The sequence below is a fragment of the Amblyomma maculatum genome, chromosome 1 (assembly GCF_055883805.1).
Source record: "Amblyomma maculatum isolate TAMU_Amacu chromosome 1, ASM5588380v1, whole genome shotgun sequence".
Taxonomy (NCBI): domain Eukaryota; kingdom Metazoa; phylum Arthropoda; class Arachnida; order Ixodida; family Ixodidae; genus Amblyomma; species Amblyomma maculatum.
The window spans coordinates 232,020,243-232,164,421 of record NC_139344.1 but is presented as its reverse complement, the minus strand read 5'-3'; the positions used below and the strand labels follow the sequence as shown (position 1 = coordinate 232,164,421).

At 45.9% G+C, this 144,179-nt stretch overlaps 1 protein-coding gene across 1 annotated transcript; it reads left to right on the top strand.

Annotated features, from left to right (window-relative positions):
* The first annotated feature begins 65,206 nt into the window (after nt 1-65,206).
* LOC146205894 (uncharacterized) lies at nt 65,207-134,720 on the top strand. The gene is made up of 9 exons (XM_084590558.1): nt 65,207-65,562; nt 65,985-66,061; nt 66,212-66,290; nt 72,460-72,577; nt 78,836-78,969; nt 106,285-106,500; nt 108,009-108,546; nt 121,550-121,660; nt 129,440-134,720. Exons 1-9 carry the CDS (start codon nt 65,497-65,499, stop codon nt 130,009-130,011), a joined length of 1,911 nt encoding a protein of 636 aa, XP_084446684.1. The 5' UTR covers nt 65,207-65,496; the 3' UTR covers nt 130,012-134,720.
* The last annotated feature ends 9,459 nt before the right edge of the window (nt 134,721-144,179 follow it).

The following is a 144,179-nucleotide window of genomic DNA, read 5'->3' as shown; positions in this document are numbered from 1 at the left end:
CTAAAGACGAGAAAAGTTGCATTTTGTGGCGCATTCATTCGTCAACTGTGTAGTGATGTGTGAAATGGTAGGTGTGAAACGCAAAATGTGTGAACGATAGGCAGTGCACAATAACAGTCAATGGCATTTAGTCCATTAAGTTTCAACGACACACCTTTTATTTCAGGCGAGAAAACAATATCGCAAGTTGAGCAATCCTACCCCGGTGCTGCTCCGTGCCTGATCTTCATTCCAGTCCACGCTTGAGCCGGCCGCACGCTTCACTGCCCAAATGTGATTGTGAGCGGGGCTTGGACACTACCAGCTTCGGAAATTCAAAAGTCTACTCAGGAGCACGGTTACCAAAAAAAAAAAAAAAAATCAAGGAGGTACTTTGGACCACTAACGTGCGATGAGGCGAAAATTTTTGTTTGAAATATCGCTGATTCCTGCTTTACTGCGTCTCCTTTTGTATACTGAGCGGTACGAAGTTCAAGAAAACTCCAAATGAGAGGCGCAGCATTGACGCCTGGATCGGACTCCCGGTGGGGTCAGCTTCGTATTTGTGAATCGCTTGATAATGTCATCGGTCATGACGAGACGTGGCGTAATGACCGGATGGGACGTCGTGACGACGTCACATCCGTTCATGACCGAAGACATAGCAATCTCGCGGTATCCCGCGGAATCTAGCGAAGATGTTTGACACTTCTCGTGAACGGACACTCATGAGCATATAAAAGCTCTCGCCTTAATACGCTTCTCACTTGCCCGGCGTGACTAAGTCAGGACGATTTGCAGCTACAGTGTGAAGGAAGTGGGTGACATAATCGTGGCCGACAGTATGGACCGTTAGAAGCTTTCGCCTTAAATAAAAATGAAGCTGCAGCTTAGCAGGATCGTCTGAACGGCTCACTGGTAACTACAAATGCAGACCAAAAACTGTAAAGCTAAGCTCTTCATCTATGAGAACGGCTATCAAATGCGACTAGCGCTTTGAATACGAGCACGCGAAGATTGACCGACGTTCCATCACGTTAAGAATTCTGAGCTACCCTTCTGGCAGGAGGTGCAATCTGTGACTCGAAACAATCATACTGAAAACCAATCCGAGAGATCGCGCCGTATTCCGTGAGTGAAACGGGAGTCGTTTTATTTTGTTGGTATTCTAGTGCCCATGCAGAAATAAGGCACCAGCAGGTCATATTACGTCTCCCTGAAGGTAAAGGTGCTTGGAAACTAGTCAGTCTTCAGGGGACATACAAAGGCCAAATGGATGATCTATTTACATGTACAAGCAAAAATGCTAAGGATGACGCAGTCTACTGGGTACCATAATTCAATAAAAGCAAACAGAACTACTCCGTTGTTTGAAGTAGCAATGTTTTGAAAAAGAACATGGCCGTTTCATCTAGCTCGACTGCTCATATTGAACATATCGTACTCAAGAGTTTCAAGCGTAAAAACGTGGGTGACCCCTGCAGCTGACCTTTCAACACCCAAACATCAAAAGCACCCACTTGAAGCACCGTGCAGCGCTCCTGATGTGTGCGCTTGCAACCTGCACCTTTGTACACTGCAGTGAAGGGTCCGCATGCAGAAAAGGAGTAAGCCAAGGGTGCTCAACTTGCAACATTGTTTTATCGCTTAAAACAAAGAGTGCTTCATTAAAACTGCAATATATATATGTATATATATATATATATATATTTCCCTCATTTCCCCTATATATATATATATATATATATATATATATATATATATATATATATATATATATATATATATATATATATAGGGGAAATGAGGGTGCTCGTTATAATACATGAAGGAAAGAAGCCAACAGTCGGCGAGACCAAGGAAAGCGTTGGGGATGGTACTTTGTCTTTTTTTTTTTATTTTTACTTGGATAATCACAGAAATTTGTAATGTAATCTGTTTAGGGGAAAGATAATTAAACACAAAGTAGAAGAAAAAACAACGTGCCGATGGTGGGAGCCGAACTCACGACCTCCGAATAACGCGTCCGGTGCTCTTCCAACTGAGCTACATCGGCCGCTGTCCCCCCTGCTACTTTCTTGGGGATTTATGTTGTCTGTATACGAACCTTGAGAGTGTTCACCAGCGCCACCCTCAGCCATAGCGGCGGACGTGGGACGTCCTTTGTTACCGCCAGCGTCACGTAGAACGTGATGAAGAGCGAGGGCGAAAGCTGTGCTAGAACCCTCTTACGCTACCTATGGCCTCAAGACTGCCAGAACCGAGACCCCCGTAAGCTACAAGCAGATCAATTAAGGGGAAATGAGGGTGTTCGTTATAATACATGAAGGAAAGAAGCCAACAGTCGGCGAGGCCAAGGAAAGCGTTGGGGATGGTACTTTGTCTTTTTTAAAATGCTTACTTGGATAATCACAGAAATTAATAATGTAATCTGTTTAGGGGAAAGATAATTAAACACAAAGTAGAAGAAAAAAAAAGAAAAAAACAACGTGCCGATGGGGGGAACCAAACCCACGACCTCCGAATAACGCGTCCGGTGCTCTTCCAACTGAGCTACATCGGCCGCTGTCCCCCCCTGCTACTTTCTTGGGTATTTATGTTGTCTGTATACGAACCTTGAGAGTGTTCACCAGCGCCGCCCTCAGCCATAGCGGCGGACGTGGAACGTCCTTTGTTACCGCCAGCGTCACGTAGAACGGGATCAAGAGCGAGGGCGAAAGCTGTGCTAGAACCCTCTTACGCTACCTATGGCCTCAAGACTGCCAGAACCGAGACCCCCGTAAGCTACAAGCAGATCAATTAAGGGGAAATGAGGGTGCTCGTTACAATACATGAAGGAAAGAAGCCAACAGTCGGTTCTGGCAGTCTTGAGGCCATAGGTAGCGTAAGAGGGTTCTAGCACAGCTTTCGCCCTCGCTCTTGATCACGTTCTACGTGACGCTGGCCTTAACAAAGGACTTTCCACGTCCGCCGCTATGGCTGAGATTGCGCTGGTGAACACTCTCAAGGTTCGTATACAGACAACATAAATACCCAAGAAAGCAGCAGGGGGGACAGCGGCCGATGTAGCTCAGTTAGAAGAGCACCGGACGCGTTATTCGGAGGTCGTGGGTTCGGTTCCCACCATCGGCACGTTGTTTTTTCTTCTACTTTGTGTTTAATTACCTTTCCCCTAAACAGATTAGATTAGTAATTTCTGTGATTATCCAAGTAAACATTAAAAAAAAAGACAAAGTACCATCCCCAACGCTTTCCTTAGCCTCGACGACTGTTGGCTTCTTTCCTTCATATATATATATTTAAATGGTACTATGCAATGTACTAACGTTAATAATTTTTCACCTCATCATGTAATTGGCGGCTGAATATACCGCAAAAAGCTACTTTTCTCAATCTTTAGAAATTTGTCCGTGGTTTTCTAATCTCCGCCGCATTTTTATTGCCTTCTTTGCTTTGTGAAGACATTGGGAATGCATTTGGAATTGCCAGCATAAGAACGCATTGTTTTTTTATTCTATATTCCGTACTTTTGTGTATATTTCTGTGTTTTTTATGTGAGGAAACGCAAAGTTATTGCAAATATTGTACTAGCTTTTGTTACCCTTTGCAAATTTAAGCTGGCGGCCACAGTGCGAAAAAAAATGGTTTTGCCAATAACAAGCGTGGATATGTTTTTTTTTGTTTTTTTTTTCATAACAATACCAGAAACCGTGATCTTGCGCCGCCGCAATTGCTCGATAGTTAGGGTAGTGGAAAGCAAGGCGCTCGCGCGTTGTGCGATGTCAGCGCTCGTTAAAAAAACCCAGGTACACGAAATTTCCAGAGTCTTCCACTGCAGCATCCCTCGATATTTTGAGTAGCTTTGGAACGTCAAACTGGAAAAAAAAAAAAAAAAAAAAAAAACTTTTTTTTTTTTTGTAATGAAGACCGGGTTGGTTCTTGTGGAATGACCTTGTAGAGCCCTGTCCTTTTGTATAGCGATATGAATAGAAGCTGCCGCATGTACCTATGTGCTAAATGAAACAAATTAACAATGAAAATTTTCTAGTTGGTTCAGGCACCGAAGACACCCGAAACACTGAGCTATCAGTTTTGTGAATGCGGCATACTACTGCGGACATAACAATAAATTTTCAAGGAATGACTGAACTTCCAATGCTTAGGTTATCTTTTTCGCTGCGGTTTTCAGCCCGGCAACCATTTCTCTTCTTTTCGGTCACGCTTTGACGCCCCCGTGACCAAAACTGATTACAACTGCTTGCGAAATCCAACTTGGCGCTCTTGACGAGAGGCGCTGAATTCACGATTACAGTCATCAAAGGCAGTGCTTACACGAACCTTTCCCTTCTCTTGACGCAGATAGGGGAGTTGGAACGAATAATACACTATCGTGGTAGCTCAATAACAGAAGCCATGACGAAAGCATCGGAGGGGCAACTTCTCCACTCCCTTCTCTTTTTTTTTTCTCCCTCTCTCTCTTTTTTCTACAAGAAATGTCTTCGGTACAGGCTTCAAGGCTGTCAGCACTTTGAAAAGAGCGAAGTGAAAGTCGCGCGGTGGCAGCCAGAGGCTTACGGGACTTCGAAGGATGGCATAAAAAAAAAAAAAGCTAGAAAAAGGAAAAGAAGGGCCAATGTGTATGGAAAAGTGTTTCCCGCCTCCGGGATTCCGGAGTGCGAACAGCGGCAAGAACACGAGTGAATGCGCGCGGCTAAACCGAACCAACGCTGCTGCAGCGCCACAAAAGGGTCAGCTTGCTCGGATCGGGCGCCGCGCGCATCAGTTCTCGGAGGCCGGAGTCAGCGACAGCGGGGAGAGCTTATTTCACGGTCTCTTGGGCTTTCCAACGGACGACGCGATGTGAGGTGAAAGAAAGAGCGAGCGGAAAAGAAGCAAACATGTAGAAGGGACAGAAAGAAGAGGAGCCGAGAACGAGGGAAGCGCGTTGCACGCGAAGCATTCAGCCACAGCACGCCCGGCCGGCAGCCAGCAGGAACGAGGAATCCCGCGGACGCAGCAGAAAGCCGACATAAAGTCGACCAAAGAGCTCGCAAAAGAGCAAAGCGGCGCTCGCGAGAAGTTCGGTGAACAAAGGGAACCAAGCGAATAAAAAGCTGCGGAGAAGCGTAAACGGGCCATCGCGCAAGGAGCGGGCGCGCCAACCGCCACTGCGCACACTGTCGCGAGAGGAGAAAGTGAAAGGGAAGGCACTCCCGCCGCAGCACCAGGGCAGGCGCGAGGAGGAAAAAAGGACGCGTCGGGTACGATTGTCAGGGGGCGTATACATGCGGGTAGGAAGAGAGCACAGGAGGTTGGAGAGGCAGGAAAGGGGGTGAGGGTGGTTGAAGGGGGTGGATAGATGGATGAATGAACGCGGCCTTCCGGCTGATCGTGATCACTCGCTGAAAGAAAGGTTCGCTCTTAACCTGCTGCCTTTTACACGTTTCACTTTTTTATCAGCACCTGTTTTATTCATTTACCTCATCTTTGTTCGAACAAGGTGTTGAGGGCTGTTCCTGCTTCCTTTCCAACACCCCCACCCCCCTTCTATAGGTCTATTAAGCAATAATTTGGAATCGGTAGTATAAATTAGATAAGCGAATTTTTCCAGAGATTCTACTCTATTCATTTCATAGTTAACAAATTCGATAATTTTGATATTTACTGATACACGCGACCGTGCTGCCGCGTGTGAACTACAGCGCAGACTAAACTTTGCGGCATATGCTACATCAGATCGGAACGAAATACGAACAGCTCCCGGGTTGCACGGGCTTCGTTCTGACCGAGCCAAGCGTATTATGTACTACCCGCGCGTGAAATACCTACTTCGCTGGTGCTTCTACGCGATGGTGACGCACATTAAGCGACTGTTTACATATTACCGTCGCACCGAGAGCTTCGCAAAGTGTTTCTCGCTTTATTCCCGCGGATGGAAAATTTCCAGGGAAAAAAAGCTTGTCTATGCCATAGCGCCTCGTCAATATACATTTTTTAGGAATAACGTTTTATTGATCGTCACTGACCCCTTGATAAAGCTTTTAGGTAAGAAGCTTTACAGATTTTGGCTTGTTCGCAAAGTGCATCAAAAAGCAAGCTCCCCTAGAGCCATCATAGGCCAGCGGCAGTAAGTGCACGATTACTTTTCATTTGTTTCCTTTGTGTTGGCTCATTCTGGCGCTGGCTACCCTAGGTTTTGCTAAGCTCGACTTGAACTTCCCGATCGTAGACAAGTGCGCTTGTGCCATTAGCTTGTTTCTCAACCCCTTGCGATCTGCTCTGTATAACGCCCTGCCAACTATAAGAGGCAGTTAAAATTTGACACTTCCAAATTATATGGCGCGCAGATAGGCATTGGAGCGATATTTAAGCAGAGCGTATTACGCATAAATATTAGCCGGCAAGATATTCAATGCGACGATAAAACTGCCGAGTGTCTATTTATTTTATTTTCTCCTCTTCAAGCCGAAAACAGCGGCCACCATTAGAACTTTCCCTCCCAACGATCATTGGTAGAAAAGCATGAATTGAAAATGGGCTGTGGCGAATGAAAGACCGCGCATGCTGCGACTTGCGGCAACACATTGTGGTGCGCTGTCTGGAAATATGGACCGCAAGCGATGTGCGCTGCAAAGTGGTGTAGTTAGAAAAAGATGTATTTTTTTTTAACCTAGTCTATTATTCTGTACATTAGGCTCGCGCACCGAAGAGCTTCTCGTTGAAAAACGACGTCGAGCTTTTAGGCAACCTTGTTTTTTAATATCAATTATCTTCTATGTAGAGAGAACGTGATTTTGGGTACAACAAGTTTATAATATAGGAGATTCAGTTTGTTTTTTCACCTGAATTTTAGTCCTAATATAGCATGCTTCTTGGGCATGAGGTTTTTGCGCAACAGCGATTTCTAAGCGCACACAGATGAAAGGCCACACCTTTCCAGGGACAGAAAAGAGGGCAGCGCTGAACGAGAGGTGTCATTCCAATTTAAGCTTTAATTTAGACCCTGGCTGGTGAACGCCGACGGTCCCGGTGCCAGCCCTTCAGGCAACCGCGCCGCGCCCGCTTTCAGAGAGAGCCAGCTCGGAGATTGATAGGGGTGCTAATCGAATCTTCTGCCGACGACTCCCGCTCGTACGCCGAACAGACAGTTTTTAATCGCCACTCCAAAACGTTTTGTTTCATTGTTAGGCAGCTCATTCTCTGCTCGTCCTTACGACGCATTCTGTGAATGAACAAAAACTTAAATCGGTTGACTGTGGCGGTTCAATGCCACCGAGCGGCTTTCTGCCAAATTTTCGGCCCAAAAGAGCTCCGTAGGCACTACAGAAAAAATGAATGAATGAATGAATGAATGAATGAATGAATGAATGAATGAATGAATGAATGAATGAATGAATGAATGAATGAATGAATGAATGAATGAATGAATGAATTTGATGTGTGCTTTAAACACGGTCTTGCCTCTAGCTTAACACATCGGGCTACGCACCATTGTACTGCTCAACTTGACCATTTCTCTCTCTCTCTTCCTCTCTCCAGTCACTATCTCCAAGTCAACCACTCCGCCCCTATGCTCTATAGTTATGGGATGAGAGGTCACTCTTTTGTGTTTCTTGGCTTCCAGGTATACGACAGTCAGTTAACGCCGTTGTGTGGGCCGTTAAATCGTAAAACTACAAAATTGATTAAGCGCGCGGGCTCAACTTAGCTATTCCCTCTCAGTACTTTGCTGACAGGTGAGCTCAGAGAATGTTTAGGTAAACAGAGACTGCACAAATGACCGCTCTTTGTGACACCTACGTGAAATGTGCCAGTTACAACCGCATGTCCATCAGCGCATCATATTCGGATTCTAAGTTATTCGGGCTAATTACAACAGCATGTTTATTTCTTCGTCGGGACAACGAAATTGAGTTCCTAATATGGTATTTCTGAGGCTCTATAAAAAGTTTATTCTTTTGTATAAAATTCCTCTCTGTGTTGTCGTTGGAAAGCAACAATGAGCAACGATGTGCTGCGTCGCCATTGTTACTGAAAGCAATACTGATCTAAGGGATGGTATTTTATTTAATTAATCGAGGGTTGGGCGGCACATAAAACCAACACGCTGTTGCATTGAGGCAAAATGTCTGGATAACGAACCAGGCGGGATGTACCCTCTTCCCGTCTTGTTCGTTCTTTATCTTGCTGTTTTGTGCGGTTTTTTATCCTTATTGTTCTCGGTCAACCCACAGCATACTTGGTAATCAAACTGCGGTGAGGTTACGGTGGTCACGTCTAGTACACAGAGTTGGGGCGGGAAGAACGCTTAGCGTGAAAAACCTAAACGGCAATACCGTGCTAAAGCATTCGATCCAGCACCTAATAGAGCTGTTACGGTAAGCCGGCACACGAGACCTAAATTATTGTAGATGTATCCTATTCATGAAGCAACGAAAGTACTATCTGAAACGCGGTTATTTCCCGTGATCTTGCTGTCCTTGTCGCAGACTGACTAGGAAGTCCCAAACTTTTCCTATCCTAAAAAAATTCAACACACTAAAGTTTGAATCGCATCTCGATTTACAACGTCCTTGTAAGGCTTTTTTTTTTTTTTTCGACTCGAACATACGCAAACGCTGCTTTTATTATACGCATAAAATGGAACGAAAAATGGTAGGGGCAACATTAAGAGATAGTGCAGAGTGGGTCAGAGAAATAACTCAAGTTACCGACATTCTAGTGGAAATTAAGAAGAAGAAATTGGCATGGGCAGGACATGTAGTGCGAAGAGAGGATAACCGATGGTCGCTGAGGGTAACAAACTGGATTCCAAGAGAAGGAAAGCGTAGCAGGGGGCGGCAGAAAGTTAGGTGGGCGGATGAGGTTAAGAAGTTCGCGGGGGTCAAGTGGATGCAGCTAGCACAGGACCGGGTTAAGTGGAGAAATATGGGAGCGGCCTTCGCCCTGCAGTGGGTATAGTCTGGCTGCTGCTGCTGCTGATGATTATGATGATGATGATGATGATGATGATGATGATGATGATGATGATGATGATGATGATGATGATGGTGGTGGCGGTGGTGGTGGTGGTGGTGGTGGTGGTGGTGGTGGTGGTGGTGGTGGTGGTGGTGATGATGATGACGACCACTCTCAGCCAACTCATTCGAACATCCTCGCTAAGTCACCGCTAAGCTATCGCGCGAATTTGCTGAGTTTTCCGTATTGCGGGCATGATAAAGGTTCAAAGAGGACCATTGAGTATAAAAAAAAAAAATAACATTTCAGAAATAACGTGCTTTAGTTTTAGCTTTATTTCATTTAAAAAACAGCGCGAACAAACGGGGACGAAAGGAAGAAATCACAGTTGGATTATGTATCACCAACTCGCCCTCTTAACTATCCTGTTGAATTTCATTTTTAGTTTTATTAGTTTTCAGCTCTTACAGATTTGCTTAATGGCGAATGTATAGAGTACACTAGAAGTATACATTTCATAAAGTATTGGGCATTTACTTTTTGTCGTACAAAACCAAGATTGAGCATAACAGTAAATGGCACTGAAGCGGGCGACCTTTATGAATCGCTTATTAAATGTTTCCGTTTGTAAAAGACAAGCAGATGGGACCTGATATTTTGAGCGATTTGGGGGATTACATGTCCTAAACTGCATTCAAGTTCATTTTACGCTGCATGAAGCCATTAAGTTCGACATAAATGACGTGTCATAGCATTCGCTTTGAGTTGTATAATTACCTGCTTACTTTTGGTTATGAAAACAAAGCAAATTAGAGCAAGATGGTCAATCAAACCCTAAGAAGTACACAGGGAAGTGGCTCGGTATTGTTACGCCTATTCGCGTTTGCGAAAGAACGCAACTATTTATCCGTGGCCTTTAAATATCAACCCAGCTATTTCGGGTTAGCAAATCCAGCGAATATATGTCCATATTTTCTTTTTCTGGTCAGACTACACGCTCCGGCGCGTAAGATTTCTACAGCCTAAAAGTGGCTTCATGCTCCGCGTATGGGGCACTTCAAGATGAAAAGACACAAAGTTCTTTTTTTAGCGCACGTAAATACAGACATACACGTGTGTACTTCTCACTCTCCCACTCTCTGTATGGGTCCGCATGTCCAAACTCAATCCGATAACTTAAGCCAATTTCGCTTTCCCTTCTTTGCCTCACTAACTCGGCCGTAGAAAAAAAAAAAAAAGCAGGAGGGGAGAGTAAGAGGTGAGTGCGATGCGGGAGGCTCTTACTCAAGAAGATAGGAAAGATACTTCGCATAGACAATATGTACGGAACAGACCTCAAGCTTTGTGAAGAGAGATGGAACAGGAAGTCTCCTCTCCCTCTCTTTGCACCCGCGAACTCAGCGTTCAAGAAAAAAAATGTACGAGGGAAAGCACGACTGTGCAGTCGGATGTGGCGCCTCAGCCCGAAGGCTTTATCTGTGGAATGACTGCTGCCGCATGGGGCAGCTCCGGAGAGGAGAAGGAGGGAAGAAAGGATGGGGAAGATGGACGGAAGTGGAGAGAGAGAGTGGAAACAGGAGCGTGTTCCGCAGGAGGTGAAACCATACGCACAGATTGCGAACTCGATTTATGCAGATTGAATCTGTTCTCCATATCCCGGCCTTCCAATCTTGCGACCAGCAAGAAGAAACACGAGAGCAGCAGCAGCGCTCGTCGCACGCATGCGCCGACTGCCAGGACTGTCTCATTTCGTCCACTTCATCATCCACTTTGATCATATTCTTCTCCCCTAACTTTCGGCGTGCTTTCTCTACAAGATCAATTTTCGAGCAAACTATTTTGCCCCTCCCTCTTGGCCGCCGTGCCTCCCCCCCCCCCCCCCCCCCCCCTCCTTCACTCTTCGGCCGCGCATATGTAGAGATATACACGTGCACACGTTTCGCTTTACTGTCTTGGGAGCTCGGCTGTGCAGTCTTTATCCTCGGTTTTTTTTTTCTTTCTTTTTTTTTTTCTCGGCTGAACCGCGCGCGTGCGTGGCATAGCCTCCTCCTTCTCCGGCCGCCTCTTTCCGCTGTCTCGTATTATTCCGACGTGCTTCATTTCCTTTCGCCGTCTCTCCGTGTCGTCCCTGTTTTCGGCGCTGCGGTCACGGACGCTCCAGCGCGTCTCCTCCCTGGCGTCCGCTTTCGATTCTCTCGTTACGCCAGACATGTCAGCCTGATTCGAAACGGAGGAAAAGAATGAACACAACTAGCAACTGCTCCTGGAGTGAAGCCGGAGACGCGAATTACGGCTTCGCAGCAGCTGCGCTGTCCCTCGTGGCACTGCCGCTTCACTGCATCCAGTGCCCTGCGCGCTCGCTTCACAGCGGCGAGGAGCAGAAACAATTAGCCGAGTGCAGAGAATGTGCCAGTCGACAGGATGCGTTTAAAGAGATAGCTTTGTTGACAGCGCGGCAGAGATGGGGGGATCGGCCGATGCAGAACCCCAATCGCCTTTAATAGTCTGGTATTCAGAAATGCATGCTATTTAAACTCATCTTATTTACATTTGCGTTTGACTTTTTCCGCATCATCGGGATTTTGCGTTTGCAGTTTCATGCTGGGAGGATGTCGGTTTTAACGCGACAGGTTTAATGGTCCCGTTACTCAGAAAGTCTGACCTCGGAGCCTTCGCGCTGTGAGCGTGAACTCACAGGCATGGCGCTGGCAGGTAGTAACTGGTAGCTGGCAGCTTGCATTGCCGGGAAACAATTATTTTATGATTTGTATTACTTAACGAGGCTACTAAAGAGCACTGAACAAGGGTAGAGGGGCGAAGCCTCAGTTCGAAGGTCGAGCCAACGTTTCGAGCGATCATCACTGGCAGGGGTTTAAATATGCTTTTGCTTCCTAAGAAGAAAATCTAGGGAGGAGGAGGGTGGATGAAAAGAAAGTAGGTAAACGAGTTAAAAAAAATGTTTCGTCACTAAATTTTTCTCAGCCTGGAACCGATGATCCTGTGGCCTGAAAAATAAATAAAAGCGGCAGCAGCAGGAAAAAGTACAATGCGGGATGGATGGTTAGTCAGCACCTAAAGCAGGTTCGGGCTAGGTGATATCAGAAAGCTGGGAGGAGCTGCAAACTCGCGTTGCTTATTTGAAGCGGGAGGTTGGGATAAACATCAACCTTCCTGTGCTCTTAGATGTCAAGTCTAGGACGCTACGCCTGTAGGCCACGCAGGCACGTTCATATGGCTTGGTTAAAGTGAAGATTTTCATGTGGGGTGGTAGCCTACGCTATTGCGTCATACACTTAGAGATGGAGCCGCACTTTTATTTTATTTATTTAGGCTGAACATCATTAGGTTACTTGCACGTGCCGTACTTCCTAAATGTTCATCCTATTTAACTCCACATAAAAGGAAAATTATTAGTACAGTATATTAAAGATGTAATTTTGGTAGCTTTACTCGTTTTCAAACCACACAGCGGCCGTCATCGACCTGTCATTTTTTTTTGCTTCCTTGTTCCTAATTTCGTCTTCTATTAGTACATCCGAGAGGAGCCAGGCCTCAGTAGTCTTGGTGAATCGCAATAGCAATGTCGCAAACTACCATAACTTCGTCTTACGCGGTAGTACTCTGCTTCCCTAAAAACCGGAACCAATGTGCACTACATCTGCGTAATTCTGCTCTGATGTCTGAAAGTTTCATTTCCTGCAGAAGTAATCCCGGTCTCACTACGGCAAGCATCGGAATAGGTCCCAGTACTCAACACTGTGATAAACTGAGATGAGTTTCGGTGATCGAAATAAATGCTGGGCCCAGTTGTAAAGCCCTTTGCTACTATACACCAACCACTGTCTTCTGTAATGTCATAATCTGTAAACACGACCATCCGAAACCAGCCTATTAATATTACCAAAGCACAGCGAACAAAACTGATCAGAACCCAGCAAAATAGATCGGCTCAAGTCGCGGATGTGCTGTCTCACGGCTAGATTTTGCTGCTGTCTATCAGGCTTTTGATCGTTCTGTTTTTCCCTTTGCTCGTACTTCTCAAATTAAAGTATCATTGAACAGCATACCTAAATGCTGCCGTTAACGTGAAGTTTGTTAGTAATTAGTGCCGAGAAATCTTGACTTTCCTGTTTTTAAAGGTGAAGGTTGCAGCAAATTAGATTCTAACACCGGCTGAAATTACGAAGAGTATCTAAATAACTCAAACTACCTCGCAGTCCACAGAATCACGAATCTCGTTTTCGTTCCAGCAGTAAAAAGAGGAAGTAAAAATGAAAACCCCGGCAGCAGCAACAACAGTGGCCGGGGTAGAAATAACCCGTAAGATGCGGCTGATCATGGTCTTCACGCGCATGAACTCCCTGTAGCATCGCCGAAAAGTGGGGCTATAGCTAGTGACGCTACACTTTCATACCTAGAAAATCTGTACAAGTGCATTTTTCAACAAGACATTGTTTATGAACGCATTTCTTTTTCCGCATACTCTAAAATTGCACTCTAGCCGCCAATAAATCCAAAGACTTCCACTCGGAAGGCTGGCAGTTTTTTTTTTTTTTTCCGTTAACGTTTTTACCACTGTAAAAATGTTTCTCAATGGTTAACTAGTAGTGGTTAACCTAACTGCGGTTAACCTAAGTGGTTAACCTAAAGTTGAGGACAACCCAGAGGGCTATGGAACGAAAAATGGTAGGGGTAACATTAAGAGATAGAAAGCGTGCAGAGTGGGTCAGAGAAATAACTCAAGTTACTGACATTCTAGTGGAAATTAAGAAGAAGAAATGGACATGGGCAGGACATGTAGTGCGAAGAGAGGATAACCGATGGTCGCTGAGGGTAACAAACTGGATTCCAAGGGAAGGAAAGCGTAGCAGGGGGCGGCAGAAAGTTAGGTGGGCGGATGAGATTAAGAAGTTCGCAGGGGTCAAGTGGATGCAGCTAGCACAGAACCGGGTTAAGTGGAGAAATATGGGAGAGGCCTTCGCCCTGCAGTGGGTATAATCAGGCTGATGATGATGATGATGATGAACCTAACTGCTCTATGCGGACACATTTTAAAAGAGCGGCTGATGCGCATTCCAGGCCATTCCCTTTAAATTTTCATCAGAGTATCTTACAATTTTCCACAGTTGTGTCAGAAATAAAAATGGTGCCATCAAAGTTGGACTAAAGTTTGGGTGCAGGCGCGTTTAAGCCAGCTTACAAACCTTCTTTTTTTTTTTTTCTGGGGGACGGGGGGGAGGGGGGGGGGGGGGCTTTACGGAGCTTCTGCATTTGACTCATCTTCAAAATTTCTTGCGAAGGTAATAATGAATCAGTCCGGGTCCCTTCTCATGTGAGACAATACCAGCTACCTCAAAAGTAATTCTACCCAGATACTGTCGCACGGCACCAATCTAGGCAAAGAAGCTACGCGCCTCCCGCCTGGAAGACGAGAAGTAGTTATCCGCTGGCTCATTTTGTGTAGCGCATCAAAAGACGGAGGCATCGAGGTGGAACGAGCACATACGCTGCCTGTTCCTCCCTTCACACAGTACGCTCTGCGCAACAGGAAATAAGGTACACTATAGCGGACGTTCGCACAGAACCCCTCAGCATTTTCCCTTACGGTTGAACAGAGGCGGCAACATGAGAAGTCAACCGTTCTAAAATGAAGTTGTCCGCGGTTGTCTTCCGTGCAAAGCGCGACATAGATGGGGGAGTGTAAAAAAGAAAGCTTGGCGAAGAGCTCTCTCTTTCGATGTACCCGAAAGTGCGTGCATGTGTGCGTCCGTATATGTGTATGTATGCGTGTGTTCACAGGTTCGTAACACTCTATTTCGCTGTCAAGGTTCTTCCCCGTGGAGTTTTTAACTTGTATGCCTGTCTATTTTTATTGCTTTTTTTTTATATAACTTTCACTCGACAGCAAAAGCCACGGCGACACAGAGAAAGCGTGGCTTGTCAGTCACGCGCCTCAGAGTTAGTGGCACGCGCCGCTTCTGTTACTTGCCAAGCCATTACCCACACCCGCGGCACCCGTCATGTGCGGGTTAAATCAGCAGTTCATGTCTCTCTCCCAGCGGGACCGCAGCCGGGGTGCGTGACGTCACCGCAATCTCTGATAGTACGAGTCTGTGTACTCATTATGCACGCCGCGGAACATTTACTGTGTCAGCACCCAGGTCACGGCGATCCTGCGAGGGTCCTGCATTAGTCACCTAGTCGGCCCTAAACACGCGTGCAAGCCCCGGTTGTCACCCCCCCCCGCTGCGACGGAGACCATCGCTGTCGCTGAAGTGACGCGCAAAGAAACGCTGCTTCAAAAGTAATAGTCACAATGGGTCACAGAGCGGTCCTATAATATTAGGAGCCGTGCTTTGACAGTCGCGAAATTCGCGTTCCTAATAATAAAAAAAGAAATCTATATCGCTGTGGCATTGACGTAAAACCACGCCCTCTGAAGGGAACTGTGCTAAGAGCTCTGGCTTATATTCAATCGCAGCTGGAGTCCTTCGACGGTCGTCGCGAAATATCTCTGTTCGCGTATTTTCTTTGACAATCACTTAGTCGCGTGAAACATGAAAAAAAAAGAAAATAAAGAAGACGCCTGTGTAAAATACTTCCGTAGCAAGTACGGTGTTCCAGTTTCCAAAGGCACAGCATCACACTTTTTTTTTTTTCTGTGTCTTTGAAATTCACTCACCGCGTTTCAAGTCGCAGTGAGCTTGTTCCATGCTGTAATGAACTTTGCACTTTTTTCACTTTTATGGACTATAGATTTTTTTTTTTCGCATCGCGTTTTGCTTTCCATCGCTCAGATACTGACAAAAACATGTAGACCAATGGCAAAGTGCCGCTATTCTGAACTGGCACTGGTACTTTTCCAGTAATTAATTTTGGGTCAGTCCTAACTTTTGATGGGAACCATTCTTCGGAAACACCAAATGCTCAATTCCTCCCTGCGTATAATTCCTTAGAATTAGGACATAGTGAACTCGCGTTTGAGTTTTGTTCTCTTGCGGAGAGATTAGTAATGTTTTCCTAGCTGCAACTGCCCTTTGTGACACAGAGGAAAATATCCGATATGCGCCCGTTCACAGCCGGCTGTTTGAACACGTCCAGGAAGGCGTTAAAGAAGACTTCCATTAGCGGCCGACCTACCAGCGACATTAGCGGAAGTGGGGCCCGCGTCGGACAGGTGCATCGAAGCGCGGCGCGGTCATCGCTTCACTGCGTGACTTCTTTGCAGATACGGAAACGGCCGCCACGTTTTGTTGTTTCTCCTTGGTCCCAGCGACACGCTCGCGGCGAGCTGGCTTCTATCTCATGATGGAGCGCCCAGTACGGGTGTTGTAATGTCCCGGCACGCACAATGTTCGGTCAAAATGAAAACAGTTCGGCATTTTCGAAGCTTTTTGTAAAAACCAAATCCCGAGAGGCGACAGATAATTCTTCATAGCATTATGCCATAACCTAGTAAAATTTCAGCTATATAGCCACTCTCTTGAAAGGTTATATCTGCTTAAACGCCAGCTAGAGTAGGCCGCATGACATTGCTTTAAAGAGCTGGTCAACAATAATTACAATAAGTGCGGTCGGCATGTATCATACGATGCCAAATAATCAAAGCTCGTGTAGTGTCTACCTCGGAACGATTGCCACGAAGCCAAAACTAAAATGGCGACAGTAATTTTCAAATGAGACTGAGGAAAAGGAAAACTTTTTTGGAAAGTTATGCTCCGCAGTACCCCTTTTCTTTGACAAATCAATGCCCCTTGCGGACATATTCCCCTGGCCTCGTTACGCGTAAATCTTGATGCTCTGCATTCCTCGACTCCTTTCCAACGCGTTGGAACATAGCTGGACTTGTGGCGGCAAGATTGCAGCCCTCGTCCATTGGTCGCAGCTTATTCTGTTGCACGCTTCCATGATTTTCATGCATTACACCGACAGTATTTTTTTTTTTTCGAATTCTTTGACCACTCGGTTGAAACAGGAAAGGAGAAAAGTGCGCGTCATATTCTCTCATAATCTCGTACGCAGCTGCGTGGTGACGGGCTGAATCCGGCGTCGACCGCCGTAGCCGCGAAGAGCATACGCGGCAATCGATGAGGAAGATGTCATCTGCAGCAGTTAGTTTCTGGTGTATAAATTGGTCAACACACATTGAACGAAGAGTCTATCCACTTTTTCGCAAACTTGTCAAGTATTTATTGAACGTATATTTCTCACTTCTCACTTTTTCTCACTGCTTATTTTTTTACTTTTTTTTTATTTTAGCACGTTTACTCAGACTGTAACCACACTCGATTTCAAGAAACTGCAGCGGACGTACCCTGAATATGTAGTTTATCATATTTGCGCACATAGAATTTATCGGCGACTTCCTCTCTGGCTACGGGACCAGGCACTGAGGAATTCTGGCATTCTTGAATGCTTGAATTTCTGTTTACTATGCTACAATCGTATCCCTCCTGAAATTGTGCCAACGCGCGAACGCTGCCCACGCGCAACTCTGCAGAGCTTTGCGTCTGCACCCATATAGAAGCACAGTAATCTTTCGGGGCGAAATTCTCGCTCTGAATCTGCCATTGGAATTGGGTGCTACCTTGCGCCTAATTGCCAGGCCGGCCGCTCTCATCTCGCTTGCACGCGCCGTGCCTGGGCGCGAGCCCTCGCCGTTCCGTTGGCCGAAACAAAGCGCTAAAAGAGCCGGCTTGCAGCAAAGCGCCACTTTCTGCGCAGCAGAGACGAGATATAGGGCGGCCACCGAAATTGGTCATTACCAAGCCGCCGCTCGAAGGGTGCGTCCCGTATCATGAACAGGGCGTCGTTAGGCCGCAATTAACGGCGGCCGCGCAGCTCGACTTAACGGTGCTTTTCATTTGAGAGGGTCGTCTGTCAACCTGAAGGTAGCACCATTGCGCCTGAGCTTCTCCGTGCTGGCCTGCCCTCCAAGTCACCTGCTCTCTTCTACGGAATGGCTGTCTGCAGCTAACGCGCAATTAGTTTGTGTACCGGCCATTTTATGCAAGGCGCAGATATATGCCGGCTCCAAGGAAGCGCGTGAAGCACCCCCATCTTCCAGTGGAGTGAATATTTTATGCGAGCGAAGGAATTTCATGGGAAAGGCAGCAAGATGTAACGATGCTGTCATTCAAATCAGCCATGCCGCTTCATTTCCAACTGAATCATATGCCACATTCACGCTCGCTCAAATAAATAAGCAAACATGCGTTGGAATTTCGGGTTAAATTTCACTGGCAAAATATCAGCCTTTTGTGTGCAAGGCAGCGAGAATTCGCTGTCTACAAAAAGAGTGCGTTTCAGCTGGTGGAAGTAATTCAAAAGCCTACCCTCGTATTCCAAAGTCAAGTAAAAACTGGTGAAAAATGGCAGCTTTGCCAACCTCCTTTATTTTCGTCGTCTCAAAGCAATGCAGCAAGCAGGAGCGCAGCTTCGAGGGAAGCTGAAGCCAGAAGTGGGAAAACAAACCTCATTTTCATCCCACCCCTTAGATTTTCGCCGGCGCCCGGCGAAAATAAGAGAAAAAGGGTACAGTGAGAGTTTTCATGGGAAAAAAAGGCAGGTACTAGGAGTAGAGAAGAAACAAGCGACGTTTAACAAACTACGCTCAGAAGAAATGCACATACAAAAACAGATGTAAAATGTACACACGCCCGTTTTAAGTTTCCTGCTCCTGTCTGACACAACCAGTTCTCTGCAAAAACGTGTTCACAGAGTATATATGTATACACTATAGCACAAGCTGCACAACGGCGGTGTCCTGTTGGCTGGAAAATTACAGAGCATTTCTTTTTTAAATGCCACCATGACAAGCAGAGGTACTTCGACGACCTCTGGCGCTGCATGGTTATACACAAACACAACACACACACACAAGACGTTCACACAGATGATGCGCTCGGTACCAACTGCCTGTTTTGTGTTGTGTGACTGCAATCTACACTCATTGAAGCAGCTCTTTTCTCTTGTATCCTGTGCTGGTCTTTTCCAAGAAAGCATCCTTTCTGGACCCTTGTGATCAGCCGGAACGGAATATCAAGACGTGACGGCAGAGCTCCATAGTCCACGGAGAAGCGGGGTCGAGATTCCTCCTTTGAATTTTCTTGCCCGTGGTGCCTTGAACACTGCAGTCACGAACGATACACCCAAAGTTGAAAACTCGAGCTCCATGAACACGAGCATAGCATCACTTTCTATGTTTCCTGTCCACACTTCTCCATCTTTTTGCAAGTTCTTGGCCTACTTTTTTAAAACATTTCTTCTCTTGGTGTAATGGTGTGTTGTGTTTGTGTATAACCATGTAGCGCCAGAGGTCGTCGGAGTCGTATAGCCAACTAGCCCGCTCGCAAGTACTACCTCGCTTTGTGTGAGGGCTCCTCTGTTTTATTTCCCTTTCTAATCACGCCGATCGAACGAAAGTCAGTAGGGTGAAAACAACCGTGTACCCAGTGATTCCAGTGCGTCCTGCAGACGAAGGATTGCGGCACGTATTCATTAGCACATTCGTCCACTTTTTTTTTTTTTCGGAACGCTGTGTGTGCAAGCGTTGCGTACGCTCAACGGTTCCTGCGATGCATCAGCTGTGTAGGCAGTACCTTGCCTCTATATAAGCTCCATCTTACCGCTTGTCTGCCAATGCAGTGCCGTAAAGTTGAGCATGATCTCTAGAGGGTTTGCATATATTGCAATTGTTTAGGCTCTTCTCGTTCTTATTGTCATTTGTTGTCATTCGTTAGCATGAAATGCTCCCAGATTCGACACATTCAGAACAGCACTGTTTGAAACCCGCATCTAACTTGACTTCGAACATAAAACCGAACTTAATCGAAACCTTTTCCGTTGCATTGGTAAATATATAGAAAGGAAAAAAAAAAGAAACTCAATACACTACAGTGCTGAAATAAGTTAGAACAAGCATCGAGAAAACGCAGCAGCTTTGATTTGTGACGCCTCCTCCCATTCGGCCACTTTGCTTTTTCCTTACTGCCTAATGGGACGCATTAAAGAATACAGCATACTCATAAGAAACGTGGCAACCAGTTTGCTTTAACACAGCACTGCTATTTTTTTTTTTTTTTTTTTCAGTGCCGTGAGATCATCACACAGGCTCGACCATTCGCGAGAGAATTCGATCGCCGTCGCAGCATGCCGTACTGCGTGCTCTAGGTTTCAAATACTCAGCGCAACTTGCGCTGCGTCCAAGGCTATGCAACTGGGCTGGATTTGTCAAGGGGCAGAAAGGCTTAACTATGTCGCACACGAAGATGGCAAGGCGGCCAAGGCATACATACGCTTCACGAAGACCGATGAAGAGTGGCCAAGCACTATGGCGCGTCAAGCAGCTAGTGATGCTGAGCGCGCTGCTCACTACTGCAAGCAGGGCGTCACGTAATGCACCACAAGCGGCGAAGGAGTCCAAATACGGAGTCCAGCTCCGCAAGGCTCCTCAAGACACGAAAAAGCCTAGGGAGGCCATGCACGTTGCCTAACTGAAAGCCTTAGGGATTGCTTGAAGTTAACAGGCGTATTTTCAATTTGTCAAATTACATGTCTTAACACAAAGAAACTTAAATAAAAGTATTCCCGACTATTTCAACTAAAAAGCTGGAATTCTTCAAATAATATGCATACGATATATCGCTACACATTGTATATTTTACAATTTATTTTTTCTGTTCTTTAAAGAAAGCTCAAATGGCAATAAACTTATTAGACGTAGAGACAAGACGGCCGTTATGGCTAAATTTACCGATGCGTGATGCAATAATCATCTAATAGTTTAATTTTGCACCCTGTAACAGAGACTCCGAAATCGGAAAGGATATCCTTATGTAGACGTCAACCCTGGCCCCCCTGCCATTTGAGTTCCTACTTGGTTTACATTTCCTTCTTTCTTTTTTTCTTTTGCTGTAACCGAACTTCGGGCCTACACGTTTCCATGAAATTGGCTACTGCCACGATGTCGTAGCAGGCGATTTTAGTTTGATGACACCAGGAAACAATAAAAACAGGCATGAATTACAGATGCCAGACATGTATTTTGTTTTCGTTTTCATTGAAGAGCAATTTTAGTGATAAAGACGAGTTGGCGTAGGTACTGCACCGCACTGACCACAACTTTTTCGCTGGTTTTGTTCTACGCAGAAATGAGAGAGAGAGAGAGAGAGAGAGAGAGAGAGAGAGAGAGAAAAAGAGAGACAGAGAGAGAGAGAGAGAGAGAGAGAGAGAGAGAGAGAGAGAGAGAGAGAGAGAGAGAGAGAGAGAGAGAGAGAGAGAGAGAGAGAAGCACAGAATGAGCGAATACTTTTCAAGTACACCAACAATAAAATAATGAACTTTTCTTTAGCACCTCCTTTCTCCCCCACAGAAAATATACTTCAGATGCTCCTGCCCTGTATTTATCGATTACCTGATTAATAAATATCAGAAACAGCAGTGTGCCGTTAACGGAGCGTAGTGGAGCTCTGGATGAGACAAGAAGGACACCCGGTAGCATATTGTTGCACATATATCCTACTCGGAGCGATGTGTCAAAGAGTATGTTATCCAAGCAGAAACTTCTCCCTTCCCAGTCACTTGCAGTAATTTTTTTATTATCTTGGTCATGAACTGCTCTTTGAGTTGAGCGATGGTTGATGAGCCGGCTCGAAAACTACGCTGGTACAGCGATAGTAAATTTTCACTTTCTAAAAACGTAGTCATTTGGTCAAAATGATTTGCTCTAGTATTGTGCATATGGTGCCAATGAGCAACACGGGCCCGAAGTTAACACGTGCACTCGGGAAGTACTCTTGGCGTATACTCTAACCACGGTGGCAGTTACGGAAGCTAAATAATTTTTGCCTCTCAGATTAAGTTGTTCAGTGCACCATAGCTGCTTGTATGAAAGGTGCGTGGACATGTGAAGATGAAATACTCTCTCAAATATGGGATTTATTTGAACAAGAGGCTAGTAATCTAGCTATTGAAGTGTCATCATGGATAGCATTCCTAAAGCGTCTTCACTTTAGTGAATTGGCCCACTCCATAAATGAATCGCATGAGCTGGAGAGAGCTACCATGGGATCGTATCTCAATAACATAAACGACGTTCAGGCACATTTACAAACATCAGGCGCCAAATATATATATATATATATATATATATATATATATATATATATATATATATATATATATATATATATATATATATTGGGATGGAGGGCATTTGGCAAGCACTCGCAGATATTATGTCTAGCAGCTTACCGGTATCGCTAAAGAGGAAAATATATAACAATTGCATCTTACCTGTACTCACCTATGGCGCTGAAACGTGGAGGCTAACCAAGAGAGTTCTACTTAAGTTGAGGACAACCCAGAGGGCTATGGAACGAAAAATGGTAGGAGTAACATTAAGAGATAGGAAGCGTGCAGAGTGGGTCAGAGAAATAACTCAAGTTACCGACATTCTAGTGGACAATAAGAAGAAGAAATGGACATGGGCAGGACATGTAGTGCGAAGAGAGGATAACCGATGGTCGCTTAGGGTAACAAACTGGATTCCAAGGGAAGGAAAGCGCAGCAGGGGGCGGCAGAAAGTTAGGTGGGCGGATGAGATTAAGAAGTTCGCAGGGATCAAGTGGATGCAGCTAGCACAGAACCGGGTTAAGTGGAGAAATATGGGAGAGGCCTTCGCCCTGCAGTGGGTATAGTCAGGATGATGATGATGATGATGATGATGATGATGATGATGATGATGATGATGATGATGATGATGATGATGATGATGCAACAGTTGCATCTTGCCTGTACTCACCTATGGGGCTGAAACGTGGAGGCTAACCAAGAGAGTTCTACTTAAGTTGAGGACAACCCAGAGGGCTATGGAACGAAAAATGGTAGGGGTAACATTAAGAGATAGAAAGCGTGCAGAGTGGGTCAGAGAAATAACTCAAGTTACCGACATTCTAGTAGAAATTAAGAAGAAAAAATGGACATGGGCAGGACATGTAGTGCGAAGAGAGGATAACCGATGGTCGCTGAGGGTAACAAACTGGATTCCAAGGGAAGGAAAGCGTAGCAGGGGGCGGCAGAAAGTTAGGTGGGCAGATGAGATTAAGACGTTCGCAGGGGTCAAGTGGATGCAGCTAGCACAGAACCGGGTTAAGTGGAGAAATATGGGAGAGGCCTTCGCCCTGCAGTGGGTATAATCAGGCTGATGATGATGATGATGATGATGATGATGATGATGATGATGATGATGATGATGATGATGATGATGATGATGATGATACAGCTTCACAACAACAATCACCATACCCGCGAATCTCCCCAGTGCAGGATTACAGAATTTTTTTTTTCATTCTCAAAAATGCGCCTTATTATTATTATTTTTTTTTTTTGCAGTCTCAATCATTCGTTGTGAGTGCCGGAAAATTTTCAGGAGCAAAATTTTGATTCGCATCGGAAGCTTTATGTCAGTGTGGTTGTGAAAAGTATCACAATATTCCACACTTTCCTCACAATTATTTTCAAAATCGAGCCTTATTTTATTGCAGTTTTAATTTCTCGCTGCGAGCGCAGCTAAGCTTTAAGGAGCAAATTTTTACCGCGCATCGGCAGCTTAGACCAGTCCCACCAACATGTAGATAACTGCATCTTATCTTATAGCTGCCTCACAATTAAAAGATGTCCCAGGATGCTGGCCCTGCTGACGCCTCGAGTATTCTTGGTGCTTGCCACGACTATTATATGCGGCTCTTTGGAGGTATCACTAACCAGGTTTATGGGCCAGACGTTCGCTGCTTCAAAGAAGCATTTCTTCGGTTTGGGTATGGGCAGAGTGCAGTATTGAGGGGCCTAAAATTTTAGAAGAGGTCAATTTACCGATTTCTGCTCTAGAGGGTCGGAAGTCTCCCGACCCGGATAGTCCAAGTAGTGAACTCTATAAAACATTTATTATTTGCTTAGCATCTACCCTGTAGGAAGTATTTTAGTGCTGCTTATGATGTGAGCTTTGCGCCTCCATGGTGACGTTGATGTCGATGACAGCTGCGCCCTTTGTAACGAGTAGGCCGCGGAATCTACCACGAGGCCGAGCCAGGACGACAAAAACGAAAAAAAAAAAAACAAAAAAAAAGAAATGACCTTGCCTGCAGCGTTGCCTACATTACAAACATTAACTATGACAATTTCCTCATTGCGTAGGAGCGCCACCAATATTCCAGGCGGCGTATTGTCGCTTCGGTCCCCGACCGTCGATCACAAGTATATCCGAAACCAAATGCATCCAGTAGGAAGTAGGGAATGGCGTCAGGTTGGAGCCGCTCGGTGCAACCAAATACCACATGTTGCAGCGCCTGAACGTCCGCTGTGAATCGCTAAGTGCCCCATATCGTGCTTTCGCCAATAGACCGCTTCGCCTGGAGTTGTCGAAACAGTCCATTTTCTCGAAGGACTGCTTCATTTCGAAGTACAGCGCCAGTGTCACTTTTTTCCTGGCCACCTCTGCCTATTGCGCTGTCTAAAACTGCTGCACTTGGTCGCGAACCTTTGCTGCTGACTGCCAGCCTATACAGCTCACCGTAACAGCCTCAAAGAGTCGACATTCTGTGTGCGTTTCAGCCACTGCGTTGCACAGCTGGCGCGATGTGGGTGTCCGGTAAACGTGCGAGTTGCCGTTCAAAAAGGCTTTTTGCCATTGCTTCTCGCAGAATTCTGTACTGGCCACTATACCGATTCCGAAAATCACCTACAGGAGCAGATACGTTGACAATCACTGAAGGGTATCATCCGATTTGCGAAGGTTCTTTTCGTCTGTAGTTCCTGGCATTGAATTTCTTAGGGTTGCATGAAGAACGTGAAATAAAAGGTCGCAGTATCAAAAACCATATCCATACCGCACGTCAGGTGCTGGATACATACAGGATACAGGATACAGGATGTGTCATACAAAGTTGGCCATGTTCTCATTCAGAATTTCGCCAGGCAAAATCTTTTAAAAGAAGCGACATGCTTCTTTTTTTCCAATCTTGGATAATACAAATATTGGTGATGTTCTGCTTAAAGACATAGGACTATGTTACGAAGCGTCCACTACGAGATGAATTGTTGACCAAAAGACTACCAAACCTACTCTACCTAACTAATCTGTTCCATGGGGTTGCCCGCTACCTCATTTGTTGTTCGCTTATACCTCCAGCCCCTATGCCTGAGTGCATAAAAATAGAGCTATTCGTGGTTTCCGGTTATCTCAATGGTAAATTAATAATTTGGCTTACGCTGATTACAATTCCATTTTCTGTATGAGGGCTTTTATAGTAGTTCAGCAGTTATTTTTGAGTTCAAGTTAACCTCAATAAATAAAAGAAATTTTGGCTAGAACACTGAGGTAAGAAAAAAAAACTGTCTTTCTTTAGGCATCATATGGTACTCCGAAGAATTACAGTGCCTGGGTGTTCCCTTGCATGAGTATCTAAATATTGGCCCTCACTAACATTCTCGAATCTTGTTCGTCAGGTGGCAATACCGGGCTTGGATAGATAAGAAGCTGTCTTTGCACGAGCACGAATTTACAATATCATCTTGGCTTCGAAGCTTATCTACGTAAGGTCGTCTCGAGTCCGAAAGAAGGTCTTGGGTTGGAGTCCCAAAGAATGCCGTGGATTCGAGTTTCTCGCTCGTGTCACAGCATGCGGTGCCGTGCATGTGGTCGAGGATGTGAGCCCCTCGCACGCGTCACGATTTCCATAGCAACTGAGACACCAGCTGTGGTCGAACCATCGAAGCGGCGCTGCGCGAGCGAGCTTTCACCCTCATACACGTAGGCAGTCTTAGGTGTCTCGGATTTTTTTTTTTTTTTAAGGAAGTTGCCGACGCATTTTTAATTCTTTACTGCACGTTTTCTTTAGAGTACAGATACACTCTCTCCAGAAAACAGATGACAAAAGTTCTGGCTGAGACGTTATTTCCCATGCTGATGTATTGACAGCCTTACCTCGCCTTGTTCGACAACAGTGTATTAAAAAAAAATGTTACGAATGCGTGTTCAGTCGGCTGCAAAGTAGTCATTTTTTTAATCACAACACGCCGGCCTTACCTGACAAAAACATGGCTCCACACTAAAGGGAAGTTTGTGCCATGGTAAGTCAACTGCCATCTGTATCAGTAACCAGAAGCTGTTTGTCATTGCTTTGTGGTGTTTTTTCACAATGCAGTTATTTTTCTTCGAGGAGAAGGGAACGGAGGGGGGGGGGGGGGGGTAGCATTTTTCAAGGGGCTCTAACCAGGGCTTTGAGATCACGCCCGATGCGATAACATTTTTGCTTACAATGAAGGTTCTAAGTTTGCATGTGATTTTTTTGTGCTAATTGGACTGTTGAGCCTGTGGAAGAGAAACATGATTTGCCACGCACGGTATAGCCACGTTTATCGAAGTATTTGCTCAGGTACGGAGGCAGATAAAATATTATGCAAATCAGATATGACCAGATGTCTGACAGTGATCTCTGTACCCTTTTTTAGGTCATCTTTCGAGGCAAGCGGTAATAGCTAGCTCCGGGGCATCATATGTATATTGAAACCTGAACAAACTTCACCTTATACTTCTGTACTGATCCATTTACCACAGCTGCCACCTTCTCATTAATGCTGAAGCAGTAGTAGATGTTACCAGCCCCACCTCTCCGGCTAAGCCGTCTAACAGATCACGTGTTCCCCTTCAGTACTACATCACGTATCCTCTGTCGTCCTAATCTTGCTTAGCCCTACGACGTCCTTTCTGATTGCAGATAGCTTTTCTGATGGTACGGCGTGTTATATGGGGTTTAACATCCCAAAGTGGCGTGGGCTACGAGAGGCGTCGTAGGTAAGGGCTCCAGGTTAATTTCGGCCAGTTATTTAACGCGCACTGACATTTCACAGCACATGGAGACCTTGTGTTTCGCCTCATTTCCAAATGCGACTGCACCGACCGGGATCGCTCCCACGTTCTCGGGCTCTGCAGTCGAGAGCCCTAACAAATGAGCCAACGCGGCGGAGCTGTATAACAGCACAGCTAAATATTATAATCTCAGCTCCAGATGCTCTTGCGTCATACATTGCCGGTTCAGTTTGAAACGCCTGTCTGTCCGGACCCATGGAGTGATTCTTGGCGCTGTTGTACCCGGCCAAAGCAGCCCAGAAATTCAGCCGGACGCCAAACTTCTCCGGCGTATGACTTCTTCACAAAATCTGGATGCTGCTCTACAAGACATTAGTGTACTGGAGGCAAGCCGTGCCAAGGGGAGAGAAGCGACGTGTTTCAACATGAGCTGAGCATCCAGACAGCTCGGCGCCCTGGCGGTGGACCCCTTCTCACCCTGCGGCATATTTGAAGCAAGAGCGCAGCAAGCTCTCCCATTGGCCCTGCGAAAGTGCTGCCGTCGGATTGGACCATTTGAGCGTCAACGGTTTCTCGATTTACGGAGACTCAACTGCTTCTGCTCGAGAGTCGAGACTCCGACTCGAGAGTGAGTTCGTCGCTAGCGTCCACCGGGAGCAGTTGCCACATGAGAGAGCGGACGCGGCGGAATCTCCCCGGCCGTCGCTGCGCGAGCACCGTCGCGTATGGCTATGTTAGCTTTCGGCCCCAGAGCCGAACTCGTTGTGTAAATGCCTGTAAATAGTGTATAAAGCTTTTTCTTCATCTCACCAGCGCCGACTCGGATTCATCGCTACCGCCCAGGGAGCTGACAGCCCTCGTTCACGAAACGGGTGACAAGCGCTACGCAACCAACTCCTTGGCGCAACCCTGTTTACGGTGGGATACTGTGTGATAACCCCACCGGCACAACAGCGCCCACCGCTGAGTCACAGATCTGACAGCCGTCAGAGGAGACTGATGGCCAGTGGTTGATTGGGGATAATCGCTTAGGCTGTACATGTATGTATTCATATAAAATAGGTTCATGTTCAATAGGAGAAGGAAAACATTTGAGCGGAAACAACAGTAATTATTGGGGATTTCGTAATGAAAGGGTAGAAAAGGATAAGGTATCTACACCAAGTAGCAAGGAATAGAGATGGGAATAAGAACAGAATAGAGCCTCAAGTCTTCCTCAAGTGGAAAGTGTTTAACACTTGTATCTTTGCAGTACTCGCATATGGGGTGGATAAGTGAAGGCTAAAGGCTAACGAAGAGGCTTAAAATTAGGTTACAGACAACAGAGCTAGTTATGGTGAGGAAAATAGAAGAGTTACATTAAGAAATGTGGAGATAGCAGGGTTCGTTAGGGAACGAACGCGAGTTAATAATGTCCCAACAGAGGTCGAGATACGTATAGTGGACATGGGCAGCGCATGTAAGGCGAATAACAGACAGCTGGTATTTCTACTGGTAACAGAGTAGATTCCAGAGGAAAGTAAACGTAGCAGATGATAGCAGAGTCAGATTAGCAGTTTAGATCAGAGAATTTGTGGTAATAGAGTTGCTGAGGCTGGCGCAGGACTGACTAAATCAAGTTTTTGGGCAAGTTGGTAACATTCTTGATTCATACCGGCAGCGAACAAGCACAAACACAAAGAGAAGGAACGCGTAATCACACGGACGAACGCTGATGACCTCCAACTAACGCAGTAGGCTGCTTCGTATGATGATTATGATAATCCTGATCGAGGTGGTGGCGGTTGTAGGTCACAGATCGGTGGTCATCTTGCAGTTGATGCGTGAGAGTGAATGCAGCTTGGTTCATGGTAGGAAGCCGAACATTGGGAGCTGCTGACATCTACCGGCCGATCGTTTAATTTCCACCAGGAGAGTTTTTATGTTATCGTTCACTGAATCAAGCTAATCTCTCCACTTTTTAATAAATAGTGTCTGACGAGCGTTCGAGCTTAGCTATTGCCCAGTTTCTGTGAAGTTATGCTGTATGCTGTGTCCAGCCCACTTTCAGTAAATCATTTAGTGCAATTTGCAAAAGGTTGCAGGTGTGTTAAGGAAACGAGGCTGTGTTACCGGAAGTGTGACAGTTTCCTTGTGCTCCACCTCGAACAGTGTGGAACGTAACTTCAGTAAGCTTAATCAAAACAACGGTGGCACATGAAGTCCTGGGGTGAAATAACATAGCGATTATATGCCATCAGAAAACGATTCCATGCCATCTCACTCTCTGCGATTGGTTGGCCAAATTTTGAATATGTGCATAATGATGTTTCGTCGCACGGCGTCACAAGAATTTATTATACATCTTACGGCTAATATCTCTTTAGAAAATGAATTTTCTTTAACAATAAACTCCTTTTATGAGCATTTGTTAAGAAAAATAAAACAAAAAAAATACAAGACAAAGTGTTTGGGCGTGCCTGTTACTATCTCATTGGCTCTTTTCGTAAAAAGTCACTTCTTGACGTCATGGTACGCAATTGCGACGTCATCATCGATGGAATGGAATCGATTTTGCCATCGTTATATAATTCCACCCCTGGTGCCACTTAACGACCGGCTCGATGTCATAGAGATAATGAGTAGGAGGTTTGCTGCATGCTAATATGACTAAGCTGCAACGAAAACAAAAAAACGATTATCATTACCAAAAATGTCTCGACATGTATGCATGCCTACAGCTAGCTGAAAAGAATATCAGGATTACGAAACCATGGAGCTCATGTGACATGTTTTCTTTCTTTCTTTCTTTTACTTTGCTGCCGTTCCTTCGTTTTTGGTCGCTAATATCCCCATGTCCATATTAGGAGAAAAAAAACGTTCGATTAAGCCGGGTAAATTTCCGCAAACAAGAGCCGATTTACTTAAACTTATCAAAGAGATATTTACAAGGCAGTAGTGATCGAGGGATTATAGCATAAGAACAATTAGAATTTTTTAACTCTACTTCAGAACGAGCATACTAGTATTTACAGCCGCGAGGTAGCGTGTTTTGACATCCTCATTGAACGTGTTTTCACCTTTGCCTGCTTGTTTAAATTCTCCGATCTTTTGGTGAGCGCACACACTTCACGGCACTGTCATACTGATAGTGCGTACATTGATTTACTATGATTCGATGTTGTCTTCGGCAGTCCGTGATCACTTCGCACAACGCTACTGCAATGTCGCGCAGTGGCGTTGACTAAGATTTCTCTTCCCTTCCACCTCAAAAAATCTTTGTTAGTCAAGCTCAGTATTTCTTTTGATGTGGTGATGACGGCCTTGTAATCGCAAAAGTCAGTTACATGCTGTATAGGTATGGGAATAACTTCTTATCCCATAGCGTATCATAATGATACTGTGCATTTTCTTTCTCCTAATTTAAAGCGTGCAATGCCTCGCTATACCTATCGTAAACTATAGCTTCCATGCGAGATTCTTTAACATTAGTTTTAAGTATATCAATTTTTAGACTATGTTGTGGTTTGCCTTTCTAGGTCATTGACCGTCATTTGCAATTCATTTGCTGAGGTGCTTAGCAAGACGTTGCCATCAGCGAATCGTAGATTTAATTTCTTCATCAACCCTTCACTTCTCCCGATCCAAGTCACTGAATATTCACTGCAAGTGAGCGGTGAACTGCATTGGAGAGATTGTATCTCCTTGCCCATCCTTGCCTAACATCCCCCTTAATTAGGATTTTATTACTTTTTTTCGTGGAAGGTTGTGGTTGCTGTGCAACCACTGTAAATATCTTTCAGTGCGTTCGCATACCACTATGTAAACTACACCTTGGTTCCGCAATGCTTGTGTTCGCCTCGCTGGTGTTAAGCCTCATTTGTTTTCATCAATGGCGAATCCCGGTCAGCGATCTGGAGCAACTTTTCTTGTTCTACGAAATAGAGGCTCCAGATTCCCTAGGCTCCTTCGAAGATGCGGAGACGACCAGGATCGCCAGTTGAAATACACTATGAGGCGTTTTCGTATCGTACACCCGTCGCGTTTGGCAGTGGGAAAAGGCAAGAGAGGGAGATTGCCCTCAGGGTTACTTCCACGGGATTTTATTTAGTCTGCAAAATGTAACGTGGTGATGCATTGTATTTACAGTCATGTATTATGCGTATGGTAATTCACGGCATGAGTGGTATGTACAGCGCGTGTGGCCGTGAACGGCAGCTCATACTGAGGTTCTGGTGCTGTCCCATGCCGCAGCCAACATTAATTAAGTGTCCTCCCATTTTTTTTTTTTTTTTTTTTTTTTTTTTTTACTCTGGTGGCGTCAAGAGAAGGCGGGAGTAAAGCCTGCACTGGGCTTCATCGATGGTAGCTAGGCGCAGCTCTAGCCGTTGCAGCTCGTCCAACTCATTTGTGTTATCTACATGAAAAGCAACGCTTCAGAAGTTCAGGCACCGCAAACACTCTTCTACACCCTCCTTATTGTTGGCACCCTACAACAAATGTCCTAGCACTGCACTGCTTTTTATGTCCTATGTTTTAACTCGTGAGCGTTAGAACCCCTTTGTGAAAAAAAACATTGCTGTAGTTTAGCTCTACGTTAAACCTGGATAGAAACGGAAGCTACTTTCGCCTGCTACATTAGTCCCCTATCACCTCCTGTCAGTGTAGGGCGCTACATTATTGGGGACATTTAAACTCAGCCTTTACGGGTATGACGCGTGTGCTACCAGCCCACATACTATGTCCTGCTTTAACTAAGCCGTATATGGACGTGCCTGCGTGTCCTAGGGGTAACATGAATGCAAAAGGATCTGGCAGGCTGATTCTGATATCCTCCCACATGAAAGAAGAGGCCCAAGTTGGCAGCTCCTCCCGTGGCCTAGGGGTAACGGGAATTCAAATGTCATAGAAGGCTGATCCTAATACCCTCCCACATGAAAGGAGAGGCCCAAGTTGGCAGCTCCTGCCCGTGGCATAGGGGTAACGTGAATTCAAATGTCATGGAAGGCTGATCCTAATATCCTCCCACATGAAAGGAGAGGCCCAAGTTGGCAGCTCCTCCCGTGGCATAGGGGTAACGGGAATTCAAATGTCATAGAAGGCTGATCCTAATATCCTCCCACATGAAAGGAAAGGCCCAAGTTGGCAGCTCCTCCCGTGGCATAGGGGTAACGGGAATTCAAATGTCATAGAAGGCTGATCCTAATATCCTCCCACATGAAAGGAAAGGCCCAAGTTGGCAGCTCCTGCCCGTGGCATAGGGGTAACGTGAATTCAAATGTCATAGAAGGCTGATCCTAATATCCTTCCACATGAAAGGAGAGGCCCAAGTTGGCAGCTCCTCCCGTGGCATAGGGGTAACGGGAATTCAAATGTCATAGAAGGCTGATCCTAATATCCTTCCACATGAAAGGAGAGGCCCAAGTTGGCACCTCCTCCCGTGTCATAGGGGTAACGGGAATTCAAATGTCATAGAAGGCTGATCCTAATATCCTCCCACATGAAAGGAGAGGCCCAAGTTGGCAGCTCCTCCCGTGGCATAGGGGTAACGTGAATTCAAATGTCATGGAAGGCTGATCCTAATATCCTCCCACATGAAAGGAGAGGCCCAAGTTGGCAGCTCCTGCCCGTGGCATAGGGGTAACGTGAATTCAAATGTCATGGAAGGCTGATCCTAATATCCTCCCACATGAAAGGAGAGGCCCAAGTTGGCAGCTCCTCCCGTGGCATAGGGGTAACGGGAATTCAAATGTCATAGAAGGCTGATCCTAATATCCTTCCACATGAAAGGAGAGGCCCAAGTTGGCAGCTCCTCCCGTGGCATAGGGGTAACGGGAATTCAAATGTCATAGAAGGCTGATCCTAATATCCTTCCACATGAAAGGAGAGGCCCAAGTTGGCAGCTCCTCCCGTGTCATAGGGGTAACGGGAATTCAAATGTCATAGAAGGCTGATCCTAATATCCTCCCACATGAAAGGAGAGGCCCAAGTTGGCAGCTCCTGCCCGTGGCATAGGGGTAACGTGAATTCAAATGTCATGGAAGGCTGATCCTAATATCCCCCCACATGAAAGGAGAGGCCCAAGTTGGCAGCTCCTCCCGTGGCATAGGGGTAACGGGAATTCAAATGTCATAGAAGGCTGATCCTAATATCCTCCCACATGAAAGGAAAGGCCCAAGTTGGCAGCTCCTGCCCGTGGCATAGGGGTAACGTGAATTCAAATGTCATAGAAGGCTGATCCTAATATCCTTCCACATGAAAGGAGAGGCCCAAGTCGGCAGCTCCTCCCGTGGCATAGGGGTAACGGGAATTCAAATGTCATAGAAGGCTGATCCTAATATCCTTCCACGTGAAAAGAGAGGCCCAAGTTGGCAGCTCCTCCCGTGTCATAGGGGTAACGGGAATTCAAATGTCATAGAAGGCTGATCCTAATATCCTCCCACATGAAAGGAGAGGCCCAAGTTGGCAGCTCCTGCCCGTGGCATAGGGGTAACGTGAATTCAAATGTCATGGAAGGCTGATCCTAATATCCCTCCACATGAAAGGAGAGGCCCAAGTTGGCAGCTCCTCCCGTGGCATAGGGGTAACGGGAATTCAAATGTCATAGAAGGCTGATCCTAATATCCTCCCACATGAAAGGAAAGGCCCAAGTTGGCAGCTCCTCCCGTGGCATAGGGGTAACGGGAATTCAAATGTCATAGAAGGCTGATCCTAATATCCTCCCACATGAAAGGAAGGGCCCAAGTTGGCAGCTCCTGCCCGTGGCATAGAGGTAACGGGAATTCAAATGTCATAGAAGGCTGATCCTAATATCCTTCCACATGAAAGGAGAGCCCCAAGTTGGCAGCTCCTCCCGTGGCATAGGGGTAACGTGAATTCAAATGTCATGGAAGGCTGATCCTAATATCCTCCCACATGAAAGGAGAGGCCCAAGTTGGCAGCTCCTGCCCATGGCATAGGGGTAACGTGAATTCAAATGTCATGGAAGGCTGATCCTAATATCCTTCCACATGAAAGGAGAGGCCCAAGTTGGCAGCTCCTCCCGTGGCAAAGGGGTAACGGGAATTCAAATGTCATAGAAGGCTGATCCTAATATCCTTCCACATGAAAGGAGAGGCCCAAGTTGGCAGCTCCTCCCATGGCATAGGGGTAACGGGAATTCAAATGTCATAGAAGGCTGATCCTAATATCCTTCCACATGAAAGGAAAGGCCTAAGTTGGCAGCTCCTGCCCGTGGCATAGAGGTAACGGGAATTCAAATGTCATAGAAGGCTGATCCTAATATCCTTCCACATGAAAGGAGAGGCCCAAGTTGGCAGCTCCTGCCCGTGGTATAGAGGTAACGGGAATACAAATGTCATAGAAGGCTGATCCTAATATCCTTCCACATGAAAGGAAAGGCCCAAGTTGGCAGCTCCTCCCGTGGCATAGGGGTAACGGGAATTTAAATGTCATAGAAGGCTGATCCTAATATCCTCCCACATGAAAGGAGAGGCCCAAGTTGGCAGCTCCTCCCGTGGCATAGGGGTAACGGGAATTCAAATGTCATAGAAGGCTGATCCTAATATCCTTCCACATGAACGGAAAGGCCCAAGTTGGCAGCTCCTGCCCGTGGCATAGAGGTAACGGGAATTCAAATGTCATAGAAGGCTGATCCTAATATCCTTCCACATGAAAGGAGAGGCCCAAGTTGGCAGCTCCTGCCCGTGGAATAGAGGTAACGGGAATTCAAATGTCATAGAAGGCTGATCCTAATATCCTTCCACATGAAAGGAAAGGCCCAAGTTGGCAGCTCCTGCCCGTGGCATAGAGGTAACGGGAATTCAAATGTCATAGAAGGCTGATCCTAATATCCTTCCACATGAAAGGAGAGGCCCAAGTTGGCAGCTCCTCCCGTGGCATAGGGGTAACGGTAATTCAAATGTCATAGAAGGCTGATCCTAATATCCTCCCACATGAAAGGAGAGGCCCAAGTTGGCAGCTCCTGCCCGTGGCATAGAGGTAACGGGAATTCAAATGTCATAGAAGGCTGATACTAATATCCTTCCACATGAAAGGAAAGGCCCAAGTTGGCAGCTCCTCCCGTGGCATAGGGGTAACGGGAATTCAAATGTCATGGAAGGCTGATCCTAATATCCTTCCACATGAAAGGAAAGGCCCAAGTTGGCAGCTCCTCCCGTGGCATAGGGGTAACGGGAATTCAAATGTCATAGAAGGCTGATCCTAATATCCTCCCACATGAAAGGAGAGGCCCAAGTTGGCAGCTCCTCCCATGGCATAGGGGTAACGGGAATTCAAATGTCATAGAAGGCTGATCCTAATATCCTTCCACATGAAAGGAAAGGCCCAAGTTGGCAGCTCCTGCCCGTGGCATAGAGCTAAGGGGAATTCAAATGTCATAAAAGGCTGATCCTAATATCCTTCCACATGAAAGGAAAGGCCCAAGTTGGCAGCTCCTCCCGTGGCATAGGGGTAACGGGAATTCAAATGTCATAGAAGGCTGATCCTAATATCCTCCCACATGCAAGTAGAGGCCCAAGTTGGCAGCTCCTCCCGTGGCAAAGGGGTAACGGGAATTCAAATGTCATAGAAGGCTGATCCTAATATCCTTCCACATGAAAGGAGAGGCCCAAGTTGGCAGCTCCTCCCGTGGCATAGGGGTAACGGGAATTCAAATGTCATAGAAGGCTGATCCTAATATCCTTCCACATGAAAGGAAAGGCCTAAGTTGGCAGCTCCTGCCCGTGGCATAGAGGTAACGGGAATTCAAATGTCATAGAAGGCTGATCCTAATATCCTTCCACATGAAAGGAGAGGCCCAAGTTGGCAGCTCCTGCCCGTGGTATAGAGGTAACGGGAATACAAATGTCATAGAAGGCTGATCCTAATATCCTTCCACATGAAAGGAAAGGCCCAAGTTGGCAGCTCCTCCCGTGGCATAGGGGTAACGGGAATTTAAATGTCATAGAAGGCTGATCCTAATATCCTCCCACATGAAAGGAGAGGCCCAAGTTGGCAGCTCCTCCCGTGGCATAGGGGTAACGGGAATTCAAATGTCATAGAAGGCTGATCCTAATATCCTTCCACATGAACGGAAAGGCCCAAGTTGGCAGCTCCTGCCCGTGGCATAGAGGTAACGGGAATTCAAATGTCATAGAAGGCTGATCCTAATATCCTTCCACATGAAAGGAGAGGCCCAAGTTGGCAGCTCCTGCCCGTGGAATAGAGGTAACGGGAATTCAAATGTCATAGAAGGCTGATCCTAATATCCTTCCACATGAAAGGAAAGGCCCAAGTTGGCAGCTCCTGCCCGTGGCATAGAGGTAACGGGAATTCAAATGTCATAGAAGGCTGATCCTAATATCCTTCCACATGAAAGGAGAGGCCCAAGTTGGCAGCTCCTCCCGTGGCATAGGGGTAACGGGAATTCAAATGTCATAGAAGGCTGATCCTAATATCCTCCCACATGAAAGGAGAGGCCCAAGTTGGCAGCTCCTGCCCGTGGCATAGAGGTAACGGGAATTCAAATGTCATAGAAGGCTGATACTAATATCCTTCCACATGAAAGGAAAGGCCCAAGTTGGCAGCTCCTCCCGTGGCATAGGGGTAACGGGAATTCAAATGTCATGGAAGGCTGATCCTAATATCCTTCCACATGAAAGGAAAGGCCCAAGTTGGCAGCTCCTCCCGTGGCATAGGGGTAACGGGAATTCAAATGTCATAGAAGGCTGATCCTAATATCCTTCCACATGAAAGGAGAGGCCCAAGTTGGCAGCTCCTGCCCGTGGCATAGAGGTAACGGGAATTCAAATGTCATGGAAGGCTGATCCTAATATCCTCCCACATGAAAGGAGAGGCCCAAGTTGGCAGCTCCTCCCGTGGCATAGGGGTAACGGGAATTCAAATGTCATAGAAGGCTGATCCTAATATCCTCCCACATGAAAGGAAAGGCCCAAGTTGGCAGCTCCTGCCCGTGGCATAGGGGTAACGGGAATTCAAATGTCATAGAAGGCTGATCCTAATATCCTCCCACATGAAAGGAGAGGCCCAAGTTGGCAGCTCCTCCCGTGGCATAGGGGTAACGGGAATTCAAATGTCATAGAAGGCTGATCCTAATATCCTCCCAAATGAAAGGAAAGGCCCAAGTTGGCAGCTCCTGCCCGTGGCATAGAGGTAACGGGAATTCAAATGTCATAGAAGGCTGATCCTAATATCCTTCCACATGAAAGGAGAGGCCCAAGTTGGCAGCTCCTCCCGTGGCACAGGGGTAACGGGAATTCAAATGTCATGGAAGGCTGATCCTAATATCCTCCCACATGAAAGGAGAGACCCAAGTTGGCAGCTCCTCCCGTGGCATAGGGGTAACGGGAATTCAAATGTCATAGAATGCTGATCCTAATATCCTCCCACATGAAAAGAAAGGCCCAAGTTGGCAGCTCCTGCCCGTGGCATAGAGGTAACGGGAATTCAAATGTCATAGAAGGCTGATCCTAATATCCTTCCACATGAAAGGAGAGGCCCAAGTTGGCAGCTCCTCCCGTGGCACAGGGGTAACGGGAATTCAAATGTCATGGAAGGCTGATCCTAATATCCTCCCACATGAAAGGAGAGACCCAAGTTGGCAGCTCCTCCCGTGGCATAGGGGTAACGGGAATTCAAATGTCATAGAAGGCTGATCCTAATATCCTTCCACATGAAAGGAGAGGCCCAAGTTGGCAGCTCCTGCCCGTGGCATAGAGGTAACGGGAATTCAAATGTCATAGAAGGCTGATCCTAATATCCTTCCACATGAAAGGAGAGGCCCAAGTTGGCAGCTCCTGCCTGTGGCATAGAGGTAACGGGAATTCAAATGTCATAGAAGGCTGATTCTAATATCCTCCTACATGAAAGGAGAGGCCCAAGTTGGCAGCTCCTGTCCGTGGCATAGAGGTAACGGGAATTCAAATGTCGTAGAAAGCTGATCCTAATATCCTCCCGCCTGAAAGGAGAGGCCCAAGTTGGCAGCTCCTGCCCGTGGCATAGGGGTAACGGGAATTCAAATGTCATGGAAGGCTGATCCTAATATCCTCCCACATGAAAGGAGAGGCCTGAGTTGGCGCTCTTTCAGGCACCCACCGACGCTTACACTGAAGGCTCGAGTTGGTGTCAGTAGTGAAGCTCCCGCTTCAAAAAGAAATTATGGCTTTACCAGCCGAAATAAAGCCACCTCTAGGTAGCTTTGCTTTGACAGCGTGCGTCTTCGACAGTAGATCTGGAAAAATAGCCCAGTCTCGTCCCCATTGTACAAGTCCCGGTGCACGTTGTTGTGATCGTGGCTCCGGCCGAGGCCCATGCAGATTTTCCGGCGGCTGAAAATATAAACGGGCGTTCCATTCCCGCCCTGCCGCGGTGGTGCAGTGGTAAGACGCCCGACTACTGTGCCGGAGCTCCTGGGTTCGATCCCAACCGTCGGAGGACGCGTTTCGATGGAGGCGAAGCGGAGAGGCGTCCGTGTGCTGTTCGATGTCAGTGCACGTTAAAGATCCCCAGGTGGTCGAAATTACTCCGCAACCCTCAACTACGGTTCCTCTTTCTCTTTTTCCACTCTAAATCCCACCTTCCTCCTTTAAGGCCCTTACGGGGCGGTTGAGGTGTCCACAGAAAACAAGTGAGACAGTACTGCGCCTTTCTCTTCCTGTGAACCGATAATGATAATAATAATAATAATCAATCAATCTTTATTTATTTTAATAATTATTATTTATTAGTATTATTTTTTTTTCTCCAAGATGGCGCCCAGTAAGGACGCATGTGCGCTGTGCTCTCGCCTGTTTTTTGGCAAGCAGCAGTTTTTACGATGTGCCGACTGTGCGAAACGTGTCCACATGAAGTGCGTCACTTGGGCGGATGACGAGCTGCAACTCCTGAAGTCCGGCTCTCGGCCATTCGTGTGTAACTTGTGTGCGTCGTCGTCGTCTGACGGTATTAGGCTTAGCGACGGTGGTGCGCCGGCGGCTACGTTCCTTTCTCCCGTCGTCCCACTCCTGCCCAGCCACCCGACCGGTTTTCCCCCTTCAACCGCCACCGGCGAACATGGCGGTGAGTTTGCCTCGCTATGGGCTCGCCTCCTCGACGCGCTTGAGGGAATCTCTTTTCTGAGCGATGAGGTTGCCCAGCTACGAGAGGAGAACGAGCGCCTTCGTGGAGAGAACTCGCGGGCTTTCGTACAACAAGCCGAGATCATTGCCTCTCTTCGTGCCGATGTTCGCGGCCTACGCCAGGAGCTTGTGCGGTGCGCTTCTTCGCAGTGTGAGCGTCCTCTCGTCGAGCGTCCTCTCGTTGTCTCCGTGGGCAATCCTACCCGTAAAGAGCAGCCGTCTGTGGACTACTCCGCCGCTCTTCATCGAGGGATGACTCCCGGCGATATTACCTGTTCATCTTTTGCCTCTGCTCCTCCCCGTGCGGTTAACTCACCCAGTGCGATGAAGAAGCACCGAAGTCGAGCCATTACTGGCGCATCGAGCTCATCTGTCCTGAAAGTTGCCATTTACCAAAAGAATTAAGCGTCCGAAGACTATTTTCGTCTCTAAACTCATTCCCGATACAACATCGGTAGACCTTACCAACCATCTAAAATCAGTGAATATTACCCCCATTTCCTGCCGGCAGCTGAAAACAAGGTACGACACCTACACGTCCTTCCATATTGAAGTTGATGAAGAATCCTACAGTAAGCTTGTTGAGCCTTCGATGTGGCCGATGGGTTGCATATACAAGGACTCTCGTGGGAAGCTTTACGACGATATGCTTCATCCCTCAAAACTGACGCAAAATTGCAGTGGCCCCTAATTTGGATATCTATTATCAAAACGCCCGAGGTCTTCGGACTAAGGGATCTGAATTGTTTTCTAATGTCTTGTCCTCTTGTTATACCGCTGTTGTGGTTACCGAGACCTGGCTGTCAAGTGATATTCCTTCCAATGATTTCTTTCCAAATGATTACTCTGTTTTTCGTAGCGGCCGTCCTGAAACAGGTCCCCAATCAAGAGCACGTTGGATCGCTCATTGCTATTGACAGTTTTGTGAAGTGTGTTCGACGTTCCGATCTGAAAACTGTTGAAGAATGTGTGTGGCTCGAGCTCACTTTAAATCGACATGACAAACTTTTACTTGCAGCTTTCTACTTTCCTCCTAATCTTCCTCCTCCAGCCTATGATGATGTTCTGCTCTCAATCGAACATGTTATAACCCGTCATAGTAAACAAAAACTTCTTATTTTAGGCGATTTTAATACTCCTGGTATCAACTGGAACTCATTTATTTCTTCTCACAACAATCATTACATATTAAGTAAGTGTAACGCTCTACTTGATTTTATAGCCTTTAACTCTTTGCAGCAACGCAATTTCATTGAAAACTGCTGTGGTAATATTCTGGACATCTGTCTATCGAATTTTGAAAGTGTTCGAGTCTTGAGTTCAGACATACCGCTGACTCGCTGTGACAAATTTCACCCTCCGCTTTTAGTTACTACTGCTGTCTCTGCCTCACCTTCTACTAATTCAGATCGGGTGAGGAATTCGCCCCGTTTCGCGTATGCACGTGGTGATTATGTCGGTCTCTTCAATTTCTTCTCTTCCGTCGACTGGTCCCTTTTAAATGACATTAATGATTCAGATAGATAAGTCAGTCGCTTTACAGAAATAGTTCTTGATGGTATGCGTCGGTACATACCTTTGCATACTCCTACGCGTAGGAAGTTCCCTTCCTGGTTATCAAGGGAACTAATAACGGCGTTAAAACTCAAGGGACGGGCCCATCGTAAAGCGAAACGCCCTGGGTTTCACAATTGGGCAGATGAGATTCGCCATGTGCGTTCTCTTTGCAAACGCTTATACAAGCGGGACTACGACTCCTATCTTGAGTCTTTAGAGAGCAGTGCCTCAAATCGTCCTAGTCAGTTCTGGCGTTACGTTCGCAAGCGTTCCATTAAATCAGATTTAAGTATCAGCTTAGTTGACTCTCAGGGTTCGGAAATTCGGGATGTTGCCGACAGTTTTGCCCAACATTTTTCCTCCGTTTACAAACATCCACATTGTGATTCCGTTTGCCTCCCATCTGGTGCACTATCTAATTCAATTCTCTTTGACGAGGAGTTGATAACTGAGAATCTTAAGCGTCTGAGACCATCTTTGTCTCCTGGTCCTGATGGCATTCCAGCCGCCATAATAAAAGCCTTCAGTTATATCTTTGTACCAGTACTGACTGCCATATTTAATACGAAGTGTCTAAAGGTACGTCCGACGTATCCATTCAATTCTCGTAAAGATACGGCGGACGTCGATATATACAGGCTCATGGCTATATGCACGTCGAACGCGGCCACATTCCGCTTGCTACGCGTGAATGAATCTTATCCTCTATGATATCAGCTAGCCGCGACTCTCGATGAGGTGCTACGAAGAGTGCATCCATTCTAACATAGATCACGGTCTTCACTTAGGGTTGTGTATGGCAAGCATCGCTGTCACGCACATAGCTGCAGGCGATGCTACTCCACCAGCTGGCATCGAGATACGCACATTCACGAGCAGCTTTCGCTTCGCACTAAACTATCACCTCGATCTGCCCATAATGCGAGCGAGCTATTCCTAGCATTTACGCTGTCTTAGGTCCTGCATCGACCTCCGAAGATCTAGCGCCGGCACAACACACACACACACACCTCGCCGTGAAGAACATTCGGCAGTCCAAAGTATGTATTTGAAATGGCATTATGCTCGTTCCTCACATGCAGACCGAGGAAACAGGATGTTTCTAGCTAAATTCTTCGTTTAAAGTCTACCTCAGAGCCGTGGCAGAAGACATGCCGAATCTACTAGAGGCCTGCGCTGCTACTGCTGCGAGCTGCACATCGACTCGTCGAGGCGAAGACCTACTGCACCGCATCGCAAGAGTGCACAACCGGAAAGCCGGAAGCGCGAATGATCCGAATTCCTTGTGAACAGCAATGTTCTTTGGTATTTAGGGGAAGACTAGACTAAAGTGCTTAGCCTGCATCTTTTTCTTTAATAGAAGAGACATCTGGGCGAGTTGGTATGGTGACATGATAGAAAAAAGAGCGCCCGTCCTGTCTGTTCTTCACCTCTGTCCACGTCTGTTGCGCTGTTTTTTCTATCATCTTTTTCTTGTCGTTGAATTTTGCGTACATGTAGTTTAAACTCCCGCATGCTCGAGGTTAGCGTGACCCGACTGAACGGCCGCGCAGCTTTGAAACGATCGGGATCGATATGCATGCATCGCCGGACTTAGGTACGCGGTGGAAAATGTGCGCTGCACATTTCGTTGCAGAAGCTGACTTGGAATTTTGCAGAGTGTGTCATCCAAGTGATCGTTGCTACAACCACGCATCCATGTTCCAACGGCTGGACTACCCCGAGGCGCATAAATGTTCAACAGTGGACGTATCAATGATCGAAGAGAGGACAGATTTTCACAATATTTGGCCCGAAATCGATGGCTACCAGTGCTCAGTGTTAGAGAAATTCTGCCTTGATCATGCGCAATTCAGTGTTTCAGGTGTGGTCAGTAGCTATAAGTTCGAACAGTTCGCCTGTCAAGTCAGCAGCGCCAGCGATGGACCGGCGGAGCGATTTTTCACGCTACACCGCTGTCTTGCTAGAAAGCCTACCTAGGCGGCGTTTGACATTCAGCTGCTTTTTGTGGGCCCCGTAATTGAAAGCAACGCCTTCAGAAACGCGTTAAATGTACAAAAATGTATTCTCTTCAACAGTTTCACTCCAGGCTGTCAAAGCAGGCGGACGTTGATAAAATATTTGAGCACTCCAGTCTTTAGAAATCTGTAGAATCGCCTTCAGTTTGTAAAATTATTGGAATAGGTCACTTTCCGATCGCTGGGACATAGACCCTCATGACAGCGCTGTCACCTGAATAAAGACCACGCCAGACCGAAAGCTTGTATCATATAACATAGCTAACCAAGGTATACCTTACAGCATTGTGTTGATTTTTATGGTGCATAAGCGACTAATGCTGCCATGCACCAAGAACAAGGTTTAATGTATTTATTTTGTGTGTAATGACTAAAACGTTCTTTAGGATGTAGCTTGTTTAGGAACATTTTAGGTAACCAAAAATGCAGGAAATTTGCACGTCTCTCCTAGGATCATGCTGGGATGGAAAGGGATCTGTTGCAAAATTGTACAAAATGTTTCCTCTTATTTTCTCGACTCTGGCGCACGTGTAAGATATGGTTTATTGTTAGTTCATCTCCACATTCCTTGCATATTGGTTTGTCCTCTTTCATAAGTATGAAGCTGTGTGTGAGGTGTGGGTATGTGTTTTGTGAACATGACCTAAAATAGCCTCCATGTTGTGTTTTTGATTACTGCATGATTTCCATTCCTTAATGACAGGTTTGACAAGTATAGTTTGTAGTTTATTTCAATGTTTCAAAAATCCTGCCATTTCACTCTCACTTTTCTTTGTACAAGCTTCTTGGTATCTTCATGCAGCATATTCACCCTCTGTAATTTAGCATTGCGTCAAGGTAACCTGGTTATTTCTTTTCATCACCTTTCAAGACAACTGTCCCAATTTCATAAAGTGTAGTGTTTCTGACGACAGGAACTCCTTGGAAGTCATAGAAATGAATGAGATCCACAATCATGAGCTATCTAGGGTGTGCATATACATGTCCATTGCTCAGTGGAATGGTGTCAGTACGCTGTTAGAACAGGTCTTGTGGTAACAACAACCATTGTCTGAGGTGGTCCTTTAATGGGCATTGAAATGCTATGTAACTACAGGTACTGATAGAACTCTTGATCTTGTTATGTGATGATGCGATCCTTGCATGCATATAGGTATACATTTCAGAATCTGCAGTGCACCACTTGACCATTTGCCACCAGTTTGTGTGAAAACGTATTTTTCATGCATGTTAACCAGTATTTAACAGATGACCTCTGTGCACAAGCCAAAAGTGCCACGAGCCAAATGTCACGAGGCCACATGACATGGCAGGAGCTGTTAAGTCAAGCTTACAAAGTTATATTTGAAATATGTTCTGGGACGTTTCAGCTCCAATTAAGAAAGTTGAGGCTTACAGAGGTCTATGCCAGGTTGTCTATCACCTAACAGGGCAGTCTACAACCGTATGCTAATGAGTATATCTGAGATAACAGAGACCTGAATTAAGGAATTAGTAATTATGTTTGTAGCAAAGGGCATGTAAATTAACGGGAATCTACAGTGGGATCTGCAGACAAGAACCATTAACGCTGGCACACCATACCCTTACAGGTGGAGATTAGGAGTCTCCCTAATTTTTTTTCTGCTCAAAGCTTGTCATTTCCTTCGTTCTTCCAGATGAGAAAGATGTGAAAATGATAGCATCGAAAATTCCAGAGACCATCGTTAACAAGGATGCTGATCCCAACAGCGTAGAAAGGAACTTCAGTAAAGATGGGTGACTAGTAATGCTGGCAACAGTTGAAGCTAAGTGGAAAGGAATCAAATTGAAATGCAACATATACAGAGATATGTTGCGAGACGACCAGTCTGTGGTGTGCGACATCTGTCTCCGTTAGTTTCATCAAGTGATTGGACAAAGCAGATGGGGCTTGTGGTTTGGTGATAAGTGCAGTGTAGTAGCATAGATGCAACCTCGCCCATTAATAATTGGAGTGGAGTAAGTGCATTGTTTTGTTTTTGTAAGATGTTTATGGTTTCCATGCAAACATTATGAGAAATGTTTTCCTAGAGAATGTTTGCTGAAATGTGAATATAATGTGCAATAAAACTAGTGTTTTCTTGCTATTTACTTTTCCTTGTACACATTAGTTCTGCGAAGAAAACCACCGGCTAGAAGGAAATGTAATGGCATGCATTTTGATACTTGGCCCCGTTGTGCTGGCTCAGTAGTTAAGAGTGCTTGGATGCTGAACCGAAAGATGCAGATTTGGTTCCAGCCACAGCAGGGGCATTTCAATAGAGGCGAAACAATAGGCCGTGATGCACCGTGCGGTGTCAGTGCATGTAAAAGAACCCCAGGTGGTTGAAATTATACCGGAGCCCTCAACTATTGTGTTCCTCATAGCCGTAGTTATTTTGGGATGCTAAACCAGATATATATCACATCATACTCTGAGTAAGATGCTATTCATGGTCAGTTAATCATACACAAAATGATCAATTTTTTTCTGCATGGTACAGCAGCTGTTGTACAATTTTACTTTAGCCTTCATGAAGAATATCACACTGGCTCCACATGGCCTTCTGTTGACCCTTGATATGCGTCACAATCACACACCCGAGTATGTATTTGTCTAAGGGCACCTATGCATGCAAGGAGGGGACCGTTACTTTCCATTTGTCGGAACTGAAATGCACGATCCACATCATTTCTGTAATTCAACTGCCTGCTATTTGAACTGTCCAGCATTGATGCAAGGTTCAAAGAACTGCAATTAGCAAATTAATCCAAGCAGGAAACCATGCCAAGAACTGCTTCGGTTTCATCTTTAACAACTGTTTGAGAACTAAAATTAGCCAAATGTTGCAAAACATAGATGAGAGGTTACAAAATCTAAAAAACAATGCAGCCTACCTGTGGCATGTAGGGTTTTGCATCCTAAAGTGATATATGTAGCTATGAAAAATACCGTAGTGGAGAGCTCCAGACTAATTTGACTGCCCGGGCTTTGTACTTTACGTTGACATCTTGCAGGAAACAGAAGCATTTGCATTTCACCTGCACCAAAGTGAGACTGCCATCACTGGCATTAAACATCACGACCTTGGGGCAAGTAGCCGAACGTGCCACTAAGATGTCGCAGCATCTACGTACATGCTATACACGTCAACCTTTCTAGCATTAAAGCTGTCACATGCATGGCAGATATTCATGTTCAGCTTTGGATTGACAAGTTTAAAAGTGTACTATTTGTGTTTGTCTAGCATGAAAAACAAAGGAAACTAAGGAAAAACGAAAAAAAAAAATGAACATATGTTGAAAAAGCACTAGTCATTAACACACAAAGCATATTCGTTCCTTTATTAATGATAAAGTGGCCTTCAACAATAGCACAAAGCCTGAACATTTAGGAAGGTGCTGTGCCAGGCAGCTATTTTACAGAAACCTGAACCATTTCACCTGTGGTAATACATCCCGGCGGTGTGGGCTGGGCACTTATTTTTCGTCCAACATGCGAAAACTGCATCATGTGCATTCCCATTTTCCGAGTTTTGAGCTCTGTAGTGCAGGCTAACAAATTATCGATGACTTATTTTCGTCTGATTGTTGCACAGCGCGTGTAAATAAATTACCACTGCACCTAATAAACACTGACATGCACGTGCAACATCGCCGATCATAAACGGACACACTGTTGTCCGTCCGGACATCGGCGCTCATCACAGCACTCTTCGTAGTCTCACACAGCACTCTAGTAAAACGTAATCCGTAATCACAGCATCTCACGGTAAGCACAAACCACACCTCTAGTTGTACAACAAACACGAATGACGCGATGCTTGGGCTAGAGACACGCCGGCGGTGCCCAGCTTTTTCAGCGCCGCTTGTACTACGTAGAACTTGCAGCACCAAACCTCAATGCGAGCAGAAAGCGATGCGTTACGTGACGCATCTCATCACAGATGGAAGTGAGGAAACTTTGAAGAATCAAAACTACATAATTACATAACGACCGTCGTAGACGTTAATCCACATAATAACGAGGACCAAATGAGCGGGCGTGCGGGCCGCGGGCTGGCCGTCAACACCGCGATTACATGCGCTTGCGCTCTGGTCGTGCTTGCCACCCTGCCGCGGTCCAACTCACGTAAACCTATCATCATGCCATCACGTAGTATATCACCCATTCTAGGCACTATTCTTGCCACTGTACTATTCTTTGTAATTTCACATTTCACGCATGCAGTATGTAGTACATAATTCTGCACCTCGCACGTACACCTCATACCAACTTCGATTTGGCTACGTATGGCTACCATGTTGTTGCTACAACCACATCTGGGGATCTCGGATCCGTCCGGCTTTCTCGACGGATCCCAAAGCCCATATCGGAGAAAAATGCGTTGGGTCCGTCGGAAGAACCCTACCGATCGGGTCCGCCCGCCGTACCTCTGAAAAATATTTCCCGGATCCGTCCGTCGTATCCCGAAGAAAAACGCGCCGGGTCCGTCGGACATACCTTTTAGACCATCGATCGGGTCCGTCCGACGTACCTTTAGCCACAGCCTATTTAATAACTCTTTAAAAAATGCTGCCTTTCCTCGCGTGTGGAAAATGGCACGCGTGTTTCCTGTCTTCAAGTCTGGAAACAAATCTGATTTTTCCAATTATCGTCCGATTTCTCTTCTATGTGCAACCTCTAAGCTTTTTGAATTAGCTTTGTACCACGTACTTTCCTTCCATCTCAAACATATCATTCTACCGAATCAACATGGCTTCATGTCGGGTCGCTCTACTTCTACCAACCTAGTCACGTTTATGACGTGTGCCTCTGCAGCAGTCCTTCAGAGGGGTCAGGTTGACACTGTTGTGATATGAGCAAAGCTTTCGACGTTGTTACTCACTCACTACTTCTTGAAAAACTTCTACTCTCTGGCGTTGAAGTCTCACTCGTAGCCCTCCTACGCAACTATCTCCTTGATCGCTTCTGCTTTGTCAGTGTCAATGGACAGACATCTTTCGTTTACCCTGCAACGAGTGGAGTTCCTCAAGGTTCAGCACTAGGCCCGCTTCTCTTCTCCGTTTTTATTAATGATGTTTCCTCGGCGATAAAGAACTCTCTTTTCTTCTTTATGCTGATGATATAGAAATATTCAAGGTAATACATTCTTTTCAAGATTGCTTGTTGTTGCAATCGGACATATCTGCTTTTTCTGATTGGTGTGCGAAGAATCGGCTTACCCTCAATTCTTCCAAAACTAGGGTTGTGTCCTTTACTAGTAAAACACATAGCTTTCTCTACCATTATTGTGTGAATTCGTTGCGGTTGGACAGGGTTGATGAAATTAATGACCTTGGTGTACTTTTTGACCGCACCCTCAGCTTCTCCTCTCACACTAAACGCATTGCTCAGCGGGCTTCCTTTCCAGACTTTCGAGAGAGTTCCATACTCCACTTCCGTTCCTAAAACTGTACCTGTCCATATGCTTGCCGCTCTTGGAGTATGCGTCGGTTGTTTGGAATGGCACTTGCAAATCGAACTTGCAAACTGAATCTTCCTTCTCTTCACTGCCGTCGTATCAGACTTGATATCATATTTCTGTACAAACTCCTTCATTGCCACATTATGTGCCCTCAGCTCTTAGAGTACATCCTACTGCGCGTTCCGCGAAAGAGCATGAGGGAATTCAGACCATTTCAGGTTTCTCCTCTTCATTCCCACTCCACTCTGAACAGGATGCAGTGGTTATTTAACTCATTTTGTCCTCACCTTGACATCTTCCAAAACTCGCTTTGTTCATTTACATTGGATGTTCGTAGCGTTGTTTTCTAAATAGTATTTTATCACATATAACTCCCACTTTCTAGCCTTAATATTGTATTTACTTCACTTTTTGCTTTTTCTCCTGTTCAATGCTGTCTGTATCTTGAACTACTTTTTATCAGTTTCTTACTTATATTTCAACTTTAAACTTTATATTCGAATTTTACTGTCCCTTATTCAATTCTACTTCTTTATTGTATTATTCTGTATTTCTAGCCTGTGTTTTAAGTACCATGCATTTGTTGCGCCTGGAATGGTTGTTTATTTTATGTATATTTCTATATTACTATATTCAATGTCAGTTATTTGTTGTTGTTGTTTTTTTCTCTTCTATCTACCGTTCTTTTTTTTTTTTCTTTCTTGGTGTGCTCAAAAATTCTCTCACTGTGTATATAAGTGATGCTACTCATTGATTGCTTACTTTCCGTGATACTTTTCGTCTCAGTTTCATTTCATGTATTACTTATTTCTTTTTTTTTGTGTTCTCTCTGTGTGTGTAAACATGTTTATGCATTTTCATTTTTGTTTCTTTTTTTTTGTGCTGCAGCACGAAGACCACATGGTTGTTCCTGCGCACATTAAATAAAGATTGAGTGATTGATTGATTGATTGATTGATTGATTGATTGATTGATTGATTGATTGATTGATTGATTGATTGATTGATTGATTGATTGATTGATTGATTGATTGATTGATTGATTGATTGATTGATTGATAAACCCGATCGCATCAACGTATGCTTCTTGGATGCATACGTTGATGCAACTGCTCGGGGTGTTAGCAGTTGCAATTAAGTTCGTTGTCTGTTTTCCTATCTTGCACATTGTTTTAGATCGGTTAACAATGTCATCATTTCATTTATTGAATTTTCATTTATTGAATTTTTATTTATACATTGGCCCCGCCGGGGTAGTGCAGTGGTAAGACGCCCGACTACTGTCTGGAGCTCCCGGGTTCGAACCTGACCTCGGCGGCTGCGTTTCGATGGAGGCGAAACGAAGTGATGTCCGTGCGCTGTGCGATGTCAGCGCACGTTAAAGATCCCCTGGTAGTCGAAATTACTCCGTAGCCCTCCACTACGGCTCCCCTTTCTCTCTTTCCACTTTCACTCCCACCTTCATCCCTTCCCTTACGGCGCGGTTCAGGTGTCCACAGAGTAAGTGTGACAGATACTGCGCCTTTCCCTTCCTGTGAACCAATTAATTAATAATATTATTTCTACATTGCTAACATTAGGCCACTTTTCTGCTTTTAAGCCACCAATCTTCCAATCGCTTTTTGCTAGCTTCCACTGCAGATCCATTTACTCAACCACTTGCACGGCCGCTCAACGAAAGTGGCCGTGCTTCCATCAAGCGGCTGTGCCACTTGTATCTCTATACCTTAGGGCCTCAGGAAGAGTGACTGCGCCTGCATAGACATCCGTATGGATACCATCACATTCGAGTATAAGACATTCAATTGTTTCTATGGATTTACCACATTCTGCACCATGGGCCATCTTCTTAGTTAAATATCTTTTTGTAGCTACGTGTTCCAAAGCACCCTGATCTAGCCTGAAAAGGTAGGGTACTGCCTCTTGAGTTATCAAACAAAGCTTCCTTCCTGATATGTCTTTTCCACGTTCGGTATAGAATTTGTCTGATTTTTACCTTCTGCGTTTTTCACCTTTTGTTTAACGCTATTTATTTCTCCATCTGTGTGACCAGCATAGTTAGCTTCCTAGTTAATTTTCTCCATTGTGAGTCAACGCTTTATAGGTATAGGTATTTAAATACTTTAGCTTCCCACCTGTTACTGTCCAATTTCTTTAGACGTTCCTCATATAATATTTTACTCCGAGTTCGTGCTTCGAAAGATGCCCAGCCCATATCTCCCTGTACCACCTCATTTGTGGTTTTGCCGTGGGCACCCAGTGCCAATCGTCCGACGGATCTCTTATTTCTAATGTCGACTACACCTCTGCTTTTAGGCGCAAAACCGCATTTCTGAAAGTAAGCCCAAAAACCAAAATTCATTTCCAAATATCCTTCAGCACCTGATACATGTTGTATCCCCACAATGCCCTATGCTTCATTATCCCGGCATCTCTTCACCCTTTTGCCCTAAGTGATTGCTCATGCTTTTCAACGTATGCCAATCCTTCGTTTACCCATACCCCAAGATATTTATATTATGCCACTCTGGGTATTACATGACCTTGTATTTTAAGACCCTGATCTGTTGAGCCGTTGAAAATCATCAAACCCTACTTAACTGCTCTAAAACTGAAGCCTAGAGCATCCCCTTCGTCTCCGCAATACTTAACTAGAGTTTGCAAGTCTTCCTGGCTATATGCTAACAGCACAATATCGTCTGCATGCATTAAACCGGGGAGCCGCTGCTCTACCACCTTTCCGTTAATCTATATAAGACAGGTTAAGACCTATATTACTTTCTTGTTGCCTCCGTTTTATATTTATCATATAAAGCATGAACAGCAGCGGTGATGGAGGGCAACCTTGTCTTAATCCTTTGCATACCTTGAAAGCGTCCGTACTTTTTATCCCTTCCCATGTAATTTCTACTTTGTTATCCCGGTATATTTCCTGTAGGAAGTCTGTCATCTCATACCCAATACCTTCTCCTTTTAGTATGTTCCACAGGATTTCCCTGTTTACGTTGGCGTACGCCCAATTTTTGTCCAGAAATGCTAAATACAAAGGTCTGTTTTCCGCTCTAGCTATTTCGATGCATTGGGTATAAGCACGAACTGGCTATCATCTAAGCGCCTATTATTTCTGAACCCGTTCTGAAGTTCTCCGAGTATCTTCTTACTTTCCACCCATGATTCCATATTTAATTTCACCACCTGCATGGCCAACCTGCATATTGTTGTGACCGTGCATGGTCCGCGCTTGTGCGCACTATTGTGCGCCTGTGGGCATGGTATTGATATTTGCTGTTGGTGCAAAAGCTCTAAGTGAGCGTGTTCACAATCATGAATCTTTTTGCGTGAGCATGCTTTGCTTTGTCGAGACCCTAGAACTGCCAAGTTGGCCCTGTCAAGGGAGCGTCAAGAAAAATACAAAGAAACATCGCCCTGTGAGGAATAGCCAGAAGTGCTTTTGTTCAACTGTTCACCCTTCCCGTCCAGAGGCGCTATTGTCAAGTGAGGAATGCCTATTGTCCAAAGGAGACGATCGGAGTGACACGTCCTCTGACGTACAGGAGAAGAAAGCAGCATGTGGATTACGGCCATTAGAGGATTTCCCGTGAATGCAGGAAGGAGTTGCAATTGCCGGAAAGGGACAATGCTGGGAGCAGTATTCGTGGCGCACACGTACACTTGGGTTTCTGAAAAGGAAATCCACTTGCCGGAACCAACATAGCTAATCTTTGCAGAAGAATCGAAATTTACCTCCTCGCCGTTTCCAAGCTCTACCCGACAACAAGTGACCACGCCCGACGAAACAATACTGGACCAGTCAGTGCATCAGACCATCAGTGCAGTGATGTGTTCGATTGGTTGCCGATATCTGAAGGGTGTGCCCTGGAGCTGATTGGTCAGCATATTCAGAGAGAGGCTGCACATAGGGGATTTAAGGACGTTGCAGAGCACGAAATGACGCTCTGAACCCTGGGTAAACGGCTCATCCCGACGTTTCTCGCTATGAACTCTTAACGCTTGTCATTTCGCTGATATACCCTTTTTTTCATGTAAATAAGTTTTCTCAAAGTGCCATTAAACCTGCTTGTATATATTTTACCAACTTCGAAGATTCAATCCTTCATCAACCCGGAGTCTCTGCACGCTACCAAGTGAAGGCCGGGTCGACTTAGTCCCAGTGTCACGACAATATAACAGACGTTATCATAATCGGCCTGTAGGATTTTATGTGCATCCTATTTCCTTTCCCTTTATAAATCAAATTCATTTTGCTCTGCCGCCTGCTGTCCGAAATTTGCTTATTCGTTATGACTGTCTCCAAAGCTTTTAACAACGTTTCCTTACTTCTTGGACCAAGTTCATTGTTCAGCTTGATCGAAATTTCATCTATTCCTGTAGATGTGCGTCTGGGAATATTTTTTTCCGCCTTTTCCCAATTTAGATTGATCAGTTCTCCGCTGCTTTGTATCCGGCTATCTTGTGTTGCTTCCTGATTTGCGGAGATTTCCCTATCGTCGCTCTTAAGTGACTCGGCTATAACTCATGCAATACAGTTCACAGGATTGTCTCCTTTTAAACAATTTCCCTCGTCATCTTGAATCCGTTCCTGCTTTCTTTGGTTCTTTTTACCTAGCCAGCTTATATGGTTCCAGAATTATCTTGGTCCTCCTTTAGTGGCATCGTGGATTTCAGCTATCCAGCGATCGGTGGACTGCTGTGATGACTCGAGTTACTTAAAGTAGTCCTGGGTCCACAGTGGGCACAAGGAGATGGATTCACAGACTTGGGATATAATTTTAACCATATTTAATTAAAACAACTGGCTCAGTTTCGCTTACGGCTCGCCGTCACTAGGCAGCGGCGTCGGCGTGGTACGGCACGGGCTCCGAAGAAGGGCTGGAATCCCGAATCCTGCGGCTCGCCGTCACTGGACTGCGTCGATGCGTCAGCGAGGTGCTGCTCCGAAGAAGGACTGGGTGTTCGTCACGGCCAGGTGGTGGAATGCCGAGAGCTGTCGCTGCTTCCTCATTTTCAGCTGGCGGGGGTAGATGAGCTGCCAAGCGTGGGTACGAACTTGAACGGCGGCTAGACCGCGGGCTCGCAGGTCGTGGCGCAGCCCCAGTCTTCTCCCCTGCTCGTCTTCTGTTCGACCGTCTCGTCCGCTGCCTGCGATCCTCTCCGCTCTCCCGTTCGCCTCCTCTTTTAAGCCTTTTCGCTCCATTGCAGTGCCTCCTTTTTACGGGTTGACCGGTTTCCGCGGCCACCGGCTGCCTTTGTTAGCTCCGCCGCGGCTTTTGCCCTGTACATGCAGCAACGACGCAGCGTCGGTCTATGTCGTCTCCGCTGTTCACGAAGAAACGAAAATACTAGTTTTAAAGATATCTGCGGCTCCGATGAGCGGAAACAGGTTTAGTTGCTTGGAACATCGAGAATTAGATGTAATAAACAGTTTATATTCCAAAATTGGTGTCGTGGCCCTTTAACGTTCCCTGACATCGCAAAGCACACGGCCGCCTCTTCGTTTCGCCTCCATCGAAAAGCAGGGTGAGGGTGACAGACTCGAAGTCTAGCCCTGGCACTATATGCTTGCACGCGTCAGTACTGGGGGGGGGGGGGGGGGGGGGGGGGGGGTCCAGTCTTCGTATGTCTGGATGTGGTGAGCAGAGGTGCAGCGGGCGCGGTGGCTTGCCGTGCCAGGACCGGTCCAGATGAAGTGCTGCAGGTCAACGGAGTCTGCAGGGTAGCTGGGGCAGCCTATCCTGGTTCGGCGCCATCGACGCAGAATGTCCAGTGTGTAAGCTGCACCGCCTCGCACCTTGTAAGTAAGGACTTGGGCAAAGCAAGAAAGAAGGAATCAGAGGAGTAATGTCGGCGACCATTTCCCGCAGCAATCCCCTCCGCTCATGTTCTAGGCATGTGATAACCGAGTGTATTTGTCGCGATGTGAGAGAGGGGGTTCGTGGACGAAAGGCCACTGCCAGTGTCTCCCCGCACTCTCAGTTATCAGTTTTGGTGGGAAGAGGGACAAACACCTCTATCTGGGTGTTAAATCTAACGGTCAGCTATGTGGCTAACCGGCGATAGATCCATGCCTCAACCACCGACCGGAAGCACGTCAGCTCGCCTGAAGGATTCCTCGCTAGGCCGGACACCTTGTGACGAGCAGACGCTCCCTGGCTGACACACTACACGCACCAAGGACAAGACTCCTCGTATTCGCCTGGAAAGATCAAGGAGTAAGTTTGGGAAGGTATTAGTTTGAAGTTTTCTCCAGTCTCTGGCCTCCTGTGCCGATAGTTTGCGGTGTGGAGGTGGGAGGGTTCGCCTTTGTGTTATTAATGAGTGAAGTCGTTCGCCATAAAGTGAGGAAAGAGGGATGAGATCAGGGAGATTAGCCGCTCGGTTTGTGTATCCTCGAGCTAAGCTGTCCGCTGCCTCGTTTCCCTCTAATCCATCATGAGCTGGCGTCCAGGTAATCTGGTGCTTCCGATCGGAGTTGAACTTTTCATTCAGGTGAAGAATTTTTGATACCTGTTTAGGTATTCGTCCTGCAAGGAATAACCTGCAGGTTGCATGTGAGTCGGTGACTATTTTCAGGTTTCTGCCAGAACTTTCACCATGCTGAATGGCCAGCGCAATGGCTGCCGTTTCTGCTACAGTACAGTTGGGTATAGGGATTGTAGCACTTGTGATTTCCCGGAATTCATTATCCAGGATGACTGCTACTGAGTATGGAGAGTGGGTATAGTTAGATGCGTCAACGTAGATAGCATTTCGCGCTTTGAGGTGTGTGCGTCGTATGTGGTCAGTGCGGGCTTTTCGGCGTCCTTCGTTTGTTTCTTTTTGCATGTTCTTTGGTAGTGGTGTCACGTGGATCCTTTCGCGAAGGGTTGGTGGTAAGTCTTCGGTATCTTGGAGTTTGGCTCTGTCAGCCGAAGTGCCTATTCTATCTAGAATGTTCCTGCCCGCTGCTGTAGTGTAAAGGCGTTCTTTTTGGCCTAGGAGCATCGCTTCCCGGATTTCCTCGAAGGTGTTGTGGAGGCCAAGTGCATCAAGTAGGTTGTTGGCCGTGAAAGAGGGTAGACCGATGGACTGTTTGTATGCCATCCGTAAGATAGCATTCGCCTTGTCATTCTATTTCTTGATCATTTCGGTGTATGAGAGTCCGTAGGCTAACCGACTTGTAATGAGGGCCTGTGCCAGTTTTATGGTATCTTCCTCTCTCATACCTTTGCGATTGTTAGTGACTCGCTTTATCATTCTAGCGATCTGTTGAGCAGATGTTTTTAGTTTTTGGAGGGCGAATGTAACCCTCCTGTCGCTTTGTAGCAAAGTCCAAGAATTCGTATTTTTTCGACCTCCTTGGTGCAAGTGCCGTTTATGGTAATGTTGAGAGGTCTCGGAGATTGATAGGCGTACCCGCAAATGCGTAAGACCTCTGACTTCTCCGGGGCGCAGCTCAGCCCGCATTTGGCTGCCTGGGCTTCAATGCAGGTAGCAGCTTTTTGTAGGGCGTTTTCTTTGTCTGCCAGGGATCCCTTGGTGGCCCATACTGTGAGATCGTCCGCATAGATGGTGTATTCGATGCTGGGGACTGTATCTAGGGTTCGCGCCATCGCTATCATAGCGATATTGAAGATGAGGGGAGATATTATTGAGCCCTGGGGCGTGCCTTTGTTTGGCATGTCGAGTGTCCCCGTGCGCGTCTCTCGCAATCCAACTGTCGCCGTGCGATTGCTGAGGAAAGTCTGAATGTATCTGTAGATTCGTTCTCCACATCCTATGTTACTGAGTTCCTTCAGGATGGCATCGTGCGAAATATTGTCAAAGGCTCCCTTAAGGTCGAGAGCCATGATGCATCTTTCACTGTGGCGTGGAATTTCTCGAATGACCTCTTCTTTTATGAGAAGAAATGCATCTTGGTTAGATAGTCCCTTTCGGAAGCCGATCATCGTAGGAGGGAAGAGTTGGTTATCCTTAATGAAGTTTTGGAGACGGGTGTGTATGACCCGTTCATAGAGCTTGCCTCAACATGAGGTCAGTGAGATTGGTCTCAGCGCTTCAAGGCTTTTTTGCCTGACTTTGGGATGGTTATAATTTCAGAATGCTTCCATTCCGGGGGTATCTCGCTCTTTTTTCAGAGAAAGTCATTTATGTAAGTAGTGAAGTCCTTAATTTGAGTTTTACTAAGATTGCGAATCATGCCATTTGTGATTCTGTCATGCTCCAGCTGCTGTATTGCGCGTTGCTGATTATAGCGGCTGCATATACTTCGGCTGTTGTAATTGGAGCGTCAAGTTTCTCGTTCGACGTTCCAGTGTATTGCAGCTGGCTTGGCGGCACGTGAGTGCCAATGTATTTGTCTTTGAGTGCTTGGTGAAGCTCATCATCCGTGCCAGGAAAAAGGTGGCCAATCTTGTTCAGAGTGCGCGTGGAGACGGATTTGGAGGTGTTTGGGTCTACGAGATGTCGGACTATGGCCCATGTTTTAGACGTGCCAAGTGTACCTTGGAGTGATTCGCAGAATTCCTGCCAGTTTTGGTTGATTAGCGTACTGGCCTAGATTTGGGCTTCCTGTGTGATCTCCGCAATTCGAAGATTTAGCTTTCTGTTATGTTTCTGCCTTTTCCATCTTCGGACCAATGATCGTCTGGTTTCCCATAGTTTGAGTAGGTGGCGATCTACTGCAGGAGTATCCGGCGTACATTTTACCTCTGTAGTAGCTGACTTGTGGGCTTTTTTAATTTCCTCGCTCCACTCCTTGATGGAGTGAATGGGTTGGTCGGAGTTGGTATTTTCCCGATATTTATTCCAATCCGTTATTCGTGCTGTGCCGATTTTGCGGCGGATTATGGCTGTCGAGATTGAACTGCTGACGATAGAATGGTCGCTGCCTAAATTCTCGCCCAAGTTGGTCCAGGTCGCAGAGGACGTGTTTTTGACAAATGAAAGGCCATGGCATGTATCTCTGCTTACACTGTTGCCATCTCTGGTGGGGTAAATGGGGTTCGTGAGTAATTCTAGCCCTAACATGTCTCGGGCTCGCGCGATCGCCCTACCTCTAGGAGAGTCGCGGGCATATCCCCAATCTGAGTGCTGGGCGTTAAAGTCGCCGACAATGACTGTCTGATTTTGTCCAGCAATTCTCACGGCTTCTTTGAATAGTTTATAGAGGTCCGTATTAGTACTTTTAGGTGGATGATAAACGTTAGTGAGGTAGGTGCTTTTCTGTCTTCTTTTACTGGGTATGATTTCGATGCACATGCTTTCTACTGCCGGATCGACGTCGAGGTAGTGTTCCGTCACTGTGATGTCTTTAGAAATTAAAAAGGCTATTCGCGACGTGTCTTCTTTCGTTATAGTGTAGTAGCCTAATAGGGTGGGTGCTCTATCCGCGCCTATTTCTTGTAGGCATGTTATAACGGGTCTAATTGGGGCTGTCTTAATGTATTGCTTGAGAAGGCTTTGGTTTTTTCTGTATCCTCGACAATTCCATTGCCATATCTCAAGTCTGTCTGGTGTACCTGATTTGTTAGAACTAGCCATCATGAGCACTTGTGAAACTTCGCAATGACTCATTGTGACTGCTGCATGCTGCTGAGACGCTGTGGTATGATGCACGGTAGGCTTTTGCGCGAGGGTTTTCCGCGCTGGCGACTCGCTTGCGGCTGTTAGCTTTAGTCTCGATTAGGGCGTGCAGGGTGGTAAACTGGTTGTCATGAGCGTCGATGCGCTGTATGAGAGCAGCTACTTGAGTTCCAAGAGCTTCGACAGTGGACCTAGCGTGAGTGATTTCATTCTTGATTGCGTCCAGGAGGGGTGTGATTGCTGCAATCACCTGTGTATGTATGTCTGAGGGTTGGTCATGGGTAGAGTTCGCCGCTACTGATGCTGTTTCAGGGAGGCTATTCCTGGCGTTGACTAAGGTAATTTTATCTTTTAGTTGCTGTTGAGGTGGGCGTGGCTGAAGGTTGTTTAAAGTGGCTGTATTGTGGGATTGTGCCCTCTTCATGGTCGCGATTTCCGCCTCGAGCCTGGCTATTTGTTGCGCCTGACGAGCTACCTCTTTTGCTTGTTTGGCACAGTCGGTGCAGCTCGGTGGGCTAAGTGAGTGATTGTGATTGGGAACAGTGGGTGGAGTCTTAGTGATCCCCGCGTAGATCACCTGTTTGGTTTGTTGCTGGGTTTGCTGTCGATCTGGCCGGTGCTGCTGCCCTAGCTTAGCTTTCCTGGCTCGGTCGGCGATTAGATCCGGATTTCGATCTGCGCCTCTGTCGGCTTCCGCTGCGGCTTTCATCGGCGGGTGACGATTCGTTCTCAGAACTAAACCATCTCTTGCGACGAGGTTTGGGTGCGGCGTCTTTACGAGGCTGGTGTTGACGTATGGCGGGAGGCGCGGGAGGTCGCTCGATTCTTGGGGGGGGTCGGTGGTTTGAGAGGTCGCAGACGCTTTGGACAGTCCTTGCCTGCAGTCTCGTGAGGCTCTCCGCAGAGAACGCATTTTGGCTGGCATTGGTGTCCTTCAGGCGGGTTCTCGAAACCACATGTCCTACAGACGTTTGCATTTGGTGTCGGGCATACGTCCGGCCGGCGTCCAGGCTTCATGCAAATGTGGCAAAACTATCTGCCCGGACGAAAGGGGTAGCACTGATGGGATACACCCTCGAACCAAACGAAGGCAGTGTTGTTCCTTGAAAGGTGAGTAACATGGAAGATGTCTTGCCCATGCGGCGTGCGTCAATGAGCTTGAAGTTGTTCGTCCTTATCTGGAGGAGGTGAGTATAGAAGTCGTCTGGCGACACTTCCGCTGGTATGCCATGTATGACGGCTCGTTTGTCTCGATCCGTGAAAGGGCAGTAGGTGTTTACTTCGTGGCTGGTGTTTCCCAGCGTTATTTGCTGTATTCGGCTGAGCTCGTGGGAGACTTCTTCATCTTCAGTGCTGATGATGAGAATGTTTGAACCAAAATGCGGTTCAAGCAGGAAATTTCCCTTGACTTTTTCCGGGTTTTGGCATGCCTGGCAAATGGCTCTGGACAGGGCGATGCTGGTGAAGTCCTTTAGGGCGAGTCCTTGCTTGAGTCGAATCACAAATTTAATTCCGTTCTTGGGAAGTTGATGGAGGGCGAGCTCGGGGGCTTTCTTTTTTCGGGTCCGTTTTGAGAGGAGTGCTTGCGTTTTCTTGCAGTTTATCATTGCTGGCCTTGCTTGCTCTCCGAAGTTTGCGCTCCTTGTGGCGGCTCATGGCAAGTTGCCATCCTTTGGGCAGTATTGGGGGTTCTTTGGTTCCTGATCCTCCAGACAGTGATGTTTGATCCTGATCGTGGGGGTTTCCTGGCGAGTGTTGTAGTTCCATATCCGAGTCCAAATCTTCTGATAGTTCCCTAGTGGGGTATTGCAGGCCACTGGGGCCGGCGATGGGCTCCACTGTTGTCATTCGCAGGTCGTGGAAAGCTCGGCCTTGTTTCCGAACGGTCTAGGCCGTGCTGCTCAGTCGCAGCGAAAACTGCGGGCCGCCGGGAGGCGGCGGCGGAAGCCACGGCGGAGCGCGTTGGCCATATAGACGGTTTTCCGAGAACACTTGAAGCCACGGGCCGAGGGGCGGTGCGCGGGGTCTCGGAGCCGTCGAGAGGCACGTCCGCTCGCGTTGCGAGCTCGGAGGGGTCTCCCTCGATCCCTACCGAAGTCCGACCAGGCGCATTGCACCGTACGCCCGTAGTGTCCCTCTCCCGCCGCCGTCTCGACAGCCCCGGACGGACGCCGGCTGGCCACGCAGACGCTAGCATTTCAGGAACTATTGCTTTCTCGGAGTCGGGAGCCAGAAAGCGGGGAATGGGTGACGGAACTTTTGATACGGAATCCCCGGAGCTGGTTCAACAACCGCGTCTGGCGGTCGCAACAGGCTCGAATTCTGCTTCAGTATTATGAGTGTGATGGAGAACATGCAGTAAGAGTGGTCCGAGTTGGACGGGCTCACGTCTATATGCCGGCGGTCTTTGTAGCTCTATAGCTCTAGCTGCGCGCAAGCGGCCTCGTGGGCAGTCCTGCTCCCGGTTAAAAGTTAAATTGGTTCACAGGAAGGGAAAGGCGCAGTAACTGTCACACTTGTTCTGTGGACACCCGAACCGCGCCGTAAGGGAAGGGAGGAAGGTGGGAATGAAAGTGGAAAGAGAGAAAGAGGAGCCGTAGTGGAGGGCTACGGAGTAATTTCGACCACCTGGGGATCTTTAACGTGCGCTGACATCGCACAGCACACGGACGCCACTTCGTTTCGCCTCCATCGAAACGCAGCCGCCGCGGTCGGGTTCGAACCCGGGAACTCCGGCACAGTAGTCGGGCGTCTTACCACTGCACCACCCCGGCGGGGCCCTGCTCCCGGTCCCTTGTGCTTAGGCTGTGCAGGATGTCTAGGTGCGCAGTGAATGCGTTTGGAGGCTTGCGAGATACCTTGCAGATATATCGGCAGTGTTGCTTGGTGCAGTGTTGCACCGAGTTCTTGTAAGAACGGGCGTTCAGTTTTTATAGCCTCTTGACTTTCGGTGTAAATGTGGATAGTATAATATGTTTCTTTGATGCAGAGTTGAAGGGCCTTGTCGATGGCAGTTAAGGCCAACGGTGGGCCGGTCGCGCCCCTTCCCAGGTAGCACTGAACATTATTAGAACAATATGTTACAAATTTGTTATCCAAGTTGCCTGAATGTTGCTTAATACTCTGTGACATAAAAATAACATTAGTAGAACATTCAAAAGAAACATTTTACTAATATTGACTTTCGAATGTTATGATAATGTTATTCAATGTTTTTTTTTATGTTGCATTGTAAACATTATATTATTGTTAGGAGCAAACGTTCTAACATAATTGTCTCCTAAATGTTAAAGTAATATTTGTATCATAGCTATAAAACAACATACCATATATATTTCATACACTGAGTCCCAGCACTTTTGTCCTTTTTTTTTTTTTTTTCAGTAACCATGCCTTTTCAATAACACTTATTTGCAACTAGAGAGAGAGAGAGCAGAACTTTTTATTTATTCCAGCGGATGAAGAGGCTCCGGCCCTCCGTCGCTTGGGATGGATGGCGGGTGCCCCGCTTCAGTTAGAGCTTTGAAATGATGTCCACCATCGAATACAAGCACAGCCCTATATTTTGCAAGAAAGTGTTGCTTATTATCCATTCGCCACAATCACTCATGGAACACCCGTCGGCGATGGACATAAAAGGTTGACTCTATAGCTATTTGTTCAGAGGTGAGTGTACGAATGGTGCTGTGTTATGCAGTTGTGCTGTATTGGTGGTCTTTGTAAAGCGTGGAGGCTGTGTACCATCACGAGCAGTGGGCTTAGATGCTCGTGCAGCGTTGCTCTACTTTTTCACGAATGTTACATTTATGTTGCATAAATATTATATTTATGCTGCTTAAATGTTTACGGAAACATTATACCAATATTGATATGTAACGTGGCTAAAACATTAGAAAAAAAGGACATTAACAACATCAAAATAACGTTCGACTGAAACAAAAATGTAACATTGCTCTAATGTTTCGGTGCTACCTGGGAATTGCGCCGGCGGAGAGCGTAACGCAGGGAGAAAAGCTCGCATTTTTTCCGCGGCGATTGAGAAGGACGTAGGAGAGAGCGCGCTTTCCCTCGAGGACGGCCGTGCAACGCTCTAACTTAGTGCTTCATATTGAAACATACTTGTAATGTTGTAGTATACATACACCAAAGTTTTGGTTGCACGGATCACCCCGTGGTATCCGCCATAATCGCCCATTTATAACTAGGGTCCCTAGAAATATTGCTAGTCTGTCGTCTGCCGGCCGCGGCGGGGGCTGCCGCTGAATGATCGCCGCGGTGGCGCTGCGGTGAACCGGAGTGCGCCACTGCTGACGGAGCAGACGACGCGCGCGCCCGTGCGCTTCGAAATGCATTCGCTGCATGCTCATTGTCAGGTGCCTTGTACATGCGATGCCGCTCTTTAGTCTTTGATTTCAGTTTAGTCGTAATATTGAATTCGCAGCCGAGTTGTTGGCATAACCACGGATGCGAATTCTTTTTTTTTTTTTTTCGTGAGCGAAGTTTTGCGCGCATGCCCCTGAGCCGATGTAGAAACGAAGCTGCTTTTTATACCCTATTATCCTGCTGAAGCTACCGCCGTGCCGTATTGTAATGAAGACTTCTGAGGATTTTGTGCAAAAAATTGCGCTTGCATGGAGAACTATACTAGACGCACATTCTAGGCTCCAAGGACCATGTGTGCGAGCAACAGAGCTCTGTCGCCGGCGTTTTCATTCACGCTATAGTTTCATCTTAACTTCTTCGGACGTTTAGCTAAGTTATAACACGTATGTAGAACTAGAAACTTTCGGATGCATGCACAATTAAAGCACGCAAGATGGGAACCCGAGCCCTTCAAATCGCACCGCGCTTCAGGCAAACTGCTGATAGGCATTCTTTGGTACTTAGGAAGCCTAGTAGCCACTCATCAAAATATGCCATCACTTTTGTTGACTTCCGTTTTGCAACCTCTAAAACATATTTTAACAGCCAGCTGTTAGTTGAGAGGAAGGGCACTAACACTTCTTTCAAACTCTGTCCATGAAGGTATTCATTTTCATTTTTCATTTCACCGAGAGCTTTTACCAGCTTTGCCACCTTGTCCTTCGTACGACTAACTGCTCGAGACATAGAAGTCTGTTTCTTAATTTTTTCTTCTTCTTGATAGGGTGTTCTGAGTTAACTTTCGCAAGTATTTGCAGGCTATATGCATGTTGCATCAGAAATAATGGTACAGTTGGTCGCAAATTAAGCAACGCCCATTGTAGGTGGGAAAGGTCTTGGTAATAGGCTTCAATCCGCTGCCAGGACACAAGCTGAGTTTCGCAATGTCCTGAATAAGATTAATTACCTCTTCTGTCGACTTTACAGCTATCTCCTTGACTTCGTTTCCTCGAATGCACACAGCAGCATTCATGGCAGCTTCACCACTGCGATGGAACAGAACTCGCCGATGGCAATTGCCTCCGGAGATTCGTCCTCGCTGGAGTGGCACTATGCGAATATTCAATGTTCAACATCAGAAAGATCGACATTTGTCCCCAGTGGCGGTGGCATGCAGCTTTCTGCATTCCTGGAGCAGGCTCACGTCACACGACCCACCACCGCTGTATTCTTCAACTGGCTCCACTGATGCTTCAGGATCAGTGCACTTTTTTCTTTCTCTGCAGGTCTCCCTGCTGACTGTTTTTGCTCGTACAAGTTGCGCTCCTTTCTCTTGAGAGGCAATGGTTTCAACAAGTATTTTGGAGTGTCAGGAAACCGCGTTGAGATGGCATCCTTCGTGAGTTGCGTAACATCCCGGGGAATCTCAATTACCTTTACTTGTCTTAAAACTTCACTCAATAAAGCAGGGTTTGAAGTGTCGCTCACAAACGTCGACACTAGCTTGTTCGTGTTACAGTAATGTGAGGGCAACCCCGGCCGATCCGGATCCTCCGATATTTATATATACCGATATTTATATCAACGTCCAGGATTTCCTGTCTGCAACTCACAAAATAATGAGGAAGGTATTCACCACTTGTGGGTTTGCCCGCCACTGAAGCCGACAATATCGGCACCTGATGGCAGTGGGCCTTTCACCGAGCAACCCATCTTCGTACATTGCTTGCACGCAAGGGCCGTATCATCGTTCTCTCTTGAATTTTATTAGAACACAGCCAGCCTATTTTCTTTCATTTATTACGCCTTTTAATTTTCGTTTTGCTTATTCCTTTATGCCCTAGCTGAGACAATAAACAATGTTATTGCCTTTGCCTCCACGCTTGATGTTGCGCTCCCACTCTTGCCTCTTCCCTGCGTCTTTCGGTGTCCTGAAACATTTCACCTTGCACGAGCGCTACCCGGTCTTGCACCCGGGCAAGAAACACGTGCTATCACGCTTACCCCGTTTTCTGGACATGACGCGATCACATATCCATAAAAAAGGCACACTTGCACACATGCTAGCTAATTTGCGCGCATTCCGGCTCGCGAGCGAAAAAAAGTGCACGTGGCGCACGAGCCTTGTCACGGCACCAACGGATCAGCGCGGCGCAGATTCGCAGTACGGCACAACCGCCACAGCACCACGTACACAACGCGACCACGCTCCGAATGCGTACAGCGCCCCCTGCGCTTTCATCCGGGAAGCGACCAACCGGTTCCATAGGGAACCCCGCTCGGACGGCAGACTAGCAAATACTTCTAGGGACTCTATTATAACTACCTGAAGCGTACGCTCGTTCGGCCGAAAAGCGATCGCCGTTGCCGTAACCCAGAATAAGAAAAACAGTGCTGGAGGAAAATTCCGTGCCGAAATTGCGACGCAACCATATTTTGTGCAGTGTTCAGGGGGCTGCTATACCATTCATCCTATGACATATTCATGGACCTATGGCGAGTATTGGTGTCCACTGAGAAGTGAGATACTGCTCCTTGCTTTCTAAATCCAACTTAAACAAAAATATATAAATTTATTCGCGGCATTAAAACGCTTCGCGTGCCCTCTTCAGGCCCCCTAATTTTTTTTTTATTGTTTCGGTTTCGGCTTCAACAGTCAAGCGCGTGAGCGCGTGCAATGATTATGACGTCGCCCCGTGAGGAATGAAAAAAAAAAAAAAAAAAAAAAAAAAAAAAGATTGTTATATAACATCGCTCAATAATCATTGTGATTCACTACTATATGTTAACAAGCCTGCTTGAAGCTGGAATCATAACGAGCAGAAAATCGGCCAACTGTAACGTCATGGAAATCGCGCGGTTGTTAAAACCAAACCAAAACAAGTGACAAAAAATTTGATGTTATTTTTTACATCTGTGCTAATTTCCAGCTCCAATAAAATATTACCGAAATTTTTTCAATATATATAGCATACAATATAATAAGTCACACTATAATGTTAAATGTTAGGCCGCCTAAATTTTATGCTTTAGTATTTTACTTTGAATGAAATTGGAAGAAAAAAGACACGTACGATAACTGAAAACTTACAAAAGAAAAAGAAAAGAATCATGCAACGATTGAAAAGCGAATCGTCGTGCTTGTCTTTTTCTTTTTTTTTTTTTCTTGCCCTACTTTAAAACCAACTGTACCACTGTACTATGGCCGCTAGCTGTGCGGGCGTGTACATCACGGGATAGCAATTTTTTCAACAGTTTATGGTGCGCCAATAGTCAGGACGGTCAGACCAATGCAGCTTTGTGACGATTCGCGTGATCGAAAACGTGCAGCGAGCGACTGTGACTGCTGTGACTGCTGTGACAGCATCTTATCAAATATATAGTGGCAACATTGGTTCCCGGTATCGACGAAGTTTGTGTCTGGGTACACTGGGCGTCCGCGCTTCCTTTCGCGTAACCATTGTTTGGCTTTGGTGCACCTTCGATGTAGGGAAAACGTTGTTTTTGCAACTTTGCACTCATTTCCTACGTTAAGTAGTGCTGGTGAGCACAACAATCCAAGTGCTCCGACACACAAGACCAAGTGACATGTCGGTCGCCTTTGCTCAACAGCAGAAAGGGCGGCATAACCCAAGTCCAGCTCAGATACAAAAGGTCGGTACATTTTGGCGGCAGTAAGACTGCTCAAGCGTTGTAAATATGTTATGTAGTGTGTTAGTTTGTGTCATGCATGTTGTAATTGTGTCAGGAGGTGATGTTAGTCGAGAATGTAATCAGTGGGCGTTACGGTTTGTGACAGCATACGTTTCGTGCATTGGTCTGGTATGACAGCACGCCGTGTCGTTTCTTTATAACATTTAAAAATTCCTGACGCAGTTCTTTGCATTTTTTTTTTGTATCTTTTATTATAAATGATGCGGGCTCCTGTATGCACCAGCAGTATGTATGCGCTGGTATCAGAAATCGTGTTGGTGCCCGGCTGTACTGGCTAGAAGCCAATGTTCCATGAACAGAAGGTGCGTTCGATTTGGGGCATTTTTTCGGTAACTGTGCTTTATTTCTTTTTATCAATCTAGATGCTGGACGAAAACAGCCAGCTAATACAAGCCATTGTCGACTATCAAAACAAAGGGAAGGCTTCTGAATGCCTGCAGTGAGTATAGTTTTCTCTATAGGAGTTTCAAATTTGTCGCTCTTTAGGACCAAATCTAAGGTGCACTTCATGGAAAATTGCACCCCTCAATTCCCTTCGTGTAGCAGTGTGGGAAAAGACTTGGTCATGCCCTTGGTATTTTCTTCACAGGTACCAGCAAATCCTGCACAGAAATCTAGTCTACTTGGCATCAGTAGCGGATGCTGGTCCTGTGGTGCAGGCATCAATTGTATGTATGAATTTTGGCTGCTGCATGCAATGTCAGGCTTATCTGTTCACTGCTTAAAATTTTTTTCATAGTGGGTTGCGTGAACATTGTGCGTAAAATATCTACAGTTCTATGGAATAAAAAAATTCCGTGCATATTTGTTTATACTGTGACTAAAGGGGGTAATCTTGATATTACTATTGGCTGTGCTTTAAACTTCATAATGGAGCAAAAGCTTCAGGAAACAAGAATTGTTCTGTTTAATAAAAATGCAATTTAAATGAGTATGCAGTAATTCATTTTGGAATATGAAAGTGAATTTCAGGAGTTTAGTTGCTTCCTGAATTAAAACTTGCAATTCTGCATGGATTGTATATGTATGCCATGCATGTATTACATACGTGCATATTAGTAAAATGCACTAGTTGTCTACTGAACTTTTATGCACGCTATTTTCAACTTCATGAACTGAGCAAATTTTATTCTGTGTTTATCTGCCTTGTGTTGCAAAGTTTATAATCAACAACCCGTTCAAATGAATGGTGCTGTGCATTGTAAACTTTTGAACAAACTGTTGCTTTTATGATATGCTGGTCGGCTTAAGCTTTCAGTTTGTGTGGTCACATTAGCACCCCTCTCAAGGAAGCTCATTGAGCTAGGGGCTTTACCTTTCCTGACCATAGCAGTGCCGTAGAGGTTTGAGTATAAGGCTTGCATGTGGAAGGCATGGAGTTTGATCCCCAGTGCTACCATAGGGTGCCCACTGGTGGTACATTAGGTACAAGCTTTCCCCTGTCCTGTTACCTGGATGAGTCTGACTCCACCTTTTGTAAAGATATCTTATGTCATGGCTTTTCTTTTGCGTGCGTGCGTGTGTGTGTGTGTGTGTGTGTGTGTGTGTGTGTGTGTGTGTGTGTGTGTGTGTGTGTGTGTGTGTGTGTGTGTGTGTGTGTGTGTGTGTGTGTGTGTGTGTGTGTGTGTGTGTGTGTGTGTGTGTGTGTGTGTGTGTGTAAAAGTCGCTCTTATGCCATAAAAATCCACCACCATCATTGGCTTCTTCCTAAGATTGAGAGTTGGGCAGGTCCACTAGCCAACACATGTGGTAACTGCTGCAGCTAAAAGCCAACTGTGAGCCCATACCATACTAAATCAAATAAGGAATCGTGAAATTTTGAAGTCTTGCAAGTAAAAGTACAGTTTTGTGAACTTGCACTAGCTGCACCACGTTTGGGCAAAAATTGCAGCATATTTTTGCCAAAGTGATTCATTTTGACCTGGGAGCATTATGTTTATTCTTTCCCAAATTTTCGCTGAACCAAAGCCATAGTGTGTTATAATTCACAACTAGAACGCATTTGCACTGGTTACTGTTGGATTCTGATGGGAAAATGTGCATAGTGGAATAGTGAAGTTTGCTCCAACGACATAGGTTCAAGTGGTATTTTACTTTAGAAGGTCATTACAGATTCAAAGCCCAGTACCAGTAGAGTTGCCTGTGCCTGGCACTGGCTTTAATAACTTCAGGATTAGGGTGTAAACTTTCCAAGCACAAGATCACAAGTTGCATGCCTGGCAGTGTGCCCACCTGAAACAAAATGGCAACATACCGGGGTTTCAATGCTCTTATTCTGAATACATCTGCTGGTTTGTCTCCCATGGCATGCAGTGTAGCTTAGAAACACTAAAATGCATCCACAGTCACTGTGCTGTTACCTTATGGTGACGGCCACTGTTGCTTTTGCAAGTGCCACCAGTGGATACTCTGTCAAAGCTGCAGTGTTCCATATCGGCAAAGGCAAACCATCACATTATTTTTGCTCCTCTGCTGTGGCTGCCAGGGCCTGGCAGACTTTAAGCTGTGCTGTGGAAAGGCTAGCCTTCACAAAAACAACTTTTATCGAAGCTTGTACATGGCAGAGTTCGACTTTTTATGCAGAGACGATAGTATGATGCGAGAACTGAAAGCAATGATAAGGCACAGAAAGTATGAAAGTGGGCATAGCTCGATGATATAAGTAATTTGGCAGGCCGACTTGGCCGTTGGATTCTACGTCAGGATTCTACGAAAATACCATTTCGACGTCACTTATAAATCGGATCAACACCAAGACGCTGATACATGTGTTTGTTTTCTAGCAAACATTTGGAAGTTCAAGCCTGACTGTTGTCTCCTAATCTATTTCTTTTGCCTCTGTACATGTAGTACCACTTCTTTTCCCTTTCTAAATTTTATATCAAGGTGTTCATTCTTGCCGTTTTGATATGCCAAAATGCCAACATGATCGTGAGTAATCATGTTTTGCAGAAAGGCTGAGAGAATGTGTGAAAAATAGCATTCAGGGTGACCCAAGTTCAAGCTGTCTGGAATAGGTGGTCTAGGGGGGGCCATGCTGCAGAATGAGAGGCTTCTGCAGGAGCAGAGAGACTGAGCTCCCGCATATGAAAAGAACCTGGGAAGAAAGTGTGGTTACTGGCCATGAGGACAAGTATGATACAAGTACCTCTCGTTCATTAGGCCTTCAAAGAAAAAAAAAAAAAAACATTCGAATGGAATGCGTCTGAAAAAAACTTCAAAAACCATTTGCATCATCGTATCATAATTTTATCTGATGAACTCATGTATGATGCTTGTCTGAATTTGCACTTCGCGCACTGTGTTGGGAACATTGAAGATATGCTCCAAAATCATAAAGGCCTACACTACCCTTTTCACAATGCAATGCAGTAGCAGTGGCGTCTGTTTTAAAATGGCCCTATCCAATACTGAGGATGCTTCACTGCGTAATCTGTGCAGTGATGCACGCAGTTTCAGCATGTGGATGCACACAAGGAATATGTGCATACATATTAGAGCAATGTGACGAAACCCAAAAATAAAAACTGACGGACCTAACAGCGCCTGAAATGACATGACTGACATGCGTGCGCCCTATCGTGGCTGCAGGATGGCTTAAAGCTAAGGAAAACGAAACCGAAACTGTGTGGTTAAGCTTTATTTAGAAAATGTGGTTCGTTGTCTTGCATCCCGTAGCGTACATGAAGCGCTCGGGAACCACTCATCCATGCAACTCAGGTTTGCGGAAGTCTGTTTTAGAGATTGCTGGCTGCTCGGATCATTAATGCGATCCCCTGTCCTAATTGCTTGGAGCGAGCCTGCCAGATCCGAATTCAAAAGCATTCAACGGCATAGACATGGGGGCGTTGGCCAGGATCGTGCTGCTAGTTTGAGTTATCTGAATTGATGGGGGTCGAATTAACAAGAGTGTATTGTATGTGTGTTGAGTCGGGATGACTTGACAGTGGGGAATTTCAGGTCAGTTGATAATGCATGGCTGTCAGGCCATTACGAGTGAAGATGCCAAGACTCCGCAGAAGGGATTCCGAACTTCCCTGATGTTGACCATCAGGGCATATGAAACAAAAGCACGGACTGCGAGAAATGGGATATGTAATGTCTTCATATTCACATTGTGACGGTAGTTGAAGTTGGAGCCTGTCTGTTGTCTCCTCGTCTATTTTTTTTTTTGTGCATGTCTACATGTAGCGATAGGTCATTTTCCTTTTTTAAAATTTTGTATCGAGGTGGTCATTCTTGCGATCTTCTCAGTTTCGCTTCTTTCAACTCATTCCATTAATACATACGATCAATCAGAGTGATTATGAACAAATAGCACATTTTAGTCCCTTCAAAAAATCATTTGCAAAGGAAACAGACCAAAACTCACTCAGTATAGCTATAGTGGAGTCCCCATAAAACATGGAGGCATTTACATTAAAAACACCTTTCTGCTCTCATTTCATTTTGCATGGCCTAATATCTTTGTACGCATAATTTTTCAAATCTCGTCATATATTGTGCCGCCCTGCCATGGTGGCACAGTGGTTAGTGAGCTCGACTGCTGTACCCAAGAATGCAGGACTGAATACCTGCCGCAGCGGCCAGTTTTCACTAGAGGCGAAAAGCAAGGCGCCCATGTGCTGTTCAATGTCAATGCATAGTAAAGAACCCCAGGGGATCGAAATTTCCAGAGTTCTCCACTGCGGTACCTCATAGCCCGAGTTGCTTTGGGATGTTAAACCCCGTAAACCAAACCAAATCATATTTTATTGCATCCACAGTTGAGGATATTACGTGTTGTGCAAGAGAAATTTAATAGTACTAAGGTGGACACAGTGCCTGAATTAGGCAACTTAGCAAGTTATTAGGTTATACAGCAGGGAAAGTCTTCTGCTAGGTGAATGTATATTATTCTTGGTGTGTGAGGTCAGTGGTAGTAGGCTGAAAGTTGCAACAGTTCAGGCGAAGGTCTTTAGGTTAGGACTTTCTGCAATGGTTTTGGTGAGCTCCACATTCTTAAAGGTTGTAGTTCTGGGGTCGAATCAGGGCTAGATATTCACAACATGAAGCTAGTTGTACTAATTCTTTCTCCTAAGTTCTGATTTGTGCAAAGGCAGCAGATCAGAAGCAGACATTAAGCTGTATCCGGGTCATTTCACAACTCGTGCAGACTTTCCACTCCACCATCTTTCAAGACAACTTTCTGATGCATAACTGCAAAATCCTTTCTTGTACAAATAAAATACGTAGCACTTTCGTATGCAGTAAATTGAACTGCATTTTTGTTTAAATATAAACCACATAAGCAAATACAAAAATATGTTTGAAAATGTCGATCTAGTTTTACATTTTCACTGTAGTCATTTCAGCTATTTCTAAGTTGTCCAGAAGGCAAAGAAGCCATTAAAAATTCATCAGAAATCAAACTTTGCAAGGTGTATGTGCAAAATTATCTTAATATGAGAAAAATTTTGCTTTTTGGGACATATTTCGGAGTCAGTTGTGTAGTGAGGTGGTCCTTGTAAAAATATGGCAGTAAGTTGCACAATACCATTCAGTGGCATTTTCTTTTTTTTTTTCCCTGAAAGTTTAATCAGAGTAAATTTTGCTTTAAGCGAGAAGAAAGTTTTGCAAGTTGAGTCCTTGCATTGAACTATGGCGTTGCTTTGTGCTTACTCTTCACTGCAGTACACTTGCCACCAGTTGGCAATATACATAGAACCAGCACTCCACTGCTTGAATACAATGTTGCGCTAGGCCTGGGTACCGCCAGCTTCGGCAGCACAGAAATCTGCTATGTATAGGACACAGGAGGAGAAAAAGACCCATCTGGACTCGTCCCTTTGTGGATTTCTCTTCACCTACAGGGAAAATACAGCGCTTGGAAAACCCTTCTGGTCTTGGGGAAATAGACGGGCAGTAGTGCATGTTCATTTGAAGAGAAAAATGCGAAATGACCCAGTGAAATAGAGCTGGACCACACTTTGAATGCCGATGTCTGTGGCCTCTTAGTTGTCATCATTGGGGCAAGCAGGATAGAGTGGTGACGTTCTGCTACCCTACACACAGCCTCATCCCCCAATGTAGGGGTTCCTTGTAGCACAGCACAAATGTATTTGCGCGCATGCTTTCTCTTTACGATTCTCAGTCACGAAAACATGCTTCTCGGGTACTGCCGTGTAGCACCATCTGCTAAGTACAACGAAAGGCGGCCTCTCTTCCCTCTGCACTGTGAAATCTTCTGGTTGCCCGTGCCGGGTGCGTGCACCTGGAGTTGTACCTATTGAATGCTTCTGTCTGTGATGCTGAGAAAGAAACTTTATTCAGAGGGGAAAAGGCTTGTGCAGTGAACTTGTTTATAGTTCACTGTCATGTCTAGAGTTCACAAAATTTCCCGAGTAAAATAGACCTCTAAACAGCAGAAACACATGCTACCCATATCGCAGTGCAAACTCCTTTTCGGGAAGTCTGCTCAGCATGGAACACATGGGTTCTGCAAGGGTTACAAATCATAACATCCGTGACTGTTGTTTAGGAGGGCTTTTTCTATACACGTGCAGAAGGGTACTCTGGCTGTAGCTTGGGCTTTAGCTTGCTATGGTAGAGCCATTACACAGTTTGCTTCAAAAGAAAGGGGGGAGTGTAGGAGCCTAACTTTGCCTACCTTATAGGCTGACAAATGTCTCCGGTTTTGGGATGCAATTTCGTCTTGTGCTGTTGTAACTGCACAGGGCAGAGCTATATGTTCACTTAGAAATGTTGTGCAGGTGCTCACCGCATAGAATTTGCTCAAGGGATTCTTTTGAATTTGTGGCTCATTCCCGAGCATGTTCGTCATTTCTTTTACTGCAGCCACCACCATGTGGACCAGGAGGTCCTGATCAAGGAGGCAGCCCGGCACCTGGCAGCCTTTTACCCGGCCAGCAGTCATATGGGCCCTCTATGCAGTCACAGCAGCAGCCAGCACCAGGTATTTGTTTAGCAGAATGGGAACAGTTGCTCAGAGGCAGACAACCTCATGAGGTTAGGTTGAAACCTCGCAAGTTTGTTCGCCTCTGTTCATCGCTTAATCAGGGTTTCTAATACTGCGTAGCTAAAAATGCAGCTCTTAAGAATATTTTCTTGATTCACCATTGAAAGTTAGTTGCACAGCAAATTGACAAGCATCCAATGTCATTCTGTTGCTGCTAGTGACAAAACAAGTGGTTTGATTCGTGAGCAACCCCATGAGGTTAGGTGGAAATATCATGAGGTCGCCCATCTCTGCAGTCGCTACTACTCAGAAATCTTATCTTCAGTCCATTGCAACTTCAAGAGAAGGCGGAAAAGAAATGTGATATTTTTTAGAATTGAGAGCAAATATGTTGTTTCCAAGAACAGAGGATGAATAAGCCAAAGGAATATTAGTGTATCGGTACCTGGTCTTGTGAACTGTGCACAAACTGAAATTGGCTTATGACTTCTTTGTATTACAGCATTTTGATGAGCACGTATGAAGGAAATTCGTCAAGTTTGTATTATTGTACCAGTGGCGGGGAAAATTGTTAAAGTGGCTTCTCGAACGCAGTGCCCTTTCTATGGTCTGCCCAAGGAAGTTTGAGGTCATTTTTTATACATTTATTGATGTTGTGACAATATCCAAGTAATATGCATCAAGCCTGTATCCAAAATCCGTGTTCCTTTTAAAAGTGAGGCTGCATTTTCAGGTGCTGTGTGAAGTACAATAAAAATTACAGCATTTACTCTGGTTGTGTAATGGGCAAAACTGAGTGGTAATGTTACGCAGCAAGTGCTAACGAAGTCATTATCCCTTCCTGGTGCCGTTTATTATTTCAGTCAACAAGTAAATTTTGGCTTAAATAGCATTTCAAGGCCTCAGCAAAAGCAACTGGTTGGTTTTCCAGTGGAAAACGTTAGTGATTAATTTTTCAGTCACATGCAAAAATTTATTACGAACTGTTGAGGTAATTTGAAATTGTATTAACACATCAGGTTCTATGAAATCAATGCGGCAGGGATTGTGAAATCGTTTTTGTTCTCAAGGTGCACACGACATAAGAAATCCAGATAAGAACGGTGGAAAAAATTTTCAGCAACAAAGTGACAGAAGTGGTGCTACCAGGCTCACTGTTCTGTGAAATATCTTTCTTTTGTCATGTTTGCACGTTGGTATAAAAAGTGTTGCAATAGCTAAATGAAAGAAGCTAAATTGGCCTGAGAAGAAGATAATACTGCTAGCTAGAGCACACTTTTCAGAAAAGCCAGCGAGTACGCAATGGGCACAGTTCTGTACAAAGTTCCTTGAAGAGCACTCCAGGCAAATTCATACTTATTATTAAAGTGCCATGCATTGAAATTAACTCCCCCTCTATCTTTCTGTTTCCTGTCCTCTTTCTTAAAACTCCTCTGTCAATAAAAAGTTCTCTTGTCTTCAGTAGCTCTTCTTTCAGTAAAAAGCAATAAAAAGTTCCACAGTATGTTAATAAGCGAAATGCGAAAGCGAAGCTTGTCGGTGATAGCGACCAGGTCAGCGGGTAAGTGGTTCCAGTCATGGCATGTTCTTGGTAGAAATGAGCGTCCATACGTCATCGTGTTCTGCTGAGGTATGGCAACTTCTTAGCGATGATCGACACGTGCAGAAACATAAGTTGTTGCGACTGTAGGAAGAAGGAAAAGAAAATGCACGGGCCTGCTACTGGTTCCGTAGCAGAGCCACCTCCGCTGCCGGATGTTACATAGTTAATGAGTCTTCCAGGAAAGATTATTCGTAATATATATGTCGAGGTACTTATAAGCTGAAACAGAACCTAGAGGGAAATGATTAATAGAGGAGTTGGGACAGGGTAACTGACTGCGAGAAATTTGCATTGTTTTGCATTTCATAGCATTCAGTTCCATTTGCCAAAGAGAGCACCAAGAAGCAATGTTATTTAAAACACTCTGAAGTAATGTCATATCAGAATAGTTAGTCATTTTGCGGTAGATAACACAGTTGAGGCAGAGAGACAGATGGAGCTAAAAACACAATTTGGTAAGTCATGAATACAGATAAGAAAAAGTAACTGAGCCAAGACTGGTCCCTGAGGTACCCCTTATTGAACAGGTACTTGAAGGGAGTCAGTCTCATTAGCTGTGACATACTGGGTGCAGTTAGACAGAAATGAAATTATCCAGTTTAGTACTACAGGGTCGATGTTAAGGCAACTGAGTTTTAGAATAAGCAGTTGATAATTAATCTTATCGAATGCCTTTGAGAAGTCTATGAAAGCACAATCAGTAACGAACCCCGAATCCAAAAATGAATGTAGATCATTAGTGAACATAACTAGCTGTGTTTCGCACGAGTATAATTTGCAGACTCCATGCTGGGGAGGGTGGAAAAACTGGTTAGATTAAAGAAAGTTAACGAGGTTGAAGGTCGTGTTCAAGCAACTTGCAAATTATTGATGTGAAGGATATGGGGCGATAGCTTGATAGTTTGTATGAGTCGCCAGATTTTTAAATAGGAACAACTTTCCCTGTTTTCCAGTCTTTTGGTAAACAGTTCTTGTTAAATGATTTAGTAAAAATGAAGCTTAGTAGAATAGAACAGTATTCAATAGTGTTCTGTAGAAATGTTGATGGGATTTCATGAACACCACATGACAATGTTAATTTCAGTTGTCTAATGATAGCTCTGATTCTGGCCGGATCAAATGCAATGGGGCTCATCGGGAGAAAGTGAGCATAGGGAAAAGGCAGGTATTGAGTGGCTGTGGGACTAGGGAACGAGAGGGAAAAAGTGCCATTTATCAAGGGTCCTGTTTGCCAGATTCATCAACCAGGGTGATTGTTCGAGCTTTGGAGCTCTTGACGATGTTCTAGAATTGTTTAGGATTTGTCTTTATTAGGGAAGGAAGTGTGGTGCTAAAGTTGAATTTCTCTGTTTTCAGAGCATTTGCGTAGCTTTTTGCTGCTAGATTGTATGTTGACCATCGGGCAGGGCTACACTCTATCTTAGCTTGGCAAAAGAGCCTTCTTTTTTTTATTAGGTAAGCGTTTTAGAGTTGCATCAGGGCGAGTTAGATGACTGATGGATCATTCGTAATGGAATATATTTGTCAGTTAGGTGCAGAAGTTTACTTTTAAAAGATTACCAATGTTCGGCAACCAAAAGCCTCGAGTAGATTGGCAAAATGGTGTTGAGAAACAAGCAAAGCTTCATGTTAATAGCATCGAAGTTAGCTTTTTTGTAATCTCTGAAGTTTTTTTTTGTCGCTTTGATCGTGTGGATGGAACTGAAAACGAGAAGTGTAGTATGTCGTGGTCGCTGAGGCATGGCATGTGTGACACCACAGAGCTGATGTTAGGATTAGGATGATGATGATGGTGTTACACGGGTTGGTAGCTTAATAAATTGAAATCGGAACAAACGGTAACAAAATTGGAAGCTTCAGTGGTGGTAGAACAAGCACAAGAATCGGACCAGTCGATGCTTGGGAAAATTAGTCTCCAATCAAAAATATAGTCGCACCAGGAAATTGCACAGTGGTTTGGTTCAGACAATCGTGTAAACCTTCAAAGAAAGCTGTGCTGGATGGAACAGGGAGAATGGTAACTAACTCCAATGACAAAGTTTTTTAAAGCAATATTTATACAGCACCAAACTATTTCTAAGTCAAAAGCAACATTTATGAGAAAACACAGAAACCGTTCATTGACAGCAGTTAGAGCTCCCCCACCCGTTCTATCAGCTCGACCACAACGAAATGTAAGGAATCTACTGTTGCAGTCACAGTTAATTTGAGGGTACTTTCTCAGGGAGCCATGTTTCCGTTTAGACAATTATATCTGCTTGCGAGACATCAATACACGTGTTAAAACTGTCCTTTTTATTGTTAAGGCTGTGAATGTTAGTGTATACAACAGAAACGTTCAATACTGAGCCGCTTCCCCTCGCGCATTCCTAACGTTTTGATGAGTAAACGCAGCAGGAACGTGTAGCCTTGGTAGGTGGGACCTCGGTATAAACTGTTTGGCAAGTGGATGGCACCTCTCGAATTTTGTTAGTAAGAGCGTCAAAAATGTAGCATTTGCCATTGGCAAGCAAGTTTCATAGCTTGTACTTTGTTTCGGGCGATTTGGTGAACTCAAGAAGACTCTTTGGAGCTTGTCGTGTAGCTGGGCAAAAATCCTCGCTCATGCCAAAAGCGCTTTCACGAAGGCCAGGCCTCTTGGAAAGCACCAATATTTTGGTCTTGAAGGTTGCGAATTTAGCGGTAAGCGGTCTTGTTTTCTCATAGTCGAATCGGCCAATTCTATGAGCACGCACTACCGCATATGATGATAGGCAGAGTTCAAGTTTGTCAGAAAGGAGGGCTAAAAGTTTTTCTTCTGACTGCTGGGATGTTTCTGAGGAATCATCCTTTATTCCCAGAAAAATCAGATTACTGCGACGAAAAAGACCTTCCATTTGATCAAGTCAAGTGCATAAGATCACGAAATCTTGTTCAAAGCGGCTAATGTCTCTTCAGGCATCAGATGTCTTCGACTGGAGTTTTGGATATGATGCTGGAGAGCGAGACCTGTTCTTGCTTAATTTTGGCAAGTCTTGGACAGGGTAGCTTGGTTAGCTTCTATCTTAATGCATCTCTCATTGGTTTCTTTTAGCATTTTGAACAATTCAATCATATCTTTATCGTCTGGTCCCGGGTTTTCTTCGACATCACCACACGTCAACAGAAAGCGAGCAAAACGGCGCTACCAGTGTTCCAGGGCATGGAAGCACAACAATAAATGGATAGTCTGATTTAAAGCATTTATTACAGAGAAATGGATTACTAACCTGCACAAAAAAGACGATAATGTGCGAGTGCATCATTCTCAAGGTGCTTCCATGCGCACTGACGAGGGAGCGCTCGACGCTAGCTTTTGAGCATTTCATTGCTCAAAGCGTTGATGTCGATGAGGCCGGGCTACGATACATAAGGCTTGGGCTGCCAGTCCCGTTGGCAAAACAGCAGCATATGTCAATCAGCTGTGGCAATTCAGTGAAGCATTGTTCAGGCAATCCAGTAGCCTTTTCGCTTGAGTATTGTGTTTTAGTTTTAAAGGGCGTTCCCACACCAAGACTGCACTAGTTGATAGCAAAAAGCTGCACAAAAAAGACGATAATGTGTGAGTGCATCATCCTCGAGGTGCTTCCATGCCCACTCCTATTGTGACACATGCTCACAGAGCAGCCACTCTGTCTCCACTTCTGCTCATGTCATGAGGCCCTGTGCTTGTCCACTGCCATCTGTACTCCATTTCACACTGAGCATGTGGCGTCGTGGAAGCTATGCAAGTAGTGCATCCTCAAAATCATGTCATTCCTCTACATATTACTCTTGCTTCTTGAGCCACTGTTAAGGTTTTGATGGAAGCATAGAGCAGTATAAAATTGCATGCTTGCTTTGCAAATCATGGCTATTGCACATTCAATTATTGAACATTTTCTGGTTGTAACTTTCACTGATCCCTAACTGTTTGGGTGCAGATAATGAACTCGGAGTGAATAGGTGTGCCAGCTGTGTGTGACTCTATCATGTCACTCTTGCTTCTCGAGATCTGTGTGAAGGGCAGGACAAAAATGTAAGAACTAGAAAGGAGTGCAGGGCATTATTAGTCCTTGAGCCTTATCACAACTAAAGGTGCTCGTCTGATTTTTGGACAAATGGCAAACTACTTTCCAAGCGTGGACTTGGCCATCATGAGGCACTCTAGCTTTGGCAGTATTGCCCGCTGTGTATGAAACAGTATAAGGACGTAGAAGGTGAACACTTTGGAGGGTGTCTCCAGTTTCGAATATCAGCCTAACAGCAACATTATGTTTTTCCTTTACCGCTCTAGGCAGGCATTTTAGCTTGTGTAAATCCTGTTGACTTTCTTGCCGACAATTAGAGACATAATGGCAAAAACCGATTTCTTTGTGTGTGTGTGTGTGTGTGTGTGTGTGTGTGTGTGTGTGTGTGTGTGTGTGTGTGTGTGTGTGTGTGTGTGTGTGTGTGTGTGTGTGTGTGTGTGTGTGTGTGTGTGTGTGTGTGTGTGTGTGTGTGTGTGTGTGTGTGTGTGTGTGTGTGTGTGTGTGTGTGTGTGTGTGTGTGTGTGTGTGTGGACTAATATCGGGCTTTTTTTTTTTTTCATTTGTTGCATTTGTTTGCAGCATACTAGCGTTGCTGCAGTTGTGTCTGTCTGTTCTGTCTTGAAGGCGGTCCTGGAGCTGGCCAGCAGGCACCTATGGGAGGTCATGGAATGTCTGGCTATGGACGATCTGGTCCTCCTTCTTCTAGCATGGTCAGTCAGCAACAGCCCATGCCGGCGCAGCAGCCACACCACCAGCCAGTGAGTTCTGGTTTAATACAAAGTCTTCATTACCTGTTGCCCTTGTGACCACTAGGTATACCTTATTTTCCGGTCTATAGGTCGCACCCCCCTCCAAATCGCATTTAAAAAAAAAAAAACATATATAAGTCGCACCTGTGTATAAGACCCCCCCCCCCCCCCCCCCCCTTCGCCCCCCTTTTAGAAAGCGATATAAAAACTTGTTGCAGATCAGGTAGTGACAAAGTGTAACTAAAGAACACGATTGCAGCGGCCACGCCTCCGTATGCATCCCGAGTTATGCAGTGCTCACTTGTGCCGTCCAAAATCAAGACAGTGCTTTTCAAAAAATTTTATTTTGACAGCATGAGCAATGTGCAAAACAGCAGCTTACAAGACGGCGTTTAGGCAAAGCCATCGAAGTCGTCGTCCTCCGAGTCACTTGCAAATAATGCAGCTACTTCAGGTGGGAGCTCCACAGGCATGTCACTGTCATCATCTTCGGACTCGCTGCTATCCACTCACGAACGGAACCAACCCAGCCTTGCTAAACCCTGCTACAATAGTTTTTGCAGAAATCGAGTTCCATGCCTTGCTCACCCATTCTGCTACTTCACCAAAAGTTGCGCGTCTCATGCGTCCAGTTTTTGTGAAGCTGTGCTCTCCCTCTGACATCCAGGACTCCCACAAGCGTCGCAGAACCTCTTTAAAACTTCGATTGACAGAAATGTCAAGCGGCTGAAGCATCTTCGTCATGCCGCCGGGTATGATGACTGGAATGCAGTTTTTTGTTTTTATCTTTTTCTTTATAAAATCGGTGATGTGCGCCCGCATGCTGTCCGTCACCAGCATTCCTTGCTTCGCGTGAAAAAATCCATTGGGGCGCCGTGAAAAACTCTAGTCGAGCCAGGTACTCATCATTTCCTCGTCCATCTATCCCTTTGCGCTTGCCTGGATCACCACACTGGGAGGAAAGGGTTCCTTGGGCAGAGTCTTGCGCTTAAAAATAAGCATGGGTGGCAGCTTTTTTCCATCCACACAACAGGCGAGAACAACGGTGAAATGACTTTTCATGCCCTGTTGTTCTCACTGTAACAGTTTTTTCGCCTTTCTCAGCGACTCTTCTCCCAAGCGGAATGTCAAAAGTCAACAAGACTTCATCCATGTTGATGATGTGGCTTGCGCTAATATCCTTGGATTCAATTTCTTTTTTCACAAAAACATTGAAGTTGTCCAGTTGCTCCTGAAAATCATCAGGCAGCTTCTGGCACATTGTAGTGCGAGCTCTCATTACAAGCTTATGCTGCCGCATAAAGCGGAAACACCACGACGAACCGCCCTTGAAGCCAGCAGCATTTGTCTCAGCTGCCAAGGTCTTCGCCTTTAGCCGGAGCTGCACAGTTGACAGGCCCCTGCCTTCGGCTCGCTGTTCTAAGACCCATGTGCGCAGGCGATTTTCCAGCTCCGGCCAGCGAGCTTTCTTGCCGCGGTTCGCCTTCTTTGTTCCCTTCATTGTTTCGAGCACACTGGTGGCTGAGCCAGTCCCGAACCAATTTTTCACTGACCTCAAAATGCCTCCCTGCAGCCCGATTTCCGTGATTGCGTGCAAATTCAACAACACGCAGCTTGAACTTCACGTCGTAACTTCGACGACTTCGCTTTGCAGGAGGCGTCATGGTTAGGAAGGATGTGTGACAAGACCCGACCAACCCGACACACGCGAAACACGTAGCAAAGCAGAAACGGACAAAGAAAGACGCTATGGCGGACGGAAGTGACGCCAACGAAAGCGCCTCATTGAAACTTGTTATTTATAGCGCAACATTTTCAAAATACAGTAGAATCTCGTTGATACGATTCCCACGGGCTCCGACAATAAAAGCGTATTATCCGAAAATCGTATTATCCAAAACGGACTCCAAAAGATTGCGAATAATACATACTTGGCACTGAACTTGCTTTTATTAAAGCACGTTAAAATAATCCGTCACTTTGCGTTGCACTTTTTGCTTTTCGAGGTCCTGAAGAAAGCTTTTTTGGAACTCGTAGAAACGAGTAGCAGTTTCCTCACTCAGCTCCGCAGACGCGACAAAGCCACGAAGCCCGTCCAAAGCTTGGAGTGCACCGTCAGTATTTAATGGCCGACGATCGCCGCTGCAATCTCCGGCGTCTTGGTTGTCATCGTCGTCGCTCTCCTCTTCAGCGGTAACATCTGCAATGATGTCTTGGACGGTGCGCAATTTGCATGTCGCCAGTTGGTCGTCCGCCGATACAAACTCTTCCGGAGACACGCCGACATCGAGGTCACCCCAGTCCGGGATGTCAATCTCTGCGCTGTCAGCTCCATGTTCCTCCGTATCGCCAGATGCACAAAAAAAGCCACACTTCTTGAAGCAGTTGGCGATGGTGTCGGGTTTGACGCGATCCCATGACATCGCTAGAAAATGAATGGCATCAAGAAGATCCACCTTCAAGCTGGCATCTTTCCGGTCAATCTTGGCCAAAAAGCGTCTGACCAACAAGCTCCTAAAGTGAAATTGTACGTTTCTAATGATTCCTGCATCTAGGGGCTGCAAGTGGCTGGTGCAGTTGGGCGGCAGGAAAATTACTCTGACGTTTTGCAGCCACGAAGTATCGACAGGGTGCGCGGCACAATTGTCGAGAAATAGAAGAATTCTACGGTTCTCGGCACGCATCCGGGCATCCAGATGGGTGAGGAACTCTGTGAAAAGGGCTCCGGTCATCCATGCCTTCCTATTCGCTTTGTAAACGACAGGAAGGCGTGGGTTACGCGAGAAGCAGCGTGGCTTCCAGAACTTGCCAATGACGGTAGGCTTGAGCTTCTCGGTTCCATCAGCATTGCAGCACAACAATACGGTGACTCTTTCTTTGTTTTTTTTTTCACCGTGACACGTCTCACCTTTCATACTGAGACTTTTCTCGGGCTGGAGGTTGATGAACAACCCAGCTTCATCTGCGTTGAACACGTCCCTTGGCTGGTATTGAGCAATCACCGCCGGCAGAGTCGAAAGCCAGTTGGAGACCTGATCTTGGTCGGCAGACTTCCCTTCGCCGGAAAGGGTTTTATATGACAGGCCATGTTGTGTTTTAAAACGATGGAGGCACCCGCCCGAAGCTTTAAAATCTTCAATGCCCAACGAGAGTGCAATCTCATCAGCTTTCTCGCGAACAACTGTCCCGTCCACGTTCACGCCCGCCGCCCTTACTTCCCTGAACCACGCCAGTAGAACCTCTTCCATCTTGCCATGCTTGGCATCCCTTGTTTGCTTCACGCCGGCGCCGAAGACTTGAATGTTTTTCCGAATTTCTTCTCGCTTGCCGACGATCGTGTTCAGCGTGGAGACAGGCAAACAAAGTTTGCGTGCCAGGTCGACACGTTTCTTCTGCGGATTGTCGTCGACTTTTACGAGAATATCAAGTTTTTCTTTCAGCGATAACGCTTTACGCTTCCTAGACATGGTGAAGCTTACGGGTGAAACGCGGCACCAAAACAAAAACGATAAGTGCGAAGTGCAAGCTGAACGCTCGGAAAACCAAAATGGCAACGAGAAATGGCAAACACAAAGCCAACAAAGCCTACAGCATCGTCAATGCATGCGCCAATCACTGCTTCTTGGTCACGTGATTTTACCGTGATTACTATGTCTTAGGATAGATGGCGCTAAAAACCTTCGGTGCGCTTCGGCGCTTTTGTTGTGCGAGCTTGGGAAAATGGCTCCCAGAGGCCGCCACACTGCTGCAGACGCTGTGCTGAGGCACGGCCGGACTCGAGCCGAGCCAGGCCTAGCCTCGAGCATACGAAGCGCATGTCGTCGCGTGTTCAGTCCGCCGTGCCTGTAGTTTCGCTCGATGCGATAATTTCAGTAGCTCTGCCCACCCTCTGCAAAGGACTGGCTCTGATGTCATCATCATAGTTGGAGAAATGTGATTCCTACACGTATCTAGCAAAGGTCATGTCCAACATCGAAAATCGGCCACGAGCGCTAGGGGAGTTACGACCACTGCAGCTACTGTCAGATCCCGCTAGGACACTTTTGCTGCCTCCTGGCGCGAAAATCGAAACTGCGCGAGATTTACGGAAGACGTTTCCATGATCGTATTATCCAAACCGACGTGGAAATACGATCGTATTAGCCGTACAAAAATGCATTACCTCTATAGGGCATCGGCCGGGAACGAAAAAAAAAACGTATTATGCCGAAAAGCGTATTTAGCCGAATCGTATCAACGAGATTTCACTGTAGCTATATTTTCCTCTTTTCGCAAACATTTTCTGCAAAAATGCATAAGCTTCATTTTGTTTCTTGGGAAAATTTGGTGTTACATTCATTTTATTTTGAAATGCAGTTACTGTGCACGGCGCGCGGTGGCGCAATGTGTACGTACGTTCTGGTTCTACCTCGTGGCTTTTTTTTTTTTTTTTTCTAGTTTTTCTTTTCCCCCGGTTTGGGCATTTCGAGATGCCCACCTGTTGCGAAGGGCGTAATCACCAGATCATCATCATCCGCTGGATACGTAAAACATGGAATCCAATTTTGTCCTTATATAAGTCGCACCGTTCTATAGAAGCACCAACCTAAAATTCAGAAAAAAGCCGTGACTTATACACCGGAAAATACGGTATTTAAACTAGAACTCAGCACGGGCCTGATTTTTCGTTTCCGTCCTGGGCTCGGCCCAGGCCCACTGTTTGAAGTGTGAGCCCAGCTCAGGCCCACGCTCACATGGATCAGGCCTAGACCAGTCCTGTGATTCCACAACTAGGCCAGCCCCAGACCTGGCAAAGTCTGTGCAGATGCCTCAGAAACGTACCAGTGCGAACAAAAGTAAACTGAGTACGCTATTTCGTTCTAAAATTTTTCTCTCCTTGCATTATTGAAACTGGCAGTCATGTTATGTGTGAATAGGTAGTAGACTTCAGTGCCCTTGCACTTGGACGCATAATGTTTTCTTATCTCTGCTGCAGAAGTTGTGATTTTAATTTGAACGGAAAAGAGTGCTCCATTTACTTATGTCCTCAGCTGTACTGTTTAAAATGGCGGTTCCACGGTCGCCATCATGAGAGTAGTTCAGATTCTGCCACCAGGCTACGCCACCAATCCATGAATGAGGAATTGAGTACCCAGTCTTCGTTACCTGCTCTGCCTAAAGGCTTTTCTTTTGTTGCTGCATTGCTGCACAGGTTTCAAATATTTTTGTGGCTCCATAGCAAAGTCCACACAGAGAAGGGAAGAACTTTTGTCCCCCTCCAGCACAGCATGGGCTGCCTTATTCAACTCCCCTCTTCACCCCCACTGCTACTTTGAAAAATACACCCACCCCTTCCCTCTCCTGCAAGATATCTGCAGCACTGGGAAAGGGAGTCCTTGCAATTGTGCTCCTAAGTACCTCTCCCCCCTGTGCTCTAATAGAGAATTGTGCTCCTGCTGTCACCCCCGCCAATTTGGGGGTGACAGCAGGAGCACCTGATTGGGCCAGGGTGCATCTGCTTCTCCCAGTGCTGCAAACATCTTGTGAGACAAAACCCTATTACAGTTCAGCCCACTTATAACAGCCGCAGATATAACGAACACTCACTTAGTACGAACGAGGGCGGTGCTACCGTCAAAATATATATTGGGGCAATGGCACAGTGTCTCGCATAGAACGAACTGTTGTGGCCTCAACATTCGGTTAGAGCGAACGCGAAGCTGTCGGGCCCCCGTAGTTGACAGAGCCGGCGGTGTTTGGCGCGGTTTCACTCGACTGCGAACCCGCGGCAGGCGAATTTCGCGCAGTTTGTGTTCCCCTGACACGACGCGAACGCAGAGCGCACAAAGCGTCCCCTGACGCTCCTTTGCGGGTAAAATAAAGTAAAAAAAAAGAAAAGAAAAAGCGCGCGTTGGAAAATGAAAACGAAAAAGCGCGCGCGCGCGGTGACGAAAGAGAAAGTGGTGCCGCCCGCGTCGCTATGATGCATCCACGTGATCTGCGTTGGCCAATCCGGAAAGTCAAGCGCCTGCTCTACCGATTCAAACCGGTTCTCCATTTGTTGCTCCGTTGCCACCCCGCGCTGAGGGCATTGCGCCGTTGATTCTTTCTGTGCGATGGCACTGCGTTGGCATCGTTGCCGCATCCGTGCCTTTCCCAGATCGGGGAGTTGAAGGCTGCCTTAACGCGCGAACCTAAGGGCTTGATTTGCGCCTGGTGCGATGGAGGACTGTATGCCGACCTCTTCAGGTGCTAAAAGGAAAGCTGTCGACATTGCAACGAAGATGGCCATTGTTAATGAACTTGCTCAAGGTGCAAAACCTGCGAACTGGTCAAGAAGTACGGACTGTCGAAATCGACCATTTCAACCATTGCGAAGGGCAAAAAAAAAGATTCTTGGTGCTACCGTGAATGCCGACCTGACGACTAGAAAGCGCCTTCGGAAGGTGACCTACGCGGACGTTGAGGACGCACTGCTGAAGTAGTTCGCTGACGCCCGGTCTAGCAAAGTTCCGATCAGTGGACCGCTGATGCTCTCCAAAGCTAAAGACTTCGCCTTCCTTTTGGACTTTCCCGATTTCAGCTCAGGCAATGGATGGCTCCACCGGTTTAAGGCTCGCCACGGAATTGTTTTCAAGGCGGTCGTCGGCGAGGCCGTGTCTGTGAACAATGGGGACGTCGATGCGTGGCTTTCCGACAACCTCCCAACAATCACGAGCTATGCTCCACGGGACGTTTACAATGCCGACGAGACTGCGTTGTTTTATTAGATGTTGCCATCTAAAACGCATGCCTTGAAAGGCGACAAGTGCGCAGGAGGGAAGAACAGCAAGTTGCGCATAACCGTTCTTCTGTGTGTCAATATGGATGGCAGTGACCGGCGGCTGCCTTTTCTCATTGGCAAGTCACGTAAGCCGCGATGCTTTGGAAGCTACGTGCCCTACGCTACAGGAACAATACGAAAGCCTGGATGAGTCGCGACATATTTGCAGAGTGGCTTGTCGAGTTCGACCGTGACATGGCACGAAAAAACAGGAAGGTCCTGCTCGTGCTGGATAACTGTGCAGCGCACCATGTGCAGCCTTCCTTGAGTGCGGTGACAGTGCTCTTCTTGCTTCCCAATGCAACCTGCAAAATTCAGCCGCTGGATATGGGCATCATTCATGCGTTCAAGGTGTGCTACCGGCGGCGCGTCATCCAAAAAGGTGTGCTACCAGCGGCGCGTCATCCAACGCTTGTTGATCACGGTTGATGCTGCCATGCCAGTTCGCATCAGCTTGCTTGCCGCCGTGGAGATGTTGAAAGCGGCGTGGATGGAACTCACCGCAGAGTGCATAGCAAATTGCTTCCGCAAGGCGGGTTTTATGGGCCCAGGCACCGAGGGCGCCATAGATCACCCACTGGAATGCCGTTCGCACGAGGACTTGTGGCAACGCGTCGTTGACACGCAGCTGGCTGGATCTGACGTTGCCTGGGACGATTTCGTTTCTGCTGATGACGCCGACATTGCGGAGCCATGCGCTGACGAAGCTATTGTGCGTGAAGTGCGAGCCCTTCCTGACTGCCCAGAGACCGACGAGGACGATGACGAGGATGCTACCGCCAGTTGCTGTGAACGCTTCAACTGCGATCGGTTACATCGCGTCGCTTAAGGAACTCGTGTGGAGCAGAGGCCTTGGCGATGAACATATTACCGCGCTGGAAAAATTAGAAACGGCAGTGATGCAATCAGTTTTGAAGAAGCAGACATGCATCACGGACTTTTTTCAAAAATGAAGTTAACTTTCGTCTCGCTTGCTCTTTTTGCCCGTATTATAGGTGGTCCACTTACTATGAACTTTGGATACAACGAACAAATGCCGCGTGACGATCAAGTTCGTTATAAGTGGGCTGGACTGGACTGTACCCTATTGTTCCTCCCCACGCGTGAGAGGGTTGGACTGGACTACACTAGTCTAGGTGGCTTTGACTGCAGTACCCTAGCCCGCCTAAACACAAATAAAACGGTGTCAACATGATCACAGCGTAAATTTAGTACAAGTGAAAAGAAAAAGCGGATGCCAAAAGGGAAAAGGGGCAATATCATGCAAATTATTTGTTTATGTTTCATGCATATATTTCTGCAGGCTTCGACAATGAACCTTAGTTGAAGGCAGCTGCTGCTTTAGAATACGGAGACCTTATAGGTTAGGAAGATAAGGTAATAGCGGAGCAGGCATGCCCAGTATAATTACCGCACCCATCGCCTGTTCAGCGCTGGGCGCATGCGCATTGTTGCTGCTCTATTACCGTATCCCACCCCTATTCCAATGCTCCCTATTGTTGATGCTATAGATATAGAAGGGACCCGAACACTCCTCGACTGGAGTGTAAACTGCCAGCCTTTGTGGTAAACAAAAAATTTGTTTTATCAAACGTTATTACATACATGATAATATAGGTATATTTAGTTGAACTTCAGTCAACATTCGTCCTTGTTTATTTTTAGTTCGTGCTTGTCCAACCTGAAAACTAGATTTAGTAAGTTACAAGGTGTAGATAAGTAAATGATGCCAATTTCTTTTTTCCCTTTTGAGATGAATCGATATTGCGAAAGAAACATGAAATCCACCAAAAGGCTATATACCGCGCAGGATGCAGGCATGTATTCATGTTCACTTCGGCACTGAAGTGGCGGATCCACGCTAAACTATGTGGGAAATGGGAGAAGGGGAGAGGGGGGTTGTAAAGGAACGTTGCCAGAAGAAAGGACCAAACGGGGCCAGTTTTGTAGGCGCTTATGGAGTCCTCTTCCCCTCTTTCAATTCGATGCTCCACAGAGTCCTCATTTTATTTATTCACACGCATGCGCGCGTTGCCCCTGTGTGTGTATAGGGGGGGAATAGAGTTTGAGGGCGAGGGCAAATGCTCCACAAGAGGCGTAGTTTCTGTGGTAACAAAATTTAGCCGGCGAACATGAAAGACAAGAGTGGCCAGCACACTCTCTCTTCCACTGGTACTGTTGTAGAGAAAATGTATATATGCAGTGGAACATGGCACAAGCTCTGCAGCTAAGCTCCGAAGGGAAAATAATAATTAAAAAAACAGTAGAAATGTGTGACGAAGGAGCAGGAACGGAATCCACAAAACCGCCTCTGCACTCGTGGTGATAAAAAGCCTATAAAAACGACCCTTTTGATATTTGCCGACCCAACGGGTAGTTGCAAAAAGTCACCGAGACCGATGCCCTTGTTTCCAGCCTCACGGAACATGATGGGCACGGTGAAGTACAGGACCGCTGTTTCTGAGCGCTAATGTTTCTTTGTCAATCAGGGAAACAATGATAAGAGTAAGTTTAGTGAAAAAAGCGCGCAAATAAAATAAACAAACCTGCCCAAAAGAAAGGGGGCGCGCAGAAGAAACGTTGAGCACGAAAAACAGAGGTGCGGCCATTTTAGCTGCTACGACCCTGCCAACAGTTGTTTTTTTTCTTCGCTTGGCTGGACTATCTTGCATGAGTAGTCGACGATGATTGAACGAACCTGCGGCGGCAAAGTCAAAGTAAGGTTTATTCACACTTTTATAACATTTTTTTTCCTGTCCTGACTAAAATCTGGGAAATTAGCAAACAGCAATGTACTTGGGCTGATACCAGAGTTTAGCATCCGATGCATTCTTTTATCATGTGTGCAGAGCGAAGCAGAATTTTAGTTTTTTTTTACGGTTTTTATCTTTGTTGTGAACTCGTAAAATCTTCATATCATGCAATAAATTTGAGCGGCATGTAACAACCTTTTCTCCTCATTTCATGTTCATAGCATCAAATTTTAGTTTTCCTTCGAGGGCTTGCATGATACCGATCCTCTAACGCGCAAGACTTGATATCATCACTTTCAAAACAATGCAGAGAAATTCCGCGTTGTCTGGATATATTCCTATCTGGTAGGTTGAAATAATGACAGAACTCTTTGAATTGCTGATTCCGCTTAGTCGTTTCTGTGGAAGGAAAGAGGCCTCCTCTGTTCGTCGGTTTCCCCGTGTTAGTGGTTACTCGCTTCTCTTGCGAGGCAGCCCCATGAGCAGCGAAATGCCCGCTTTTGCCAAACACAAGCATACATTATGTGTGTTACTAAAAAAACTAAAAGCGAGTAACGAAAGCCACTACTTGTGCTGGACAAGAAGCATGTTTCATTCGCTGGGGTACAGTGTTGACCACAAACGTTAGTGTTGACTGTAGCCGAGGTGCGCGCAAGAGCACTGGCGGTGTTTCGGCACACAAACAGTATGGCACATTGAATTAGAGTGGATAAGTAAATCACAAAGCAAGTGTACACTGTCATTGGACCTTTTTCTTTTTCCAGTAGCGCTACTGCGCATGCGCGAAGCGGCCTCGAACGCCATTTTCACTGGATGCCACGCGAAAATAGGGAGGACTGCGCTACAAGTCCCTTTTTTAGGAAACGTCGTCCCTCGCATCATCAACGCTATCTAGCCCTTAGGAATGCGCGCATTATATTTCCCCGCCTCCCGCAGCTTGTCTCAACAGAGAAAACGCGGCCAGGTTCGCCAGCTTCCTGTTGTCATTTTCATGGTTTAACAGGGGAGAAAAAGGGGTAGTGTATCAAGGTATGTTCACAGATGACACACGCGTCTCCGCACAGGCTAGACGAGACCAGCCCTGCACTCAACTACTGTTTGGAAGATAAGCTCACCCCACTACTAGGAATAAATTTCTGCACAAATTCTTGGCAACCGGTCCTGTCAATAGTACTTTGCCTGACGCCCTCAAGAAGGGTGCGCTTTGGAAAAAGGTCCATTTGCAGAGGTCGCCAAACATGATTTGTCACAGAGGGGGAGACCCTAACATTACTCTAGCTGTTGTTTGAATGTCCCCCTCCATAACAAATCCATGGAGGGACGTCTCACTGTGCCCCGACTCAACTAGACCGCGTTTACATGCTTCCTGCAGTGGTGTGGAACCGAGTCAACCCACCCCTTCACAATAGTTCGACTCAACTAGTCGACCCGACCCACCAGTGTTTACCTCCCTCGCCCGATGGAAAGGAAAGGGCAGAGTGAAAACGTTGTAGAAACATAATACCCTCTTGTAAATACCCCTCGATTCAGGATTTTTGTAGCGCCACCCTTGTAATTTTACTGAACTGCGACATTGTTAGTCCACATACATTTCAAAGATGGCGCTACCTACTACACTTATCGTACGTGGCTCTGCTATTCCACTATTTGTTTTTTGTACACTTTCTAGTTGATAATTGTTACCACTTGAATAAAGGAAGCAAAGCCCGAAACGTTAAATTATATTCGCCAGAAAAAAAACAAGCCATGGAGCATTTCATACGTGCTTAAAGGGCTCGCGCTCTTCAAGCGAACCGCAGAAAAACTAGCTGAAATCACCCTGACCGCGCACATTCCTCGAGAGTCGTAGAGCAAAACCGATGCTTATCCTCTGACAGCGAAGTGTAAAGTTTTTCCACGCGAAACCTCAGCACCGCTAAAAGCTTCTTACTTGAACAGTTTAGCATTTTCTTTTAGCCATTTTACAAAAAACGCCAACTTTGATCACAAATAACTTAAACTAAATAAAGCAGACAGACTATACTTTCAGGAAAAAGCCAACCCTTAACGACCTCCAACTGTGCAAAAAATCTCCGCAGCACAATGAATATCTTGAAAGTTATTGTATATATAATTACCTGTTTCGTACGATTTTTAAAGGCGCGTGGCTAATAAACTAAGTAATACACACTGATAAAAAGCTTACCTTTGTTCGTTAGCATCTAATCTCAAAACAGACCGAACGGTTTTTCTCTATGTACAAAAGGTTTCGCACAATTTTGCACTTCCTGAGACAAGTAGAGCTGAAAAGCCGTTTCTTACCTTCGTTTTTTCCTTTACAACTTAAACATCGTTGCAGCTATTTATAAACCAAATGCACCAATCGAAAGTAGAGAAAATAAGGTTTACAAAGATTTTAAAATCACATTTATAAACTAAACGAGTGAGGCACAGTAGGCGTACGAATATCGCAGAAATGTTGTCTCTTCACCGCTGGAGTGGGACTGCCACCTTAACCTGTACATAAGAATAAATCAAGCACACGTCTATTGGCTATAGCATGGATGTCATGCCGCCAGGTATCACAACGAGGTCTGTGCCAGTTTCAGCGCGGCGAGCCTTCACCGCATCAGTGCAGTGGCCTCTGAAGGAATCCCCCCACAGGGGGCATCTGTTAAAGCAGATGTTTGAGTGTACTGTACAACACCACGGACCTCGAGCACCCAAGCTAAGCTGTGCGTGGCATTGCCGTGCCTGGGGAAAAGGGGATCTTGGTGGTTGAGCCGATGCTGAGGTTTCGGACCTTTAAGGCTCCTCGGCTGAGCAACTCGCTTTGGCCCCAGCTTCACATAGACTGCACCCCGGGGCTGACATACCCAGGGGAAATCGGGAGTTGCCTTTTCCTATCCTTCCCTTTCTTTCACTTTCCTATCCTCTTACAACTGTCCTGTCTTCTCCTACCTTCTTAGTCTTTTCCTACTTCCAGGCAACAAGCGTTAACCTTGTGTGGCTAATCACCCTGAGTTATGCCATATACGGTTATAGTTGCGGTGTACAGCTTGCGTGAACAGGACTTGTGCAAAAGTTCCTGTCCCGTCCCCTTGTTGAATTCCATGGTGGAGGGCTGGCACCGTGGCCAAACAACAATTTAATCAAATTGCTACTTCTCTTTCAACAAATCAGAGTCCGAAAAGGGGTGCACAGATGAAACTGCCAACTTAAAAAAAAAAAAAAAAAAAAACTAATTGCCCTCGCTTCTATGCGATCCACAGCGAAGGCGCCGAGAAAACTGCGCACCTAATCTCCCCATTCCTCGTTGCAAAGACTGACAGAAAAACTAGGCCTAGTCTGTAAACTAAAAAAACTAGCCAATGGTGACCTTTTAGAAGTGCTTCACAGCCACCAGTCTGAAAAGCTCCAACTTTGGAGAAGTTTGGAGAAGTCTCAGTGGCCATCACTCAACGCAGTTCACTGAACATGGTAAGGGGAATCATTTCAGACAATGAGCTCAGATATGTGACAGAAAAAGAACTCCTGGGAATATTAAGACCAAAATGTGACAAATGTTTACTGCATCAAGATAAGACTTGACAACAAAGAAATTGCCACTTATCACATAGTCCTTACTTTTGCTTCAAGCAAACTGCCTGACACTGTCGAGGTCGGCTACACAAAGATGACATTGAAGCCCTACATCCCAAACCCACTTTGTTGCTATAATTGCCAGAAATACGGCCATGGGTCCCAAAGTTGCTGCGGCCAGCCTACATCAGCCAAATGTGCTTCTCACAAACATTTTACTGACATCTGCCAAGTCGAACCACACCTCTGTGCAAACTGCAAAGGAAACCACCTGGCATATTCACAATCCTGTCCAACTTGAAAAGAAAAGGAAATTCTAACCTTGAAAGTAACACTAAATATAAGTTACAAAGTAGCCCGCCGTGACGCATGAAGGTCCGCCACTCCGCGGATGCAGCGTCCTCGCTAGCAACCCGCGGAGGGAAAAAGGGACAGGGATGACACAGTGTTAATACTCGAATGCAATTTATTGCACTTGCAAATAATACAGAGCATGTCGGCTAGCTATACATCAACAAGGTTTTCCTTGGAAGGGCAAGGCTACGTAAGGACTTCTGACTCACCGGCTGGGGAATGGAGGTGGGACTTTAGCGGCGTACATTTACACGCGCCTTGAATATGGCGGCCGGATCTCCTGTGCACGCCGCATTCTTCGGACAACGCCTAACCACTGCGTCTGCCGTGAGAGGCAGCAAGAGCTTGTAGTGTTTACCGGTCGCTTCGCTGTTTGGAATCAGAAGATGGGCAGTCATGCATGACGGGTCCTCCCATGTGCGCTGCATACTCCGTGCCTGCTATTTGCTGGGAGGGGCGGTGGGAGGCGACCACTCGCATTGCTGGCTGGATCGAGAAGTGCTCTGTCGTCCTCTCGCCGGAACCTGCGTAGACATCTTGGTGGCACACCCATCGTTGGTTCTCCTTCCGCAAGGGAAGGTAACTACCTCCTCTCGCAGCCGGCGCTGCCACGACGCTCGCTGGTGGGGTGGGGATCGATCACGGCGAAGGGGGCAGCAACTGGTTTTCCACATCCCTCCCTACTTAAATGTTCACATCTGGTTGTCTTGCGCTGCTCCCTGGATGTCATCCATGGGGTACACATGAGGCTTGCAATGACGACCGCAGGGCAGCTTGCACAGGCAAGGGTGAAGGGGTCCCCGCTGTTCATCGGCAGGTCCTAGAAGCCAGCGTGACGGGAGAGTATTGTTCCCGCTGATGTGCCTTTGTTGGCAGGCAGGGAGCTGGCCTCCTGTCCTGTTGAGCCGGACTGGTTCCATGAGACTCCGCAACATGGTGACTCACGGCCGCAGGGCAGCAGGCAGGAACATAGAAAATGGCAGCAGGTCCATTCGGCTTCACTTGATCTCTGCACAACCCTCCGGGTCTCCAAAAGGTTGAATAAATTGCGCAAAAGGACCAATTTGCAAAAATGCATACCAGTGCAAGAGCCAAACAATTTTATCCAGCACCACACTGCGTTCCATTAATCCGAACAAAGCACGGGCATTCGCAGTTCGCTTGCCGGCATAAAAGCCTAGCGCGAAATTTTCGATTCGCCTTAACCCAAAAATACCAAGTTCATTCGAACAAAGTTAGCTTTCTCTAGTTGAGTAAGTTGTTTTGGCTACAGCGAGGTCAGCAAAAAAGAATGTCTGCCATAGTTAGAACATGTCCTCCGATGTGCGACAGGCAGCTCCCAAAAAGCCTTAAGCCTCGTCGCTTTATGGACAAGGATATTGTCTAAAACACAATGCTGCGAGGATGTGCGATGGCGATGGGGCCACACCCTTTAGAACGGGTGATCACATCATCACAGTCCGAGCGGAATCTGGCACAAAAAAAAAAAAAAAGGAAGACACAAAGGGTTTATGGGCTGTCTGTACGCTCCACTTTCGTCCGTCACTACCGGAATTACACTACTTGTTCATGCCTCCCTTGCTGCTCCGGCCGCTGCACCCACCAACACTCCAGGCGTCTCTTTGTAACTCCACCGCTCCTGCTGTACCCGCGCCAATGGAGAAGCCCAGTGCCTCTGGCAGCGACGCCGCGCTCAGAACTGGGGTGATGTCTTTACATCGGAGGACCACATGCTGCAAGGATTCATCCTCCGCTCCGCAGATAGCGCATGCTGTCTGGCATGCAGTGAACTTCGCACTCCACTGTTGCGTTCTCAGGGCACCGTAGCGAGCTTCAGCCAGCAGACCGCTTCCCAGAGAGTTCTCATACCACGGCTCCGGGCAGATTTCCAACTTCTGCGAACTTTAGAAGGCCAGGGATGACTTTACACCGACCGCAGTTATCCATTCCGCCATTTCAGCTGCTTTCACTTCCTCCTTTATTTTCTTCGCCCGATGCCCGGCCGTTCTCTGGGTCCCCTTCGCATGCGCAAGGCACACCGCTGGCAACTTGTACCGTTGCTGCAGCTTCGCCGTGCACCTAGTCCACCGTGTAGGTATCCCTGTATAGACCAGATGTGTCCACATCTGATGAGCCAGGCGACCGGCCGGAAGGCGCATTAGCCTGTCCTCAAAGGTTGTTTTGGCCACCGCCTCTCTCGCCACGAATGACGACCATCCAACTTCTTGCACTCCCTCCACCGCTGTGTGCCTTGGCACCCCCAACGCCAATCGGCCAGCTGCCCTCTGTTGGCGCTCAAGGAACTCCCTGGTGCCTGTCGAAAGGCACAGTACCGCATTGGCATACGTAAGGGCTGGTACCACCACCATCTTCCAAAACACTCTTGTCACTTCGTACCAATTAAACGACCAAAGTGACTGGCGCCCTAGCATACCCCTGTAGCGAGCAGTTTTCCCCCTTAGCTCTCGTTCGTGTTGTCCCAGGTAGTCTGCTCCCGCGGACAATCTGACTCCGAGGCACTTTGCGCGGATTCCACTCAAGCGACCGGTCTTTCTTGAGTCTGCCACGTGAATCCGCTGTGGTGGTCTCCCTCGCCCCAGGCCATCACCACGCATTTCGTGTCACTGAAGCTGAGACGACGCTCCGCCATTCCTGATGCGCAAATGTCCAGGAGCTTCTGTAGCTCTGCAGGTGACCCTGCAAGCACTGCGAAGTCATCCGCATACACCAGGGCGGGTTATACGTCGCACAACCCTTCTCCCTTCTTCGAAGTGCTCCAGATGAAAACCAAGCCCCGAGGCCTCTAACTGTGCTGTGGCCCCTGTGACATATATCGTAAAGAGCAGTGGTGACAACGGGCATCCCTGACGCAGTCCCTTCGAAATATCAATGAAGCTTGTCACCTGATCTGCCCACTCCACTCGCGCCTTGACCCCGTCGTATAGTGCTCGAAGGAGGTCAACACTGCGTTCCTCCAAGCCATATTCTCTGCCAAGGAACCCAGGGTGGCCCAACTCGCTCGCTGTGATCCAAACGCAACTTCTGAGCGAACGGCACCCACCGTGTCCAGCGGGTGTCAGAGTGACCCGGCGCTTTCCGGCAATCATGGCTGTAATACCAGTCAGCAGATTGCGGCACCTAGCTCCCAGAGCCGAAGAGTCAGAAGAGAAAATATTTACAACTACTGTATACAAGAAAAGTAGGGCCACCTTCCCGGCTGAGGCACTCACTCGCTTCTGGCTTGCTGTTCTCCGTGGACAGCTCAGTCTCTCGCTCTATGCGCATACCTCGTGGCTGCACCTCTCAGGGGTCTCGGCACAAAAGAAGTAAAACAATAAAAATTCTCCACATACAGACACACACTCACAAAAACACAACCACGACCATTTGTTCTCACTGCTACTCCTCTCACCTCTCCTTGCTAACACTGAGATGTCGGATCAGGTTTAACGCTGTAAGTCCAGGCAGGCACTCCACGCCGTGAACTGACGATCGTCCTTTTTCCCAAGGGTTTGCCACACGTCGGGCTACCGTTGTGGCAGTGGGAGCGAGTAGCAACCATGTAGAGGCCCCAATTGTGGTCGTATGAGGGGGTGCGGTATTCCGCCCCGCCGCCACTCCACAGATGCAGCGTCCTCGCTAGCAACCCGCGGAGGGAAAAAAGGACTGGGATAACACAGTGTTAATTCTCGAATGCTGTTTATTGCACTTGCAAATAATACAGAGCATGCCGGCTAGCTATACATCAACAAGGTTTTTCTTAGAAGGGCAAGGCTACGTAAGGAGGACTTCTGACTCACCGGCTCGGGAAGGGGGGTGCGACATGGCGGCGGACATTTTCGCGCGCTGTGAATATGGTAGCCGGGATCTCCCGTGTGCTCCGCATTCTTTGTATAACGCCATACCACAGTGTTTGCCGCGGGAGGCGGCGAGAGCGTGCGGTATTTACCGGTTGCTTCGCTGTTAGGAACCAGAAGACGGGTGGTCCGAGCATACCTGCCAACTCTCCTGATTCAGTCGGGAGACTCCCGATTTTTCACTGCACCTTCCGATTGTACGATCACTAGCCTAAATCTCCTGAAAAGTTGCCTCAGCCCGCGCGGAAATCATTTTTGCAAAAATCTCTGCGCAGAATCTGCAGCCGCGTCGTAACGCCCCCATCAAAGTTAACGGCAGCAGCAACGCCATCAGCATCATTGGCTAGCAGCGAGCCGAAGCCAAATCAAAGCTAAAGCCAGTGGTGCCGTTTGGCTGCACATGTTTTCTCCATAGAGTTAATACAAAGACTTTGTATTAACTCTATGGTTTTCTCAGGCCTTCCCTTGTGTGCACCGTTGCTGTCGCTTGCTGTGTGTAGGCTTAGCGTGTCTGCGGTCCACTGTGTGACGATCGACATCCTTGTGTTGTTCGCGACATCATGGCGCTCTCAAAGCCGAAAAAGAAATATTTGCAGAAGTTTTTGAGATCGTATACTTCTGACTTTCCTTGTTTTGTGACGTCAAGAAAAGGCGAACATTTCGCATTTTACACAACGTGTGGATGCGACGTCAATGTGTGTCACGGCGGCAAAGGTGACTTGAAACATCACGTTTCCACAGCGAAGCATGTGAACAACGTTCGCGCCACTGACCAGCAAGGGAACATAGCAAACTTTCTGCAAAAGGACTGCAACAAAAGTGTGATACGTGCGGAGTGCCTTTTTACAGGTTTCCTAATTGAACATTACCTGCCGCTAAGTGTCAGCGACCATGTTGGGTCTCTTTTAAGAAAAATGTTTCCGCGGTCTGAGGAAGCAAAGCGGTATGGATGTGGACGCACCAAGGCGACTGCAATCGTGGGCGAAATGGCCTCAGAGGTGCAAAGCACGATGTTAAACGCCCTGAAACACCGTGCTTTTGCTGTTGCTGTGGACGGTAGCAATGACAGTGCTGCACAGATATACCCGATTGTAGTGACCTACTACGTAGAAGAATGCTCGAAGATCGACAGTAGGCTAATGAGCCTTCAAGAACTTCATGGGGAGGCAACTGGACGAAAAATAGGTAACCTCGTGTTGGAGGCATTGAAAAATGTTGACGTGCCTGTATCCAACTGCATTGCGTTTTGCGGCGACAATGCAAACGTTATGTTAGGGAAAAAAAACGGTGTCGCTGCAGTCTTAAAGGAAGCTCAAGAAAACTTAGTTGTTGTTGGCTGCCCGTGTCATCTGATTAATCTGGCTGCTGAGAAAGGAGCAGCGTGTTTGCCAGTGAAGTTCGACGAGGTCCTCGTTGATGTATTTTATTACTTGGAGAAAAGTGCCAAACGCAAAGATAAACTTTCAGAATTTCAAGACATGCACAATACGGAGGTGCGAAAAATTTTGAAACATGTGCCAACTCGTTGGTTGTCTTTAGGCAAGTGCCTCACTAGAATGCTTGACCAATGGAAACCTCTGGTCAGTTTTTTCTTGAATGAGGTAAAAACAAAAAAGCGATGCCCATCCTTTTTAGATTCTTATCATATTCCTCGAAGGCCCACATCAACAGGAGGTGAAAATCCCGATGGTGCGAGTCACAAGCGTAAAGCAATAACAGAGAAGAAAGATGTTCTACCAGCAAAAAAAGCCAAAGTTATATCTGAAACTGCAAGAGAAGCTGCTTTATCTCGCGAAGAAAGACTGCTCCATTTTTTGACATGTGACATCAACTTGGCTTTTGAATATTTTTTGAAAAGTGTGGTCCCGCTTTTTGAGAAAGCTAACTGCCAGCTGCAGTCGCAGGCACCACAAATACATATTCTGCGGCCTGTTTTACTGCAGCTCCTCACAGAGCTTTTGGCAAGGTTTGTGCTGCCGACAGCTGTAAAGGCTGCTGATTCTCCGCTTGATGTTCTACATCAAGATATTAGCTGCCAGAAAGGAGACACTGACCTGGTCATCGGAAGTCGCACCACAGCGTTGGTCGAGAAACTTAATTTAAATGATAAGACAGAATTTCTTGCTTCTGTGCGCAGTTATTTCAGCACTGCGTGCGACTACATCAGGCACAAATTTCCTTTTGAGAACCAAGCTGCGAAGCATGCTGAAGTTGCCAACCTGAATCTTATTTCTGAAGCATCTTTCTCAAGTCTTCGTTTTTTTGTTCAAAGCTTCCCCCAGCTGCTGCCTCACGACTGCAGTGAGACTGCTGAAGATGCGTTGGATTCCCTGGAAGCTGAGTTTGCTGTGCTGCAGGCGTACAATCTTCCGGAGCACATTCTGAAGGAAGAAAGGTGTGATGTCCAGTGGGCAAAAGTCGGTAAAATGCAAAACAGTGATGGAAAACTCCTGTTTGGCCGAGTTGCAAAGGTGGTACTTGATTTTCTTGTAATACCACACAGCAATGCACAGTGCGAGAGAATTTTTAGCACAGTGAGGAAAACAAGAACTGAATTCCGTTCATCGATGTGCAACACAACGCTCGAACAATTGCTGTTGGTGAAGGGCCACAAGCAGTCTGAGCCATGCTTTGAACAAAACTATTCTGATGAATTTTTGAAGCTCGCTAAATCTGCCACCGCAAAAGCCCTGCGAAAGGACTCTTCTGGCACTAAATGAAAAGTTAACGCTGCCTTCCCCCCCCCCCCCCCCCCCTTTCATATTCTGAATAAAATCTCCTGATTTTTGATCTTGCTGTGTTGGCAGTGTTACATTTGGGGTCGCGTGTGCCGGGGTATCGCACCGCTGCCAGCAGTTATTACGTGCGGCGTGCGGCCCCTCGGTAGCGTTGGCCTGGCGGCTCCGTGGACGGCGGACGGCATCAACGGTTCCAGCAAAGACGAGGCGTCTTCTAACGAAACAACCTTTACTAAAACATCATGAAGTAGCGGGCAGAGAAGCTGACCCGGAGAGAATACAGACACTCTCACACAGCTGGTGTCTAGCGTCGTAACAACGGCGCGTCAAAGTAGTCTCTCACTCAGCGGAGTCGGCCGCTGCTTTTTATAGGTTTTCCCGTTCACAGGGAAAGGGTAGACCCTCACAGGAAATGGAGCGCCCAACGTGTCTGGGCAAGATGGGATGACTCAATCGCAAGTGGTCCGAACGCATATCCTCCACCTCCTGCAGACAGAAGGCGACGCACTCTCCCTCGAGCTCCAGGCTTGGCCGGCGTTTGCACACGCACGCACACACATTTGGCGCGTGGCAGGACCACGTTGAGACATGTCCGCGGGAGGAAGCGTTGCGCGGCCGATGAACGGCGCCGAAATGGCCGTTCCGCTCGCGGTTCTGCCTGTTGCTATGCGGTGACCACGTCAGCTGTCCCACTTGTCGGCGGAGAAACGTAACAGCAGGTATGCGGTCGTGCATAACGGGTCCTCCCGTGTGCGCTGGTGCCTGCTATCCCCCGGCATTTTCCGGGAGAGGTGGTGGGAGACGACCGTTCGCATTGCCGGCTGGATCCAGAAGCTCTTCTGTGTCTTCTCGCGGGAACCCGCGTAGATGTCTTGGTGGCGCACCCATCTCTGGTTCTCCTTCCCCCAGGGGGAGGGGGGGAGGGGGGGGGGGGGCTAGCTATCTTTTAGAACCTGCAATGGAGGCCCTTCTAAAATTCTTCAATAAACTTTGGGTATCAGGAAAGCTACCAGAAGCTTGTAACAAAGCAGTAATTGTACCTTTCCTGAAACTGGGGAAGCTGCCAACTTCCCCCGGTAGTTGCAGGCCCATAGCACTCACAAATTGGAATCATTTTGTTAGTGGTAAAAACACGGACACAAAGACCTGGCATTGTCCAAAGACGAGACCCACTAGCTCTGTGGTGTAATTTTCGTGCAGGATGCAATCTCACACTTACACAAACCGCCCCGGAACATATCATCAAAGAATTCCTTGCACTCGAGGAAAAATGCAGTGCGTTGGTACAAGGAAGATCAGAGAAACCAAAACTTCTGCAGTATGCATTCATCTTCACTGTGGAATGCTATGCCATCTTGGTCGCTGTGGAAAAAGTGCGCGAGAACATTACAGCCAGTATTATTTACACAGATTCTCTTAGTTTACTCGCATCTCTTCACCCCAGAAATGCAGTCACACCACTACTTGGAGACATCATTCACAACATAAAAACAGCCACTGCCCACGGAATAAGCATCAAATTCTGCTGGGTCCCTAGCCATGTCTGAATCAAAGGCAATGAGAGAGTGGGCATATGCGCTGCTTAAGCGTGGGACAACCAAACCAAGAAGGTAAGTATGCCGTTCAAAAACTACATGAAGTTAGTGCATCTTAAACTTAGATATCAGTGGCAGTCCACTTGGAATAACAAAGTAAATAACAAACTTCACTTAGTAAAGCCTGTGTTGGGAAAATGGAAGTCATGTACTCACCAGGGGGTTTTATGCTGTCTTCGTATTGGACACACACACACCTTACACATCAATATATACTGACAAAACAAGAGAAACCCCTATGTGATACATGCGGAGAAGACCTCACTGTAAACCATCTCTTATACATTAAGAGAAGCAAAAAAATTCAGGGGGCACTTTCGCTCACTAAAGTGCTTCAAGGCGGAAGCCTTCCCCGCCGCGCTGCTTAGGCATTGACTGCGAAACTATTTGGGATTGACTAGAATTGTTACAGATACTGCGCCTTTTCTTTACTGTCAACCAATTTTAAACACCACTGATGCCTGTTGTACTGAGTCTATTTCTATACAGTAGTGCCTCGTTAATATGGACACTGGTTTCCGACCAAAACTGTCCATAAAACGAGTCATCCATAATAGCGAGTCATGAATAAAAACAAAAAGGATTTTATTGAGAAAAAAGAATTGTAATTAATGACTGCTTTTGTACATAACGGTGTGTACTGGACTCAAAATTTCACAGAACACCGGTAATTTTGAGTGAATTATCTTTGTCATTGTTGTCTTCGAAAAATTGTAGTGCGGTCTGAAGTGACTCGCATACCATGACATCCGTGATGGTGGGCTTTGTGTTGGTTGAACTTTCGAGCATGAACTCCTCACTGGCTGATGAATCAGCATCCGATTCTCTGCTCACCGCCACTTCCAAAATGGCCTCGTCACTGAGCAAAGTAAACGCTAAGTAGCTGCTTGAGATTCTCCTGAGGCAAGTAGTCCCTCACGACTTGGATTGACTGAGATGGCTTTTGCCGTTTGTATTTACAGATTTTTTCGCGCCTACGTTCAGCTCTGTTCTTTTGCGTTTAACTCCCGCCATGCCAAAAGCCAGACTCAAGTTGAGGGTTACAGGCTCCTGATGCTTTGCACTTTTCAGCCTAGTTAACCTTTCTGTCTTTCCGTCCTTCTGATCGTTTCTTTTTTTGCCTTGTACTTTTTCCATAAGGAAACAAGGGAGTCAAGTTGGCAAGCTGCTATGCAGGGGGCTATCGAAAATTTCATCTTCTTGGCACATGTTCTTATAAAATAAACAGTGCAAGCTGAAGTACAGTTTAGAACGACGGCTAGCCGACTACGAAGAGCTCAGACCTTGTCAAGGCCGCATCGTTGACTCAAAGCAGCCGACATGCGGACCGCCTGGTGTGCAAAATGTGGCAGTTCGACAGCGCAACAGGGACGAAAACCAGGAGCATGAGAGGGAAGCACGTCCAGAACACACATTGTGCTTTGGGAAAGAAAACTTCAGTTCCCACCGCCACTGTAGGCACTTGTCTTTCTTGGTGTCATTTCTTTTTTTATGCTTTTACCGGCCTAGCTCTGTTCACGTTCAGCAGAATTTATTGCAACCGCATGTTGCTGTTTTCCCGACTGCGGCGGCACTTCCGCTGCACCCAGAAATCTCCTGGTTCCCCCTTTTCGGGGTCTTTCTTAGGCTGACCCTCGGTTTGCTGTGTACGTTACTCCCCACTCTTGCGCCCCCTCCCCCTAAAAAAAACGGCGACATGCCCGCTTTGGTTCTTTCCAACCCCACAGGACTCGTTCAGGCATCCCGCCGTATCGGCTGTCTGCTTTTTTTCAAGCACTGTCCATATTAACGAGACACATATATGGGCCCCAGTGGGCCGTGTGCTTTCTTCCCCTGTCCATTGTCCAGACAGCAAGTTTTCATATTAACGAGTCATAAATACATTGAAAAGGTTTCGTCCCCGGAAAAACTGTCCATAATTTGAGTCGTCCATATTAACGGGGCACGGCTGTATATGCTCTGTGGTGCAGCATTTGAGAAAGCGCCAAATGAAATGTGCCGCACGGACACCTGGATCGAACGCCCAGCGGGGTCAGCTTCATATATGCGTGAATCTCTTAGTGACGTCATCACTTGTCATGACCGGATGTGATGTCATGACGACGTCACGGATGATGTCACCATGTGACGGCTATGGAGGTCTCGAAACATCTAGCCATTACTATTGGTTAGTGATAATTAACTTTCACTTTCTGAGTACTAGTTAATATCTGGTTAGTGCTAAACGCCCCTTAACTAGTAACTGGTGGTTAGTGACCTCCGATGACCTCCAAATGCATGGGTTCCTATGGGCAGCTGCTTAACTATTTTATTATCAGTCGTAAATTATCATGAAATTATCTTGAAAATGCCTTAAATCATGTTCCGATATCATCCGATTGCTATTAAGTATCGATTCAGTGGTGATTGGCATATGCCCATATAAGGCATGCACCCGAAACGCGGACACATTTGCTAATGACAGCATGAGGCATTAAAGGCTTTCGCCTTAATATCCTAAACAAACTAGATCAGAACAGTTGCGGCACATAAACACCACAGACTTATAATCTAGCGTTTGGCGCATGATAGCCTCAGTTGCTTATGTGCCATTAAACCCAACGCTGATCTCAGCGCCTCCGCTATATAGTGTCAGCGGGCGCTATAAGAGCTCCTTCTGCTAGATCCGACGGAGTGTACTTACTGATAGCAGAGAAATCCTAGGCTAACAGTGTTTTGTACTTTAGTAGGCACATGCTCTTGCAAATGAGCCCCGTGTTATGCATTACAGCACTCTATAAGACCTGTGCTGTGGTACAGCACGCTGCTGGAATGTACGCTTTTTCTTTTTAACTTTTTTCGATTGTGTCGTGGAACGCTGGCAGGCGTGCGCGTCCGAAGTTACTTGGGCAAACCACTGAATGGCACTGATTAAACTGTCTGCAAATGAGCTTTCTCTCATTCAGCATCGACGAAATTACTAGTATAGTGGTTTATTCATAAGCCACTGGACTAAATTTAGCGGCAAAACTCCTTCATATCCTAAAGAAGCTGTACATATCTAGCCCCAGCCCAGCCTGGGCTTGCCACTTCAAGCCTGTGTCCGGACCAGGCCCTCAACGTCAAGCCCCGAGTCCAGCCTGGCCGGCTCAAGCCGTGCAATGCTCTAATTGAAACATGTCGCGGCTGTTGACCTTGATATAACAAACTAGCTGCACCAACTACCTCTTATTGCTGAATTACTGGAATTTTGGCGGAACCCTGCAAGCTTCAGGACTATAACACAAACTGACATGAGAACAACTGAGAACATGAGAAGAACGTCTACGATAGCAACGAGCAACTGCATTTGAAACAACGCTCCATGTTTCATCACCAGCGGCGCAGATCCGGGACAAACGCAGCAGTCTCGCTGCTTTCATTTTTGAATGTGGCATTACAAAAGCAGGGAAAAATAACAGAACAAAGAAAAGGATGACACTAGGCAAGCAGTGTGCATCCATCACCGCCACACAGTTTCTCTCAAACTCCCGCGCGTTGGTAGCAGGAACTGCAGAGAGCGCCGGCGACGCGAGGCTAACAGTCTGTTTCCTGGGGCACAGTGAAAAGATGGTAGGCAAGCGGGAACATGCTTGTAGACCACAGTGTAAGAATAGTAAGAAGCGCAGTTTATGCAGACACGCTCTGCCAGTGTTCTTTGACAACACCTTTTTGTTTACAATTCCTATACGGTCAAACCTCGATATAAGGAAGTTCTACTGGCAGCCGAAAATTTTATTAAATCACGAATTTCTTTTTGTTAGGGTTCCTACGTTCTAGCTGCCCAGATAAAGGAACGGGTTAGTTGAACACTGCTAGTAGACGGGAACTTGTTAATGACGAATTCAGGAAATGAGCAAGACATTCTAGCAATAATAGCGGTAACGGTACCAGATGTTTTGTGTGTCAGGAGGATAATGGGTAATAAGCAAGCGGACGCGAACGCATAATTTTTCTTCATATGAGCAAAGAGTGCTCATTGCCCATGCCGGCGCGGCTACCTTTGCGTAGCAATCTTTCGTTCACGCCTCACGTATGCATACGGTATTTACGCGCATAATGAACTTGCCTCCTACTTTTGCCACCGGCAACTTAAAAAAAAACCCAGTCGTTAGTGTGTCCTTCCTTTGCGTGCCGTCGCAGTCCAGTATATTTCTTGTCAGGGTACCAAGATTCTATGCAACAAAAACTTCGCGGTGTGTTGGCTCCAGTGGTGGGGCTTCTGAAAGGGGGGAGTTGGCAGAGTGCCAGCGGCTTTGACAGGAGTGGCGGCGATGGCTTGCTCGGCTCGTCCGGTTGCTCAGTGCCTTCCCTTTATCACGCAGCAATCGGGGTGGGGCGCCATCCGCTGCCACAAAATCATTGGAAAGTGTGTAGCAGCAAACGCCTTTTGAAGCAAACGATGCTAAAAGCCCGCGCCATGATTGCGGCTGATCACATGCTTCCTTTGACAACTGAGGAGTGAAAGGATGGACGACTGTCGTAAAAAAAAGTCTGCTTCCCTCCCCTCAAACTGACGATGTCAGGGAAACGCAAAATGAGGTGTGTCTCGGCTAAAGTTTTAGTTCTCATCCAGTTACCAAGGTGGCTGCTGATACATCCATGCGATGCGTGAGGACTTCGTTAAATCAAAAGTGCAACATAAAATTGTTTCGTTAAATTGTGAAAAAAAAAAAAAAGTTTTTCAATTGGGCAAAGATTGGGAAATTAAGAAAAATGCGTTACATTGAGGTTCGTTATATCGAGGTTAGACTATAGTCGCCGCTCATGCCACAAAAAATGCTTTCACATTAAACTTTATTTACAATACCTCTTTTTTTTAATAGCTATGCTTTGTGGGAAAGGGTTTCTTTAGTTTGAACTACATTTACTGATGTTTGAGATCATCCAAAACTATTCAATTCACACCCAATTTTATTGCTCATATTCACTTTGCACCCCGAAATTTATATTTGCACACCTCTAATTTTTATCATGCTTTTCAACATCAATGTCCTACCACAAAGTCTACTCCACAACCCTCCTTGCCATTCCTGCTCTGCATATGCAAAATGGAGATCTGTTCAAAGTTGCACAAGAGAATTTATTCTTAGTATTCTAGGTGAGGTTACTACTAGCTGTACCAAATTTAAATTCTGCTCTAAACTTCCATTATAAAAACCACAGTCTTTGTCTCATATTTGCCACACACTGCATCAAGACTACATTATCAAGACAGCTTGCTGCCCCAAATTCACATCAGTCATTAAAAAGCAGTATGCCAACCTTTTGCACACTTTGTTTGTTTGTTTGTTTGTGTGTGTGTGTGTGTGTGTGTGTGTGTGTGTGTGTGTGTGTGTGTGTGTGTGTGTGTGTGTGTGTGTGTGTGAGAGAGAGAGAGAGAGACTAGGCATGAAGGCTAAGTATTTGTTAGTGCCATGCACCACTTCAGCCTGCCTCACTTCAAAACAGCTGTCAGAGGAAATCACTTGTGTAGTGTGTAACAGCCTGTCTTGCTTGTGATGCCCTTATTTACAAAATGCCCTTCTTGAACTTCCTTTGATGGCAAACACATTTTAAAAACCCATCGACAATGTTTTGCATGAGGTATTGCCCAGTGACACATTGCTTTGACTTGTCATCGCTACATGCCATGTGGCTCTTCAGCCTATGCAGCATCAGCCATCTTCACAGCAGCACCCTGTGATGAACCAGCACAGCCAACAGCCACACATGGGCCAGCAGCCAGGTGCCCAGCACATGCCCCAGCCACCCTCGCATCCGTCAGCCATGCAGCCAGGCATGGGCTCTGCACACCAATCGGGCCAAGCTCATCAGATGTCTCAGCATGGAGTCAGTTCTCAAGGACCGGTCCAACAGCAGGTGTGTGCCACTTATACAGAAACGCTTGATCGTGTTTAGTTTCGTTTCACGGTACTTGGGTTTATGCCTAGGTCAGTAGTGTCTAAAAAAGCAAAGATATTCCCATGTTACTTTTTTTGGACAGAAAAAAGTTTTTTGTGTGAGATTTCTGCTGTGTGTTGTATTTAAAGAAATTACATGCACAAAAGATCAAGAAATATTACAGGATACCTTATAAGCTATTTCCCACTGGTTTACAAATTGGAGTATGCAGTTAAACACTGATAAAACAGTACTTTTAAGAGTAACAAGAAAAATATACCCGTGTTCCTTTATATATCATCTTCACAACAATGATATTTTAGAGGTGGAGTCATATAAATACTTAGGGGTTACGCTTACAAATAAATTAACTTGGTTGAAACACATATCAGAAATTTCTGCTGCTGCACTTCGCAAACTGTGGTTTCATAAGCGAAAACTTAGGAATGCACCTGCCAGTACAAAGCGTCTTGCCTATAACAACTGCGTAAGGGCCAAACTAGAGTATGTGGTGGTTGTATGGGACCCCCATAATAAAGAAGATATCACACAACTCGTGCGTGTGCAAAGAAAAGCTGTGCGATTTATATTTGGCAAATATAGAAGTCAAGATTCCATCTACGCTTACGAAACAACACAACATGCACACCCTAGAATCCCGAAGGAAGGTTAGTCACCTCATCTTGCTTTATCACTGCCTACAAAGAACAATAAAAATGAAGTTACCTAAATGTTTCAAAGTTCATTGTATGAGAAGAACTAGACACATGCAGGAACACTCGGGGGCACCAAATTTTCGCCCACACAAACACATTTAAAAATAGCTTCTTCCCCAGAACTGTATCCGAATGGAATGCTTTACCTTCTCATATTTTTCTGTCCAGCAGTTTTGCAACAGAGTTGAAACATCATCTCCTTATTTCATGTGTTTTGGTTTTGGTTTGTTTTGTGTTGCAATCTTCAATTCTGATTTATTGTTTGACTTTTTTTTTTCTCTCTCTCTCTCTCTCTATGCATATGCTTGCCATTTCTTGTATTGTAAAATGTTTGAATGTGCCCCTCCTGCTAGGACCGTGCATGGTCTGCTGTATTTCAAATAAATAAAATATCTTGTACTATTAGATATTTTGTGTTACTGCCACCTCCCCTGTCCTCGTATTGGCAACCCTGTGCAAAAAAGTAAATATGTGCATTTTAGTAATATATTACTGCCAGCTTCGCATCAACAAACTTTTCGGGATTATAAATATTTCTTAGATGTCATGCCAATGCCTGCAGTTTTAACACAGACATCACAGTACTATGTTTTCTGCAGAAAGATGTTTTTCCTCTCTTAAATCAGAAAGGCTAGATACAGTGGATTTATGGTTCAAAACTAAGGTTTATTAATTTCACGTGCACCCTTAGTAAGCAAAGCAAACATCAGAAACCAAAATTACTGAGAAGCCACAGTAGCTCAAGAGTGCTTTGCCACGCTCTTTATGCAGATGCAGTCTCCACAGCAACATTCATCGCCACACCCCGGGCAGCACCAAGGCCAGCATCCAGGGCAGCACCCTGGCCAACCGCACTCTGTCCAGCATCCAGGGCAACACCCCGGCCAGCACCCTGTCCAGCATCATCCTAACCAACACCAGGGGCAGCACCCGCATCCTGTGCAGCAGCACCCCAGTCAGCATTCTGTCCAGCACACGGTCCAGCATGCTGTCCAGCACCCAGGCCAACACCCTGGACAGCACCCTGGCCCTCATCCCAGCCAGCAGCCACAGCAGCCACACCCTGGTCAGCATCCAGGGCAGCCACATAGCTCTCAAAGCCAGCACCTCAGCCAGCACCCATCCCAACATCCCCACCCAGCGCCACATCCAACTCAACACCAGTCTCAGCATTCCGGCCAGCCACCCCAACCGTCCCAGCATGCATCCCCACCCCCGGTGTCTTCACCACCGAGTGGCCCAGGTACACCGCAGCAGCAAGGCCCTTCACCTCCTTCCCAGCAACATCACCCGCCATATGGTAGTCAAGGTATGCCCTCTTGCTGCCTCTTCTCGTCCTCTTTTAGAGACTTTTCCCAGCTGGCACCACTCCTTGGTGCCAGCTGCTTACCTTGCTGTGGGAAAGGTGAAGGCCTGAGGTTTCTACGGGACTTGATGCAGTAGGAGACACTGTGAAGGAAAGAAACTCATGTCTAAATATAGGGACAGGCAACGGACCAATTAATGTTATAACACTATGATTGAAATTAAAAGGTCTAGCCTCGTACTGAAGGAACCAAGTGGTGTAACATCAAATAAGTATTTATATTTTCTTATTGATTCAACAAAACAAGCCAAAGTACCATTGTTTAGTGAAATCTTGCTGTTATCCTTGTATCCCACCACCGCTTCATTCGGCATGCATTGTCAGTGGTGGTGTACAGTCGTGAGCAAAAGTGGTATACAGCGCTCAGCCAGTGGCGGAGCTCGGGAAAACTGCATTGCAACTTCATCTAGCAACAGCTATCTGGGATCGAGATAATAGTGGTAGTGCCCCCTTTTATTTACATGCACGTGTCGCTGTCCCTGTCACCGTCACTAGATGGCATTTTGATGCAGTTTTCCTAGAGTGCCTCTGTGCGCACCGCCGCCCAGGGTGGAGACCTCGCCGACGCCGCCATATTGAAGCACACAGGATCCGCTACACTAGCATGCGTAACTGCGCCATTCTTGATTTCGGCGCTTCAGAGTGCTTTGACTTGAATTCTTTTTCATCAGTATTGCACAACGAGTAATTTTACTCATAATAGCCATTTCAGCATCCAGTTGTCAAATACGTAATTGTACAATTTTACAGCCTCAAGTGGCAGAGGTTGTGCAGCTGTGGGATTGCAAAACCTGTTAATATTCAACAGATCCAGTCGCCGGCTTGTTCTGCTGCCCTGTGTGGGTTGAAGAAATCATCTTATTGTTTTTCACATGGCCTTTTTTCCTCTCTCTGCACCCGCGAAAACCTACTTCTCTAGTTGTTGGTAGCATGCATAATTACACAAGTTTTTCACTCGTTTCATTTTTCTCCTGGATGCCTATTCACCGGAAGTCCATTCATTTGCTCGCATGCAGAGTTCGCTTGCACCATGGGCATGTGCACCGTCTGTTTGTGATTCCTTTGTTATAGTTTATTCAAGGCCATCTCTACTGAAAGCCATCCATCTGTGGAATGATCTTCCGAATAGCATCGCAGCGCTCCACAATCACGAAGCGTTTCGCGAAGATATGCTGAAGCACTTCATTGATAACGCTTAGCATATCATGTATGTTCCCGTCATTTATGTCACTATTCCTTGAAGGTGCTTTGGTGATGCGCAGTAGGTCTGTGGTGTAGTTCAATCTGCATTTTCTTTTTTTTTCATCTGTATAATATCTTGCAATCTTCTCGCTTGCCTTATATGATTTGTGCTTAGTACTTCTTATAACTCCCTCTGCATTGCGATATATTGTTTATTTTTATAGATTTGTATAATTACCACTGTTTTCCTGTACTTGCGATTGTGATTGCTTTTACCCACTTTGCTGATATCTTTGTATTTGTCGCCCCTTACACAATGCCTCTCTGGAGGCCTGTAAGGTATATGTCAAAAAAATAATAATAATAATAAACTATACATGTGAACCTAACAAAAGTTAATTTGAGGTCATCATAAACTATAGATGTTTTCTAAAAAATTTTAAATCCAAAATAAGAGTAATCGTCTTTAAAAAGTTATTCATTGCGACAAAAGGCGACCGTAAAGGGTCTAGTTTAAAAAAACTGCATTATTTTGGCTATACCTGAATTACATTTTCTGCTGACAGGATTGGTTGGTGAACTGTCAGGCTGTTGTGAAAATAAATGCTAGACACCTAAAGGTTGAGTTTTATTGCTGCTGCAGACATGTAACGAAGCTTATTAACCTCACCCTTAGCAGTCAGTAAAGCAACAAAACTGAATACGATTCGAATTTGAAAAAGCGTAGCTTTTTGATCTAGTTGATGCAGGATACATGAAAAAAATTGCAGAAACGACGCGTTGATAATGAAAAGAAGTACACCAGGTGACGCTGGAAACACCACTGAAATGTTTCTATGAAATTTTATTTTGTGTTTCCAGCGCTGCCCCTGTACTGTTATGAACGCGTTGTTCCGCTAGATTTTTTTTCACGTACAATGCAAATTCTTTTTCGAATGTTGACTGCAGTTGAACATGGAAAAAACAATGCAAACTGTAATATAAATTACCGAGCCAGAAGGATGTATATATTGTGTATGTGCAGTCGATTGTAACTGTTGTAGCAAAGATATGAAAGGAACATGTGAAAAGAGATGCAAACCATACATGTGACAAACTTGGAGCAAAAATGTTTATGTGCGCAGCCTAAGTAGCATTCGCAACAAACATGAAAAAACAAAGATGTCAACCATGAAATAGCGAGCAAGAAAAACTGCTAAATCCTATGTGTAGAGTGTGGTATAACAGGTAAAACAAAGCACTCTACACCAAGTTGACGTCAGCACAGTCTAGTTGCCATAATTGTCGTCAGAATCCTCAGACTCGCTCAGCCTGACTTAACCAGCCTCTGCAGCAACAGTTGAGAAGCGGCTGTCTTCCTCTTCAGCAGGTGTACATTTGGCAGGTCGTCTCGCAGATAAAGTACTCTGCTTCTGTTGAGCTGAATGAATAATAAAAAAACAAGTGTTATTGCTTCGAATCGCTGGAAATTGAGTATATAATACACTCCAGTTACATCTAAAGTAAAAGAGCACGGTCAAAGCACTGAGCTCGTCCTCATCAAAGTGTTGCTAAAGGAAGATAAAACGCCAAGAGTGATACAAAGGAATACTTTGAAGAATATTACACAAAGTGATAAAAAGAACGTTTTCATGGAAATGTTGTTGAACATTACCGAGCCTCGCATGTTTATAAACAAGGCGCAGGCTACAACAGATACCGATCCAGAGCACCCAGGAAAAATTTGAGTAACATAATGCGTGTTGACGGCGTGTTTACATATGACACACCATGCTTAGACATTTTGCTCCGCAACATAATAGGAAGCACGGTCGGGATGACGTCATGTTTATCGGGTTGTAAACATATACCTGCAAACATAGCATTGGCTACATAGCTTGCGATTAAAACGCTGCAGTATATACTAACCTAAAGAAATGAGCTAGGAGCCTTGGCTTGAGATCCGCGAGTCATCGCTACCAAAAAGCATCTTCACTCGACTCTACATCAGCTAGGACACTATGCGCGTAGAAAAACTTTAAAAACGAAATATATGTCAAAACTGTCTTGAAACTTACTTCGCCGGTATATAAGTTCTCAGTTGCTTTCCGTCGATCCCACTTCTATCTTCTCTTTGAGCCTCGGGAAATGAAAACAACCAAGTCCTTTACGAATTCACCATGCGCATATCGGCACACATGAACGCCCGCAATGCTCGCTCTGTGGACCTGACAAGCTCGTCACGCGTAACGCTCCGAAACAAGTACAACCGCCAGCGAGCCATCTGCAGCCTCGAACAGCGCAAGCTTAGCTGCTTGAACTATGCAACTGTGACCGCACTGGGCGCCCATCGTGATTCAACATGCGTCACAGCATGAAAGAGGCGGCCTCGGGCCGGTCAAAAGGTGGCACCACCCTGAATGGCAGCGCTGACATCGAGGCACCCTAGTTTTTCCAAATTCTATCACCGGCTGAGTGCTGTATACCAATTTTGCTCAAGACTATGCATCAAAATACAGCTAAGGTGTGTTAACTGGCAAGTTCTTTAAGTAATATTAAATAGTTTGCTAATCAGCTCACCATAATATCTATATCGGGTTTTCAATTTTAAAAAATTCCATTCTTGCAGCTAAAGTGCAAGAAATGTTGAGGCTGCTTAGCCAGTATATTCCACCAGCCATGCTTATGATCTTGTTCCACACAGCCCCACATCTGTCACGTGCTGTCTGCCTTGGTGCTGTGAAAAGAGCATGTGACACCCGCAACTGCTGTGTGATGTGCGCTTGTAGTAAAAGCCCTCGACTTGACAGTGCTGACATCTCCTGAACTTTGTTGCTGGAGCGCCAGCACTTGCGCTTCCTCTTCGCCTGCCTCTCTAATCAGTTCTTTTCGCAGTGATTGCCTTCTCCAGTCTTTGCCCTAAGAACAGGATTAAGGTGCCCTCTTCGCTTGTTTTTCTTCCCTGCACTGTACCATTTGCATGCTGGCTAGCCATCTACTGCAACTACTAGTAGAGCTTCTCTGTGCTTGCTGTTTTTGCTTGCACTGTGCAGAGCATGCTTTTAGATGAAATGCAATGTCTCTGCCTTAAATTTTATAACAGCAGCTACTTACTGCACTGGATATTATTTTCTCTGTTCATACAGATATAGTATTTTGGTTCAGCTCGGCTTGTGCTGTCATCAGCTGGAGCTCTAAAAATGTTAATTCATTACCTACCCATTATGTATGTACAGTAAAATCTCGGTGATACGAATTTCAGGATGATACGAATTCGCAAAATTCCCCGGCCAGAGTGCATTGTGTACAATGTGCAAAATTTTGGATGGTCCGAACACTCACCTGCGCCACTACGGATCATACAAACGCATGAACTGCGACCACAACTTTGTGCACTATGCACCGCCTGCACATCGTTGATTCCGCGATCGCCAGCCACGCTGTATGTGCGTATCACGAGCAGTTTGCGGCGACGCGTGATTCGCACCTCGCCGACGTTGCAATTTTCTGTCGGGCTCACGCCGCGAAAAGCTTTCAGTGGCGCGTGGCCTAAAAACCGCAGACGTCGCAACCGCCGTAGCTGGCCGCGGCAAGTGCGCACGGACCGGCCATCGCTGGATCCGCGAGCAGTTTGCAGCGCCGGGCAGCCCGCATGTCGCCATCTCCAGTCATGCTGTACGCGGCGCTAGAAGAACGCGGAGGCGGGCGGAGCGCACATCGCCGGCATCGCGATCATTTTCCATGTCGCAAAAGGTTTGCAGCGGCGCGCGGTCGTGAGTAGTCGGCGGCGGCACACGCGGCGGCGGGCGTGCACGGGCCTCACATCGTAGACTTCGCGACCGCTAGTCACGCTGTATGCATCATGAGCAGTCTGCGGCGCCGCGCAGCTGGCATGTCGCCATCTTTTGTCATACTGTACGCGGCACGAGAAGTCTGTGGAGGCACGCATCCCGCGCGTCGCCAACGTCGCGATTGCCGGTCGCGCTGTGTGCACCGCGAGTGGAGAGTTGTGACCGTGCGGCTGTAATAAACCTTCTCGGATGTAAACAGATATGCGCGACTGCCTTTCCATGCTTCAGCATACTTATTTTCGTTCGTTTTGATGATGCGAATGTTCGGAGGATACAAATTTTTTCGCGACCCCGTGAGATCTGTATCACTGAGATGCTACTGTAGTATTGGGAATGGATGTGCCCAGAACATAGCTCCACTTGCCGGAGAGGGCAAAACTGCATCGCTGTGCCATTTAGTGATGGAGTGCGTGCTTACTCTAGCTTGTGTGCAAGCATTTCTGTCTGCCTTCTCCCCTAGAGTTGCTCTTCGCCCAGTAATCTTTTGTTGGATACCACTATGGTGGGCATTAATTGCCTCTACCCCACAGAAATAGGAGCTGCCATCTTCGAAAGCCAGCGTCTGGCTCATGAAACGTCGCACTTATTGTATATAGGTTTCACCTAACATATTCAATGGGCTTATATTATCTGCTATTAAGTTCAAATAATGCTTCCCATGGGAAGCTGTACCACTTTCTCATTTTCCAAGAACAGACTGCAAAAAGAGATGTTAAAAGCAATTAAAAAAAAAAAAAAAAAAAACACTTGCCATTCAGTGTCGATGATTGCTCAAGGTCATATCGGGTCCGGTCCATGACAAGTGCCGTGTCACTCTAGCATAGCGTCATGTGTAGCAGACATGCGCAGCAGTGCAGTTTTCCTTGCTCAGGCTGCTAGAGGCATGTCCTGGGCTTTTCTATCCCCTACGGTACAGTACTAGACTGAAAGGAGAAAGAGAAAAGAACGAAAAGGCAGGGCGGTTAAAGGGACACTAATGACACCCAAAGATGCTATGAAAATCTAATAAACTACATTTGATGACACTGTCGCTGCATATCCGGCAGCAAAAAATCGAATTGCTGAGATATTGCGATAAGAAGTTGAGGTTTTTTCTTGTTCCTGTCGGTCGAATTCAAACTGTTCCCTCCGACTACGTAGTCCGACTACATAGACTACATACTCTACTCTGACTACATAGTCGGAGTAGAGTGGTGCACACTATGACGTAAGCGGAGACTCCGTGATTGCTAGCGAGCCGGCGTGGCCCGCGGCGTCGGCCGGTTGGCAGGGGCCAACATGGCAACAGCGTACTCGCAACGACGGCCACAGCCGAAATACATAAAACGATGAAGAGAGTAATTTACCAAGCGATGGGCCCATAATGGAAGAAAAAAACAACATAGAGCGCTTGTAATGCACAATACTTTACATATTTCTCAAGCTTTTGCACTGCGTAAACAAACCGAGCCCTCGGTCATCGCAACGCTTCCCGAAATGTTTACATGCAAATAAGATTTAGTTACCAGCAAAATAGTGTCCTCGCTGCTGCGCTTGCCAGTTTTGAAGCTTTGTTGCACTTTCTTCCTTCAAGGTTTGTGCTACAGCTCCGTGTTCAGCGAAAATTACGTCCATGGTAGCAGAGCATGACCCGAAGAGCCGGCGCCACTAAATTTGACAGCGCTGTGAAATTCCACATGTTAAAATGGTTCCAGTGCACAATATAGTGCGCATAGGCATCCAGAACATTAGTTGCAAGTAGTGAGAGCAGGCAGCATGCTTCGATGGTTAAGGAGTTGTAATTTTTAGACCGGCAGCAGAAATGTGTTCTATTGTAAATGCAGCCATGACTTAAAGTGCAGAAATATTTCCAGGCATTCCTGTGGTGCGGCGTAGCTGAGCGGTTAGTGCCGTACGTTACGGAGCAAGCAGTGGCAAGTTCGAATCCAACTGCTAGTGATGTTTTCTTTTTTTTTTTCTACGAATCGGATTTTTTTTTTTACCTTTTGTAATATATTTGTGGTGCTTCATTATTTTTAGTTTTTACTTTTTACCCGAGGCCCTTTTTTTCGCCGAGCGACCAGCGCAATATATTGACGCTCTCCTTGGCATGAGCGGCAAGTATGCCCCTTTTGTTTACGATGCCTGCAAATTGCACGTTGAAGGTCTTGTTGCCGCAGTATGTTGGTCAGGTGTGCCATGACTTAGTGAACAATTGAATGATAATGTGTTTTTCCTTCGGTACTTAGCATATGTATGCTTTTCGTGGTGTACGTAGCTGCCGCCGAGCGGTCAGGTCAAGGTTAACGGGAGCTCGCAGTCGAAGCGGCGACGGCGGCGATATGTTGGCTCAGAAGTGTGAACGAAGGAAAGTGTCGGCGGCAGCGGATTTCGCTCGCTCGCGCCTCCGAATGCTCAAATGTGAATGAGCCAGGCGCATCTACTGCTCCAAGCTCGTAATTCAGGCGCTGCAGGTCCAAACTTGTAACTATCCGAATGCGCACGAAATGCCTGAGCCGAAACATAACCGAAACTGAAGTGGGCGCCTGTGGCGTCTCTAAGTATATATTTGTATTTGCCTTGCAACGTTTACGTTGTCTTTTCGCCGTCGTTTACGTATGATAAAAGCGTGTTATAATATTCGAAAGAAAAGCTACGACCGCATTCAAACGGGCAGCATAATTCGCATTTGTCAGCCTCCGGGATCCCTAGCGCGTCACGTGATTTGTAGTTGCGAGTTTCGGCTGTGGCGGCGATACCTGTATTTCTGTTCTTCCTCTTTACTACCTTATAACAGCTCTGTTTTCAGTAAGAGTGGATTTTTTGTAATCAGGCATTGGCATTCTATCTATATACAAGCCCACGTCGGTTTTCTCTTTAGTGTCCCTTTAAGTAGGCGATGCCCAGTGGGCTAGCCTACTCAGTAGACGAAAGAATAAGAATTGTACTACTGCGCTTCAATTAAAGGAAATTCATTTTTGTTTGATATTTTATAAGGAAATTCAGCTTGTTCATAGAGGCGGCAAATTTTAATATTTTTGTTGTGGGAAGACGAACACATGCATTGTCAATATTAGTCTGATTTTATAATCTGGACAGAAAGTTGTAGGATGCAGATTTGCAGAAATTTTGTTGTTGTTGCCTGGCTATTCTCTCGGCTAGTATTTTAATATAGAATGGAAAATTCTTTTTCCCTTGAGCTTCAATATGTTTTATTGGTATCGATTTCTTGCTTGATGGCATAGAATTCTTTTTGTGCAACCACATCAAATAAACCTCTGTCCTTGGCTGTCCATAGACCTGTTTATAACAATGAATAGGGTCATTCAGCCATTGTTGAAGTGCAAAGCTGCACATTGTGCTTTCCCGTGAAGCAAATACGTGAAAAGATATTACGAATGTTTTTCAGGTGGGCAGTTTGGTTTACTAGATGGAAGTAAGTAATTACCATATTTACTCGCATAATGATCGCACTCGCGTAATGATCGCACCCCTGAATTTTGAGGTCAAAATTCCATTTTTTAAATTCCCCGCGTAATGATCGCACCCCGAACAAGGAGCCGCCTGGTGGTTGATCTGCAGTCATCCCGCAGCGAATGCATTCCGACGAGTTCCCAACCTAGTCTAGTAACGTTGGAGTTCCCATGATTCCATGCTTTGCGGCGTTCGCCATTTTGCAATTCGGCAGCGTCGTAGCGTGCTTTGTGTTTTTGTGCGAGTTTACGCCATTTCACCATGGGGCGGTATGCCAGTTACACCGCCGCGTTCAAGCTCAAGGCTGTCGACTATGCACTGGAGCATGGCAACCGCGCTGCTGGTAGGCATTTCGGCGTGGACGAAATGAGGATACGCTATTGGAAGAAGCAGCGCGAGAAGCTGATGGCTACGAACAAGACACGGCGGGCTTTCCGTGGACCCAAAACGGGCAAGTTCCCTCGTGTTGAGGAGGCGGTCCTAGAATACGTGAGGGACCTGCGCAAGGATGGCTGTGCAGTGTCATTAGAAATGATACAGACGCAGGCGCGCACAACTGCCAGGAAGCTGGGAATCGCCGCAAAGGATTTCCGCACTAGCTCCGGTTGGACGACTCGCTTTATGCGACGGAATGGACTTTCCCTGAGGCGGCGGACGTCGTTGTACCAGCGGCTCCCAGCCGCGTATGAAAGCAAAGTGATAGACTTCCATCACTTCGTCACTAGGCTTCGCGAAAAATGCGGTTACCTCATGTCGCAAATTGGAAATGCCGATCAAACTCCACTGACGTTCGACATGCCCCGGAATACAACTGTGAACGAGAAGGGTGCTCGGAGCGTCCTCGTGAAGACGTCTGGCGCAGAAAAACAGCGATGCACAGTCATGCTTGCTGTGACGGCCGACGGGCGGAAGCTGCCACCATACGTGACCTTCAAACGGAAGACTATTCCGAAGGGAAACTTTCCCCGTGGCATCCGTATACGTGCACAGATGAAAGGGTGGATGACTGCAGACCTGATGGTCGACTGGATCAAGACTGTTTGGGGAAGAAGACCAGGAGCATTTCTGCTTCCCTCGCTTCTGGTTTTGGACAGTTTTAGGGGTCACCTTGTGGACAGCGTGCATGCCAAGCTGAAAGAGCTGCGCACGGACATTGCAGTCATTCCTGGCGGCCTGACTTCGCTGCTGCAGCCTCTCGACGTGTCTTTGAACAAACCGTTCAAGGACAACGTTCGACGACTTTATGCTGAGTGGATGGCGATGGGCCAGCATGATTTGACGCCGAGCGGAAAGATTAGAAGGCCATCCGTGAAGATGCTGTGCTCGTGGATGACAGAAGCGTGGAGCAGTATCCCCGACGAGGTAGTGGCTAAGAGTTTTAAGATGACGGGCATATCTAAACGCTTTGGATGGAACGGAAGATGACTTCCTGTGGGATTGTGAAGATGCTCCAAGCGACGACACTGCCGTTTCCAATGAGTCGTGCAGCAGTGAAAGCGAGGATGGCGAGGATTCAGACTTTGATTAGAGTACTGACGAAAAAAAATAAATGGGCATTGTGCACTCGATGTGATGCTTAATGTGAGTGTTTATTGCGAAGGTAAGCCTTACTCAGCTTTTATTTTTGGTTGTAATCGAGATATATGTTCTAAGACGTCTGACCTGCAACTTGTTTGCGTTTTCGGTGCTCAAAAATTTTTTGTAGAAAATGTACCCCGCGTAATGATCGCACCCCGAAATTTGCGTCAGTATCTTAAAAAAAAAGTGCGATCATTATGCGAGTAAATACGGTAGGTAGGTCGAAATGTGCCTTGTAGATAACTATTACATTCGCATAATCGGTAGTGCAAATAAGTGTTTTCATGCAGTTAACTGAGTCAGAAAGTGACTCTTACGCAACATAATTTTTGGACTGCGGTAGAATCTCGGTGATATGAATCTCACGGGGTCGTAAGAAAATTCGTATCATTAAAACGAACAAAAATCAGTAGGTAGAAATGTAGCAAAAGCATTCACGCAGATCTATTTACAGCTGAGGAGATTTGCTTACAGCCAAAAGGCCCCAGCTTCCCACTTGCAGCGCATAAAGCACGACAGATGTTGCACGGCGTCAGCGATATTTGGGCTGCGTGGTGCCGCAGACTGTTTGTAGCCCATAGTGTGGCAGGGGACCGCAGGCCGCAGAGTGCCCCAAACTGCTCCCAGCATATATAGCTAGCGCTACTAGTAATCATACAGCCAACACTATGCAATGCGTAATGTCCCTGGCGATTGTGATGTTGCAATTTGTGGGTCGAGCACTGCTGCAAACTTTTTTTTGGCATCACGGCATCAGCGGTGTGTGCTGTGCTGTTCGCTGTCGATAACAGCTTCTTGCACATGCCGTGCAACTGGCGATCGCAGAGTTAACGATGTCCAGACAGTGCTTGGTGCTCAAGTCTTTATTCGAATGTTCGTAACACCTGAAATCCTGCACATTGTACACATCGGAACCGAGATAATCACCGATCTGGCCAAACGCGTGGTATTTAATTGGAAGTGCTAAGATTGGGTTATGCATCTACTGACATGCATTGGCAATTCTTCTGTCAGTAAATATCACAGCTCCTCTAGTGACCACTTTTATATTTCAGGGCACAGTAAGCCGATCTTGAAAGTAACTCCCCGATGTAGGATTCGCTTGATATTTGCTTCGAATCAATGATGTCTCTTCAGGAGCAGTAAAAGTGTCTGTTTTTGAGTTTGGTTGCTTGTGCATCGCTAAAAACGTTCATGCAATATTTGTTTCAGCCCATACACAAATGCATATCTAGCAATTAGGTAGATTTCCTTCCATTCAATCCAGAACAACTTGTCTATTTTGACTGTGGATTTTGTCAATGGATGATTGTTTTAATTCAAGTATGCTGCTAATTGAGGCATCGACGAGTCTTTTGTTTGGCCACAAAATTCAATATGCTAATTTTTGGTCGCACATCACGCCGTTAAAATAATGCCTGCCACAGATTTCATCCTATGCAAGGAACAATGCATAGCAACTTTGTTTCTTCATGTCTGCACTCATTCTTTCTTGCATTCATCAGAACTGATTGGAACACCATATATTGATGCAGTTCATTATTGGCTGTCACTGTAGATCAGACATCTTATGCCTGTCATTTATCAATAGAATGATAGTGGATAGTTAATTGTTTACATTGCCACTAAAGCGAGCTTTTTGGATGCATGATTCAATGCTGATCTTTGTGCTATTTTCTCTGAAGAACAAATAAAAGGAAAAACCGATAGAATGCTACTCATGTGTGGTTGTAAACCAGCAAGTGTTGGAAAACGACGACAAGTCTTTGTTTCTCTACAGATGCATTTGATTGCATTGCCTTATATAGCATGTTATTTATTGTGACACATAAAGTACAATTCTAGTCGGCAAATTTTTATCTATGAAACTGTTTTGACTCATTGTAGTTCTTCAGAAGGCCAGTAAATAAGCATTGCACATGTTCACTGCGCATGGCATGAGGAAAATGGGGAAGTCCATCTGAATGTTGATAATGCAGGAAGATTGTTTTACTTTGTTGTGATATTTTGCCTGCAGTAGCAATGCTTCATGGCAGCTATATCGTATGTGCCCAAAAGCGTACGCATAATTTGCTGTGCGGAGACACCGCAAATCGCAAATGTCCCGTGGTAAACAAAAAAGATTCAAGAACGCAGTTTCTGTTTCAGAGCTACCCTTAGTGCCGATATGGTTTCTGTAGTGCAGCAATAGTGCGGCTCATAGCCAAGCTTGCAGGCAGCTGCTGAGGTCAGTTTGTGCTTTTAAGCATATCTTTATAAACTGCTGTTATCGAGAACAGTAACGCTGAGATAAAGAAGTATGCAACCACCTCCCGCAGCCAGCAATCACTAAAATAAGATTCCCGGAACCTCAGTTGCATGAGGCAGTGATGCCCATGCACTTTCTGCACACCATGGCAGCCACAATTATGATCGGAAGTTCACGATTTCTGAAATGTATATTAGTTTGTTTTGCTTTCCAGAACCTCACATCGTCACACTGCTGTGATGGGGCGCACGCATCGGCCAGTCGCACCGTTTCAGATGCTGCTTGACCTGTCACTGGCCTTTTGTTTTGTTTTTTTGGATGGCACTGCAAGAACAGTAGTGGAGCCCTTTACAATTTTGAAGCAGTTATTCAACATTCCCAACAGTGTGTGCAAAGCACTCAATGAAACCGGGAAAAGTTTCATCTCAAATGCAGATAACCATAATGTATGTGTTCATCACATAAAACTACTATGATGCAAGTGCTTTTGGGTAGTTTTGTTTTCAGGCCCATTCGATAATTCAGACATTTTGTCTGGTCCCTGAGGTCAAATTAACAGTATTGAGGCTCTTTTTTCCTTTTTTTGTTTTTCTATGTAACCACCTTCATGTGTCAGTTCAATTGTCATGTGTGTGTAAATCTTCTAATCTTTCAGGTACTCTCAATCCACCAAACCGGTCCAGTCCTACACCCAACCAAAGCCCTGCTCCTCCATCAACTCTTTCTACTCAAAACTATGCTCAGCACTCTTCACATGGACAACAAGGTAATTTTTTACTCGTGCATGCTGTATGACCGCTGCACATCTATTGGAGTGACAGAGCAAAATGAATGTGAACAAGTCTTCGCTGGGTTAATTACATAGTACACCATTTTTGCACACACGACGCTTGAGCCCCTTAATTCTTTTAAATCCAGTAAGAGCCTGTTAATTCATACTCCAAGGGACCCCCCCAAAAAAGTCAAATTACTGAAGGAGCCCCAAGGAAGCTGACAAACAGTCATGGGCAGTATCGAAGATACATGTATCTTCGATACTATCTTTAGATATACAGTCGAACCCGGATATATTGAATGTTTGTTATATCGAACTCACGGAATATCCGCTTGAAAATCCCATGTAAAAGTATAGGAAATCCGCGTCATATATCGAACTCAATTTCGCCGGTCGTTCGATATATCCAACTCCACACCACGCATTGGAAAGTGTGCCTTTCCCAAAGGCAATCTCATCACCCTCGGCCGTTTGCTGCGTGACGTTTTCAAGCCACGCGCGGAGAGAATGAGAGGGGACAAGACAGTTCAGCTAGGGCAGCGCCGCGCCCATTCCCCAAAGACGCGCGCATCTGCGGTTATCGTTTCCCGCGTGCTAGCACGTGACGTTTGCAAGCCATGTGCGTGAATAAACCAGAGAGAACCGGTAGGAACGAGAGAGGGAAAACGCGATAGAGCGAAGCGCAAAGGTGTGCACATTCTTTTGCCGAACTATCTCTCTCCTTCCTCTCTCCCAACCTTCGTTCGCAGTAGCACGCGCTACGCATGCGCCAAGCCAGCTCAGCCCGCTTTCAGACAGAACGTCGAACGTTTTCTCCATCTGCGTGCGGCGGCTGACGTGGCTATGGTGCCTGCGAAAGTTAAGAAGCGGCAGATCTTTTTATTTTTCTATTTTATTTTTTTTGAGTCGTCTGTTCTTATCATAGTGGTGTACGCGCGGCGTAGCGTAAGATATAACGTTACGAAGCGGCTTGTTTTATTTGCGGGAGTCGTTTATCCTTGCATGTATGAATCAACGAAAGCACGCGGTCAGCTGCGATCATGACACCGGCTTTTAGCATTTTTCGCTTCAAACAGCATTTGCAGCTGCTGTATCACGCTTCCCAGTGATTTTGTGGCCGTGGACTATGCCCGCCCCAAGCACGGCGTGATAAATCGAACCAGGCTTGTGCAATCAAGCCATCACGGGCAGTCGTTCGCTCCCTGCCGCCGCAGGAGCTATCAAAAGATAAACACGTTGCGACGTTATCGCTGCACAGAATCTTGGCACGCTGCCAAGAAATGAGCTGTGGATGAGACGACCGAAACGGAGTGCGAAATGCAAGCGAAAACGCTGGCGATTTCTGGTGCGGCGGCACACAAACCTTATTTTGAGCTGCCGCGGTGGCTCAAACGGCAAAGAGACGCAGTTTCAACAAGTTGGAAATTTTTTGCTCTGTCGCTGCCGCTCGTCGCTGAGATCGCTTAATCGCTTGCATGTGAGCAAGCTGGCCTTAACGCTTTTTTCCCCAAATTCTCGAGTGCAAAAGTGGAGGGTGGATTCATTATGTGAGTTGATTACGCGGCAAATATGGTATCGTTTTTTCACATCGTAAGTGCCGTCCCAAGCAGATTTCTGTATATCGAATTATCGATATATCGAACTATTTCGCGATCCCCTTCGAGTTCGATATATCCGGGTTCGACTGTATTTTGTGTATCGATATTAGGTATCGCGTGCTGAAAATGAGAGTATCGGAGTATCGGTATCGAAAATACATTTTTAGTGTATCATGTACAGTTGAATCCCGCTATAACGAAATTCACGGTGCACGAAAAAAATTCGTTCTCGCGGAACTTCGTTATCGCAAAAATTTGACGTGAAACGCAGAAAGAATTGCCCAAGCAGCAGCAAAGGCGTTTAATGCCAAAAATCTGTAAGCTTGGTTTGCTTACGCTTCACGGCGAGCAACGCCGTCACGCGATTTTCGCACTCGGTCAGCAAACCCATTGCAACATCGTCGTCTCGGACAGCAACGAAATTCCTGATGACATCAAAAGCGTCCATCACCTGTACGGCGGTTGCCGCAGCCGGCGCTTCCTGTACGTCGTCGTCTTCTTCATCGGAAGAGTCCTTATCATTCCGGGCAGCTTTTATGATCTGCTCATCACTCACATCTTCGTGAACAACAACACAAGCGTCAGCGCCGATGTATTCGTCGAGCTCGAGATTAGGCGGCACGGTTCCTATTTCTCCCAGCGTTTTCCAGGCGGCCGCGATCCCCGGAGCCGGTGACGCCTCTTCGTCGTCGTCTGTAGCGCCTGGTGTTAGGCCAGCAGAGTGTACGGGTCGACCTTCGGCAAATCCGGCGTGCCTGAAACAGTTCACAATTACTGAGCGCCCCAGTGTGCTCCAGGCAGCAGACATAATCTGCAGTGCCACGTACAAGTCCACCTTCGTGTCTCGGCCGGTTTCAGTGTTAAAAAGCAGCCGCTGAATTAACCTCCCGCGGTAAGCGCGCTTCAGGCTAAGAATCACGCCCTGATCGAGAGGCTGTAAGACAGACGTGCAATTGGGAGGGAAAAACCTCAGCTCCGTGTTAGTGAGCTTGACTTCGTCGGAGTGATGCGCTGAACAATTGTCCAAAAGCAAGCAAACTTTACGGCCCTGCCGCTTCATGTCGCGGTCGAATGCCATCATCCACTCGGTGAAAATAGCGCGGGTCATCCATGACTTGTTGTTCGCCTTGTACTGCACAGGTAGGCTACGAGTTCCCTTAAAACAGCGCGGCTTGGCACTTTTGCCTATGACTGACGGCGGACGCTTGTCCGAGCCATCCATGTTTGTGCAAAGCAGCACTGTGATGCGTTTTTTGCTGTGTCTGCCGCCGTGACAGCGCTGCCCCTTGAAGTCGAGCGTCCTAGCCGGCAACATCTCGTAAAATAGCCCGGTCTCGTCGGCGTTGTAAATGTCTGCAGGCGCGAAGTTGCTTAAAATTCCGGCCATGTTACTCGCCTTCCAAGCAGCTGCTCCGTCCACGTCTGCTGACATTGACTCGCCGCACAACACTTTTCCAACGATGTTATGGCGGGCCTTGAAACGGTTTAGCCAGCCAATGCTGGCTTTAAAATCATCAATGCCAAGTAGGCATGCATAGTTCAAGGCTTTCTGCTGGACGATGCTTCCGGACAGGGGGACGTTGCTGGCTCGTGCTTCCACAAACCACGCATGCACTGCTTTGTCCAACTCTTCATGGAGGGGCCGCGTCACCTTTTTGTGCTTCGAGGATGTGCCTGAAGCAAGTGCCATTCTCACGCTGTCCTTATTGCCTAGAATCGTTGACAGCGAACTTGCAGGAATTCCGAAGTCTTCAGCAATTGCCGCTTTCTTCCTTCCGCTTTCTGCTTGGGCGATTATTTGAGCTTTTTGCTCAAGGGAAAGAGTTTTGCGTTTTTTCACTTGCGTTGCCATCGTGTCCTGCGGATGAAAACTCGTCGTTGTCGAAGAGAAAGGCAGCGAGTGAACAACGCGACCACGACACAAAGCCAAAATGGCGGAACTGCAATCACGTGATTTCATGCTTAATGTGGCTTTGGATTTGACTTGGACTTCTCGCCAATAAAACTAGTTTCGGTTTCGATTTTGAACGCGAAAATTTCGTTGAAGCGGAAACGCTCTGCAAAAATGGTTCGTTGTGCAGAGAAATTTAGGCCATTAATTCTTATGGGATACTCGCGGGGAATAAAAAATTATTCGTTGTCGCGGAAATTTCGTTGTGGCGGTATTCGTTGTGGCGGGATTCAACTGTATTTACAATGCTGTTAACTTTCACCAGTGAGTGCGTACGGTACACAGACGCACAGAAGCAGACACAAAAACTACAAAAACTGAAGGAAGGCAAAGGTGCAATCGGGAGCGAGCGCACTGCATTAGACCTAGCCGCTCTCTTATTTTTCCCGTGCACACATCTGTCTATCTGGGAGGCATCTGGTTCTCGTCACGTGTGCTGTCAAACGGAATAACTTACAAACGACTCTCCACAAGGGTCCACACGTCAGGTCTCCTTGGTGGCAAGAACGCAAGCTTCCAAACCTCAGCCAGTCAAGACGCCTGATGCTAACAGCCTTTCTCGCAGTTACAGTGTTTGCTTTGAAACATACATTGTAACGGTGCCGGAAAGGGGCTGCTGTTGAGCCCTGAAAAAAAAAAAAAATTAAATCAGAAATAAAGAGGACCAACTTCACAGCTTCTAGGATGCAGTGATTTAGCCCGCATAATGCTCAAGAGCAGGACTACTTAACATAAAGTGCTTATTTTGTGGATTCCTGACGGTCATCTGGACCACACTTCTTTTTTCTGTAGCGTGCGATACCTATGAAATTTTAAAAAAATATTTTAAATGAGCGTTTCCTTTTTTTCGCGGATGGTCGCAGTCAACTGGTCGTTAGAGTCGGTAGCAGAACCTCAAAGATGCAGAAATAGCCTTGCATCGTTATCTAAGGTGTTCTTGCCACACACTAAATCTTGTTGCAGTATCTGATGTCAGGATAGCCTTGTTGAGAGTGTTGTTTGAACGCATTCACACGTGTCTTGTTGAAATGTTCGGCTCTCTGGACCCACTTGACTTAAACTGTTCTGAACATCATAGAATATCATCTGCATAAACCATGCGTGACATGCTGGAATTCTTTGTATAGCATACCGGGCATCCTCCCCTCGAAAGATAAATTGCGCGACCTATGCATTGCACTCAAACTTCAAGTGTTCCAAGAAAGCGACTTCGCCTTCTCAAGTACTGCGATGTCATGCAGCCTGTGCTTTGAGCCTACTTCAAGCTGAAGCTGATTGTTTCTTTGGAGAACTGCTGCCAACTCAGATTACTGTAAAATGAACACTTTACGAGAAAGCTGATGCAGATGGGGTGTACTGCAAGCCGCTTTAGGATGTAATTACACATGAATACAAAAGCAGAATAAGTTGAGGATAACGCAGAAAGCTATGGAAGGAAAAATAATCAAAAGAAAGTCGAAAGAAATAATCGGCATGGTTGGATTTGTTTCAGCACTTTCAGAAAAAGTGCGCTATAAGAATGCACTAAAGGGTCCAGAAACCTCTGGCTTTCATCTCACATCTGTCTTGACATCCACCCCGCCGTGGTGGTGCAGTGGTTAGGACGCTCAACTGCTGTATCCAAGGGTGCGAGGTCGAATCCCGGTTGTGGCAGCTGCTTTTCAATGGAGGTGAAAATCGAGGTGCCCGTGTGCTGTTTTGATGTCGGCGATTACTTTCCTGCCCGCGGGAACAGGGGTGGTTTTTTGGTGGTGTCATTAATATATAATTTTTCTTTAACAAAACTTGCTTGGTACAGGCTTGTCTAGTATCAAATTCTAGGGGAGGAATTCCTCTTCACAATGGTTATAGTAACAAACAACATATTTATTGAGTAAGTGATGAAAAAAAAAACAACAAAAAAATCTAGTTTAAAAAGACGTGCAAAAGCGTCAGTTTCTTGGCACAAATGAAAGGTAAAACAATTTTCAACACATATGTTTTTTTAAAAGCGAGGTCGAATGCAACATTGTAGCAAATCTAGCTTTCTGTGTACAGTATTTGCTGAGTTAGGAAAGAAAACAATAGTTGAGGTCTACTACACTAAGGTTGACCCCTGGCTGTCTTATAGCAGGAAACAAGACTCTCTGCCCTGGCAGCGGCAAGTAATCCCGCTCGAAAGACGTTGACTCCTTGCAGGTAACAGTTGCAACTTTCAGAACACTGATCTCTTCCGATCAGTGCGCATCAAAAGCGGAACTTGTCGGGGCATGGCTGTTGACGTTCCGGGTCGGTTTGACGCTGTTTCGCTGTCGGTGCTGAAGTCTGAAGAGTTAATTCGTCTTCCGAGTCATCACTGCTGCTGTTCGCATCCAAAAACGAGCTCTCAATGCGTCAACTTCCATGGAAACTCGCCATTACCACGCAGCTGCAGCAGCGCGCAACGTCGACGCCATGATGTAGATAAGGAGCCCTGATCACCTGACTCCGGAGACCATCTGCACGGGCGCAGCACAGCGGGAAAAAAAAAATCAAAAGCAAAGCTGAAAGAAGGGTCTTTCTATTTCCCACTGGATGACACCGCTTGTCGAGGTGTACTTCGCAAGCAGGAAAATTCGAATCGTGAAACCATCGATAGCGGGCTATCGATGAGAATAGGTGTGGGCAGGAAAGTGTTAAAGGAACCCCAGGTGGTCAAATTTCTGGAGGCCTCTACTACAGCGCGTCTCATAGCCTAAGTCCCTTTGGGACGTTAAACCCCGTAAACCAAACCATCTTGACATCCATTTCCTCTTCCACACACACGTATTCGTACCAGAAAAACGTAGGCAGCAAGAACGATCGCCTAAAGTGTTCTGTTCATCAGTTCATAGGTGGGGCAGCTACGCCTGAGTCCGATTTGCTTCTCCCAGTATGTTGGAACTGCGCTGGTCACGCACTGCTCACTGTCCGTGCAGTGAAGCATCCTCAAAACGAGACCATTTGTAAGCAGGCTGTCTGTACTTTTGCCTCGCTGTGGCTAGGGTGCTGAACTACTGATCCCAAGAACACAGTTTCGACTCCGGCTGTGGTGGCCACTGTACTGTACACAGGCGAAAAGAAAGGGGCCCATGTACTGCGCATAGAACCAGAGGTGGTCAAAATTCCCGGAGCCTTCCACCATGGTGTCCTTCATAGCCTGAGTTACGTTGGGTCATTAAAGCCTACAGTTAAATCTCGATATAACGAATCCCACGGGACTGCAAGAAATCATTCGCTATTTTGAAATATTGTTGTAATGAAAAATCTGCGATTATAAGCCAGTGGTCAAACCTAGGTATGAAAATGACATACCTTGGCAGTAGGCACATGTGTAGACAAGCAAAACCTCAAGTGAAAATGTCGCACTAACTCTAAAGCTTATTTATTTGACGAAATCAATTATTTTCTTCTGCCGCGTGCAGCAAACACGACCGCGCACTACATTACACATACACCTTCCACTTTCCGGAACACCTCATTGCGTGCGTGATTGCACCAAGCTATAAAGGTATGGACTTCGTCCGTGTGCAACAAAAAAAAAAAATCAGTTCTCTATGACTCCATCTTCAATGCTCCCTGAACATTAAAAATCTTGGCTCTGTATTTCATAATGATTGTGGCAGCTGATGGGGCAATGCTAGCTGTCTGTAAAGGCCGAATTGCTTTTTCCCCTGCGTCGATTTCTTGCAGTGAAAGCAGCTGCGTTCATATCTTCTTGGCACTTCGCTGGCTGATATCATTGGCAATCTCGCACAAACTTCGCAATAAGATATTCTGCGGCAAAAAAAAAAAAAAAAAAAAAATGTCCCGCACGCACGAACGACCGCCGAGCCTCTTACAGCACACAACACAGGAAGAAAAAACGCAGGCATAGCTTCATGGTGGCGCTAGGAGCTGGTCCTAGATGTCCTGATGATGATAGCTACAGCCCACGGACCATACAGAAACTGCGGTTTTTGTTTCGTTTCACGCGAGAGTTGCAAGCTGCGGCGCTGTTAATTTTAGCCAAATTCGTAATACTGATGTTCCAAAATTATAGAAGAAGAAATAAAATATGTTCGTTTTTCTGAAATATACGCTATTCTGAAAATCATAATTCTGAAATGGTTTTACATTGAAAACGTAGCAAATCTGCCGGGGATTCTTAAAAAATTCGTTAATGTGGTGTTTCTAGTAACGAGATTTCACTGTATAAACCAAGCCAACCTTAATGTCTTTCAGGTGCTACCTTGGGTCCGCAGCAGCACCAACCTAGTGGAGGACCTGCCAACAGCCCGTATGGAGGCTACTCACCCCAGGTGGGCCCTTCACAGACACCACCACAGCAGCGGCCGCCTTCACAGCCTTCCCCTGCTACCACACCACACCCCAGTAGCCCTTACCCAGGCCACAAAATGGCTGCCCAGAGTGGCTACCCTACAACTCCGTACCAGGCAGCCGGGTCACCTGGCTTCCCCGGAGCCCCGCCCGGTGGAGCAGCAGGGGCGGCGCCCCCTGCAGGCACTTACCCAGCCACCACCTCTGCCTCTGCTGGTTATGCACAGTATGGGCAGGGCTACCCACAAGGCTATGGTGTAGCTTATGGCTATGGACCTAGTGGGGGTTACCCACAGGGAGGTGCTTATTTAGGTGCCTACCCCCAGAGTGGCACGGCAGCACCACTGCGCTACCCTGCTAGTTACCCTAGCTATGGTCACTACCGGGCTCCGCAACCAACTGGCCAACAGGCTGCTGCCTATGGCGCCTACGAGCAGCAGGGTTATCCCCCTGGTGCCTACTCCCAGGCTCAGTGAGCAAGAAGGGTGGAATAGAAAGGCTCTCTCAGCTACATAGGCCATACTAAATTGTGGATAGGTGGAGCCCCTGTGCAGCAATTTCGCATAGCCAGCATGCAACTGATATGTTGTATGACTACAGGCTGAATTGCTACATGAAGGTAAGTTTGTACATGTAGTTCTTAAAGTGCAAATAGCAGCAAAAGAAACTGTCATAGGTTACTGCAATCTTACCAGCACACACAAAAAAAAGTGACAAAAGCACTGCGGACTCATTTGCAGTATACAGACTAGCCAGGGCATTCATTCATTCGCAACTGGTATTCATATCTAGAACTCGAAAACCATTATGCCTAGTATATTTCAGCATTTTACCTGCAATATTTCACTACACTGGAGAAACAGCACACAAAAAGTGCAAACGAAAATGCAACTGGATCAAATGTGTTGTGCTCTGTGGTCTACAGAATGCCTGCTAGTTTTGTGGATGGGCTTTTATTCAGATTCTGGGACAGATAGGAGCTTTAGATGGGAAGCCAGAGTAACGAACTGGGGTCACTGGAATTGACGCTGTTCACTTGACACTTCTCTGCTATGGTGCCACTGGTACAAGGAAAGGATATAGCTAAGTAGACCCAACTCTTACTGCTGTCCTCGCTGATTGTCCACATCAGCCCAGGTTTCTTTTCTTTTTTCCCCCCTGCACTCTTGCACATGATGCTGCTATAGCTACTTCTGTTTTTTCACACCCATAGTAGTGCACCATTTCTCATCTTTTTCTGCTGCTGTCAGTCATGAAAAATACATCATACGAGCAGCAAGGTGTTGGATTTGAGGATGCCAGTTCGAGCGTGCAGTTTTTGGAGAGGCTTTGCACAACCTATACATGCTATGTGAACAGTATGTTGGCATTATCTGCTCTTAATCTTAGTTCTTTTGTGAACTTTGCAGTTGGTATTTAAAATTTGCTTCTCTAGCAGTTATACATTCAGAATTAGTGTTTCCTTTCCACTGTAGCAGTAATGCTGCTATGTTTGTTGAACTTAGCCTTGCTAGGAAAAGGCACTGAGATAGCTGAAATCTGTCAAAATGCTTCACTCTTCCTGCTGCTTGCCTTTGCTTTCCTTTTTCTTAAGCCTGAGCCTTAATGGTATCGATGGTATTTTAGTTTTGTTATACATTTATGGGACATGTGGAGCTGCTGTAAACTGGTTTTGGTTTTCAGTAATCAAAATTACATGCGTATGCAGTCCTAGCCTACTAAGATATTCATGTTAACACACATGCAGCTATTGTTTTGAATCTGTTCCTCAACGGTAATGTCGGCTTGCTCACATTGACCGCTGACAGCCTGTGTGTCAGTGTGCATGCTCTTGCTGCACTGATCAGTTTAAGATAAGGTATGCCATGTTGGTTGTATAACGACAAGCAAGATTTAGCATGTGTAAGACAGCACTTGGAGGACCTTGCAATCCCACTGTTCATAAGCAACTGAATATTTCTGGAGTCCTCCACTACATCATCTCTCAGCCTGTGTCACTTCGGGACGTTAAACCAAACGAAGCAGTAATGAGTGGTCTATTGTCACAGCTGTTTGTGACAATGGCCGGCCAGTGCCAGAGCCATTGAATGTGCTTGCTTGCACATCACAGATTGCAGTTCCAAAGAAATGAAAATTCTTGTTCATTTTGACTGTGTTCTTAAACCACATAACAGAACTATAAATGGTGAGTAGCGTGTATTGGCAACAAGAATAGTGAAGTAGTTATGTACACTGTGTTCAGTACTGTAGTGTGCGGCCTTGTGTACGTTATTTCCAGCCTACTGCATTTGTGGTATCCTTGTCACGAAGCTTCTAGGTGTTGTGGATTATCAGTGAATTCACAGTAAAGCTTGAAAATTGCTTCCAGCCTATATGGTTCAGGAAACTCCTGCACAAAACTGCTATTGGCTATGTTATCAATGCATGGGGTGCCATACATCGGACACACTGTGCCTATTCTGAGCTTCTGTGTAGTTTAACTGAAGGAAGGATTCCTGTGCTAATGCTGAAAATACTGTAGTTTAGCTAGATCTGCAAGTTTTTGCACTGGCTGTAATCTCATTCTAAGGCAAGCTGCTGTGGAGACTTCCGTTTAATGTGTAGTTTGTTGTGTGAACCCCTGTTGGGTTCAGTGTGTAGCTGTAGCTTTTACTGGCCGGTCCTGGCTATTGCATTGTGGCCGTCCATGCGTGAGCTTTGTCTTCACCAGGCTTGTGATGTTGTCCTTTGATGATGCAAATACAGCACACTACAGAACCTTATTTAAATTGAAGGTTCATAGAGTTGATGCTGGCTTGTGCGAGAAGTGTGCACAAAACAACTTCTGCTGAAGCTTCGGTGAACTTAGCTTCTGCCGAATTTCGCATTTTTATCGACAGTGTTTGTCAGTCCAGCGACAAGTGCTGATGCTTGGTTTATTGGCAAGGCACAAGTAATAGAATGCAGCACAGAAGTCACAGACTTTATGACTGACATTTATTTTTCTTAAAAGGCACTTGAATTAATTCATGGATCAAACCTTTAATGCGCATGTACATATCTGAAAAGGCCAGGTGAACACGTAGTCAGAGGCAGTTGTCGGGGAGCATCAACGTCCTTCCTCGTCATTATTTTCAAAACTCCACTTTTTATTTAGTGGTAGAAATGACTGATTAGGCATGCCAGTATTTTCTTGGGTTGGCTTTTTCTGGTATTTCTATTATGTGCATGAAAGACTCAGACCATGTACTTGTCTAGGCAAAAGTCTGCTCTGTGTCTTCTGTGCTGTGTTCTGTTGTGGCCATCTACATTTTAGTTCATATGTAATCCAGAAAATGTACTACCTTTTATTACTTTTTTTGGTGCTGTGTATGTGCCTGAATACATTTTATTTACTTTTATACCTATTATTTGTAGTCCTTTTGTGTGTTTGGAAGATTTTTAGTTTATTTTAAGAGGGCATGGAAACCTGGCAAGTTATTTCATGCTATGTTGGTCTCCTTAGTGATGATACATTGATTATATATATAATCAATGTATATAATATTTTTGTGTGTGTCAGACGCTAGCCTTCATATGGATGCTGTAAGTTGAGATTTGTTTCGCATGCCACAGCCAGGCGTTTTTTTTTTTTTTTTTTCGTATTTTATTTGCATTATGCAGTATACTCACATTTAGATAACCTAGCTTGTTCAGATGCATAGTTTTGTTGTGCATCTCAGCCACTTTGTAACCTTGCTTTTCTGTTTTGGCAGTTGCCAGATACTTCTTGTCATCTCATTTCAATTGCTGGTCTTGTTGATTTAAAAACATTCAGTGGAAGGATCTCTAGCAGTATAACAACACATTTGACTATTGCTGAAATGAAAATGCTTGCGAATTCCACTGGTAACTAAATGTGTGTGCGCGCTTCTTTTTGCTTTTTAAAAAACAGGAAGTGTTTGCAGAATTACGTCCTCTGATTTACACTAACACTGATCAAGAAAACATACCAACTTGTCGAAAACACAGAAGTCGTATCAGCTATTCAAAGTAGCAGTTCTTTGCTCACACGTTGAATGAATGTTTCCATTGTTTCTCATGGTTCAGACATATACGTACATCCCTAGGTCTGTTCACAGTAGTAATTAATCAGGGACTCCTTACTTAAACTTAATTTTTATGCTGGACTGTGCTCTTGAGTGTTAAGCAAGGTACGAAATCGACTTCTAAGTTGGTTGACGAAATGTTATGTATGTACCCTCTCGTATATCAGAAATGAAGTGAGGCTTTTTATATGCACCATGTATTGTGGAACTTTGCTGCACATCTTTTTGGGCGTCACATTGATGAATGTTTAAGTTGCGATATTTGTGGAATATCATGTAAATACAGACTTTCAATATATCACTTGTATTGTGCTTAGTTAGTACCTTGGAATTGTAGTTCTTGTATTATTGTAGCTTCCCTCACTGTCTTTTGTTATAGCATAGTGTATTGTGCTGCTGTTTAATAGAATTAGGGCTGTGCATTGATGCTGTGTTTTTTTTTTTTTTTTTTTTTTTTTTCTGTAGCATACAAAGCAATAATTAAGAACCTAGCCTTTCTGTAAATTTTTTTGCATTGCTTTTTAAAGGTGCATAGACACCAAATTTTTCTGTGTGTATTTTCTTTGGAAATGATATATTTGGCATCATTATATCCCTCACAAGTGCTAAATAATTTGATTGAATGCTTGTTTGGTGCTGTTCTATTTTTTACAACTGATGGCTGTGATGTAAATGTTTAAGTCAGGTGAGACATAAAACCCTGCAATATAACCATTGGTACATAGCTTTATTTCATTGCAATTCATAAGTCAGCTTGCTTCAAGAGCTCTTTTTTGTTTTTGTTTTTTCTAGCTTCACGTGATCTAAACACACAATGTCACAGCTATAATTCGATTGCTAAAACCAAAACGGCATAAAAGAGGATTGCATTATAAATTAGCAAATTCCGTGCAGCAGTTCATGTATTCTAATGTCTTGTATGCCATTAGAGTAAAAAAAAAAAGATACAACTAAAATTAGGTATCTGTAATCGCTCATTTTGCGGGTCTAGGTTTCATGCCTGTTTGTTTTGATAGCCAAGACTTTTTTCTGTATTTTTCTTCTGTTATTATTGTGCTCAAATGTACACCATATGAAGTTCAGTCTTGTTTATTAATAAACTCTACATTTCAAGAAAACTTGTCATTTCCTTTTCACATACTGCTCATTTAGCCACCCTGGCATCTTGCTTCTTCACATTTTGCAAGCCATTACAGTGAAGCCTGGAACCAAAGCATGCATTGCTACTCCTCCTCTTTGGTATGTGGGGACGCGGTGATAGCAGCAGGGGCACCTGGGCATTCTACGCAGAAAATGCATGCGCTGTGCAGTCTTTCACACAAAGCATCTTGAATAGCCGAAAAGTGTCTTACTCAGCTGACGTGAGCAATGCGCTATCTTTACAGCCTTTAAAATGGTGTCGACCCTTATGGACGAATACCTAACTTATATGCTCTGGACTACAACTATATCATTCGAGCCAAACTTCAAGGTGCTTGCTTCATAAATGGGGCAGCACAATGCACACACGAGCAATAACTCAATGGCTGACATTCAATCTCACCATGAGCTTTAGGGCCATTTGTTTAACCTACACCAGCTACACCAGTGTAGGAAATCTATACCTACAATAGATTTTTGCTGCACTGGTGTAGGTGGTGTAGGTTAAACAAATGGCCCTTTCGTTAGATGATGCAGGATCACATCCTGGCTGCAAATGCCTTTTCGATTGAGGCGAAAAGCAAGGTGCCCGTGTGCTGTGCAATGTCAGTGCCACACTAGCGGCGGTCAGCAGCCGTTTTTCAGTATGTTTGTGCGAGCGCTGTAGCTGTACCGCTTAAGCTAGAAGAATGGTGTTTAGTTCACTGTAACTGCAATTTTATCTTCTTTCCGTGGATATGCGTTGATTAAAAGTATTCTCATTTTTACAACGGCAGTGAGCAAAAGAATGAAGGGCATTAATTCATATTTTTGTTTGACTTGCTTGCTTTTGCCGAGGGTTTTAAGAAAACTGCTGCTAAAAGAAAACCGCTACCGCAACGTTTAGTTCTATCAGTCTAGGCCCTAAGCATAGAGTTTTTCAGTTTTAATAAATAGTTCATTAGAACTGGTGCCCTTAATAAATGTGAAAATGGCAAAATGGCGCGTTAATAGCTGCTAGAGAAATCCACAAAACACAAATTTAGCTAGCGTGTAGATAGTGACTATTTTGTTAAATATTGAAAGTTTTACTGAGCTTGGCTACACCGTGTATTTTTGTACTTTTCATTGTTCAAAGTTGGTCGGAACCTAGAAACAGTGCTTTCGTTTGACCTTTTGAAGCAAGGAAACATCGTATAGTCAAGAAATTATGCACACGAGCTATATAGAAAATTATCTTGGTACTAAAGATGTCAGAGTTTCACTATGAGAAACAGAACAATAATATGGCGCAATTCAATTGCTCCGTTTGTTGTATACCTGAATCTCAGCAAAACGTTACTAGAACCAGCTTCAGTTTGAAAAACTCCCCGCCTCCGCTGTACATCACGGGCTGCGCCTGGTGGCTTCCCGGGGTATCCCGGGGCAGTGGCACGGCGGTCGAAATCGGCTCCTGGCTGACGCTGTGGTGGAGCGGCAGCGAAAGCTGGTGCGCGGTAGGTGAAGGGCAGCATTTTCGAAATATTAATTTGTCTAAAGTAATAATGCGAGCGTGAATTTTTATTTTTCAGCAGCTGCGACCTTGGTAATCGCAAAAAGGTTAGGAACTAATGTAAAATTTTGCACGATTGCGAAGGCGGCACACGTCGAGCGAACAGAAATGCATGTGTCGCTAGGCTCATCGCTTGGTTCTGCCGAAATCGAAAATTTCGCTCGTTCGCCTGGACTTCAAGCGAACCTGGGAGATGAAGCGTGTGGCAGTGCGCAAGTACCCCCGTAACGAATGTGGCTACGAGGTCGCATGCCCTCTCTATGCGCTTTACTGTTGCATCTTTTTCGTTTCCACCGACAGAACACGGCTTACCTAGGGGGCTCGAATGGACACGAGTGAAAGCAGAAAGCGCTCGTCAGTTAGAAAAGTAAAAAATGAAAGTATGATTTAACTCGTGGTGTATTGCCCCTTTCACGTTACCGTACCGGGGGAGGTTTTTTGAGCCACATCAACTAATTGTGGTGAAGTGAATAGTGCGCGCAGTGTTTTGTGGCTGCTTGCAGCGCTGTAACGAACTTTCAGCTCTACGGCGGGTCTGTAGTTTTGTTGAAAGATGATTTAGCTCCCTGCGCTGAATAAACGAATAAGAGAGCTCATGAACGCGTGCAATAAGGATAGAGATCGAACGTCATATTGAAGGCTGTAGTAAGCCTGTGCGCCACATATTGCCCGCACGTTCCTCAACAAATATATATTTACTGAGGTTAAGTTCCTCAAACAGGTCGTATTTCGTGCGGTACAAAGGCAACTTCACATCAGCAGGGCAGTGGCAAGAGGGTCTAGAAGCACCCGCAGCAGAAAGCAAGGCATGTTGGCAAGCAGTCGTAGCAGTTGGCACAGGGGGAAGAAACATTGTTTTACAGATAAATATGGCGCCCGTGACAACCTATTCCTGTGTTTATTGTTGTGCAATTCACCCCTCTTGCGGCCGCCAGGCGAAGTACGATTGACGGGACTTGTCACTGAAGCTTCCTCGAATTTCAAATAGTAGTTGAGTGCAGACTGGTCTCACCTAGCCTGTGCAGAGAGGTGTGAGTAATCTGCGGACACAACTTGACAGCACCACCCACCCCCACCTGGCCCTGTCTTTACGCTATACTTTTTCTCAGAAGCTGTTTGCAACAGTGCAAAAGGCAGGGGCAACTTCAGCCAACCAGGATCATGCACACTACAGTAGGTGTTCATAGGCGCCTCTCGCCCTCCCCCACCACTGGCCTTGTCTTCTTTTCAGAAGCCGTTTGCAACAGTGCGAAAGGCAGGGGTGACTTGGTCCCATCGGGATCATGTGCACTACATTAGGTGTTCATAGGTGCCTCTCGCCCTCCCCCACCAAATAGGTGGGGGTGACAGTAGGAGTGCAATAGTGCTTGTGAGTGAGAAGCACCTAGAAGCATAATTACCTATTATAGTACGCATGATCCTGAATGGGCTAGGGCTCCCGTGTATTTCGCAGTGCTATAAAGAACTTGTGAGACGAAGTGCAGAAGAGATGGGGACAATACAATGCCTGCATTTCCGAGGGCCTAAAAGATGCTAGCACTACACGTAATTATTTTGCAGCAGTTCATGGAAAAGCATGTGCAGCCAACTCCTCCCATTTTCGCCTGGCATCCCGGCAAAAATGGCTGGAGGCTTGGCGATGGCGTTACTTGAAAAAGCTCTTTCGCAGTAAATACAGTCGTGTGTCGCAAATTTGTAAAACCGAAAATGGTTTCCTGCATTTCTTCTTGGAATCATTTTGTTAGCGGTTTTTACCGCTAACAAAATGATTCCAACAAGAAATTACCAACAAGTCCAACTTTTAAGCTTTAACGATGCATTTCTTCTAACCTCGTGTCCCAATGTGTAGGCTCCTCAGAGCAGGAAAGAGCAGTCAACATGCTTACAAGCATGCTGTGGCTTCTCATTATTTCTACACTCTGCCTCGCCAAAATAAGGCACGAACTTTTACCAATGGCATAATTGCTGCGCGCTCACTTTTTTGTACTGCACTGAGGTCGTGAAACGGGCTATTTTATGTGTATGTGTGGGGGGGGGTTGATGTAACAACCATTCCAGGCAAAAATGGAGAAGTTCACTTCAAGAGCTTTTTACGAATAAGGTTTCCTTGATCATCGCGGTGGCAAATCACTGGAGAATAATTAGGTGCAGTGAAAGTGCATTCCAGGCCTTCTGAAATGCACATGTGGTCTCTCCACCTGTACTTCTCAAGCCAGAAGACTTGGTCAGGTTCGCCAGTGTACTTTTGTCCCAGAATAACATACAGCGCAAAAGTGTGCCAAGGTGGGTCCACAGATGTCTCACGCACCTGTGCACACTCGAATAATGGCTGGCAGGTTTTTGTGCCTCTGCAGCTGAAGGGCAGGTGAGAGGAGACATGCCTTTTTCACACTGTCATGGGATGTATCGTTCGGAGTAGGGTCGGGGTGGGGACAGTGACCTTCGCCCTGCTTCCTAGCCTTAGGTGTACAGCCACAGAATACTGTTCGAAGCTAACCCAGAAGAAACCTACGTCCCCTTTGTAAAAGAATTTTCGCCCAAGATATACACGGAGCTTCTACAATGCAGCCCAGCAAGCGTAATTTGTAGCGTGCTTTATTGACTAGTCTATGCACCTAAAGAACAAAGTGATGCACCCAAGCATAAGCTTCCTGGGGCAGGATAAGCAGATCAACAGAATTAGTCATCATCATCCTGACTTGCACAGTAAAAGTCTCTCTAATATTCTTCGGACATAATTTGCCAGCTGCATTAAAACGAGGGTACATAGCCCATTTTTGGCCATCAGGGCGAAGTGGCAGTTTGAGCCGGTTGGTAATACAAATGAAAAAAAAAAAAGGACGTAATAGGTACACAGTGCTTGTCCTGTGTGCCTTTGATGTCCTTGTTTCTTTTGAGCTAAAACCCCCTCTAAACATAATTCATCAAGTAGACATGTCTAGCCGCATTCCTGCCTAAAGATATATGCCAATTCACGCTCTGAGAAATGTTATTGTTTTTGTTAGTGGACAAAGATATGATAATATCGAGCTGATCTCCGTGCGTACGCGACTGCTCCCTCCAAAAGCTACCACTTTAGCAGGTTGAGATAAAAGTGATGTATAAGCATGTATAAGTTTCTTTTTTTTTTTTTTTTTTTTGCAGTTCGAAGGCAAATCCTTCATAATTCAACCTTACAGAACCACGCACCTTGTACACGTGCAGCACAGTGGTCACCGATAGCCTACATCAGGGCTTCGTTGGGCTGGTTGGTTCATGTTGACCGGACGGAAGAAACAGCTCAAACGGATGGGACGTCTCATGTCTGTCTGCCTCGCCTTTCTACACGTCCTGTTTGTTTGAGCTGTTTCTTCCTTCTGTCCTACATCATATTCTTATTTTCAGCAAAGGCAACCCGGCAAACTGGACGACCAGCTCATTCGTATGGGGTTCTTCGTGCTTGTGATTTTTTGCTTGTTTTGATTAGTCTTTTTCAACTCTGTCCAGGAGACACAAGGGAGACATTCACAGGCGCTAAACCCATCGGCTAAAGCAGAGACACCTCCGAGCATTTTTGCGTGCTTTTTTTGGTGTAAGTTTTGCTGGGTTCTTGCAGAAAATTCTTTTCCTAGGGGTAGAGGGAGAGCCTCAGTTCGCAAGCGGAGCCAACGTTTCGATAGGTGGACTTGTGCATTCAAAAAAGCATTTGTATTTTACACGTTATTTTTTATTTTTTTCATAGACTACGAGCAGTATATGCACCTAAGCTCTGTCCTGAAAAGAAACCCACAGACACGTTCGCTCTATTCTGATTTCCGCTGTGTGACCCTCATTTAGTATCTTTTACTTGTGAGTTTTGCCAGTTAACACAAAACCCTGCAAATGTATTGACGTATGTTGCTGGGACTTACGTTGCTGGGACTTATGTTGCTAATTGTATTTGTGTGTGTGTGTGTGTGTGTGTGAAATGTAGCTCAATACAAACATATTTTGCAGTTGCAGAAAAGCCGAAAGGTGTGTTTTATTTCAAAGACGAAATTGCTCGCTCTGAAGCTAATGAACGAAAATTCTTAAGACGAGAAACAGTACTTCTGCTTTGTTTCCTGGCATTGTGCTGTGCATTTCAGTCCCTGCAGTTAGATCCCGCGTCTGTAAATTATTACGGTATGCGACTTTCATCGGTTGTAGTTACAGAATTTCACTCGAAATTCTCCGTTTCCGAACATTAGAACTTTGTAGCGAATGTTATATTTTAATTTTTTTGCAACTTTTCTGGGCACAGTGTTGTATGTTTTGAAACAGTCATGACTTCTTTGCCAGTGTGCACTGAGTCTCCTCACAACTTTCTGATATCGAAGAATCAGTGCTCGACCATATGTCAGGTGACAGATGTCCCCTGCCAGCGCCATGCCTTTCATTTTTTTTTTTTTTTATCACGATGCTAAAACCGACGTCGCGACTGCCATTAAAATTCCATCACACACCACAACACTCTTTGTGCAGTAATTGTGTACTCTCGTCTGAAAGTGCATTTCATCGCTGTCGGCTTCTGGCGATGAGAGCATGTAGCATGTTATTGTTTGCTAAATATCTCCTAGTGTTAACACTAGGAGATATTGCTCTTGTGCTGCTCCTGTACAGTACCTGTACCTACCAGACGGGAGTTCGGTAATCTTTATTCATTCTCATCCATTTAGCGATAATTGAGGCAGTACACTGAAGGTTGCACTATATTGTGTACGCTCAGCAGTTGGCAATTTTCTGTTTGCTATCTAGACCTAACCTCATGGGAATCCCGGCGTAGCATGGGGATAGCTTTCCCCTTGTTTCATAGAAAGGCGCAAATGTTCATCCTCATAGATTTATGTTTGTTTCATAGAAATGCTCAAATGTTCATCCTCGTGCCCACATCCCCAAATGCAATAACATAATACAAAAATATATATATTATGACAATTTGCTGCTCGTGCTTTTTGCAGAGTTACCACACCTGCCCTACAAGGAGCTCACAATGAACTGCTATTAGATGGGAGTGTGGCTGAGCGGAATATTTGTGAAAGGATTAGGGAAAAGACGAGACAACATATCGTAGTGGTGTCTATTTCCTGCAGCCTTTGGCGGAGAGTACACCTGTTTCCTATATTTAATTGCCATAACTACCACATTTGGCTGCTAATCAAACCAGCGCCGCTGAGAGTTCGTGCATGAAACTTAACAACTTATGATCTTTGAGACTTCACTTCGGCTTTGGTGCAGGAACCGTTTCACCCCGTCATCCCTTAGCTTACGGCGTTGTTCGTGTTTCCATTTTGAGTGGGTATGCCTCCTTGTGCTAAGAACTAGTTGTTTCATGGGCTTCTAACACCACGTCCTTGATCGAGTAGGGCATTCAGTTGGAAAAGCCCGAACTAAATAAAAAAAAAGCAATGATAACTGTTTATTGAAACGGAGTTTATTACATTGTATTATATATGTAATAACATATTTGATACAAGTAGTTCTGTGTCAGAGAGCTCGCAAAAATGTTGCGACTTCTACTAGAATTGCTATAACTTCAAGAGTGATAACAGCGCAAAAGATGGATATGAAAGGAAAGACGCAATACAGGTGTCGATTTCAGCCAGAGTTCATGATGAAGCTGCCAGAGATATATATTTCGTCTCACAAAATAATTGCAGTACTAAAAAAAGCCAGGTCGCCATGTACCAAGCGCACTTTTCGCCCCGGACACTTGCACGTGAGCGATGCAAACTCATTTTCCTCTATTTTTGTATTTTGTAAATGATGTACAAAGCTCCCCCTGTCCTTTCTTGCTATCACTCCCCTTCGCACTTCCTTCGCTATCCTCTCCCTATCCTTTTGCTTTCTCGCCGGTTGCAGCTCGGGCGCTTCAAAATTTAGACAGCAGTTGCCGCGGCCGGCAGTGCTCTTTTCCATCCTTTTGTTTGATTATTCAATAAATAACCACTACCACCACCACCACCTATAATAGGCAATTGTGCTGCCACTTTCACCCTCGCCAATTCAAGGGGCGAGGAGCATGTAGGAGCACAATTACCTATTAAAGTGCGCATTTGAATGGGACAGGGCACCCCTGCCTTTCGCAGTGGTCCAAACATCTTGTGAGTCAAAGTATAGTAAACATGAACTACAGAAATATTTTGCATGATATAGCATCTTTTCTTTTTTAGTATCGACTTGAGTTATCGTGAAAGTATGTCGACGATGTATCATCAACTCGCTCCAGCTTCCACTCTATCAAGAACAGTGAACAACAACAAAACAAGGTGACGATTGACATACTTTTCATTTACGTTACGCACATTCGACTATGGCCGGATCGAGCGGTGGCGGTGCACGTCACTGCTGTTCGGCCGTGGTAAGACAAGCTAGCACTCCACAGTCCTGCTATCCGCTGTAGTCAAGCTAGGAACAGGTGAACGCTTCCCCCTGCGCACGGTGGGGAGAAGAATGGTGCTTTGAAAACCCACCCTCCAACAAAAGAAAGCTTCTCTACAAAGCCAAGGTTGGGTCACTCGGTCACTGGGGGCAAGACCGGTAAGCACTTTCTCAGCCCTGAATCAGTGGCGTAGCCTGGTGGCAGAATTTGAACCAATAGTACCAAGATGGCCACCGTGGTACCCCAGTTGGCTGAAATTTCTGGAGCCCTCCATACGTCTCTCCAAGCCAGAGTCGCTTTGGGACGTGAAACCCCATAATTATACTAAACTAAACTTTTGTTAGAAATAACAATTATTTTCCCACAGTACCATCTGGAATACATTTCAGGCATCCTGCACTGTTGCAGGATTTCAACGTGCACTCATCTGAAAAGCCAGATAAGAAGCGTAAGCTTCAAATTTAATTCTTGGTAGAGGTTGGTACTATGGCATAGTCTATGATGAAATCTTCTAAGTACAGAAAGAAAAATGAGCACTTATTTCAGTGTGCTATTTCTCAAAGAAAAATTAGTTTGTGCTACCCTGAGATGTCTTTCATATTTTCGGAGAACTTTAAAGATGTCACAGCTCGGGGCAAATGTGCATGTTATACTTTGCAGCCAAATTGCTTGACCAACATTAGTTGAAACCCTGCTAATTTTTTAGATGTATATTTACATACCCAAAAAAACAATGGTTGTCAGGGAAGACAAGTATACAAAAATATGTATAACCAAAATAAAAAAGAGAAATCATAATGAATACGGATTTGTAGCCAAGTGATTTAAACATATTAGCAAGCCAGACATTTAGATTCCAATTAAGAAATTTTGAATGGTAGGAAAAATAGACCTGTGACTACCCAAATATGGTGGCACCAAACGGGCACCAAAGGCCAAGCTGTTGCAATGGTTTTTCCAAAACAACAGTCATCTCATCATGGAGAAGCGGTGGCAAAACAAGAAATGTTTCATTGATTCCTGTTCACTGCAGAATGTGCAGACGGAAGTCAGCGCCAAACAGACCTGTGCAGAAATTTAGAGGGTGGGATACCGCAGCGCAGCCTTGTTACAGAAACCTCAAGCTGCTGTGATATGAATTTCTGCTCCGCAAATACCTGAGGTGCACATAATCATCAAATATTAAAAGAGATCCAGTTTGCATGCCTAAAGTGCGTCTATGAAACATAACTGCTATGATGAAAAAGATGAAGCAGTTAAAAAGTTTCGTTTCTTGGCAGGGGTGGCAGCCACAGACCATTGAGCCCAATGCGAGCCTTTGTGATGGGTGGATAAATAACAAGGGGCCATTGACAGGCATCTTTGCCAGGCTGTGAGCAACTTCATAACAGTCACACTGCTATGATTTGGTGCCCATATCATATGTACAAGGCTCCAACGTAGAGGGAGCAATGATAGCAAATTGTTTAAGACTGGAGAATCCATAATCAAAGCAAGGGATAAGCACAAAGAACAAGTCTGTAATTA

Coding starts and splice junctions, on each gene's coding strand:
- LOC146205894 (XM_084590558.1), top strand. CDS start 65,497: ATGTCGGTCGCCTTTGCTCAACAGCAGAAAGGGCGGCATAACCCAAGT. Junction 72,578..78,835: donor ACAGCAGCAGCCAGCACCAG/GTATTTGTTTAG, acceptor TCTGTCTTGAAG/GCGGTCCTGGAGCTGGCCAG. Junction 78,970..106,284: donor AGCAGCCACACCACCAGCCA/GTGAGTTCTGGT, acceptor GTGGCTCTTCAG/CCTATGCAGCATCAGCCATC.